Source organism: Xyrauchen texanus, chromosome 5, assembly GCF_025860055.1.
Source record: "Xyrauchen texanus isolate HMW12.3.18 chromosome 5, RBS_HiC_50CHRs, whole genome shotgun sequence".
Classification (NCBI taxonomy): domain Eukaryota; kingdom Metazoa; phylum Chordata; class Actinopteri; order Cypriniformes; family Catostomidae; genus Xyrauchen; species Xyrauchen texanus.
Genome location: NC_068280.1, coordinates 1,243,026 through 1,359,316, shown reverse-complemented (window position 1 = coordinate 1,359,316; position 116,291 = coordinate 1,243,026). Strand labels below are relative to the sequence as shown.

General features: G+C 39.8%; 8 protein-coding genes and 1 pseudogene across 11 annotated transcripts; 5 read left to right on the top strand and 4 right to left on the bottom strand.

Moving 5' to 3' along the window:
* Positions 1–20,159: 20,159 nt before the first annotated feature.
* Positions 20,160–26,359, top strand: LOC127643476 (polymeric immunoglobulin receptor-like). 2 transcript variants are annotated; one of them, XM_052126266.1, is made up of 4 exons: positions 20,160–20,290; positions 22,360–22,677; positions 25,475–25,792; positions 26,106–26,359. In XM_052126266.1, the coding sequence occupies exons 1-4, from the start codon at positions 20,245–20,247 to the stop codon at positions 26,129–26,131; spliced, it is 708 nt and encodes a 235-aa protein (XP_051982226.1). In that variant the 5' UTR covers positions 20,160–20,244; the 3' UTR covers positions 26,132–26,359. The 2 variants fall into 2 exon arrangements, with proteins under 2 accessions (XP_051982226.1, XP_051982227.1); XM_052126267.1 differs by having other exon boundaries at positions 20,165–20,290; positions 22,592–22,677.
* Positions 26,360–27,480: 1,121 nt separating this feature from the next.
* Positions 27,481–31,850, top strand: LOC127644357 (polymeric immunoglobulin receptor-like). 2 transcript variants are annotated; one of them, XM_052127498.1, is made up of 6 exons: positions 27,481–27,755; positions 27,954–28,265; positions 29,331–29,471; positions 29,582–29,683; positions 31,088–31,134; positions 31,356–31,850. In XM_052127498.1, exons 1-6 carry the CDS (start codon positions 27,716–27,718, stop codon positions 31,536–31,538), a joined length of 825 nt encoding a protein of 274 aa, XP_051983458.1. In that variant the 5' UTR covers positions 27,481–27,715; the 3' UTR covers positions 31,539–31,850. The 2 variants fall into 2 exon arrangements, with proteins under 2 accessions (XP_051983458.1, XP_051983457.1); XM_052127497.1 differs by having other exon boundaries at positions 29,142–29,471.
* A 3,165-nt stretch (positions 31,851–35,015) lies between these two features.
* LOC127644355 (uncharacterized) lies at positions 35,016–38,552 on the top strand. Of its 2 annotated transcripts, XM_052127494.1 has the most exons (6): positions 35,016–35,136; positions 35,252–35,584; positions 36,528–36,692; positions 36,767–36,862; positions 36,943–36,995; positions 37,374–38,552. In XM_052127494.1, exons 1-6 carry the CDS (start codon positions 35,067–35,069, stop codon positions 38,115–38,117), a joined length of 1,461 nt encoding a protein of 486 aa, XP_051983454.1. In that variant the 5' UTR covers positions 35,016–35,066; the 3' UTR covers positions 38,118–38,552. The 2 variants fall into 2 exon arrangements, with proteins under 2 accessions (XP_051983454.1, XP_051983453.1); XM_052127493.1 differs by having other exon boundaries at positions 36,767–36,995.
* Positions 38,553–45,456: 6,904 nt separating this feature from the next.
* LOC127643880 (NACHT, LRR and PYD domains-containing protein 12-like) lies at positions 45,457–61,026 on the top strand. The gene is made up of 8 exons (XM_052126808.1): positions 45,457–45,714; positions 47,874–49,662; positions 51,608–51,781; positions 51,864–52,058; positions 54,896–55,066; positions 57,359–57,532; positions 59,064–59,110; positions 59,282–61,026. Exons 1-8 carry the CDS (start codon positions 45,459–45,461, stop codon positions 59,830–59,832), a joined length of 3,357 nt encoding a protein of 1,118 aa, XP_051982768.1. The 5' UTR covers positions 45,457–45,458; the 3' UTR covers positions 59,833–61,026.
* Positions 61,027–66,561: 5,535 nt separating this feature from the next.
* si:ch211-114l13.9 (uncharacterized protein LOC796649 homolog) lies at positions 66,562–86,631 on the bottom strand. Its single transcript, XM_052126834.1, has 3 exons — positions 86,538–86,631; positions 69,297–69,570; positions 66,562–69,136 (listed from the first exon to the last, which is right to left on the bottom strand). Exons 2-3 carry the CDS (start codon positions 69,559–69,561, stop codon positions 68,973–68,975), a joined length of 429 nt encoding a protein of 142 aa, XP_051982794.1. The 5' UTR covers positions 69,562–69,570; positions 86,538–86,631; the 3' UTR covers positions 66,562–68,972.
* Positions 71,951–78,048, bottom strand: LOC127643894 (uncharacterized). Its single transcript, XM_052126829.1, has 7 exons — positions 77,210–78,048; positions 75,907–76,010; positions 75,634–75,810; positions 74,997–75,123; positions 73,175–73,287; positions 72,802–73,000; positions 71,951–72,180 (listed from the first exon to the last, which is right to left on the bottom strand). Exons 1-7 carry the CDS (start codon positions 77,427–77,429, stop codon positions 72,035–72,037), a joined length of 1,086 nt encoding a protein of 361 aa, XP_051982789.1. The 5' UTR covers positions 77,430–78,048; the 3' UTR covers positions 71,951–72,034.
* Positions 86,632–86,959: 328 nt separating the features above from the next.
* LOC127643898 (nucleoredoxin-like protein 1) lies at positions 86,960–87,829 on the bottom strand (annotated as a pseudogene).
* Positions 87,830–89,863: 2,034 nt separating this feature from the next.
* On the bottom strand, positions 89,864–103,680 carry colgalt1b (collagen beta(1-O)galactosyltransferase 1b). Its single transcript, XM_052126816.1, has 12 exons — positions 103,235–103,680; positions 97,538–97,648; positions 97,271–97,388; positions 95,054–95,188; positions 94,757–94,961; positions 93,499–93,618; positions 93,328–93,404; positions 93,010–93,116; positions 92,744–92,876; positions 92,386–92,513; positions 92,045–92,251; positions 89,864–91,631 (listed from the first exon to the last, which is right to left on the bottom strand). The coding sequence occupies exons 1-12, from the start codon at positions 103,438–103,440 to the stop codon at positions 91,364–91,366; spliced, it is 1,815 nt and encodes a 604-aa protein (XP_051982776.1). The 5' UTR covers positions 103,441–103,680; the 3' UTR covers positions 89,864–91,363.
* Positions 103,681–107,772: 4,092 nt separating this feature from the next.
* On the top strand, positions 107,773–113,589 carry LOC127643890 (E3 ubiquitin-protein ligase TRIM35-like). The gene is made up of 6 exons (XM_052126825.1): positions 107,773–108,251; positions 108,808–108,903; positions 109,052–109,273; positions 109,376–109,398; positions 110,176–110,294; positions 110,812–113,589. The coding sequence occupies exons 1-6, from the start codon at positions 107,862–107,864 to the stop codon at positions 111,468–111,470; spliced, it is 1,509 nt and encodes a 502-aa protein (XP_051982785.1). The 5' UTR covers positions 107,773–107,861; the 3' UTR covers positions 111,471–113,589.
* The last annotated feature ends 2,702 nt before the right edge of the window (positions 113,590–116,291 follow it).

The following is a 116,291-nucleotide window of genomic DNA, read 5'->3' as shown; positions in this document are numbered from 1 at the left end:
AAAAATTTCGGGTTTTACTATCCTTATGGGGACATTTGGTCCCCACAAAGTGATAAATACACGCTCACACACACACACACACACACTCACTCAAACTCTCTCACACACTCTCACACACACACACACTCACACACACACACACACACACACACACACACACGCACACACACACACACACACACTCACACACTCACACATGTTGTGTTTCCATGTTTTATGGGGACTTTCCATAGACATAATGGTTTTTATACTGTACAAACTTTATATTCTATCCCCGAAACCTAACCCTACCCCTAAACCTAACCCTCACAGAAAATATTCTGCATTTTTAAATTTTCAAAAAACATAATTTAGTATGATTTATAAGCTGTTTTCCTCATGGGGACTGACAAAATGTCCCCACAGGGTCAAAAATTTCGGGTTTTACTATCCTTATGGGGACATTTGGTCCCCACAAAGTGATAAATACACGCTCACACTCTCTCACACACACACACACACACACACACACACACACACACATGTAGTGTTTCCATGTTTTATGGGGACTTTCCATAGACATAATGGTTTTTATACTGTACAAACTTTATATTCTATCCCCTAAACCTAACCCTACCCCTAAACCTAACCCTCACGGAAAACTTTCTGCATTTTTACATTTTCAAAAAACATAATGTAGTATGATTTATAAGCTGTTTTCCTCATGGGGACCGACAAAATGTCCCCACAAGGTCAAAAATTTCGGGTTTTACTATCCTTATGGGGACATTTGGTCCCCACAAAGTGATAAATACACGCTCACACACACACACACACACACACTCACACAAACACACACTCACACACACACACACACACACTCACACACACACACACGTCACTTTCCACTAAATTCTGTCATTGTGATCATTAATGAGTATTTTTCATTCTGATCTGCTTCATTAGTGCTGTTACAGTAAATTTTGTTGAATCAACCTGCTGCCCTACAAGATGCAACACTGTCTCATGTGTTTTTAGAGAGACATGATAATGTATTTGATGATGTTGTCTTGTGATATTAGGGGTGATCTCATCATCAGACAGGAGAGAGATGAGAGACAGTGAAGTGGTGAGTTTGTGTCTTCATACACTGAAGTTCTTGTGTGTTTAATCTGTGTGTTCATTCATTCTGCACATCATGTTTTTCACTTGTTCAATCTCAGACGCCACAGTCACACTTTGGGGCCAATCGACTTTACTCCTCTTCTCATCTTCTCTCAAACTTCTCTGACGGGCTCCTGTATGCTGCTGTCAATTTCCAGAAACATGAAGATTGTGTCACTGATGATACAGACACATGCAGTAAAGTCATTTACTCTGATTATGCATCTGTAAACCACCTCACAAGACTGAATTAAATCCCTTTACAGTCAAAAATATAAAACAGCTTCATAGTTAAAAAAGAAAAAAAAACGGACTGTGTTGTTGTTGGTTGGGTTTAATTGTATTAAGTCTTTGATTACAGTAACAATGTGTTATCTTTGAAAATTAGGCTAACTTAACATTTAACCCAGACTTTTGTGTGTGCTACATTGTTTTTTCCTGTGCAGTGTGCTGTTAAGAGTAACCAACATGACGTGGTTTTCTGTTCTTTTGACCATATTGACTGAACAAGACGTTTGTGCATTTTTGTAAAAAGGAAACAGGAAATTATTTCTTTGTAATGGACGCAGAAGTTTCCACTGCAAAAAGACAACAAAAAAATTAAATATACATTTTACTTAATGTCTGTTTTATTTAAGTCCTGAAAAATGATAAATGTCTTGTACAATTTTTTTTTAACTAGTTCCAATTTTTCAGGAGTATTTCATCTATTTTGCCGTATTTGCAGAAACAAACTCTCAACCCCATTAAGTATTCAGCATATATGTGATCGGTCAGTGGAGTTCTTTGGCGTTTCAGGTCATTGCACCAAGCTCATTAAGCATTAAACAAAACAATCCATTTGTTTGACAGCTGCTGTCCTGTCCAGTGAGCCTACTTGCACAGACTCTGTGCAAGGTCAGGGAAGATGGGGAGCGGGTTGTTCTCGTGGCTCTATATTGGCCCACAGAGACCTGGTTCTCAGACCTCATGCTCCTCGCGACAGCACCTCCCTGGTGACTTCCCCTGAAGCATGACCTTCTCTCTCAGGGACGGGGAACCCTCTGGCACCCATGCCCAGACCTCTGGAATCTCCTCGTCTGGTACCTGGACAGAATGCGGAAAACCTAAATGACCTTCCGCCCGCAGTGGTTAACACGATCACTCAGGCCTAGAGTTCGGTCCGGAAGGCTCTCACTTGATTCTGAGATCCCGACCGGGCTATGTGCCCAAGGTTCCTACGACCCCTTTTAGGGATCAGGTGTTGAGCCTGCAAGCACTCCACAAAGGAGGAGGCAGACACAGCCTTATTGTTGCTGTGTCTGGTGCGTGCTTTGCGCATTTATTTGGATTTGGCTTTAGACGCTCTGAGCAGCTCTGTGTCTGCTTCGATGGACAGCGGAAAGGGAATGCTGTCTCCAAACAGAGGCTTGCCCACTGGATCGTGGATGCCATTACTTTGGCCTTCCAGACTCAGTCCATGCCTGCCCCTTGCAGGTTCAAGCACACTCCACGAATATTGTGGTATCCTTGTGGGCACTGGCCAATGGTACCTCTTTAGTGACATCTGTAGAGCAGCAGGCTGGGCAACACCCAATACCTTTGCGAGATTTTACAATCTCCGGGTTGAGCCGGTCTCGTCCCGTGTTTTTTCATGTACGAACAGGTAAGTAAGTGTCAATACATGGGCAGCTGGCCAGGTGTACCGTTTGTGTATAGCGCCTTTCCCCTCCAAGATGGTGAAGCCGTGTGCTCTTCTCACCCATGCATGTTCCCGATCTGTGAACCCTGGATGTCCTTCCTCCTAGCCCTCTGGCTCACGAATTCAGCGTAGGAATTCGTACTCAAACCCAGTACATGTGCCAATGTGCCCTGTACTGGGGTAAGTGCTCCAAAGGTTTACGGTTTCCCAGATAACCTCCTGTGACATATCTTCCGTGGTACGGTCTCCCTCCTTTTTGGTAGATCCCCATCTTCCTTGGCAGAGCCCTCTCTGCCCCGGTCGTGGTGTTTTGTAGGAACTCCTCCCCTACGTAGGGCACGATCTACCTCCATGCCTCTTCCATGTGCAGCCAAAATATCCATATGACATATTGGCCACTTTTTACCCTCCCCCTCAGGGCCTCCACAGAGTCTTTCCCCCTGAAAGAATAGGAACGGAAAAGAAAGGTGCATTTTATGAGCATTCAGAGGCCCCAGCTGAATCTATTCTTCTGTTGAGAAAAAAACAAGAGACAAATGTGATGTCCTTGAATTAAATTAAAATAAATGTGAATCATAATATAAAATAAATATAAAGAATAAAGTTGTATTGTTTTTACTTTGTTTTGATTTGTTTATCATAAGTATCTAAATTCTGTGAGGTACTAAAAAAAATATGCAATTAAAGATTTATGTAAAGTTTTAGTAACCAGTAACCAGGAGAGACATTTGTGCACTATTGCTAGCAGGCAGACTTGATGGTGTGTTTAAAACAGGAAGTGGTTTCTTTAGTAGCAATGGACAAGCCCAGTGAAATTTGTATACTATATAAAAAATAAACTGATTGTGGTCTGATTTTGTTCTTTTTTTTTTTTTTTCACTTTTACTAAAGGTCAAGATGCTCCCATTGCATGTGGAATATATCCAATCTCTGCCATTTTTTATCTCAAAACAATCTAAAAATAGTGTATTAAAAAGTGTTTGCTGGAGTCCTGTCTGCTCATATGCTTATGTCCTTCTATCACTGCAGGAACAATTCACTGGCAATGCAACATGAAGTATTTTTGTATGAGATTCAAATAGGTTTTTGGCATGTGGGCAAAATAAATATGAAATGTTTCTTGCTTGCATAATACATATTTTATAATCATTCAAAGTACATCTTGTTGGATGTCTAAATGTGTAGTTGAATTCTCTGGCTCCACCTAGAGACAAATATGTCGTATTTTACTTTTGCTAATGTATACAGACCCTCAGGGCCCTACAAAGACTTCCTTAGAGAATTTTTTGATTTTCAGTTTAATCTAGTAGTTAGTGTGGATAGAGCTTTAATTTTTGGTGATTTCAACATTCACATATATAATGAAAATTACACATTGGGATTTATCAATATTCTCAACTCTATTGGGGTCAGAAAAATCTCATTGGATAATCATGCGCTGGATTAAATTATATTTGATGGTGTTGATGCTGATAATATAGCATTTCTGTCACAGAGTGATGCCATCTCAGATCATTACCTCATCTCTTGAATGTTACAATTAGATAACACAGATGTCACTCAATAAACAACACGTTATCGTTTGGGTAGAGCTATTCTTTCAACCACTGAAGATAGCTTCACTAGTGATCTTCCATATTTGTCCCAAATAATCAGTAAGCCAAATAGTTAAGAAAAACCTGATGTACTCACAGAAAATATAGACACAGTTTTATCTAGCACTGTAGACAGTGTTGCCCCCCTTCAATTAAAGAAGTTAAAGAGAAAAGCCCTGCACCATGGCACAATGATCACATTAATGTTCTCAAGAGAGCAGCTCGGAAAATGGAGAGCAAGTAGAAGAGTACAAAATTAGAGTTGTTTCATAGAGTATGGAAGGATAGTGTCTCTACGAACAGAACGGCTCTAAAAGCTGCCAGGTTTGCATATTTTAGCAAACTCATTGAAAATAAGCAAAACAATACTAGATGTTTAGAATCGACAAGGAACATAGCTTCGACTGAACCAGATATCACGCAAAGTAGTAATTACTTTATTTGCTGATAAAATTGAAACCGTGAAAAACATAATATGAATTATGCAAGCATCTGCCACAGCACAACAGAAGACAGTGTCTCACAGTATCTCCTATGAGAAACTTTAGTCTTTTGCTGTGATAGGTCAAGAAGAGCTAAAAAAAACTTGTTAAAGCGTGAAAACCAACAACATGAATGCTATATCCTAAACCAACTAAGCCACTAAAAGAGGTATATTTATAAAAGAGGATATAAATATACAGAACTGGATTGCTAATGACGTCATATCAGTGAAGCCACTGCGCCGCCATATTGCTATGCCTAAACATTCCAATGTCCCTATTGACTTAATAGAAAATCATTTCATTTCAGCGAGTAAACATTAGTCATTCAAACACCAAGTTTATATCTGAAGTCTACATGTACAGTACATCCCTATAATGCAGTCATCCTATTCATGTAAATATTTATTTATACAAAGTTTCTTGAAAGCACAAACGAGTTATGTGTATCTATATAAAAAAATATCCAACCCTAACAAACTTCATCAGCGGAAAGTAAAAGTGTTTACTGAAACTGAGCTAAGCTACAAACATTTTTAGACTTATTTATTGTGACCACCATAGTGTTTGTTCAGACTTGTTTTATGTTTTCAACAAAAAGTGAATTTATCTCGTGTTCACTTGAAAAAGAGTGCATACTCTCTCCCTGTATCACATGCACAGAGAGGGAGACATGCAATGTTGGTTAAAATTAAACTGATACTTTAGGTTTAAAAATAAACAAACACACGGCTACAGAGAGCACTTCAGTATGAAAACGAGCAAATCCCAGGCATTTATGGTGATTTAGAAATCCTGGTCTGACTTTTTTTTAAAGTCCGTTAAGGCAATAGTTTCAACCAAAACAAGCAGATATTGCAGCTTTTCATACTCACATTAAAACTTGTGGACAGGTTTGCTGCTTCCTTTGGTGAATGGCAAGTGAATGCTCTGACATTGCGATTCACGTATATCACCTCCCTCATAACGTCTCGGTTACTGTCATAACCTCTATTCCCTGGTGGAGGGAATTAGATGTTGTGTCGATTAAGTGACACTAGGGGTCGCTCTTGAGAGCTTCAGGCGAGAGGAGAGAGGAAACTGCTCTTTTTCTTGACAATTTGGGTGCCACGACTCAGACGAGGTGCGGCAAACAGAAAAAAGGGAACAAAAGATTTACCTCCCGGAAGAGTGGCGAATACGACACATGGGATGAATGTTTTAAGGCAGCATGTGGAAGAGGCGCGGAGGTAGATCCTGCCCATCGTGGGGGAGGAGTTGCTACAAAACACCATGACTGGGGGCAGAGGACTCTGCCAAGGGAGATGCATGTCTACCGAGAAAGAGGGAGATCGTAATGCGGAAGATACATCACAGGAGGTTATCTGGGAAACTGAAAACCTGTGGAGCACTTACCCCAGTATCGAGTATATTCGTACACATGCTGGGTCTGATCACGAATTCGTACGCTGAATTTGTGAATCAGAGGGCTAGGAGGAAGAACATCCAGGGTTCACAAGTCGGCAACACGCATTGGAGAGAAGAGCGCATGGCTTTACCTTCTTGGAGGGGAAAGACGCTATACACAGCACAGATACCCGGCCAGCTGTCCATGTAACAAAACATACATGTTCGTACATGAAAGAACAAGGGACGAAACCGGCTCAACCCGGAAATTATAGAATCTCACAAAGGTATTGTGTGTTTCCCAGCCCGGCTGCCCTACAGATGTCTGCTATAGAGGTGCCATTGGCCAGTGCCCATGAGGATAACACAGGAGTGTGCTCGAACCCGCAAGGGGGTGGACATGAACTGGATCTTATAAGCAAGAGAAATGGTGTCCACGATCCATTGGGCAAGCCTTGATTTGGAGACAGCATTTCCTTTCCACTGTCCACCGAAGCAGACAAAGAGCTGCTCAGAGCGTCTAAAGCTCTGCATGCAATCCAAATAGGTGTGCAAAGCACGCACCGGACACAGCAACGATAAGGCTGGGTCTGCCTCCTCCGGGGACAGCACTGCAGGCTCACCACCTGATCTCCCTCCAGGAAGGAAAGCACTGACCTGACTGCACATCACTGGGGGTTTACACCATGGGAAGAACACCACTCAGCGAAGACATGTTACTCCAGGGAGTAGACCTGCCTAGTAGAAGGAGCTCTGGCCTGAGCGATCGTGTTAACCACTGTGGGCGGAATGCCACCTAGGTCTTCCATTAGTGGAAGGCCGTCTAGGTTTTCTGCGTCCCATCAAGGGACCAGACATGGAGGTTACAGAGGTTCCAGAGGCCTGGGCGTGGGTGCCAGAGGGTGCCCCATCCCTGAGAGAGAAAATCCTCCCTCAGGGGAATTGGGAGCCCTTCTAGGTGTTTTTGCGGCCGGCCGAGAAGCGGGGGGCATCGCTCTGCTGCGGGAGGCTCTACACCGGGGTCAAGGACTGGGGTGGAGCCGGTTGAGTCTGAGTTGCCGCAAGAGGACACCCTCGGCGAACAGATGGGGTGCGCACTCTTGAGCCGTGCCAGGGCAGGATGTGCTGGATGGCCTCTGTCTGTTGTTTCACCGCCGAAAACTGCTGCCTCGACGTTGTCGTCGAAGAGGCTGACCTGGGAGATGGGTGCATTCAGGAACCGTGCCTTGTCCACTTCCCTCATCTCTACCGTGTTCAGCCACATTTGCTGCTCCTGGACCACAAGTGTGGACATCGTCTGCCCGAGTGCTAGCACGGAAGGCGAGGACGGTGACCGAGCGCAGCTCTTGTAGCATAACGGGATCAGAAATACCTTTGTGCAGCTCTTTCAGCGCTTTATAAACCTGGGGTATCGCGGCATACCCCTCAGCCACCCCACCATCCGGGCAGTAAAAAGTTCCCTCCACGACCGTGCAAGCTCGTCATGCACTTCCCGGGAAGAGTCGTCAGTCGTCAAGCCATGAGTGTTCGGGGGCGGGCGGAGGGTTCCACTCTAGTCCCACAACCCGAAGGCTGCAGCCTGGTCGAGTCCACGCCATCTGACATCACCAGAGCGCTCTCCGATGCATCGATCGACATCTCATCCATCTCATGAGTCCCGAGAGAGACGTTAGGCTGGCATTGAAGCGAGCCGTCGGTCTCATCCCAGAACTGGGCTGGAACAAATGAGCATACCAGGGAGTGGGCGGTCCGATTTACCTACCGGAACAGAACCTGCTGAAGCCCCCAAATTGATTTCAGCGTCATCCGGGGCGGCCTCATACCCGTAGGTAGGAGGACTGGTGCGGGGGGCAGCTGAGGTGGCTTTCTTCCGGAAGAAAGCCGTGACCGCAACGTTGACATGGTGATGTCCTCGCAGTGAGAAAACGAACCATCCACAAACGCTTTCTAAATGTGATCTGGGCCCAGACACGTGAGACAGCGATTGTGGCCATCGAGAGCGGAGAGGTAACGATCGCACCGTTCATCTTTAAAAAGGGGCGTCTTGAAAAAAACATTCATCGTCACCATATCTACTCTTTATACTAAAATATATATATATTCTTTTAGAGGGGAAATAGCTGTTAAATCGCTGTCTAAGCACCCAAGGGTGTAATCTGCAGCGATGTGCAGAGTGGAGAGGACCACTGGTAGTGTGCCCTATATCCAACAGTCAAGCTCGAAGAGCTTTCATTGAAGGTGAATGGAACGGCAGTGGTATTCAGCTGGCTCCAAAGAAAAAATCGGACTGAATCCGCTGTCCAGACCTCCCTTTATACCCGTATGTTGGGGGGAGTGGCATGCAAATTCAACTCACCAATTCGCCTACTTCTCATTGGCATTTTCTCAAAGATCTGAAGGTGTCTCGGGCTCTCAAGAGCGACCCCTAGCGTCACTTCATCATCACAACATCGAGTGAGTGACAGAAGGGGAACAAATAATATCAATAATGAACAAATTAAAAATTAAACATGATAGTCACTAGAGTGCGAAATGCAACTGTCATATCTGCAGGTCGAAGATGGTGAAACAGGGGAGTTTTCGCCTGCCAGTCATTGATGAACTATGAAAGTTGGGGCATACAAAGATGGCCGCTGAAACACTTTCACCTCCTGCAGTTTACCATTGCATCTGCGATCCAGTTCTATATATAAATCAGTGGGTGTTACCTGTAATCTCAGAACCTCTTTCAACTTTATTAACTCCTCGCTATCTTTAGAGCATGTCCAAGAAACTAAGCAGGTAGTTATCAAACCGCTTGATCAAGAAACAACAGCTTGATCCTGGAGAGTTAGATAATTATAGACCGATCTCAAATCTTCCATTTATGTCAAACATACTAGAAAAGGTAGTGTCATGACAACATTTTTTTGTTTTGTTTTGTATTTTTTTGTTTGTTTTTTTTACAGAGAAATGGTATATATGAAGAATTTATGGATTTGGGCACCCTTCATAGTACAGAGACTGCACTTATCAGAGTTACAAATGCTCTTATTATCTGATCGCGGCTGGATTTCTCTTCTAGAGCTTTTAGATCTTAGTGCAGCCTTCGACATCATAGATCACGACATTGTTTTGGATATGTTTAAGAATTATATTGGCATTTGTGGACTGGAATTAGCATGGTTTAGGTCATATTTATCCGACCACTACAACAAGGAGTTTTCAGATCAAGTAGAAGTATAAAGTGCCACAGAGATCAGTATTAGGTCCTCTACTTTTCTGCTTATTTATGCTTCCCCCTGGGAGACGGAACCATGGAATTAGTTTTCACATAAATGAACGACAACTAAAGCTTTCCTCAGCAAAATAACCAAAGACAATCCATCTATGTGCACGTCTGCAGTCAATTCCTGATGAATTTCATTAATCTTACAGTTCACAACAAATCCTTAGATCCTTGGATTGCCTACCAACATCTTCTCAGTTTGCTTACATTAAAAAAAAGACTTGTATTACACATTGATCACTAATACTGGCATTATAGTCATGCTATATAGCCAGAAGAGAACTGGTTCCCCCAGGTGAGCCTGGTTTTTACTAATGTCATTTGTCTTGTTCCAACTTATGGAGTTTTGTGTTCCTTGCCACTGTTACCTTTATCTTGCACAATAGGGGCTATAGACAATCATTTTTGAAGGCATGATTTTCAATTTCTTTATTCATTTAAACTGCACATTGCGGACTGTGGACAGACAACAAAGCATCATTTTCTTAAAAGCTGCTGTAATACTATGTGTATTGTGAAAAGTGTTATAATGTACAAATAAAAATGACTTGACTTGACAAACATCAGTCAACGTCTCCTAATTGGCTTGCTGAAATTAGATTTGTATAGTTGTATGGTATAAAAGTAGTTAGTTTAGAAAAGTGTTTTTAATGTTTTTATTATTTATAAATTAAATAGATTTGTATGCCTTGTGTAAATATAGAATTAAGACGTGAATCAGGAGGAATGGGTGCTTTAGCTTAATGTTTTATAATACATATATCCAGCGCTCATGAAGATCTTCTTAAAACCACATTTTAGAATGACAGAAAGAGCAGATACATCATTTTCAACTTCTCACTCTTTGTTCAGTTTGTGCTGTTAAACTTTCCTCAACAGTGGTGCTGAAGTGTGATTGTCAGAATCTACAGCTGTCTATAATTAAAAGCGCCCTCTAGTGGAACATTTATATAATGTCACTCAAAGACTTCGTGTCATTATTCCTTGTACAGATGTGCATATGCATGATAAACTTAATTTATTTCTGTCAGAAAACACTCAACTAAATTTCATTTCATAATAACACCCTTGTTTGTCTGTTTATATACAGAATATCTGGAGGTGATAAATTATGATGCATAAATTGAAATCTGTAATTCAGCAATAAACTACAGTAACCTGCATCCTGATCAAGGGTCTCTTGACTGACACTTACTCTAAGAACGTAAGAGGAACTTATTTAAATTTAAAATATTATGTGAGAATACTCTATTTGTATGAAAACATGACAACATAACAGACTGTTGCAGACACTGTAACATCCGCTAGAGGGCGCTGTTTCTCTGTGATGAATATTAAGTGAATGGTGATGGTGGGAGGGGCCAGTAAAGATGATCATTACTGATAAAGAGCTGAATAAAGAGGAAGTAACTAAAGCAGACAGATGTAGAGACAGTGAGATACACACAGAGAACATTGAACATAAAGAAGACAAACATCAGAGCTGCTGTGAAGCTGAACTCAACTCACAATGAAGATCCTCCTCATCTTCACATTCTACCTCATCTCAGGTCAATACACTTCTCTGTCACTAATGCACAAATCATGATGTATTTGTCTCAGAATATAGTGATTGATGAATCATGTTTCTGATACCAGTATGAATCTGATTGACAGGTTCAGTGAGATGTTTTGATGTAACTGGATATTCTGGAGGAAGTGTTATCGTTGATTCTGGGAAGATTTGGTGTGATGAGTGTAATAAATTCATGACTAAACGTGACCCATGGACAAAAATAATATATTCTAAGAAACATGATCAATTGATTACTGAAGGAAGATTCACTCTGTATCGCAACAATGATGGAAACCTCATGATCTTCATCAGAGAACTGAACACACGTGATGCTGGAAGATACTGGATTTGGGTTTATGAGCAGTGGTATATTGAAATGAATCTTATTGTGAAAAAAGGTAAGACATTTTGTAAAGTCTTTGTGTACTGAAGCTAATATTCATTATTTACTAGTGCAAGTCAGTCACACCTATTTTAATTGCGTTGCACTGGCTTCTGGTTTATTATAGAATTGATTATAAAATGTTATTATATGTTTATAAAGAACTTAATAAGCCCCCAAATATCTGATTGATGCGCCCCATCCATATACTCCATCGAGAATCTGAGACCTTGTGATCTTGGCCTACATCTAGACTTAAAGAAGTGATCGTGCATTTAGGGTTGCCGGTATAGGCTAGCCCCTTCAATCTCAGCATTCAGATCTGGCCTAAAGTCTTGCCTGTTTTCTCTGGATTTAATATCACAGAATCATTGGGAATTGTCCATTTTAGTATTTATGTGTTTTTACCTTGTTTCCAGTTATATCTGCTATAGCAATTAATTTTCTTTTACACTGTACAGCACTTTGGTCAACTTTGGATGTTTATAAATGTGCTTTATAAATAAGTATTGATTGATTGATTGATTGATTGACTGATTATTTCAAAGTTTTAACTATGACAAATATTTATCTTTATTTGTGAATGACAGATTCAAGTTGTAATGTGTCGAAGAATGTGATGGTTAATATTGGAGAAATTTCCATCTTCAGTTGTGAGTTTTCACACAATCAAATGAATGATGTCAAGTTTATATGCAAACAAGGAAAAGACTCCGTTCATGAGGTGATACACAGCACTGACACATGGAATAAAGGAGGATTCAATATCTCTGATGACAGAAATAAAAAACTCTTCAGTGTGAGAATGACTTCTGTGGCAGTAGATGATGGAGGAGTTTATATATGTGGATTACGAGTCTATAGATGGTCGTCCAGTGGCTCCATTATTACTGATGTTCATCTACACATTATGAGTGAGTGAAACAAACTCTCATGACAATAAAAGTGAAGTCACACAATCAGCTTTGGTGATATACTATAATGTGATGTTTGTGATTGACAGATAATGTGGGGTCATATAGAGTGACCGGTTACTCAGGAGGTCAGATCATCATCAAGTGTGAACACACTCAGTACAAAACCAACACCAAATATATCTGTAGAGAATCAGATGGATGTTCTGAGAGGAAGTATCCAGGAGTTCAGGATAAATGGGTGGAAAGTGGAGATGTTTCTTTATATGATGACACCAGACGAGGAGTCTTGATGGTGTTCTTTAGAGATCTGAATGCTGGAGATGCTGGAACATACAGATGTGGAGTGAGTGTATCTCAATATACTGAGAGAGTTATTCAAGTCACGCTGGACATTAAAAATGGTGAGGAAATGATACACTTATCATGTATGAAGATACTTTTGAATCTAACATGAGTACAAACATCTGTTTATATTTGTATGTAATGTATCTTGGTTTATAGATGCGTCATTAGTACAGAGAGTGAATAAATCTCTTTATGTTGGTGAGGAAGTGAACATCACCTGTCAGATCTCAGAGGAACATGAAGTCAGTTCAACACACTTTTGTAAAGAGGATGATTATCACATCTGTCAATCTGAAGTGACACAAATGAATTCTTTATCTGAGAGAAATGCATCAAGAGTTTTTACTGTGAGCATCAGTAATCTGACAGTGAGAGATGCTGGAGTTTACTGGTGTGGATCAGAAACCAGTGAAGAACATCTGACCTTCATCTCTCTGACCACTAAAGTTCAACTCAACATCATCAGTGAGTCAATCAGATCATATCATCTCCATATTTCTCCCAGTATAAGCATCATGATATGTGTTTAATGTGTCTGTTTTTAGTGCCTCCAGTATTTGGTCATGAAGGAGAATCTGTCGAGATCATCTGTCCTTATGATCCGATCTATAAATCAAAGTCAAAGTATCTCTGTAAGGGGACGTGCTCCACTAGAGATCCTCTCATTGAGATGGTGAGAGACCAGAATGAGACCAAGACTGACAGACTGTCTCTGAATGATGACATCACAGCAGGTGTCTTTACTGTGACCATCACTGGACTGACAGCAGAGGATGCTGGGAAATACTGCTGTGCAATGACAATAGAAAGAGACGTGAATTATCTTTACACTCATCTGATTATCATCAGGAAACAAGGTGAGGGACATGAACATCTCAATATGAATATTACATGAGCCTGAACTGTGTGGAGTGACACTGATGTTCTTTTCAGAGCTGATCTTGAATCAGTCTGAAGGAGACGACATCTCAATCGAGTGCAAACATCACGATGAACATCAGAAGTTCTTCTGTAAAGGACATCAAGCCTCAATGTGTGGAAAGGATGGAGTTTCACTGGAGACAATCAGAGATGATGGATTGTCTTTAAGTGATGAAGCATCTACTGGAGTCTTTACTGTAAACATCACTGATCTGAGACAAGAGGATTCTGGGATATATTGGTGTGGATCTGATGTCATCACTAAAGTCATTCTAGAAGTGAAAGTCAGTAAGTACTGTTTTCTCAAAGCAGACAGTTCTGTTGATTTAATGTCATCACACTGTGGGGTTAGAGCTTACACGATTCGAAGCAATGTCCTGTTTCAGTAAATAGTATAACAATAAATCTATCAATAGTTACTGAGTGCTGAAAAGTATTGCAGGAAATGGGACTCCAGCCTTAAATTGTTTTGAGTTTATCAGTATTTCTCTTGACCTCACAGAAAGAAGAAGACTTGGTGTGTAAAAACGGTTGAGTAGGGAGTTTAAGGGTCTTTTGTAGTTATGAAAGCAGAAGTGAAGATCCACAAATAGATTTGAGGAAATTCACAGATGCGAATGATACTGTTCTTGAACCTTTGCGTTTCAGATGTTATAAGCTAAAAAACACTGATTGGGCTCTAATGCTTGTACAGTATAACATAGAAAACAGTTTCTGGGCAACATGGCTACAAAACATTTTCTCGATTCTTTTCAGCCTTTTGACGATATTCAATATTTATATATATATATATATATATCTTGATAATTATCTATTTGCTATGACATTGTTTAAAAAGTGATTAATCAGAGGAACCGTAATGTCATGCAAACAGCCTTTGCAACCGAGAGATTCAAAATGTCAAATGAAGAAAATATATAGTAAATAAACACATGGAAAAATTGTATTTCATAATTTTACACCATGATACATCAGTTAGTAGCCTCGTAAAATGGTCTGCACTTACATAGCGCCTTTTTAACCTTAATGGTATTGAAAGCGCTTTATACTGTGACACATTCCCCCATTCACTCACCAATGATGGCTGACATACAAGGTGCTAGTCTGTCATTGGGGGCAACTTGGGGTTCAGTGTCTTGCCCAAGGACACTTCAGCATGTTGGCCAGGATTCGAACCACCAATCCTGTGATTAGTGGTCGACCCGCTCAACCAACTGTGCCACAGCCGCGCCAAAAGCATTAAAAGCATTATCTATGTACATATATTTGAACTAAAACATGTTTGTGTGTAAAAAAGTTAAAATAGTGAATTATTAATGAAGGACCCAGTCAAGTTTATTTTCATCACTGTTAATCTCATCAATCTCTTCAATGGTGCAACAAATGAGACGAAAAACATTTATCATGGCAATAAACAATTTTATTAAAGCATACTATTCTCGAAAATATGATGGAAGGATCTTTTTTGCATGATCGTGAAATTAATTTCTTGAACTGCTCTTTAGGAAACAGAGTGGCACTATGAAGATAATTGTGCTATTTAGGAAATTGTGCTATTTATAAATCATTCCCGTAATAGCGTGAATTTTCATAAAATCGTCCAGCCAGTCATTGTTCGAACGGTTTGGGTAATGAATTGTTCTGCGTGGAGATGTTTAAGATCTGTGCTTTGGAGAATGTTTTTATTTGAACTTGATAGATTGTTTCTCATAAACTCACAAGTGTTCGTTCTCCAGGTCTTTCTGATGCAATTGTTGCTGGCGTTTGTGTGGCTCTGCTGCTGATGGGTGGATTAGTTCTCTTATTATTCAAATTAAGACACATCAAGACACCAGGTGATTTTCTTCAGCAAACACACACATACACACTCTTTAATGCTCTTCTGACCTCATGTGACCTGGTGCATTTTAGCTTCAGAGATTTAAAATTAGACTTAATGTAGACTATCACTTTATCACTTGACCACTTCATAAATATAAAACACTGCAAGCGACCAGCAGTAATTTGATGGCTTGAAATACCTTGATCTTCTGAACCTGATCCTTCAGGACCTTTACAAAAACAAGTGAATTGCTTTTAACTTCTAAATCTGAGGCCATGGTTCTCAGCAGGAAACCGATGGAGTGTGTACTCCGAGTAGGGATGGAGGTATTTCCCCAAGTGAAGGAGTTCAAGTACCTCGGGGTCTTGTTCACGAGTGAGGGGACAATGGAGCGGGAGGTTGGCCAGAGAATCGGGGCAGCGGGGGCGGTATTGCACTCGCTCTATCGCACCGTTGTCACGAAAAGAGAGTTGAGCCGGAAGGCAAAGCTCTCGATCTACCGGTCAATTTTTGTTCCTACCCTCACCTATGGTCATGAAGGCTGGGTCATGACCGAAAGAACTAGGTCACGAGTACAAGCGGCCGAAATGGGCTTCCTCAGAAGGGTGGCGGGCTTCTCCCTTAGAGATAGGGTGAGGAGCTCAGTCATCCGTGAGGAGCTCGGAGTAGAGCCGCTGCTCCTTTGCGTCGAAAGGAGCCAGTTGAGGTGGTTTGGGCATCTGGTAAGGATGCCCCCTGGCCGCCTCCCTAGGGAGGTGTTTCAGGCACGTCCAGCTGGGAGGAGGCGTCGGGGAAGACCCAGGATTAGGTGGAGAGATTACATCTCCACACTGGCCTGGGAACGCCTCGGGGTCCCCCAGTCAGAGCTGGTTAACGTGGCTCGGGATAGGGAAGTTTGGGGCCCCCTGCTGGAGCCGCTGCCCCCGTGACCCGACTTCGGATAAGCGGTTGAAGATGGATGGATGGATAAAGTCATCACAGTTATATTATGATTTTTCTTATGTGCACGTTGACTCTTGTTGTATTGCAGACCACAGCAGCTCCAGAGACAGGACAGCGATGAGGAATGCACAGGTGAGCGTGTGATAGTTTTGATGTTTATTGAACAACAGTTTTATATAGGAAGCAGAAAAAGACTGTCATGATTTGGGCTAATGGATACAGAACGGATGTATGTCCTTCAGAGAGTGAACAAAATCACTGGTAAAGGTCTGATTATTTAAACGACAACAAAAACTAAACAATTTAATACTTTTAGCAAATTAAAAAAAATTTATGTCTCTCTCTCTCTCCCTCCCTCTCTCTCTCTCCCTCCCTCTCTCTCTCCCTCCCTCTCTCTCTCTCTCTCTCTCTCTCTCTCTCTCCCTCTCTCTCTCTCTCTCTCCCTCTCTCTCTCTCTCTCCCTCCCTCTCTCTCTCCCTCCCTCTCTCTCTAAGAATCTGTTTTTGCTTGTATTTAATCTGTGATTTTGGTTTACATTTGCCGTCTATTCTCAGGTCCCTCATGTTCCCTGTGACTATGAGAACATTAAAGACATCAGACAGCATTTAGTCTCACATTCTGAGGAAACTGTACAATATTCCAACATGATGCTACACACAAAACCTTCTGATCCACACAACATGATATATTCTACAGTACAGTCACCATCAAACTCCTCTGACGGGCTCCTGTATGCTGCTGTCCGTTTCCAGAAACATGAAGATTGTGTCACTGATGATACAATCACATTCAGTAACGAGATTTACTCTGATTATGCTTCTGTATATCACCTCACAAGACTGGACTAACTCAAAAAGACAGACTATTGTATTGTTCTATACATTTTGCATTGATTCAATGGATCATCTTAAAGATAAAGCATGTGCAGTCATGCATGTTCATGGAAGACGAGGTACAGTGTGTGACGGAGGTATTTATTCATGTGTTGTTGTCATTCACTTTGGCCTTGATCACCTGTCTGTCTCTCTGCTGAGAAAGCTCAAAGCATTTATGACAGAGGTTATTGTCTGATCTCAAACTAATTCGCGGATTTAAAAAATTATATGTGTAAAACAAAATGCCATTTTAGGACCGAAGTTCAGCTAAATATTGAATCGCTCCAGAATATATTTAGGGACAGTTCAAGTGTATTGTTCAAGTATATGCATACATCAATAAGGATTATTTTGGTGTCAACATCATAACATTTGGCCTGAATAAGGTTGAAGACTTCTGATTTCTCGTTTCATTTAGATGATCTCTTTGAGGAAGTCTCCCTCTGCTGTTTAAAATGAAAAATGCAGTTAAAACATCTCCAGTGAGAGACTGCAGAGTATACAATGGCATTGCACCACCCCAAACACCCTAACAACTCCATAGCAACATATAAACAAGCACTCAGGACACCTTAGCAACACCCTGGCAACATGACAACTCCTCAATTTTGTGTTGGCAATACCTCACTTTGTCAAGGACTTTGCCCTACTGAAAGAAAATATAAAAATCAGTTCACCTGAATGTGGTTTGATCAACAAATGACTTTGTCTCTTTTAAAACTTTTTCTGTTCTTTAAAACCGTGGGAAGGGGGGTGCTGAGGGTGCTGAAGCACCCCCTAGTGAGCAAAACTGGAAAACAGTATCAACTAAATTGCATATATTTCATTGTATTTATTCAGTATTTATAAAGCAATTTTTGCTTTCAGTATATTATTTATGATAATAAAAATGGTGTCCTGCTTCAGAGAGATTTGTTGTGTTTGTGGGTAGCGCTCTGCCGAACTGAAGAGAGCCCTTGTGATGGCCACTAGTGAACATTTTATTTTACCTTTTTTTCACAAAAATCAAAAGCAAAAAATCTCAATATCAAGTGTTTTCCTCCAGTAGAATATTGTGCTTCACTCATGTGTCACACACACAAAAGCAGTACAGGTTAAATTTGGGTGTTTTCATGATTCGGCACCCTGCGGAAAGTGTTAAAACCTCAGTTGAGCAAAAACTTCAACTTGAACTGTTTGTTTGTGCTTCACATGAATCATTTGTTATTTGAAAATCTCATTAAGACATTTATTAGCAACACCCCTGAGCAAGGGCACATTTGGGCCTATTTCTTATGTAATAGCTTAATATTTGAGCATACGGGTTCATTTTAATAGCTGTTTGTCTGAACAGTTATATTGTATTTTATGGTTATTTCTCATTCACTGACATGGCAACAGTTTTTAACATGGTAAAATGTAACAAATGCATTGGCTGGCTTATTGAATAACTGAATTACTGCTGACAACGTTCCAGTGTGTGTGTGTGTGTGTGTGTGTGTGTGTGTGTGTGTGTGTGTGTGTGTGTGTGTGTGTGTGTGTGTGTGTGTGTGTGTGTGTGTGTGTATGATGGTCAAACTCACAGGCCCCATATAGTTAATATTAGGATGGGCCCTATCTGAGGGTTGTCCCCCCCTAAAATATCATTAAAATATGTGTATTGTAAATAATATAATGATATATTCTTAAAATAATTGTTTAAGAAATAAAATAATACAAATGCAAACGGGGCAACAACAAAAAACCCTTGGTGTCCCCTTCAAAAATTGCTCTTGAGAATTGTTATGTTTATTGCCCCCCCCAACATTTTGATGAAATTTTCGCCCCTGGATGGGGTCAGGGCATCTGCTGCCTCACAGGAACAAACTGAGGCCCCTTTTTACAATCTACATACAGTGATAGGGAGACACATAGTTCTCAGATGCTCTCGTTGTGCATGCATGATGTGTAAATCGTCCACCAAAACTGCAGAACCCCTTGCCAAAAATGTATTCCCGTGCACATGAAAAGAGACATTATTCAGTGGCAAAAGGGTTACTTGGAGAGATCGTTTTGGACACACACTACACGGAACTTTTGCTCTCAACATGCTGTGAAAGGACCTCGCTGCTGAATAGTCCACCACTATACAGTATGTACTCTAAACATTTACCAGCCAGTTGCCACATTTTTGGTCATATAGCGTGAAATTTGGATGCAAATGCGAGAGATATCCTCATTGTTGTGGGCTGTTGCTTATAGTGTAAAAGATCGATCCATGGCTTTTGAGAATGATATTGAATAAACCAAAGTAAAAAATCAATTAGAAAAAAAAAAAAAAAGTTTGCCCTGTCCTGCTAACAAGTGTGTTTAAAATAGCCAACATAATATTTATAATATTTATTTATGATTTTAATGTTATTATCATTTGAATCTGAGGTGTCCTCTCTGAATCCCACATCACGCACCACATGAACATCCAGCACTTCAAAGTTTTCAAAGCGCAGGCAGGGGCGGGCCTACCCCCCCGATCACGGGCCTCTTAATCACTGATCACTCAACCGTTCTGTTTCACGTATGCATTTGCAAAAATCAAGAGCACTACACTTTTACTGGTTGCTGAAAGCATCATGAAATTAGCAAACATGTTTAATAAATGCAATAGATGTTTGTATAAATATGCAGAACTTTTATAAATGACAGATGTAGCAGTTCTGCTGAAAGATTCTGTCTTGGTCAACTTATTTGTAAGTCACATTGAGTAAAAATCTGCTGAATGATTAAATGTGATTTTCCAACTTCTTGTGTAGCTGAAGGTTTCAAGTGTGTCAACACATGTGGTCAAATACAGACTCCTCTTTGGTTTACCGTCAGTCTGTAGACTTCTATAAAAGAGAAAAGGAAACTCTTTCAGATACAACAGAAAAACTCACTCTTAAAATACAAGCAGACTCGCAGGAGATTAATGATCAATGATGAAGATCCTTCTCTGCTTCACTACTTTCCTCCTGATCATGGGTGAGACACTTATCATTAACTTTCCATTTTTACTCATTTAATTGTTTACTTATCTATAATATGCTTTGTTTTATACAATGTACTTAATTGTTAGTCATAGTAGATCTTTTGTATGCTAATTTACAGGGCTGCCATGAATCAATTTCTGAATCAGAATTGTGGATTTCTTGATTTAATTCGTTTTAAAATTAGATTTAGATTTCAAAAGTGCTCGATTACAAATCAAAAGTAATGTGCAAGTGATGCAGTCCATGGATGAAGGTCCGATCACATAATGAGAAGTGTCAGATATGTGAAATCACTTCACTTTAGATTTAAAAGATAATACTGTTGTCTGTCGACCTGACATAACATAACACCATTTCTGCAATGCAACAGCACTTCAAAAAATGACATCCAGTTTTCTCAGACCCACCAGACACACAAGAAGTTCGCTAGCTAAGACATGCAATTTCATTGACAAGTGGGACATGCTGAACTGCAAAAACAGAGCGTCAATGGGCATGGCCATGAAGTGTTGGTATTTTCATGTAAGCATGTGCAAAGTCTAGGCGCAAGTGGGTTTGGTGAAATCGCGAGTGCAAGGTGCTAATCAGGTCAATTGAGGTTCTTCTCTGACACCATCTCCATCCTATACAGTCCATTCACTGTCAAGCAAAAGCGATATAAACATAGACAGTACATTCATAAGCAGTTCTTTTTGTAAATTGACTGTATGCAACTAATTGGAAGAATTAAAATATGCAAGTACCTTATTTTGTGCGTGCTTGTTAATGGGACATGTTCCTTTTTTACACATGGAGATTGTGGTTCAGGATATGGATGTAGGCTCCGTTAAATTACAGAGGACGGACGGACGGACGGACGGACAGATAGATAGGACAGACAGACAGACAGACAGATAGATATGACGGACGGACGGACGAGACGGACGGACAGATAGATAGGACAGACAGACAGACAGATAGATATGACGGACGGACGGACGGACGGACGGACGAACAGATAGATAGATAGATAGATATGACGGACGGACGGACGGACGGACGGACAGATAGATAGATAGATATGACGGACGGACGGACGGACGGACGGACGGACGGACGGACGGATGGCCTGACAGATAGATAGAGACAGACACAAATTGTAATTTCTTTAAATAATTATGAAAATGTAACCATAATACATTATTTATTATATACAGAGGCAATGAAACAATACTCACTTTGCTACAGAGATAAATGTATTTCCAATAACTGCCAAATACAGGGAAACAATAAACATGTAAACAAACTGTGTTTAATCACATGAGAGGCAGCGTGAACATGTCACCTCAAGGACGCGCATCGGAGAGCACCCGAAAGTAAACAGTTATAGTCAAAAAGACTTAAATATTCACCTGTTTCTCACCCAAACTGATTGAAATGCTTTAGAAGACATTCATTGAAACCCTGGAGTTATGTGGATTACTTTTACAACGACTGTCTGTAGGTTTTGGAGCTATAAAGTGGTGATCACCATTCACTTGCACTGAATGAATTTACAGAGCTGAGATATTTGTCTAAAAATCTTAATTTGTGTTCTGCAGAAGAAAGAAAGTCACACACATCTGGGATAGCAATCAAAAATCAAAAACCAAATAAAAAGGCTTTTTCCCCCTCCATATAATAGGAAATAACTCATGCTCAATAAATGTGATTGGAGCACAGTCATTGTTTCCGAAAGGATACAAAAAAATATATATATATGGCCTGTTTTCCCATATTAGAGTTCTAAACTGAAATGGTAGATTGCATTGAAAAAAAATGTGATCTTGCTTTTAAAAAAGTTAGACACACCTGAACTAGCCACGTCAGCCAAAGGTGACTTCTTTTCAATAACGTTATGCAATTAAGTTATGAAATGTTTTTCCTGATTACTCGATCAATCGTCAGACAAATCACTAGATTACTCGATTAGAAAAGTAATCGACAATGGCAGCCCTACTATTGTATCTTGTTTAGACATTTATTGTCTGTCAGTCTCAGATCACAAGTTATCTCATACAGGAATTTAATTTTGATTGACAGGTCACATGGTAGGTGCTACTGTTAATGTGTTTGGCATCACAGGAGGAGGTCTCTATGCTCAGCTCTTTTATGAAGGAACGTTTCTCAAAAGCACAATAAGCTTTTGCAAAGTGTCAGGTTTTGAGTGTGAAACCTTGACAACTGTACAGGATCATTTATTGATTCCTGGGAGGAGATTCTCTATGATTGATATTAAATCTAAAAATCAAGGCATGCTTTATGTCCTCATTAGAAACCTGACAATAAATGACGCAGGACTGTACAGATGTAAAGCCGGCAGTGAATGGTCTCGGGATGTGCGATTACATGTGGCAAATGGTAAGAATTCATATTCATTCATATGTTGCACATTCACTTATGGTATATACTTTTAAACTTTTTAACATGTTAAAGTTAAGCCTAAGACATCACTAATGTGTTCTGTGATCATTATTATGAACACTGAATTTAATCATGAATGATGTTTGTCTGGATCCCGACACTCTAGTTTTTGTTGTGATCCTGCCACCTGTTTCTGTGTTTGTACCCGTCTTGTGTATCTAGTGTCAAGATCCTGCCACTTGGCTTTGTGATTTTTCATTGCCATGAGCACTCGTGTTTGTGCTGTCTTCATTGTTACAGCACCTCTTTGTTTTCCACTTTCACTCTCCCTGGTTGAGTCCTTGTTGTGTTAATTAATCTCACCTGTTTCTCCATGTATATACTGGTTTTCCTTAGCCTGAATATTCCCCGTCTTGTTGTACATTTTTCCACATCGTGAGTTTCTGTTCCATTTTTGTTAATACAGTTTTTATTGATCTCTTTGGAACTATTATCGCATGTGGTAAAACCTCATTCATGATTACTACCTGATTCATGACCTTCTACCTGTACCCATACTCAGCCAAATGTTCCCAAGACATTTCATGAGAAACGTCCTGGTTACTTTTGTAACCTGGTTACTCTGTTCCCTGATGGAGGGAATGAGACGTTGTGTCGATGTTGTGGCACTAGGGGTCACTCTTGGGAGCCCCAAACACATCTGATCTTTGAGAAAAGGCTAATGGGGATTGACGAGTGGAATTTGCATGCCACTCCCCGGATATACGGGTATAAAAGGAGCTGGCTCGCATCCACTCATTCAGGTTTTGTGCTGAGGAGCCGTGACAGGGTCCCGGCCTTTTCAGCGGGTAGTTCAGTGTTGTGGCAGGAGGGACACAATGTCTTGTTCCCTCCATCAGGGAACAGAGGTTTCGAAAGCAACCAGGACATTCCCTGTCTGTCACTCTCTCGATGCTGTGTAAATTCAGTGACACTAGGGGTCCCTATACAAAACACCACAACTAGCTGAACTATGCTACGAGGACTGGCGTTGCGAGAAATGCAAGCCTTGTAGCCAGCATGCCTGGCCATCACTTCACCTCCCCCAATGCTCCTATGAGCGTTGTACAGTCCCCCACAATTCGGGGACAAGTTGACTGGCAAAAATTGGGACACCTCCGCATCACCGTGCCTGCCGTAAAACTGCGGTGTCCGGCCGTGAACACTGGGTGTGTGAGCCAGGGAATGTGGAAACTCTTCTTGAAAATGTGGGTACAGCAACCCCTTGTGCAAGCAGATAAATCAAAAGAAAAGGCAAAAAAAGATGCTACTCCTGGCCCTTCATTGGGGGATAGAGTGGTCTGCTTACCACCTTCAATGCAGAAGATCTCCACATCCCTGGGTCGCCCATCTCAGGGGTGCTTTGATGCAGTGAGATAGGAGGCATCTGCTTCCTGCGTGCGGCTCCGCGCCGTCATTGTTGTCACAGGGGGACGCCTTGGCGACAGGCAGACTGGGTGCTGGACCTTGATCTGCACCAGGGCAGGATATGCTGAGTAACCTCCGTCTGCTTCTTAACCGCAAGAACTGCTGAGCAAAGTCCTCGACGGCATAGCCGAATAGGCCAACCTGGGAGATGGGGGTGTCAAGGAATTGTACCTTGTCAGCCTCCTTCATCTCGAACAGGTTGAGCCAAAGGTGGCACTCCTGGACCACCAAGGTGGACATCGCCTGTCCAAGAGTCCGCGCCATGACCTTCGTCATCCGGACGGTGAGATCGGTCACCGAGCACAGCCCCTGCATCAATCCTGGGTCAGAACTACCCTTGTGCAGTTCTCTCAGCACTTTGGTTCGGTGAACTTGCAGGAAAGCATAGCATGCAGGGCAGAGGTGGCCTGTCGAGTGGCACCGTAGGCCTTAGTCGTCAGTGACGACGTGAGCCTACAGGCCCTGGATAGGCGTCTTGGACAGTTCCCCCAGGATGTGGCGCTTTGCGGGCACAGGTGCACCGCAACCGCCTTGTCCATCTGGGGAATCGCCAAGTACCCCCTAGTAGCCCCACCATCGAAGGTATGCACCCAAGCACGTGAGACAGCAATCTTGGCTGTCAGAAGGGAAGAGATAACGACCACAACCAGGAATTAAACACAGACGGAAAGGCATCTTTAAAAAGATGCTCCATCAGTGCCACTCTTTTATTTGGAAGAATATATTATTTTAGGCTGCTGAAATGCCCAGGGGCGTTCTCTGCACTCCACCGGTGCACAAGGGGGAGAAATCGCTGTTATGCGCCATAAATCCAACAGCTTTTTTGAGAGGTGAATGGACCGCAGAGAAATTCAGCTCACTGAACACAACCACTCAGATTCGAAGAAAACATTTTAATGAGTGGTTGTGAGCCAGCTTCTTTAATACCCGTACGTCCGGGGGAGTGGTATGCAAATTCCACTCGCCAATTCCCATTAGCCTTTTCTCAAAGATCAAAGGTGTTTGGGGCCCCCAAAACCCCTAGTGTCACTACATCGACACAAAGTTGAGTGAGTGACTGATAGGGAATTTATATTTTTAATTAATGGTTGTGTGGTGAGATATGTTTACAATCCAAATAAATGCACAATGGCAATTTTTGAATGAAAGACTGGCTGTGTTACAAGAATGAGTTTGGAGTTTTGTACTAAGAGTTGTGAGCTTTTACCACATACTTACAATATAAGTTACATATTGTAACTTAATCATTTACGTTTTCTTTCCTGCATTTGGGTCCTCATTCCTTCAAAATCTCTGACAGATGTTTCTGGGTTTCTTTGGTTTACAGACTCCTGTTGTGGGGGATCAGTTGAACAGACTGCTTATTTAGGAGGAACGGTTACTCTCAAACGCAAATGTCCAGCAATACATAGAATAGACCCAAAGTGGTGGATGAAAGTTCCTAATGGATACTCACAGTCTGTTATGTCCCCCATTGGAGATGCAAACAATGTAGGAAGATTTTCTTTGAATGGAAACTCACAGGAATGTATCTTTACTCAGACACATATTCATGTGAGTCAACAAGATGAAGGGGTCTATTTATGTGGAGTACGCAACTCAAATTTCTATGTGTTTTTCATGGAAGTTCATCTTCATGTTAAAGGTAGAGTAAAATACATCTTCTATAACAAATGACACAGTAGAAATTATGTGTTTTTTAGTGTGTGTGTGTGTGTGTGTGTGTGTGTGTGTGTGTGTGTGTGTGTGTGTGTGTGTGTGTGTGTGTGTGTGTGTGTGTGTGTGTGTGTGTGTGTGTGTTTTGGGGGGTGTATACCTCACATGGTGATATAATCAATGAAATTTCAGCAAAATACATCATTGTCAAAACATTGTAGAATGATATTTGGTGTTAAATAAAGAAATGAAGGAATGAAAATATAATAAAATATGAATAAAATGATAAATCTGTCTTTCAGGTGTTTACTGGAATGCCACTGTATGAACATTCAATAGTAAACTTTACATCTCAACATCTGCTGCTGTAAAAGAGATTTCTACCACCTGAACAACCAAAAACATTAATTTGGGAAAATTAAACAACTTTAACATCCATTTTATTTGTATTATTAAATATAAGTTTATCTTTGTTAAGTTATTTGTAGCACTTACCTTCAAACTCAAGTTTATATGAAAATTATTATTTTTTAAAATGACTCGTTACACTTGCTGCTAGCTGAACACCAAATTATGCATGTAACAGAAATGTAAACTTAAAGAGAACTTGAAGATTATAATTTTGTTTGTAAGTAACCATTATTATTATTATTTTTAAGAAAGCCGGTTAAAGCCCCATTCAGACCGCCAGTGACATTGTGTCTCGGTGTCACTAGACTGCAATCTGTGTCGCTAGTGTGTGTTCCTACTGCAAAAAATGATTTAAACAAGACTTAAAATCTTATGCCACTTTGCTCATCAAGTAAATAAATCACGTTTTAAGAATATTTTATTTGATTCATTTTTACTGTAAAACAAGACAAAAATATTTGTCTTGAAAATCAGTTTGTTGCTGTACTGTAACGTTATTGCCTTTGAAAATATGATCACGGACAAGAACTAATAATGGTTAAATTAAGATATGATTACAATATTGATAAGGAATCAGTTCTCTTGTCTCTACAAATGTACATTCTGCGGTGTAGAGTGTTTTATAAAATGCGCAGCAGTGTTTAGTGCATTAAATCATTAACAAGATGATCAATCAATCAAACTCACTTGGAATGCAGACCGTTTCTGACATGCTTTTCCATACATCATTGTTTTATTATATCAGTGCAAGTGGTTATCACTCATAATGCTAAAACTTCTCAGTCTTGCCTGCTTGAAGTGCTCTCGGGAGCTCTGTTTGAGCCCTTGGCAACAGTTACTGATAGAGGATTGGTGATTTGTATGTTCTGTCGATTAATCCCTTATGTATGGATTTTGTGCCGGTGTATTCAAGGGTGATGTTAAGACCTCGCTTGCACTATTTTCACAAAGTCGTGTCTACATCCTATCGCTCGCAGACTATCAATTGTCAGTCTTTCTATCCTCCCCCATTTGAGTCAGAGGAGCATGAAAGATTAAATGTGATTTGCCCAATTAGGGCACCCACGATGGGTAAGAGACCATATGAAAAGTCATCTCATTGTGCTAAAACATGCTAAAACTGTGGATTGTGTGGAAAGGGTCACAGTGGGAAACAGTGTAGGGGTGTAGGGGTGTAACCCTGGTGTCCAAGTCAAATTTGCCCATTGGCCTCTTTCAATAATGGCCTTCTAATCAACCTCATGCATTGGCTACATGACTTCCTGAAGCCAAAAGACACAGAATGTGACTGTGAGTCAATGACAGCGTGATAGTATTTCATCACAACAGCAGTAGGTCATTGAGAAAGAAAAGGAAAAGGAAGAGGTGGGACAGTTAGTTTCAGAAATACTCTTTCAGAGTGCGAAAAAGAGACAACACTCGTGCCTTTAACTGCTGGTGAATATTGTCAAAAGCTCTTCAAATTACAGGCAGATCCACAGGAGCAGGAGTTCAATCACCCATGATGAAGATCCTCCTGTTCTTTACCATCTTGATCATGGGTCAGACACTTATCTTTAATTCAATACTGTATGTTTTCTCTTATAAAGATATAGTCTACTTGTCTCTACTAAAATTTGTTTCATGCGATATACTTAAATTTAAATCATCTTATAGATCTTATAAGTGTTGTTTTATCTTGTTTACTTTCTGTCCGTATCACAAGGCGTCTAAAACAAGAACTGGTTTTTGATTGACAGGTCATGTAGGTGGTGCTACTGACACTGGGATTGGCATCACAGGAGGAGGTGTCATTATTTTATTTAAATACCCAGAAAACACTAAAGAAAGTGTAAAACGCTTTTGCAAAGTGTCAGATGACGAGTGTACAACCCTGGCAACTCCACAGGATCATTTATGGATTCCAGAGGAGAGATTCTCGATGACGGATAACATGACCTTGAAATTCATCAATGTGCTCATTAGAAACCTGACAATAAACGATACAGGACAGTACAAATGTAAAGTAGGCAATACATGGTCTGAGGATGTGACATTAAATGTGCAACAAGGTAAGAAATATACATTTTTTAGAATTATATTATACATAATTCTATAATTATATTATAGAATTATACATCTAGACCAGAAACTGTGCCTCTGAGTCTGCTGGTGCATTAAATTGATCCAAACATTGTGATGCGTAGATACATTTTGATCTATACATCTGAAACACATCTGATGGTGAACAGCAATGTGGCTGAATTGGTTGATTTCAGGGAACATGAACTTACCCAAGCAACATGTCAATATCATGTGTGATCATGTTGGCCGAATGGAGCATTTGTCCAGATGAAAACACTGTAATAATATATCGTTTTGACTAAGTCATTTATAAGGTGAAGAGTCAAGGCATATGCTGGAATCTTGTAACTCGATATGAAACTACACGCATCACTTTTGATTTAATAATGTATTTTTAAGTAGGCTCAGCGAGTACTGACGCTGACTATCACCCCTGGAGTCGTGAGTTTGAATCCAGGGTGTGCTGAGTGACTCCAATCAGGTCTCCTAAGCAACCAAATTGGCCCGGTTGCTAGGGAGTTTAGAGTCACATGGGGTAACCTCCTCGTGGTGGTAATTAGTGGTTCTCGCCCTCAATGGGGCATGTGGAAAGGGTCACAGTGGGAAACAGTGTAGGGGTGTAACCCTGGTGTCCAAGTCAAATTTGCCCATTGGCCTCTTTCAATAAAGGCCGTAGGCAATACATGGTCTGACGATGTGACATTAAATGTGCAACAAGGTAAGAAATATACATTTTCTCTATCAAGACTTTAATGTGCTTAATGACTTTAAGACATTGTTTTACACCATTGTGAGTTGTGCCAAATAAATGAGCAATGAATTGCATCAAGAATGATATTGCTTGTGTTTTCTCTGGTTTACAGAACCCTATAGTGGGACATCAAAGGGACCGAGTTCTTATTTAAGAGGAACTGTTAAAATCAGATGCAAATATCCAGAGAAATATAAAGATTTTTTAAAGAATTTGTACAAAGTCCATAATAGATCCCTCCATTCTGTTATTGCTGCCTTTGGAGTTTCACACACACAAGGGAGATATTCTCTGATTGTAGATTCGCAGGAAAATGTCTTCACTGTGACTATAATTAATGTGAATAGAGGCGATGAGGGGATTTATTTCTGTGGAATATGCAACTCATCTGGCACAGTTTGCACCAGCTCCCTCTTAACAGAAGTTCATCTTCATGTTACAGGTGAGAAACAGTTAAACATAACAAATTACACATAAAAAGTACATATTTAACTGTGTCCCTTTCTAGCCTCCTAGTGTTCCTTATTTGTCTGTGTGTGTGATGTTTTTCAGATTTCAGCGTGATCATTACTGTTTGTGTATGTTTGACACTACTGTTGGCTGGAGTACTGAGCTTGTTGTTGCTCTTCAAGCGGAGATGTAATAAGAATGAAGGTATAAACACACACACATGGATTATGAACATTAATGTACATCCAAAGGAGTAATGTGGTCATGGAGAGGTGATATTGGCAACTCTAATGCGGTATGGAATTACTTCATAGTTGTATAATTGTATAGATACTACTCATGTATAGCACAGCACTTTTGTGCTTTCCAAAATTAGAACCACTGCCCCCAGTGGCCAAAGCTGGGAGTGTTGTTGAATATTTGTCCACAGGGTGGCGTCAAAAGCAGGTTGTATTTTTAGTTGTAAATGATCTAATACAGTCAACATGAATGCATATTTTATTAACCATACGCCCAATCCTCAAACCTAAACAGTGGATTAAAATGTAAGCTTAGCGAGGGAATGCAACCAAAGTTTAAGTGAACGCATTTACTTCCTGGTTTTCTCTAGACCAGAAACTGTGCCTCTGAGGCTGCTGGTGCATTAAATTGATCCAAACATTGTGATGCATAGATACATTTTGATCTATACATCTGAAACACATCTGATGGTGGACAGCAAAGTGGCTGAATTGGTTGATTTCAGGGTACATGAACTTACCCAAGCAACATGTCAATATCATGTGTGATCATGTTGGCCGAATGGAGCATTTGTCCAGATGAAAACACTGCAATAATATATCGTTTTGACTATGTCATTTATAAGGTGAAGAGTCAAGGCATATGCTGGAAACTTGTAACTTGATATGAAACTACACGCATCACTTTTGATTTAATAATGTATTTTTAAGTAGGCTCAGCGAGTATTGACGCTGACTATCACACCTGGAGTCGTGAGTTTGAATCCAGGGCGTGCTGAGTGACTCCAGTCAGGTCTCCTTAGCAACCAAATTGGCCCGGTTGCTAGGGAGGGTAGAGTCACATGGGGTAACCTCCTCGTGGTGGTGATTAGTGGTTCTCTCAATGGGGCGTGTGGTGAGTTGTGTGTGGATCGTGGAGAGTATCATGAGTCTCCACATGCTGTGAGTCTCCACGGTGTCATGCACAACGAGTCACGTGATCAGATGCGCGGATTGTCGGTCTCAGAAGCGGTGGCAACTGAGACTTGTCCTCCACCACCCGGATTGAGACAAGTAACCGCACCACCACGAGGACCTACTAAGTAGTGCGAATTGGGCATTCCAAATTGGGAGAAAGGGATTTTTTTTTAATTATGCTGTTTTCAAGCACTAGCCTTAAGCAGTTCTAGACACAAAAAGTGTTTTATAAATAAGTAAATAATGTTTTCAAAATCACACGTACATTTACATGGAAAAATGTAAACACTAAATCTACACTAAATGTGTAGCAGATGCTCCATTCTGCATTTTCACCTCAGCTGTGAGTTTATTGTCAATAATTCATTAAGAATTTTCTACTGTCTATCTTCTATTTTCTTGTAATCCACAGGATCAATACCATCATCACACCAGACAAGCACGAGAGAATCTGATGAGGTAATGTTTGATGGGCAGGTGTGGGTGTTTCTGCTAACCAAAGTGGTTTCATTAATGAGTTTTCTCTCTTGGCATTACTTGAAGAATATTCAAAAAACATTATAAAGCAATATTTGTCTTCAGATACAAATTTAAGAGTAAAATATTAGTGTAGATTAATAAAAACTGTAGCAGATAGACATTTTATTCAAATCACTCATGAGTCTCTCTCTTCCTTTCAGGCAGCCGCTTCTGTCTATTATGAAACGATTAAAGACTCTGATGTCAAATCCAGAACATTAAACTCCAGCGCTCAGAGCCCCGCCAGTTTAAACATGGTTTATTCCACAGCAGATTTACCCAAAAGACCCTCTGACAGAGATTTCTACACACTGGCTGAACTGCCGAAAACCTCAAAACCCTGAAGAGACACCGCAGCACAGACAAACCACCTTTATTTACTCTTCATTTGCTTCACTCTTTTGTTTTTGTATTCATTGTGCATCTTTGTAAATATAGGTTTTGAAAGCTATTTTTATGTTTTATGTTTAGCTTGTTTGCAGCCAATAGGCTGCTACTGTCATATAAACTATTTAGGCATTATTGTTTATATTCCTAGAAAATAATAACAATGTTATAAGAACATGAAGTGAGTAATGTAAGCCGTTAGAAAAGTGTACAGATGATAGTCCTTGTTGGGAGGCAGTTGTACCATTTGTGAGCCTATGCATTTTGAATGTAACAATGTATAAAAACATGCATTTTGCTGCTATGTTATCATGGTAACATTCTGATTCAGCAATAAAGTTTTTGTTATCATTGCTCGGCTGACGCATATAGCAAACCCTACAAATGCACAACTTTAAATGAGCCCTATGCTCATGGGCACTGAGTTCAGCATTCAGGTATTTGAAGCCAAACATGTGAGCTGTAAATGCCATGTGACTAATTAATCTGAGATCACAGAAAATGACATCCTGTCAAGGCTGATTGGCTGTTGGCCCTTGATATGGAAATTTGTATTCCTGGCCCAAGAAGAAGCTTCTTTCCTAAGCTAGATAGTTTAACTAACCTGCCGGATTCCTGGTTTCTAGCTGCTTTTACCTCATTATTCAGCATATTATAACTCAGAGTCCACTGAGAGTTTGGCAGTGTCCTGCCCACAGATGATAATCACTCAACACAAAGATCTTGTATTCCAAACTAACTATTTTACCATAATACTCACTGTCATATAGTCAATAATGTCAATAATACATTGTTGCTGTTTTGTTCGACTGTACCAACAAATGCTTGCTCTGGATCAGTGGCAATAGCCTCCGCAAGGCGAGTAGTAGAGCCAGCAACTTGAGGCAGTTGACGTGCCAACACATCTTTGGTCCTGTCCAGGAGCCAACGGCTGTGTGCCCATTGCACATGGTGCCCCAGCCCAACTTGGAGGCGCCTGTGGTGACCACGACTTATCTGGACACTTGCTGTCGGTGGACACCTGCATGCACTTACCTTGCTCAGTGTATCCAGCATAGGACGGGTCAGCGACTGAGGAGAAGGGCCTTTTGGCTATAACAACCGGCTGGCCGGGGATGTAGGTGTGGTGCGGCCGGGCATGCGAAGGCGGGGGACTGTGTTTGCAGTGCCCTAGCAACAAGTGTTCGGTGTCTTGTCACCATGATAACGGAGGTCGTAAACACCGATTGTGTGTACCTCCCGGCCCTCAAGCAGGGGACGGAGTGGTCTAGTTACCAGCTCTACGGTAGTAACGGACATCTCCCACCCTCGGTCATCCTTCTCGGGGGTGCTTAGGAGCCTTCCTGCATCCTTGTACCAGATCGCGAGGCGGGTGTGCGTTAACTGTTTTTTCACCATGTTTCCCAGCCCTAGTTTTACAAATGTATGCATACAAGTTCCTTACATACAGTATGATTTTTTTTAGCTGATGCAGGTTCATTAAAGAATATGACGACAACAAAACCCCTAACAAAATGTATCTATGCAAAACAAACAGCATCTGCACATTTTATCATCACCACTCTGACTTCATCTGAGTCACCAAAACTGAAATCAGGTAAAACTCAGAAACCTCTAAACAAATTTGTGAAATTGGACTTGAGTTTGACAGAAATCTCTTGTGTTTGCAGATATATTCTGTCGGTTACAGTGACTCTACTTGTGTTCGGTTTTTCACTCTTTGTGTATTTTCAACAGTCGAGATAAAAAAGGTAAAGATGTACAATATGTCTATCACTCTATTGATTCATACTCCAAACACAAAGGAAATGTTAATGTGAGGTCATGTAATCTACAGTGATACATTTTTTTTCACAGATCCAGATTCCTCTCTTACAGGCCATGGCCAATGCACAGGAAATAATGATAAAGTGAGTCACGTTTTTTTTACGTGTTTATGGATTGATCATTTCTGCAGACACACCAAGTAATATGTCTTCATTTCAGTTATTTCTGTTCTCTTTCCCTAGAATGTTCTTGTCATTTCTGGCCACGAGGGACTTTGTGCCACCAAAAATGATCCAGAGTTCTGTACTTATTCATCCTGTGTTAACACCGGTGCTTTATTCACTCTACAGCTCTGCGAACCTGTTCCTTTCGCTGGTCCAAAATGTTAACTTCCTCACAAGTGTGAAGATATGAGGCTAAACCAGGCAAACGTACAATTACAGTAGCCTGCAAGACCATAAAGACTTTATTGTTGTTCATGTGCCATATCCATCCACAGTAATATTCAAACCCACCATCAGGAGTTCAATTTAGAGTTAGACAAATAGTGGATTTTTTGATACCAGCAACTAATGTGGTGGAAAAGGCAGATATCTGCTTAATCGGCCAATAGTTATATATATATATATATATATATTATCTTGCGTCAATTTAGAATGCTTGATTATCTGATCAAAATAGCCAAATATGCATTGAGTGAGGATAAAAAATATGGATGAATATTGTCAATGATTAGATATTTTGATACAGCAAAACCTCCCCCGAGGTATCTGTAATTATTTGTATTTCCCCTCTAGGGGCCACTGTTATACTGCAGAACTAATCCGTTCTAACTGAAGGCTCCTCTGTCGATGGCCACAGTGGAACATGGAACAAGTCATTTAAAATAATGGCAGCAATCGGCATACATTTTTACCAATAAGCCAATAGTTCCAAAAAGCAACAATCGGCACCATTTTATTGGGAAAACCAGTATTTCGGTTTACCTCTAGTTTCATCTCTGTAGAAGAGGTCTGCACAGACATTACGTTGAAGCCCAAAACGGCCTGAATCCGAAACTGTGTGACTGAGCGGTACAAAAACATTTTAAGGCTGACTCGAAATGATTATATAATTCCACCACTTGTGAACAAGACCAGAGATACTAAAACTCCTTTACTTAGGGAAATTGCTCCCTCCTACCTGCAGAGGACAATCCACACTGTATCTGTCTGACCCTCACCCCAACCACTTCTCAAACTACCCTAGTGAGTCCATTCTCAGGTTCTATTGAATTAATGAAACACTCTTAAAATGCCTACAAGTCCTTGTATGTATATTACATATGACTAGTCTTCTTCCTCCTTCTGTTTCTTCATTCTTCACTATATTTCTGTTACTGTTTCCTATATTGTGCATAGATGCTTCATTACAGGTCCTTATCTCAATTATAAACCTTGATGCAGAATTCTGCATAGCTGCAGCTTCCATATTTCACTGCAAAGGACTATAAATGTCACGATACAATGAAGAAAGATGCTAGTTGCCCACATAGTGGTTTAGTTACAACATCTACCAGCAGGGGCAAACTGACCTTAATTATAAGCAAAACCCTGAAAGATTTTGTGCATATCATAGAGAGGAGGGAGCGAGAGATACTGAAAAAGAAAGACAGAGAGAGAGAGACACTCAAAGTGAAGAGAGTTGATGACCGTCAAGATCCACACAGATGCAGCAGAATGATCCAGATCTGTTGTGATAAACTTCTGAAATTTCACCTACTGCTCACCTCCCTCCACCTCATGTCTGGTAAGAGTTTATCACACTTTTGTAGTTAGCTCATTAAAACAACAACTGCTCTAAACTGTGTCAAGTCAATGTTTTCAATAAGGTTTCTTTTTCTCTGTGTCCTTTATGCATAAAGGGGTGAAATGTGGGACAAATGAGATCTTGACTTACACAGCAAATGCAAAAGGAAATGTGGAAATACAGTGTCCATATGAGTCTAAATATGAAAAATATGAGAAGTATCTCTGCAGAGGGAAATGCCAAACACTAAATAAAGACAAACCTGTTAGATCTGGATCGAGACCAAATGAGAAAAGATTCTCTATGATTGATAACTCAACTACCCACATCTTCACTGTCACCATCACTGATCTTGTACCTGAGGATGAAGGCACATACTGGTGCGGGGTAAAGACCGGCTTCGGACGCAGTGATGATTATACCAAGATTCTACTGAATATTAAACGTGGTGAGTTAAAGCATGTTTGTAATTGAAGGACTTATATCACCATATCACTAACAAACCTACAGTATCTCACTATTATACTAAAAATGAAATGGAAACAGAGGGCTGTTGTTGTGGTGGTCTTCTGTATCATTAGTTGTGAAGACCCGATGTGAGGCATGAGAGAACAAACCACAATATCCTCTGTAGATAAAGAAGAGCTAAAGGTCTCACCACATGCTAGAGGCACTAACAAAAACTGCTGATTCACATCACTTCCTTTCCAAGAATCATAAAGGTTAATATACGAAAAAGTGTTCGAAAAGGATTAGATGTTTCTTGTTAACTTTTTATAGAAATCTATTTAGAGAATTAAATAAAGGCTTGCAAGAAAATAAAGAGGAAGTTCAAAGAGTTTTTGAAGTTGGCACTAGGCACCTGGAGTCATTTGTATGGCATCACAAAATCAATATTGTACCAGGACATTTAGTCAGACAGTTGAAACCGTTTTCAAACACCTCAAAAGCTGAAAGAGCACAGTCAAAGGCGGCTGTGGCTCAGGTGGTAGAGCGTGGTCTGCCACTAATCGCAGGATTGGTGGTTCGATACCTGGCAAAAACGACTCCACATGCCGAAATGTCCTTGGGCAAGACACCGAACCCCAAGTTGCTCCCAATGACAGGCGAGCACCTTATATAGCAGCTCTGTCACCATTGGTGTATAAGTGTGTGTATGAATGGGTGAATGAGACACAGTGTAAAGCACTTTGAACACCGTTAAGGCTTAAAAAGGTGCTATATAAGTGCAGACAATTTACCAGTCAAATTGAAGGACAGGCTTAGATTGCCAAGCAATGAAAATAAACACTAAATCTGAGTTTTGCAACATCTAAAAACAGTCTTTGGTTCTATGTATTTGCAAATGTATCCATGCATATGTGTGTTCATTATGAATGATGGTGTTTAAGATACAGGTTCATCAACCACTATGACGGCAACATCGACAATATCTCAAACGATATACATCTCCTCAAACCAGCCTGGATCTACCCATTACACCGTCAACCCAATGATTATATCTTCATCATCAACAACATCACATTCAAATTCAGTGTCAAGAAAACTGACATCAGGTACAATTCAGAAGCTTCTACACAAATAACGGTGAAGCTGAAATAAACTTGACAGAAATCTCTCGTGTTTGCAGATTTGATTGTGATCATCACACTGTCAGTTACAGTGATTCTGCTTGTGTTCGGATTTACACTTTTCCTGTGCTTTCGACAGAGACAAAAGAATAAAGGTGACGCTCTCTCTATCTCATTAACATGCAGTATCTGTATATTCATATCTTCAATGCATAAAAATCTGCATATTTTGCAGATAGAAATTCATCACTTATTGATAATGACAAACTGCAAGAAAATGCTGAAAATGTAAGTCTATATGTATATTTGGGGAATGTGTTTGTGCATCATTTGACTTGGCGAATGTGCGTTTGCTGTTTAATGAACTAGAAAATGCAAAATGCAGTAACTACATCTTTTCTCTGGTTTTTCTTTTGTGAATTGTTTGTTGCTTCCATTTCACAAACATTCTTCTGTGACTATAAGTAAACCCATCTGTAAACAGACAGATCGTAATCAAAGAGATTGAATTCAGACATGATTCATTTTTGACAAAAAATTTTGTTACTGTATTTTGCATTATGGCTGTATCTTTTGTGCAGAAAATTATTCACATAAACATTATTCTCAGTTCAGTTCTTTCTCTTCTTTTTCCTCTTGAATGTTTATATTATTTCTGGCTATGAGGGACATCCTGGCTCACTACCCACCAACCCTTCTGGGACTGAGAGATCTGTTTATGCCACACAGCAATTACCCACAAATCCTTCTGGGACTGAGAGATCTGTTTATGCCACACAGCAATTACCCACAAATCCTTCTGGGACCGAGAGATCTGTTTATGCCACACAGCAATTACCCACAAATCCTTCTGGGACCGAGAGATCTGTTTATGCCACACCGCAATTACCCACAAATCCTTCTGGGACTGAGAGATCTGTTTATGCCACACAGCAATTACCCACAAATCCTTCTGGGACTGAGAGATCTGTTTATGCCACACCGCAATTACCCACAAATCCTTCTGGGACCGAGAGATCTGTTTATGCCACACAGCAATTACCCACAAATCCTTCTGGGACCGAGAGATCTGTTTATGCCACACCGCAATTACCCACAAATCCTTCTGGGACCGAGAGATCTGTTTATGCCACACAGCAATTACCCACAAATCCTTCTGGGACTGAGAGATCTGTTTATGCCACACAGCAATTACCCACAAATCCTTCTGGGACTGAGAGATCTGTTTATGCCACACAGCAATTACCCACAAATCCTTCTGGGACTGAGAGATCTGTTTACGCCACACCGCAATTACCTAAAATCACCTCTGCAGCGGAGTGTTCAGTTTACGCAATGGTCCAAAAACCCAAAGTTCACAAGACAAATTTAGGTCATGACGTTAAAGCAGACCTTTCCAGTAAGACCTAACCATAAATCAAGTCTTAAACCTTTTCTGACATATATGTATTTGCACACAGAGGGCTGAATGGCATGACCACGACTAGAGTTGAGACTCATTATAAAGAATGCAGATTTTATACACAGAAAACGCAGTTCTACTTCTTCAGAATTGCCACTTCTAATGCATTACTGACAACTGTGTTAAAGTTTCCAGTTACTATATGCATACATTTTTATAGTTATTGTATCTCATCATAGCTCTTGACGATGCTGATGCAGAAATGTGGAGTAGTTCCAGCACTGCAGAGGAATGGTCCAATAAGGGCGATGAAGACTTGCAGACATTAAAATGTACTGAGTTGTGTAAATTTGATGTTGTGGTATATGTCATCTCTGTCATGAATGCTATTTTGCTCAGAACTGCAACCACTCTTGCACTTGTGTATATGGTTGAGTGACAATAAAGGGATTTGATGTGATTTGATTTGATTGATTAAATAAAATTTATTGAAAGAGTATAGAAACTGAACAAGATCATCTGCAATTAAGATATGTTTATTAGAAATGTAAGATATTTGAAATAATTAAACCATCCAATGGTAAATAGAGGTTGTATGAAACATGCTATTAGTCACACACACACACACACACACACACACACACACATACACATTGGAAATGTAATTAAAACCTAATAAAAAATATATCAGTGTTTAGAACAGGGCTATTGTCACAGAAACAATTGTCATGGGCCAATCAAGGTCTAATTATCATGTTGTAAAGGGATCAATGGAAAGAAGGAGGTGAGCTTGTACCCCGTCTGCTGGCAGGTCATCCCCATCTACCTGGATCAGGGGAGGGGACAAGGGGAGGGAAACAAAAAAATGTGGCACCTAGACTACTTTCTCTGGACTACTTTTGGCCACTAGAGGCCCTTGCATCACTCTCGAATCCTGACACCTACATGCTTTAATGGCGATCGTGCTAAATTTTTTTCCTGGTTAAATAAAGGATAAATAAAAAATAAACTGTTTAGTATTTCTATCATCACTGGAAACCACGACTGACTGGGTGATTTCGGAGCAATTAACAGAACTGTTTCCATGTCCACTGGACTTTGCAGATGACAGAATGGTGGAAGCACAACAAGGGAAATGCTTATTTGTGTTTCACCGGCCATTTGTGAGCCAGCATGTTCATGAAAATATGGAATGGGCCGAGCCCACCGTCTTTCTTCGGAATGTTTGAATATAACTGTGAATATAGCGGTAAACCCTGCTGTGTGTGACACAGGCTGGGAAAGTTTCTAATATGTTGTTAATATCTGCGTTCATCACTGGGTAGCCCTGATCCCGACGTGCTGCAGGAACTGCGCTCAACGACTGACCTCGCCCTCAGAGCCACGAAGGTCACAGCGCATTCACTCGGGCAGGCGATGGCCATGCTCGTGGTCCAGGAACGTCATCTATGTCTGAACTTGGTCGAGATGCATGAAACCGACAAAGCTTGTTTCCTCAACGTCCCTGTCTCCCAGTTCGGCCGTTTCGGCGACACCGTCGAGGACTTCGCCCAGCAGTTCTCCGCAGTGAAGCAGATGGAGGCCATCTCTCACATCATGCCCCGTCTGCTCGCCGAGGGTGTCCTGCTGCGGCTAAGAAACACCCTGCTCTGCCTCAGCCCTGGCCCAGCTCTCAGCCCACGTGGCCGGCCGGCCGGTTCTGATGAGTCTAGAGGACGCCTACACCGGACCTCCTGCTCAGTCAGTAACCCGCTCCCTGCCGGGTGCGTGGAGCAAGTTAAGTGCTTTTGAGTCTTTTCTCAGCACTAGAGCCTCGGGACGCACCCTTGCCTCCCGACGCTGTACTACCTGCTCCGCCCCGCTGCAAAGCCCCGCTTTGCAGCGGGGCTTTGCAAAGTGGGGAGCTTGGATGGCCTAGCACGGAGCTTGAATGCGTGGCTTTCACTTCCCAACCTGTCACGCTGGCTTGCCCGGACCATTCGACTCGGTTATGCAATTCAATTTGCCAGGCCCCCGCCCCCCTTCGCTGGCGTCCACTTCACCGCAGTACACGGCGAACATGCCAAATCCCTGCGCGTGGAAATCGCTACTCTTTTACTCAAAGACGCGATAGATCCTGTCCCTCCAACCAAAATGAAGAAGGGTTTCTACAGCCCTTACTTCATTGTACCCAAGAAAGGCGGCAGCTTATGACCGATCATGGACTTGCAAGTTTTCAACCGGGCTCTGCTCAAACTCCCGTTCCAAATGCTCACGCAAAAACACATCTTGCGTCCGGCATCTAGATTGGTTCGCAGCGGTAGACCTGATGGATGCGTACTTCCACGTCTCAATTCTGCCTCGACACCGACCCTTTCTACTGTTCGCGTTCGACGGCCAGGCTTTCAGTACAAAGTCCTCCCCTTCGGCATGTCTCTGTCCCCTGCCACGGACCATTTCCGGCTCCTCAGAAAAATCCTGAATGAACTCGGCGTATTTGCCCGCTCATATACCCGTATGTCCGGGGGCGGGGTATGCAAATACTGTCTGCCAACTTCTCATTGGCCTTTTTTCATAGTTCAGAGGCATATATGGCGCTCGAGAGAGACCCCTAGTGTCGCTTCTCCGACACAACGTCTCGTTCCTTCATCAGGGAACGGAGGTTACATACGTAACCTAGATGTTAAATTTCAGATTGTCATTAGCTGTATTTATTTCATGTGTCCTTTGGGATTACAGAATAAAAAAACAAACTAATTTATTCTATCAGTGTATATAATATGAACAAGGGACATTCACGATAGTGGACAAATTAAATGTTTTGCTAAAAGATAATGTTGTAATTCACATTAATATGACTGTTATGTGTTTTAGTGTTCATGCAGGTCTTAATAATTAGAGGAAGCAGGAAGTATCCATTCATTTGAGGGAAAAATAAGGAGAAAAATCATGAATATTGAAGGCAATTATTATTATGTAATTCCCATATGTGTGACTGTACGGTGTCCAGAAGGTTGGTAGGAAGTTGATATGTTCTGCTGTATATGTTGAATGATACTTTGCCCCATTAGATGAACACGATTCTTCAAGAGTTTATTTTGTCTGTCAGAGAGGCAGATGGAAAGAGGTGATAACACCTTGCTGCTGTTTTGAAAGTGAAAGTAACTCGTATCTGAGAGCATGTGTCATGTCGCTTAGTTTGATATTCACGAATATATTTCATATTTACTTTCAACACTTAAAGTAAAAGGCGCCTGTTTCCGTGTTTCAACATTGGTTTTATCCCGGTGAGTATCTTTTAAGAATTAAAAAAAGAGCGGTTTCTTAAATTACAATTAATATTGCACTCCTTGCATCATCCATAATTTTTACAATTGTTAAATGACAGAAACTTGATAAATAGTGATAATATAATATTTGTTTGTTGTTCAAGACCTTATGTTTGGTCTTCTATCGTCCACATTTCTGTTAATTGTACATGAGACTTTGGTCTCGTCTGCGCTGTGTTCAGTCTTTAAGCTACATCAGTCAGTGTGTTACAGTTCATGTGATAAGTGGATGGCGGAAATAAGAGTAACATAAGAACAACTTAATGGAATATTCTGGGTTGCAGGGCGTGTACAGACATCTGAGGAGCAGTGGTTCAAACTGAGGAAAACTATTCTAATATTAATTTTAGTTTAACTTAAAACATGCTTTACTTGCAAACCGAGAGTTATACATTACCTCCACCCATGGCAAATGATTTTGAGGAAAACTACTTTCCTGTAGACCGTGTGAAAGATCTTTTATTTCATCTTGATTCAACCTGCTTGATTTGAATCCAGCTTTTGCTCTTCCTGTTTTGTGAACGCATGATACTATGAACAGAGTGCAAGGGGCTTTGAGATATGAGTCGAAGGTGTTACATCATTGCTCATTGAACTTCTCTCGTCCAATCAGATTCGAGGACCGGAACTAACTGTTGTATATATACAGTACTGTGCAAAAGTTTAGGCACTTGTGACAAATGTTGCATAGTGAGGATTTGCTTAAAATAATACCATGAAAAGTTTCATTTATCAGTTAACATCATATAAAGTCCAGTAAAAATAAAAAAGCTAAATTAATATTGGGTGTGACCACCTTTGCTTTTAAAACAGCCCCAATTCTCCGAGATACACCAGGACACAGTTTCTCTTGGTTGTTGGCAGATCGGATGTTCAAACTTCTTGGAGAATTCACCACAGTTCTTCTCTCTGTTTCGACTGTCTCAACTGCGTCTGTCTCTTCATGTAATCTCAGACTGACTCGATGTTCATTGGGGGCTCTGTGGGGGACATGACATCTGTTGCAGGGATCCCTGTTCCTCTATTCTAGTTTATATTTGCAACAGTAATGTTTGGGAATCTAACATTTATAGTTCCTATTAACACACTAAAGCTGAAGATATAAATAACCATCTTAAAACAAATGCTTGTGTGAAACATCTTATGTGCCTAAGGCTTTTGCACACAACTGTATATGTATATATATATATTAGGGCTGCAACTAACGATTATTAGAATCACTTTTCGGCGATTATTGCAACAATTAATCATTAGAGAAGATCATCGGGGTCTCTCTTCTCTCCATCAAAGACATTTACAAAAAACACTGTATCCACAAAGTAACCAGCATTGTGGACGACCCCACACACCCCTCACACAAACTCTTTACCCTCCTGCCGTCTGGCAAGAGGTACTGAAGCATTCATCTTTTTGCACTACTGTGTCTCTCACTGTCTCTCACTGTGCCTATTGTTAATTTTTAGTAATTTATTGTCCTGTCCTGTACTTTTTGCACATGTTTGCACGTGCGCATTACATAGGTATTATATAGGTATGTTATTTAGTCTGTGGAGTCTCATGTGGTTCTGTGTTTGTCTTATGTTGTTTTATGTAGCACATGGTCCGTGAGGAGCGTTGTCTCGTTTCACTGTGTACTGTACTAACTGTATATGGTTGAACGACAATAAAAACCACTTGACTTGATAAGCTCTTAACTGATTATTCAGCGTGTGCCCCAACATAAAAGACGTATTAAACATGCTTACTAACAATAAAGAGGACAAAATCATCTTTTAAAAATACCTCTAAATGACATTTACGGAATTAAAGGGGAAAAAAATACTTTTTATTACGTTTAATTCAGTTAAGAAATTCACTACAAAAAAAAATCCTCTTGTTATCAAGTGTTTTTGTCTTGTTTTCCGTTTAAAATTATCTAAAAAAAAAAAATCCTTGAAACATTGACATGAGAAGCAACAAATAAGATATTTAGACTTGCTTTCAGGGAATGGATCTTGAATATGCATAAATAAATAAAAATAAATTGATCAATTGTCACAGATTATACATACATTTCTGCATATACATGGTGAAATTATTTATTATTCACATATCCCAGTTAAGCTGGGGTCAGAGTGCAGGTCAGCCATGATACAGCGCCCCTGGAGCAGATAGGTCCAAGGGCTCAACAGTGGTGTTGGGACTTGAACCCCCAACCTTCTGGTCAGTAACCCTGAGCCTTAACCGCTGAGCCACTACTGCCCTAGCATATAAGTGTATTGTCTAAGTTTATACTTCTGCAAGTGCATACTTATATTCAAGATCTATTCTCTAAAATCAAGTCTAAATATCTTATATTCTGCTTCTCAGGTGAATGCATACTCATTTAAAGAATTATTAGATATTTAAAAATATTTAAAAATTAATATTCCAATAAACATTTTATCATTTTTCATGATAAAATACACACCGTGACACATATATTATGATCCACTACATCACGATCCATCACGTTATAATCTAGCTGCAGGAAGCGCACATGAGGGATGAGCGTCTCCGTGTGGGACTATGGGGAGAAAAATGTAATCGCTCTCACGCCGTTTGTCACGCGACTCATATAAACGGCTCTAATTGAATAGAGAAATGTCAGTTTTGAAGATTGTGAAAACGAATTCCTTATTATTTGAACTTGAATAAAGGATGCATTAAAGATATAATGCCAGGCTGTTTCATTTTTAGACGCTCTGAACGGCAAGTTTTGCTTCATCAGAACCCCATGTATGGCTCCGCTTTATTTCACATCAGGACGAAACTGCTTCTGTATTTAATTATTTAGTATTTTTGTATTATAATTCCCTCCTACTCTGCAATCTACATCACCTGAAGCTGTTTGGAAAGTTTTGAGTTTGTCTGGACTGTAAGATGTATTTTCTTCCTCTCCTCGATCAAGTGCGAGCTGAAGTGCTGCTCTCCCATATCATCATTAGCGTTTCAAATGATCTCATGATGCATTAAATGAGATCAAACAACTATTCGAATATGAACATTTCTGTAAACAAATGTTTTTATTGGATTTGTATTGTAATGGACAACGTGCACACTTCCGACTTCTCGCGTGAACGTGCCATTGTGCTTACATCACTGATGCATCTACTGCTGGCAGGAAGCGATTTTTTTTTAATTTTTTTTAAGTTTTAATTGTCAATTTATTTTTTACACAAATCTATCGATTTGATTTGAGTCGTGTGCATTACTATTATGATGCCTAAATATGACTTTTGGACCATCAGCCAGCAGTCTAATAGCACCTATTTACTTGTTAGTTAATTAGGAGAGGATTTTCATTTTTGGGTGAACTAACTCTTTAACTTCAATAACAAAACATTTAAGAAAATAATACATGTTTAGAGACTTACATTAGCTCTGCCATCTGATCGTTCACCTTATAAACAAATTAAAGTTTTTTATGCATTCAAGCCCGCTCAAGTGTCAAGCACCCCTCCCCCTGTAGCGCCTGATCCGCTGCCCGGCAAAAGAAGGGACGAGACGCAACAGTGGTGTAGCACGTTTACATAGTAAAAATCTCTCCGCATATATTTTGCTTATTCATCATGTATTAATTGCTTTGACATTGTGGATAGAAAGCATCTGCAAAATGTATATTTGTAAATATAATTTCTTTGTCCTGAGGTTTGGGACACTTATTCACTTACTCTCTATTCACTTACTAGTCTCACTAGTGTAACCTTGAGTTTTGCATCTTCTTTTTTAAGACAAGGAGGGAGAGACGAGTCGAAACAAAATTCTGTGGTCATCAACATCAAGCCACAAATACTGTCAGTTGAACTTAACTTGTAGTGAACCCTAAATATTCCTTTAAATAATTGGTATTTAATGGATTTTTTTTTTATTATTTTTTTTTTTACTTGAATGATGACAGAACTATAATGTTCTTTTCTTTTCTTTTCTTTTCCTTTTTTTTGCCTAAGTTACATGGGAATTCCAAGTCTGATCAAACAACTTCTCTAAGGTGTTCTTATACTAAAGACCTAGGTAGACAAGATGGCATCAGTTCCAGAGCAGCTTCTGGAAACACTGGATGAGCTGGACGAAAAAAAACTGAAGAGGTTTAAATTTTATCTAAAACAAGAAGAGTCCATTTCAGCTGATGACTTGGAAAATGCAGATGCCATTGATACAGTGGAACAGATGGTCAAGTGTTTTAAACCAGAAGAAGCTGTGAAGATCACATTGAACATCTTGAAGAAGATGAAACACAACCAGCTGTCTGAACAGTTAGAGAACAAGTACAAGGAAGGTAAGAAAAGAAAGAATATCACTCATGTTAAAGCTGTAATGTAAAACGTCTCGGGTTACGCAGTGTAACCCTTGTTCCCTGAAAAAAGCGGAACGAGATGCTGCGCTGAGAAAAGCGCTTTGGGAACAAGTCTTAGTTGTGACCAGCTGTGAATATGTGTGCAACATGTCAATGAACACTGAACGGAATTTATAGCCTCTGCCGGTGTAATCATTGGACACACCTGGCGCAGGGCTATAAATAGATGCGTCACATCGTCAGGTATTTTGTCTGAAGAGCAGTCCTGTGGCATCCCAGTGCGGCAGAAAAGTGCAGCATCTCGTTCCGACCTTGCTCAGGGTGTTCTGAATGGAAATGATTCGTGCGGGAGACAATTGTGCCTGCATCATGATCGAATTCCATATAACCCCTAGATAAGTGATTCCCCGGGTGGGAGAGAGAACGCTCTTTTGACATTCTTTTGAGTCTCAGACCCGGACAATATCCCTGTGCTGAGTCGTCAAGGTGCCAGTGCTGCATCCATGCATTTCATGAATGTGCCTGTTAATAGGGCTAGGCCGAATGGAAGAACCCGATAATGGAAGGATTCGCCCCCAAAAGCGAACCTCAGGAACTTCCTGTGCTGTGGCGGAATTCTGTATGAAGATATGAGTCCATGAGATCGATGGTGACCAGCCAAACATGATGTTGGGCTTGTGACACAATCGTCTTGATAGTTAGCATCTTGGAGTTGAACACCCTGACTGGGCAGTTCAAGCCTTGAAGAACTAAGGTCGGACAAAACCCTCCACCCTTCTTGGGAACCAGGAAGTATTCGCTGTAATAACCTGACTCTTTCTCTGGAAGGGGAACATGTGTTATGGCCCCTTAGACCGAGAACTTTTGCAGTTCTAGCTGTAGTCTGGCCACAGCCCTCTTTATTATTGTGTGTGGAATGTACAGAGATTCAGCGTCCCCCTCCTGAACCGAAGCGGCGCAGAGGCACGCTTCAGGCTTACGAGAAGGATCAGCTGGATCTGGGGAGAGAGCGAGGGAAAGGGACGAACCCATCTCTCACTCCTCAGCCAGATCCATGAGAGAGCCCCACGAATGAAGCGTGGGCGCTGACTCCCGGAAGTAAGCGAGGCGAGCGCGAAGCATTTTGCCCGAAAGCAGACCCCTCCAATGCGAGAGCAGCACGCTCTTCCCCCAAACAAACAAAGCAAAACTGATGCGTGTCCCTCTCAGCGATAGAGCATAAACAAGGGAACACGCATCGTTTGCTCTGACTTTCAGTCATTCTCTCTTCTTTTTTTTTAAAAAAGAAATGAAAGGAGAAAAGGCACTGCGCACTGCCTAACCAATTCTAACTCCTAACAGAGGAAAAAGTTTGACAGGCTCGTATAAACACATACACAGAGTGATCTCTGAAGACAAAGAATCTGATGATGCTCCGGTGACGCATCTATTTATAGCCCTGCGCCAGGTGCATCCAATGATTACACTGGCAGAGGCTATAAATTCCGGTCAATGTTCATTGACGTGTTGCACACATTCACAGCTGGTCACAACTAAGACTTGTTCCCAAAGCGCTTTTCTCTGCGCAGCATCATAGTGAATCTTTTTGTAAAGGGAACAAGGTATGCATCTCTCTGTCTCTATTTCAGTGCACAATGTTCCAGTTCAGATCAGCTGTCCACCTCAGACTGGAGTCAGTTTTGATCTAAATGCTCAAACAGGTGCAAATGTAAATGCTCCTATACTCACTGGAAACGTTATCTCAGGCCCAGTTACCTTCAACGTCACCTCAACCACTGGTGCTATTGGTATGATCACAACACTATAACACTCTTAACATAATGCCAACACTATGAACCAGAACATTAAGTTTTAATAAATAAGAGTCATTACTGCTTTGTTGCATTAGTTATCATATGTCTGTATGCTTTTTTGATAACTGCTGCTCTTCTCATAGAGCTGCAAACACCCTCAGAGGGACAGATATCTGGAAAGCATGCAGGAAAACAAGGTAGAAACAACTTTATACTGTCTATAAATATATTTGCTGCCTAGTCTCATAGAATCACTTTACTCAAAAAAAAATATCACTGTACTTATGGTGAAATTTTTTTGATGTACAACATGAATTGAAGTCCTTGTGTTCTTGTTTTGTATCACAGAGGATGATGTCTTGCTAAAAATCGTGACAAAACACAAAGACTTCATGAAGGATAAAACCGGACGTGTTTTTGAGGGCAAAAAAGAAAATAAAACGCATCTCAAGAAAGTTTACACAGAACTCTTTATCACCGAAGGTGATTTTACGGATGTCAATCATGAACACGAGATTCTGAAGATCGACAGAGCTTTCAAAACCCCAAAATCAGAGGACATACCAATCAACTGCAATGACATATTTAGCTTATTAAGACAAAAGGCAGAGGGTAACATTGTTCTGACCAAGGGAATTGCTGGCATTGGAAAAACCTTCTCTGTGCAAAAGTTCATTCTGGACTGGGCTGAAGGAAACGCCAATCAGGATGTAGACTGCATGTTCCTGCTTCCTTTCCGAGAGATTAACTTGATTAAAGATAAGGAGTTCAGTCTACATGAGTTTCTACAGGAATTTTATCCTCCACTGCAAGAACTGAAGGATACAAAGTTGTATGAAAGTTTTACGATTGCTTTTATTTTTGACGGACTCGATGAGAGTCGTCTTCCGTTGAATTTCAATAGCAGTTCACTGCACTCTGTAAATAACCGGTCATCTGTTGATGCTTTGTTTACAAGTTTAGTCAAAGGGAAACTTCTTCCATCAGCTCTCATCTGGGTGACCTCACGACCCACAGCAGCTAATCAAATCCCTCCTGAGTATGTGGGTTTATTCACAGAGGTGCGAGGATTTACTGACAAACAGAAGGAGGAATATTTCAGAAAGAGAATCACAGATGAAACTCAGGCCTTTCAAATAATTTCACACATTAAGACATCTCGCAGTCTCTACATCATGTGTCACATTCCTGTGTTCTGTTGGATCGCAGCTACTGTTCTGCATGAAATTCTCATCAAGAACAATGGGGAAGACATTCCTTCAACACTTACTGAAATGTATGTTCACTTCTTACTAATACAGATGAACCTGAAGAACCAAAAGTATGATGAAAATACCCAAAGAGATCGCACAAAGCTCTTGGGTTCAAACAAAGAAATGATCTCAAAGTTGGCTAAACTGGCATTTGAACAGCTGAAGAAGGAAAATATCATGTTCTACGAGGATGATTTGAAAGCTTGCGGCATTGACGTAAGTGATGAGTCAGAGTCAACGGGATTGTGCACTGAGATCTTTAAGAAAGACTCTGTGCTTCATGAGATGAAGGTTTATTACTTCATACATCTGAGTATCCAAGAGTTCCTCGCTGCTCTGCACATGTTCCTCTGCTACCTGAACAAAAATATGGAGGAGCTTGATTTTTTACTGGAGAATTCATATCCCAAGAAAGACCTGCTGTACTTCTTGCTGATGAAAGCAATTGACAAAGCCAAGGCAAGCGAGACGGGGCATTTTGATCTCTTCCTTCGGTTCTTGCTGGGCATTTCTCTTGAGTCTAATCAAAAACTCCTCACTGGCTTGTTGACCCAAACCGAGGAGAGTAAGAGAAGCATCAATAAAACAATCCAGTACATCAAGCAAATGCAAAACAATGATACTTGCCCTGAAAAATCCATCAACCACTTTTTCTGCATCCTCGAGCTGCAGGATAGGTCCCTGTACCAGCAAATCAAGAAATATCTGAATTCAGATGTCATTGACAAAAGTAGAGAGATCTCCACCTCAAACTGCTCAGCGCTGGTCTATGTGCTTCTGATGTCAGAAGAGGTGCTGGATGAGTTCAACCCAAAGAAGTTCAACCCATCGTATGCTGGATGTAGGAGACTGGTCCCAGTAATGAGATCCTGCAAAAGAGCCCTGTGAGTAAATTCTTACCCTTCTTCCTCTTTTTATTTGTTTGAGATAGCAAAGTTATTGTTAGTATAATTTATTAAGTGCATGATTTCTTGAAATATTTTCTTCTTTTAAAAAGAATATGTGGGCTTTATTGTGAGGGTATTATATGAAATAAATGGCTTATTGAAATATAAAACAATTTAGCATCATTGTGCAGCTTTAGGGGGAGGCTATATACCGGTTAAATCGAAATACTAGCTACAACTGCATATGTTTTTTTGAGGTTGTCCAACAAAAGCCTGGTTTGTGGATATAAAAATGAAACCTAAAAATAACCATTAATTTTTCACGCAAAAACCTCCATGCAGTGTTCTGGGAACTATAGTGCATGGTAGATATAGAACTTAAAAAGAACGTTCCTAGATTATTAGGGGTATGTTCCAAAACCTAGTGAGCTTCCTCCAGAGGCAGCATTTTAAGACATCATTGGCACACTCCTGACGTGAAGGTTGTTCCAAAAGGTAGGTATTTTAAATAATGCATATCTCAATTTGGACAAATTGTAATGGATCATCACATGCATTTTCCCCATGTAGGCCGTCCCAGAATGCACCGTGTTCAAGCCAATTAAAGATTAAAAAGTATTTACAATCCATTCAATATTGAAAAGTAAATAATTGTTCGTTATAATAAAAAAAAGACTATTTTACCCCAAATTTGTGTGTGCAATGCATATTTATGCTCAGAGTATTGTTTTGTTCCTTCCACTTTGCCTGTAGGAACTCCATTTTGAGTCAAGTCTCCCGTGTGCTGTGCATGAGGAGCACTAATTGAATGACAGCGGAGTTGTCGACTACATAGAATGCTCCAAACTGGTCTCTTATGATGCTCCATTTCATTTAGGCAGGAGATAGTAAATTTTATACTAAACCCTAGAAATTGGTCCCCCAAAACATAATTAAAGGGGGAACCATATGCTAACATTAGGGGAACGTTCTGTGTTTGCGGGGGTACTGGTCGAAATGTCAACTGGTAGGAATTTTCGAGTATTGTTTCCATGACGGTTATGCAAAATGCTGCTGCATGGTACAGAATGCAGGTTCCAAAAATATTATTTGTTAAAATGATGGACAGCGCTTTGGAATATTAAAAATTCTGTAAATAACGAAAAATTCCCAGTTAACGTAACATCTGCTTCCATTCACTTTATATTCCGAGGGAAAATAAGGGAAATCTTGTTAATAAAAGGCTGTGTGGGTCTCTGCAAAGCGCTGCTCAGCTTAGTTACTGTTGCTAATACTGTCAATCTTTACTATCGGCATATGATCTGCTGCAAACATAGAGAGAGAAGCAATCACACTTAGTAAATTAACGGAGGAATTATTAAATTACACCTCTGTCAACAGTGCATTTATATGTTGTATATAGACACTAAGGATGTGCCACGGTGGTAGAATAATCGACTAATCATCCAACAACTGCTAAAAAACATCCAGTGAAGAGGTAGTTCTGTAGACAGAAACGCCTTGTTGATCATAGAGGTTGTAACGGTGGCGGTCCCTGTTTGTGTGCCACTCTATAACGGTGGCGGTCCCTGTTTGGGTGCCACTCTGTCAAGTAGTGGGGTCGATTACTAACGTTAATATTTTTAGTGGTGGTGGTTATAATGGGAGATGCAATTCTCATATTAATTGAGAGACACAACTTCTTGTAGAGTGTTTTTTCATGATTATAGCTTGCTGTGCTTAAAGGTGAATAATAATAGTCAGCACAGTAAAAGCCTCTGCAAGAAGCTTAGCTCATATTTAATGTATTATTTGTAATGCATGGTTTCTTGAGAATTTTTGTCTCAGTTTTTGCTTTATTGTAATAACTCATTTAGTTAAACTTATTGAGTAATGAGTCCAGGCTAATGACTCTAAATGACTGCTAATAAAACATTTTGGCTGAAATTTGCAATCTTGACAGGTTTTCAGACTGTGGACTGACAGAAACATGCTGTGAAACTGTCGCTTCAGCTCTTCAGTTAGAGGACTGCCCCATGAGCGAGCTGGACCTGAGTGACAATTACAGTATTGAAGCAGGAGTGAAGCTGCTCTGTTCTGGACTGAAGAGTCCTCACTGTAAACTAGAGACACTGAGGTTGTCACTGTTTATATTTCTCTGAAAAAATTTTTAAGGTGTAACTATTCTATAATGTAATGCTAAAATTAAACTATTCCAGGTTTGCCCGATGTCATTTTGGCCAGGATAGCTGCATGGAGCTGGTGTCTGCTCTCAAGATGATTATATGTCATCTGAGTGAGCTTGACCTCAGTAACAACGATCTGCACGACTCTGGACTTCAACAACTCTTACATGGAATGGACAACACAGAGTGTAAACTTAGAATTCTGAGGAAAGTATTAACAATATTTGGGTGATTTTCAAGATATTGTCCTGGTCCTATTTTCTCCTAAATCAAAAGAAACATAACTAATTCTGTATTGCATATAGAAAATGAAGCTCAATTAAGATTTTTTTACATTGTTTTGTTTTTGCATAAGTTATACACATTTTGGTCAATATGATACTCTCATTATCACAAGTTAAAAAATTATATATATATTATTTAAAATTGTAAAGTGTTTATACGCCATAGTAGAGATCCCTTAGTACTGCCTTTCATTTTCACTGATTTGACTTTTTTATTTAATTTTGTTGTACAACTTCTATATGACAAAAAATAAAAAAATGGCTGTTGCAGTAATGAGAATCTTCACCTAAAACAATGGGATTAGCAGAAGTAAATGAACATATATAGTAAACACTCAACAACCACTTTATTAGAAACACCTATTCGTGTGATTATCTAATCAGCCAATCATGTGGCAGCAATGCATAACATTAATCAGATATGGGTCAGGAACTTCAGTTAATGTTCACATCAACCATCAGAATGGGGGAAAATGTGATCCAAGTGATTTCAACTGTGGCATGATATTTGGTGCCAGATGAGTTGGTTTGAGTATTTCTGTAAGAGCTGATCTCCCGGGATTTTCACACAAAACTGTCTCTGTAGAGTTTACAAAAAACATCCAGTGAGTGGCAGTTCTGCGGACGGAAATGCCTTGTTGATGAGAGATGTCAACGGAGAATGGCCAGACTGGTTCGAGCAGACAGAAAGGCTACAGTAAGTGCCTTGTAGTGAGCAGAATAGCATCTCAGAATGCACAATTTGTCAAGCCTTGAGGCGAATGTGCCACAACAGCAAAAGACCATGTCGGGTTCCTCTTCTGTCAGCCAAGAACAGAAAGCTGAGGCTGCACTGGGCCTACCATTTGTGTACCTCAGCATAAAAAGAGATTCATCAGACCAGGCTATGTTTTTCCAGTCTTTAACTGTCCAGTTGTGTGAGCATGTACCCACTGCAGTCTCCGCTTTCTGTTATTGGCTGACAGAAGCAGAGACATGGGGCCTAGGTAGCTCAGCAAACAAAGACGCTTACTACTACCCCTGGAATCACGAGTTTGAATCCAGGGTGTGCTGAGTGACCCCAGCCAGGCTTCCAAAGCAACCAATTGGCCCAGTTGCTAGGGTGGGTAGACTCATGTTGGTTACCTTACTCATGGTTCCTATATGGTTTTTCTCACTCTCGGTGGGGTTCGTGGTGAGTTGTGTGTGTATGACGCAGTGAATAGTGTGAGCCTTCTCATGCGCTAGGTCTGCATAAGATGCATGGGCTGACTGTCTCAGAAGTGGAGGCAACTGAGATTCATCCTCCGCCATCCAGATCAAGATGAGTCACTGTGCCAACATGAGGAGTTAGAGCATATTGGGAACTGGGCATGCCAAATTGGGGAGAAAAGGGGATAAAAATCCACACAAAAAAAGAAGGGGAACCCAACGTGGTCTTCTGCTGTTGTAACCCATTCGCCTCCATGTTAATTGCTTTTGGTGTTCTGAAATGCTATTCAGCTCACTACAATTGAACAGAGGGACAATCTGAGTTACCGCAGACTTTCTCTCAGCTTGAACCAGTCTGGCCGTTCTCTGTTGACCTTATGGCAGAGCAGAATTGCGCACTGCCCCTTTAAGGATCCACCACCACACACTAAAATGGCTGCTCGTCAGATTACCAGGTGTCAACAATAAAAGCAACTATAAGGTAACCAGGAAGATGGTTATTCACGAGGAGAAAAAGAAGAGAGATTTGAGACTGGTTAGAGGTGAAGTTGAGGTGTGCCAAGCCGATGTAAGGAGAAAAAAAGTTTGTTTTTGTGTACTGGGATATGGATTAGGAACGCGATCGGAGAAGAGAGGAAACCACAAAGGGCCTAATTTGACAAGTGCTCATCACCAGAGAGTGAGGCTTGGATTTTTCACTGTTGATTGCACTTCTTGAGTGAAAGTGGAGTGGCATGAGTTAATTTGATCTTCAAGCACCAAAGAGCCCCATTGTCAAGGTGTGACGGTAAAAATTTAAGGTCTAAAGTGGAAGCGCCATGTGATTCCTTGATTCTTCGGACCTACCTTTTATTCCCGTTTGTTGGACTCTCACCCTGCGTCCTACAGTATTGCCCACAGTCGTCGTTCAGGTACATTGCAAACTCTCCGTGAACCAGCATGCACCATCCACAAACTTTCCTGCCTTAACTCTCTCTCATACACACACACACACACACACACACACTTGAATAATTATTGTTGGATGTTTTGTTCTGTTGGGATTTATGTATTTGATTATTGCTGGTATTTTGTTTGTGAGTCCTTAACTCCTTGCCTTTGTTTACTGTTTTCTATATGATATTTGAATAATACACTTCTGCTTTGAAATTTGATACACTCTTATTTTGTTATTGTTTTATTGCATGTAATTGGTGACTTTTAGGGCTATCTGGGACATGGTATTCATTTTGACAATGATCTACGATCAACAAGGCGTTTCCGTCTACAGAACTACCTCTTAACTGGATGTTTTTTGCTTTTGGTTCCATTCTGAGTAAACTGTAGAGACTATTGTGCATGAAAATCCCTGGAGTTTAGCATTTAAACAAATACTCAAACCAGCCGATCTGTCACCAAAAATCATGCCACAGTCGAAATCACTGAGATCACATATTTGCCATTCTAATGGTTGATGTGAACATTAACTGAAGTTCATGATGATTGACTGATCAGATAATTGCCTGAATAAGTAGATGTACAGGTGTTTCTAATAAAGTGATCAATGAATATATGATTTATTAAAGAATATATTGTAATGTTCTAATGCAGATTGAGCTGGTGTAACCTGACTGAGAAGAGCTGTGAGATTCTTGCCTTGATTCTTTGCTCAAACTCCCTCCTGAGTGAGCTGGACCTGAGTAATAATGACCTGCAAGACTCAGGAGTGAGGCTTATTGCTGATGCACTGAAGAGTTCAAACTGTACACTGGAGGTACTTGGGTAAGATTTTAAGAGATCATTTAGTGAGTCTGTTTTGCTTTGTTTTGTCTTATGTTTCCTCTCTTTTTTGTAGTAATGTAATTTCTAGTGCCCAACCGATATAAGCCTTTCACCGATATATCGGTAGCGGCGTATATGTTTACTGATATGCGCAGATATTAAAACTTTTTTCAGAACATATAATGCAGAAAACAATGCTTTAGAATTGGTGTCATAACGTAGCTTGTCCAGCAGAGCGCGATCTGACCACATTGTTTACAGTGTGAGTTAAGCGGTGCTGAGTTAAGCGGTGCTGAGTTAAGCGGTGCTGAGTTAAGCGGTGCTGAGTTAAGCGGTGCTGAGTTAAGCGGTGCTGAGTTAAGCGGTGTCTTCTAGGTAAACTGCTTACTAGTTTGTGAAATACATACTGGAAAGTTCATCAAAAATGACCCATCATTTTCCCTTTTCAATATAACTAATACAATGTTAACCCTGTCCCTGACAACCATGTCACTCATGTTTATCACATCTGTTTGCTGTTAGCCAGCTATAGATTTTCAGTGCAGTAAGTAATGTAACAGATTGAAAGGTAAATATTAGAGCATCTTTTGCAGCTCAGCATACAACTGTGCGGTGGTGGAGTGTTGATTTCACACTGTTTACCTAGTTGGTGAGATGCAATACTGGAAAGTTAATAAACAACGTCTATCTTTTACCCTCTGTGACAACGAGCTTATAGGTAACTAGCTAACCACGTAGCTACTTTCATTGCTTGTCAGGTGAGTGGAAGCTAATGCGTAAACATGTATTCACCAAATTGTTTTGTTTAGCATTCACAGTTTGGTACCCCCACGAACCGAACTGTTCCTGTCATTGCATTTATAAAATGTAATATGTAAAAGTCTGGTTTTCCACCATTGAACGTTTCCACTGAACTTAGAGTTATAGTTTAACACACTCAGAATATAGTTTAACACAGTTTAACAGAGCGCCACTCACAGCCGCACCCCACCCCGGTTCCTATCTTCCAGGAGGTGCATGATGAGCTCACGAGATTGTGGCGTGCACCTTTTACTGCCCGGACACGATTTGTGCTCTCACTACCCTCGCGGGGCGGGGCTGCGAGGGGGTACTCAGTGATTCCCCAGATCATAGATACGATCACTGAAGCCAGGGCTCCCTCTATGAGGCACCAGTGTGCCTTGAAGTGGCGTCTGTTTGCTAAGTGGTGTTCTTCGTGATGCGAAAACCCCCAGAGATGCACAGTCAGATCTGTGCTTTCCTTCCTGCAGGAGAGGCTGGAGGGGTGGCTGTCCCCCTTCACCCTGAAGGTGTATGTGGCCACTATAACGGCTCACCACGATGCAGTAGATTGTAAGTATTTAGGTAAGCACGACTTGATCATCAGGTTCCTGAGAGGCGCGAGGAGGTTGAATCCTCCCAGGTCGAATCTCATCCCCTTGTGGGACCTCTCCGTGGTCCTTCGGGGCATATGGGGAGCTCCATTTGAGTCCCTGGAGTCAGCTGAGCTAAAAGCACTCTCTTTGAAGACTGCCTTCCTGACTGTGCTCACTTCCCTCAAGAGGGTAGCGGACCTGCAGGCGTTCTCTGTCAGCGAAACATGCCTGGAGTTCAGTCCGGGTTACTCTCACATTAGTGCTCCACATGCACTAGTTGCCTGTAGGTAATCCATTGGTAAACACGCGTCTTCCTTGGGCAGAGGCACCTCTGCCCCTGGTCACCATGTTTGTAGAACTCCACACCCCACACCTCAGGGTATGACCTACCACGGGACTTCTCCACATGAGACACTGCCGACAAGATTCAGTAAGACCATGTGATGTATTTCCACACTATTCCCCCCCTGCGGGTGGGTGTGGGCTCTGCAGTGTCCTCCCCTTGGGTGACACCCCCCACAGCGGACCCTATATTGCCCCCACCTGAACGATTTTGTTCCTTTTGGGGAGGATAAAGGAGAAGCGGCTGCTCCAACCGGTCCCTATTTTATGGCAGTCATCTTGTCCCCGAGGAGTGGGGGACTGTATGACACCTGTTAGAGTGTTGGGAGAGGTTACGTGATGGCCAGGTGTGCTGGCTACGAGGCACACAAGGGTCTGCCATCTCACACTGCCAGTCAACATAACACAGTTCAGCTAGTGTTGGCATTTTGTATAGGGACAGATAGGGAATGTCCCGGTTACTTTCATAACCTCCATTCCCAGAGATTAGAGGTGTTTCAGGCTCCCAAGGGGAACACCTAGTGTCACTACATTGGCACAATGTCTTGTAACCAGGTCATTTATTTCTCTATAGATTATCTGGTTGTATGGTGACAGAGGTCGGCTGTTGTTATGTGGCTTCAGTTATGAGTTCAAACCCTTCACACCTGAATGAGCTGGATCTGAGCTACAATCATCCAGGAGAATCAGGAGTCAAACTTCTCTCTGAGAGACTAAATGATCCGAACTGCACACTGGACAAACTCAAGTTAGTAGTGTGTCAATAGCTGGGTTTCCCTCCACATGTTTATTTATTTATTTATTTTAATATGGGAATATTGCAGATGGAAAGATGCTATTAAAATCTCCAAAATGTACATACAAAACTAATACTGTATGTTTGCTGAAAGTGGATAAATGGTTTTTATTCAAAACTAGGGCTGTCAATTTAACGCGTTAAAAATATTAACGCACTTTAATCGCATTGCTTAACTGAGAAATTCAAGCTTGTAGTACCACCTGTTTACTCCAGAGGGCAGTAATTGAAATTTCAGCTGTGTGAGCAACACACAGTTTATATAGTGAAGAAAACAATTTATTGCGTTCAAAATACTTGGAGCGCAAATGCGATCTTTAAGGGATCTTAAGATGTGTTTAAAGTGAGTATTAAACTATATTTAACTCGACACAGTGACCTAAACATTTGATTTTTATGATGCAACACACCCGAGACGCGACACAAGCATGTCTGACGCAGGTCGTACGGTCTTTACTCATACATATTTAATTACCAACGAGGTTAAGGATGTGTCCTTTAAACTGTTACACTGTTTTTACCCAGTCAATCTTTATTTAAGAAACATGCTCCCTGAAATAGATCCACGTTGCTCCTTCTGTAATGCTGTGATGAAAAGTTTGTTTGTTTGTACTTACCTCTATTTTAACTAGTTTTTCTTTGTTTTAAAGACGTTTTATTTGGTTTTCACAGATTTGATAACTTAAGTTAATATTTTCTGATTAATCTGTTTATTTTTCTTGCCAAGTTTTTAATAATAAGTGTAAATTTATGTCTATAAAGCCCCTATTTGCACTTTTTTTTTAAGTTCTATTATTTAAATACTCTTTGTACCTCCAACAACTCCAAAGCATTGAAAAGCATTGCAATATGTAATGAATATAATGTCTTGGCATTATTGTAAAATATATCTGTAGTATTGTGTACTATGTAAACCCCTGGCTTGTTTCTAAAAAAAAAAAAAAAAGTCTAACGCAGGTGTAAATTGACGGGTCCCTAAACAAACCCTCACAATAAATCTCAAACTGATTGACATAACTATATATGTGTGTGTGTGTGTGTGTGTGTGTGTGTGTGTGTGTTATCTTTAAATATGAAAAAATTATATGTATAATTATTTAATCATTATATATTGAATTATTGGAATATGAGGGGCTTTCTCAGCAAATATTTGTATATGCGATTAATCATGATTAATTAATCGGACACCATGTAATTGATCCGATTAAAAAAATGTAATCGATTGACAGCCCTATTCAAAACACATTCCCATAAACTTGGATGAAAACCCATTCATTAAAATAGGAATACAAATGTAATGTGAATGCCTCAACAAGCCATAAATAAAAAAAATTTGAAAATGCATGAGACATCCTTATTTGTCATTGACCCTAGTACATGTCTAAAAGAAGCATGCAAATAATTTTCTGTTATTTGCTTCTTATGACCATTTTGACTTTTTTCTTCATTGTAAATATTTTATTTACTTGTTTAATTTCTGTAGAACTGATCCTAATGGTCAACACTTCATCAAGTCAGGGATAAGAAAGTGTAAGTCTGCGTCTACCAATCTTTCTCAAAATGTTTTGTATGGGCTTTGTAAAAGGAAGTACAAATTTACACACATAATAAAAACAATATGTGTAGAAATAAATAAAATAATAAAAGTAGAAGTAAAACAATGGTTTGTTTCTCTAATGTAAATTATATTCTGTCTCACAGATGCTTGTGATCTCACACTGGATCTAAACACAGCACACCTTGAGCTCTGTCTCTCCGATGAAAACAGACGGGTGACACGAGTAACAGAGAAACAGCCATATCCTGATCATCCAGAGAGATTTGAGGACAGTGAGCAGGTTCTGTGTAGAGAGAGTCTGACTGGACGCTGTTACTGGGAGGCTGAATGGAGCGGGACAGAGGGGGTGGTGGGGGTGACATACAATAATATAAATAGAAAGAATGATGATGACTTCGATTTTATAGAGTCCCCCTGTAATCTTGGAAACAATGCTGTTTCATGGAAACTTACCTGTGGATCAATTATATACGTTTCTCACGATCAAGTAGATATTAATGTAAAGACTCCAATCACTCGTTCATGCAGAGCAGGAGTGTACGTGGACTCAATGGCTGGCACTTTGTCCTTCTACAGTGTTTCTGACATGCACATACTCACACATTTACACACATTCCTCACTTCCTTTAACGAACCTCTTTATGCTGGATTTAAGGTGGAAATGGGAACTTTGTCCTTATGTCAGATGGAGTAACCTGAAGCCCTTTTCAAAATAACATTATTTAACTCAAGATAATCATTTTCTTAATCAGTTTTTTTGTCTTAAAACTAGAAACATTTCCTTGAGAACCAAACTTGCCTATTTAGAAATCAAAACTTGTTTCCAGAAAATGTATTTTTAAATTTATCTTTCTTTCTCTATTGGTAAATTGCTTTTTTTCTCATTTTAAGCATACATCTAACAATATATGGTGAGGTTTATATTTAAAACAAGGGGAAATAATCTTGTTAATGTGCTATATATTAAAAGGATTTAAGTATTTTATCTTTAGATTGTATAAGGTCGGAAGGATGCTACTATTTTGACCCAATAATCAGGGGGGAAAACACTTGATGGAAGACATGTAGGTTTAATTTATCCATTTATTGGACTATAATAAAGTTGATACTTTATGATATTGTATTTTAAGGAAAAAGTATTATATAGAAACTGATACAACATAGGATTTAACAACATTTTGAATGCAAACTATAAAATTGTGATTACTGGAAATCTATTGGTCAAAATGATTGGGAAAACATGTAATATTGATACAGTGATTAATGAGTTAACAGAAGTTATAATCAAATAAGGAATAAAGAGATTTTTGAGGCCATTTAAAAAAAGCAGTTATTTGAGTCACATAATTAAATGTTCAAAAAATAGCATTGAAAATTTACCATAAAGAAAAATGGATTAGTTGACAATTAGCATGAAACTATTCTACAAGAGACGTCACACAAGACTGTTTCCTCAATCAGCTGTTGAGTTTCCTTCTTCTAGAGGATTGTTACAACATAAAAGACAGGATGTGAAATGGAGATACCAAGACAATTGACAGAAAACAATTGGTGGAAGAGGTAGATTAGCACATCTCTTTGCACTTCTTCCACTATAAAGATATTTACAGCATTTACATTTTAATGTATTCATTTAGCAGCCACTTCATGTCTGAAGCATTACTGACAACTGTGTCCAATTTTTTTAGTTCCTACATACATATTTGTCTGTAGCAGTTTCTGTTTATTGTACCTCATTATTGCTTCTGATGATGCTGATGCAGAATTGTGGAGTAGTTACAAAACTGCAGAGGAATGAAGACCATGAAGATTTGCTGCTCTTCCCTAAATTCTTCCAGTGTTGACCAATAACTTCAATGCAATGTAGGGAATTAAAAATCAGCAATGTATTAAGGCTAGACATTAAAATGTATTGTGAATAAAAAAATTTAAAAGAGTATGCATCTTCTGAATTTTTTTTTTTTACTTACACTCCTGTGTGAGCCTTTCTCCGCCTGAGCGCTGGAAGGTTTGGCTGGTTAGCATAGCCCTGCAGGTGGATTCTGTAGCAACATCATCATGGGTTTGTTAAAATTAAGGTTTAATAAAGCAATACTAAGTTATTAATCCTATAATACAGACATGGCTTGATTTTAAGAGGTCTATGGTTTGTCTGATGTGGATGGTTTGTCTTAGGAGTGGTGGTGGCGTAGTGGCTAAAGCACAGGGCTGTTAATCAGAAGGTAACAGGTTCTAACCCCATGGCCACCACCATTGTGTCCTTGAGCAAGACACTTAACTCCAGGTTGCTCCGGGGGGATTGTCCCTGTAATAAGTGCACTGTAAGTTGCTTTGGATAAAAGCGTCTGCCAAATGCATAAATGTAATGTAATGATGTCTGTTGCTGCACCAGTAAAGGGAGCACATTTTGTTACACTCATCACACAAGAAGTAAAACAAGTGTGAGAGGAAAGAAGGGTATATATTTATATCTGTCAGTCAAAAAGAGTGCGTGAAAGAAAGAGAAATACAACAGGATTGCAAACAAAAATTTCAAACACAGGCAAATGTGTGGAAATCATCAGTTTTTTCATTTTCTCCACCTACATCACAAGTATCTAGAGTATCTTTAATCAGCTTTGTTTGACAGATTGTGTGCATGATATCTGAAGAGAAAAACTACCAAATTTCTGAATTTTCCTACATACAGTTTAATTATTTATTTTATAATTAGTTGGCATTCAATGTTTGCACTGTTTCTGTCCAGATGTGATCTGTGCAGTTGCAGGGGTGATGACATACACTTCATATGATAAGTGTTCACACCGGATGCCCATATAAGCCAGAATATGAAAGTAACATAAAGTACCTCTGCAAAGTTCCATAGTGCCATTTTCTTCAGAAAATGATATACACCCATGAAGTCTGGAATGCCACCTGGAGATCAGAGATACTTTCTGATTGTCATCACAAGAGGAATCTTCACTGTCACTATAACAGATATGAAACCAGAGGATGGAGGACAAAACTGGTGCGCTATAGATAAACTCATATGTGATGACTACAGGAAGTTTCAGTTAAATATCAGAAATGGAATGTTATTAACATGCATTGTCTTAATTTCCTTTAATATTTTGTGTTGCTTTATTACCTAAATATTTTATGTAAGATCTGATTTGTATTTATTTTCCTAAAATAGAGAACCTCTCATTTGCAGTTAGACTTGAGACCTATTATCACAATAAAAAGGCTACAAGCATGAAAAGTGTGAATATACTGAATGCTCAACACATACAGTATAGGAATTGTTTGTAACTTAACCTTATATTATACACATCAGATAAACTCAGCATCTGAAAAACATCCATCAACTACAGATTATGCACTACTTTCAAAAAGCAATTTCATGGTCAAACTGGATTGCAGCTGCATATTCTATCAGGTCTCACACTTAATGATAAATGTTGTTGTCATCTGGTGTCACAAAACAGAACAGCAGTTCAGAGGAGCTGTTCATTGCTCCACCGTAAACCTGCCCTATGGAGACATTGGAAAAACGAAAGAAGCGAGTGGAAAAAAGGAGGTCTAATATAATCCAAACAACACATACTGTATGTGTTTCTTTTTTCACTTTATCTTTTTTTTCTTCTCTCACTTCAGGCCAATCATACCATTGTGGCAAAGCGAGCGGATCAAGGGAGTAAAGAAAAATAAGAAACCCCGAGAGAGTTGTCAGATGATACACCTCTCAGGAGGTTTACCTCTACAGCAAATAGCGACTACTCCACCCTGGTCTAATTACCCATGGAAATACCCAATAAGGGCACACAGGTTCGGTTTCTCTCACATTGACAATGAGACGTGGATATGTTTATACGAAAAATATATTTATTCAATCACAATAAAATAATTAAAAACACAGAAGAAAAGGGCATTCAATACGATGGAACAAAAATAAAGTGCCAATGTAAAAAGGTAAACAGCACAAAGCTGCTGTAATAGTATGGAGGACAAAACATGCAAAAAATAATAAATAAATAAATGTAATAATAAGAAAATAAATAAAGGAATAAATGTCTTGATAAAATAAATATAATGAGTTTTTAATGAAAGTTATTACTGAATTTATTTTTGTATGACTTTATTTCCTTTACTTATTATTTTCTCTTTTTATTTATTATTTTCTATTTTTATTTTTAATTCTTTAAAACATTTTTTTATTCTTTCGTTTGTTTGTTTGTTTTTTTTATTTTTTTTTTATTATTATTTATTCATGCATTCATTTATTTTTGTATTTATTCTTACATTTCTGTCTCTTGTATGATAATGATGTGGGCGGGGCCTTTTTACCATTGGTTTATCGCAGACTGAAGCGTGTGCTCGATTACTCTTGACGTGTTTTGATGTGACGTCAGGTCATATATCATGTAAACTATAAACATAAGAGCTTCAGTCAATCCCAGATTTATTGGTTATACTACAATCATAAAATAAATGTGGAGCTGCTCAACAAAACCACAAAATGAGCAAGTTTCATAAATTATATGATTTAACCTTATTCTTTTCTTTTTTTTCTGTGTATATAACTTCATATTTTGAGGTCCGCAAATCCATAATATTGTTTTCTGTTGTTATGATTGTTCATTATAAAAGATACAACCATGCTTCATTTCCCTGATCGTTTATGTATGTATATATATAAGTTCTGACTGCAAATGACTGTTAGAGGTGCTGATTGATGTTTTAGGAGAGCTGTATGCTGGTATGAATATCGAAGCACATCCTGGATTGTTAAACTCTCTGCAAAACGTTTCCTGCATATTCTAAATCTGTACTAGTCAGGGGGTGCTGAGGTGGGACGTCCATCTGCTTCCGAAAGTACTACTGAGCTCTCGACCAATGATGCACTGGAGCTCCGCAAGGACCGCCTCCCTCATTTCCATGTTGCACACAGAAAAGTACAAATAAATACATGTATAAATAAATAAATAGATATGGAAATAAATAAGGCTATATGTGGGAATAAATAAATGTAAAAAATAAATTAACACATAAATAAAAAAAATATGCAAAATAAATGAATAAATAATGAAAAGCTAAAAATAAAAAAATTAAAGTTAAAAATAAATATAGAAAATAATAAAGGAATAAAGACATACAATAATAAATTCAGGAATAAATTTAATTAAAAACGAATTATATTTGTTTTATCAAGACATTTATTCCTTTATTTATTTTTTTATTATTACATTTATTCATTTATTATTTATGCAGGTTTGGGCCTCCATAATGTCCGTCATGTGTGTGTTTGTGTTCTCTCTCTCCCCCTCTGGGTACTCTGCGTTCCTTTTATGTCTCTCCCCGCATCACTATAACAAGACACAGGTGTTATTGTTGATTATAAACCAGGTGACAAGCGACCACGACCCGCCACATGTGACACACGACCATGCCCCGCCACATATATTATTTATATTGTCATATATATAATAATATATATTATTTCTCCTTCCCGTTTATATCTCTTTACAACTGAGAAAACCAAAACTAAACTTAAAATGACAAACTAAATACAAAATAGAAATAGAAAATCAAAAGCTATAATAACCCTGGTATGCACTTCCTGAAGCAGGTTTTACCAATATTTAATTCACAAGTTTTTAAATGTAATTAAAAGCACATTTTTGTAATTACAACACAACAATAATGACTAAGCAGAACATGTCATGTGTTAAGAAGAGTTGTTGTCAGATTTGGCTGAGGGTTTTTCCAAGACAAGCAACCAATCCTGTCCAAGCATCCTGATGACTTCATTAACATTTGAGAATCATGTCCTGCCCACTGTGAATAAGTGATTTGTATCAATGGGCCTTTACATTATATTAATGCTGCAAGTGACAGAAAGCAGAAACTACTAAAAAAAAAGTGCACAATATAAATAATTAGACGTACTAGCATTCTGTCATTTCTGTGTACTGTTTTTCAGCACAGTGACCAAGTCCAAATGTGGTAGTCATTGCCCATCAAACCAACCAAATCTGATAAAACTACATTTAGTAAAACTGCAATTACATTTAATAATCATGCAGATCATGTATATCCATGTAAACAAATTACTTTTAGTAGCAAAGTGAGCCATATTGTCAATATTTAGCCTAAAATAAATGTGTATGTTTTTAATTTTCATATGTGTGATTAAAGTGTATATAGCTTTATTTCCTTTATAACGTATATTTTATCTTATTATTTACCATATTTATTATGTTGGTTTGTAAAGTTTTGCAAATTTCTGGGCTCACAAACCACACCGTTCAGTTGCCTATGTGGGGCGAACTATAATTGCTCCTCAACATAGTTGAATTAATGCCCATAAATTGCTCATTTTAACTATATTGAATTCATTTTTCTCTTGTAGATTTTACTTTAAATACACTTTTTGGACTATTGAGAAATTATTATTATTTAGTTGCTTAGTTCAGACATGAATTAGTTCCGACAGATTACATCAGACCAATGAATCATGGCCTTTGGTGATTTCAGTTATTGCCAATTTAACCTCAGCCACCATGTCTGCACATGCATATGATTATAAGGTGCAAACACGGTCATTCTCAGTCTGCAGATTGGTGGTAGGCTAATAGTGATTTTTTACTAAACCAGTTTTCTATTGAACGCCCCAATGTTGTGAGGGGGCTGCGTAAACTGTTGCTATGCTTTCATAACAGTCATGAGTCTCATGAATAATTAATTAGACTTCTGAAAGATACTTTTGTGTTCTTTTGAAGTTTGAAGAGGTGTCACCATAAACTGCCATTGTATGACATCACTGAGCACAACATTTATTCACATTTCTCCCTTTGTGTTACCCAAAACGCCGCCACACAAATGATTAAAAAGTGGCGGGGGCATCTTCTATCCTAATTTACCTTCAAATTCAAATATCAAATATAATATATATATTCAAAAATATTGCGAGATCTCGTCACACCCCTACATTTAAGTAAAAAAACACATTAAAAAATACATGATAAAGTGAATTTATTAAAACAAAATGAAATACATCATTTGAAAAAGTGCTTAATTTATAGCATTGTTACGTCCCAGGGCATAATTATTTATGTGACACATGGGCAGTGATAATTGTATTACTTCCTGTGTAGGTGTTGTCTGTATTGTGGTAGTGTTTTGTGGTGTTTTGCTCTCTCTTTCTCTTTCCTTTGTAGCGAATCAGCTCTATATTCTTCCACCATTAGGTAGCGAATCAGCTCTATGAAATATTAATAATCAATCATAACTTGTTATAATCAATTATGAATATTTGGATCAGTTAATCGGGTTAACTTGATGTAGCTACATTAACATTACAACCAAATACTCGGTTCATCCCGTGAACACTCAATTTTGGTTATTAATTAATTAATTAATAGAAATGTACATTTCGGGGCATGGGAAATGTCTTTCTTACTAAGTATTAAGAGCAAGTAGTCAAAATCTATGATTAGTGACTTTAGATATGAGCTTGAGACACAGACAACTTTACATGTGACATGAACAAGACTTTATTAACTAGACTAAACATTTAAACTACTCTAACATACATATACATACATTCATACAGTTTACCAAGGGAAAGAGGGCTGAAGCAGAATACAGGAAGGCAAGAAGTTATAGCATTGTTTGAAGTTCAGCAGATCAACAGCCTGAGCAAACCATCATATTAGTTCTGACACGCCCTTTTTAGAAAGGGGTAAGGATACTTAATGTATCAAATAATGAGACTAAGTTTGATACTTGCATGTCCCATTTGAATTAAACTGTCCTGATGCAATTTGTTGAGGCTCCAGTTGATCTTTGATGTTGTCTTGATGAGAGAGAGAACCAGTGAGAATCAGAGACAAGGCCGTACGTAGCCTGGCACACGCTTGGGAGTCCTTGGGGCCTTCTAGTTTGGCATCATTCAGCGAGAGAGTGAGAGAGCACAAGGCTCAGAGGGCAAGAGAGGCAGGAAGCAAGAGAGGCTAAGAGTGAGCGAGGAAGAGAGAGGGCTAAAAGAGAGAGAGAGCTAAAAGAGAGGATGAGAGGAAGTGGGCGCAGCAATTTTATACCCTCGGGAAACAGGTCCCACCTCTCATTGGCTCGACCAATAAGAAGGGTTTGAGTTCTAGGCGGGAATTTGGTTTATTGCTCTTTGTTGTAAAATTGCCCATTGCATGTGCAAGAAAGAAAATAGGAAATATACTTTTAATACTAATATGTTGTTGTTATCGACATATCATGTACACAGTCATTTCAATCTTCAAAATACCAAGTTATAGAGACCAAATATGCCACACATATGATTTTGGTTAACCATAGTATGCAAAGTCTGAAACATTAACCCATTAGTTTGCAAGAAAACATAGATCAAGCACATTTAAGGGAAAATGTGAGATGGCACATTAGATACATGTCAATATTTATCACATGGATATATAGAATATATATATAGGATTAACAGGGTTCATTTCTCTTTCTCAGTAAGAGAATGAAGTGAGGGTCAGCACTTCTCTGAACATTCCTTTGGAGGTCGTAAAGGCCTCCATTACTCTGGGCATGAGAGAGTTCCTTTGTCAAAGCTCATTTGCATGTTTATGACAGTAAGAGATTTTGGGCTGAATGACTCAAAAGATAGTAAAACATCGCGTAATATCATTCTACAGAGATCTTATATTCGAATTCAGCTCGGACAAATCGTAAGGTTTAATTTGATACCAAGAAAGGTATATTTAGTACACTTAATAAGGGAATATACACTGAGGCTATTAAATATGAGGCCTCAGAGTTTAAAACACACAACGAAACAGTTCTAACGAGTTTGATATACCTCAGAAATACACAACATACAGGGATTACACGTATTTCATTAGCAATATGCAGTTCTGTGTTTAACTGAAAAAACACACACACACACACACACATTTTTACGTTCAAAGTTTCCCCCTTCCTGTCCACACGATAAGCACGTGGTGAGCATGCGGATGTCACATGCGGTTCTCTGTCAATAGTTCATTGTCTCTTTGTCAATACATTTATTGTGCTTGTGGAGGCTGGTTGGCGCTATTTCAGTAATTAGGGGGGTTTTTAACAGTAAGTTCTTGTTTGTTCGGGAATCTGTTAAGGCACTGATCCTCCGCCATACCTTACACCTTCTCACTCTCTCTCCTCATTGCAAAGGTTAATGGACACCAGCCAACAATGTTACCTTTTGATTGCTGCCTTGTTCTGATTGGTTGCTGGATGGAGAGCTTGAAGATAAAGCTGGAGAGTGAACTCACTTGATGGAGGCTTTATTAGTGTCCAGGCTGCTGAGACCGCAATTCTGCTGCTGCTGCTGCTGCTGCTGTTGTTGTTGTTGTTGTTGTTGTTGTTGTTGTTGTTGTTGTTGTTGTTGTTGTTGTTGTTGTTGTTGTTGCTGCTGCTGCTGCTGCATCATGCTAAGTGTTTCCTCAACTTGTTGTAGTTGTAACCATTTGTTATTGTACAACCTGTTGCTTATTGAAGTAACGGCGGTAAGTGTTAAATCTTTGTTATTTGTTATATATTGATACTCCTCGGGAATCCTAAGTTCATTGTTTATTTTTTGGTTCTTTTTGGAAGCCGTAGGGAGGAGGACGCCATTTTTGTTATTGATCAAGTTTTTTATTTTTTATTAATTTCTCCATTCTCATTATTACCTTGTCACCCCCTCCCAACCCAAGACGGGGCGGGACATAATAGTATTACAAATCTGACATTTGATTTTAGATAGATAGATAGATAGATAGATAGATAGATAGATAGATAGATAGATAGATAGATAGAATTTGTCCCCGAGTATCATTTGAATGTTAGTGGGCCGTTATAAACACCACCATGTAGAACAGGGGCTTTAACGTTTCCTCCTCCAGTAGCTGTTATATTCATTGAAACTGCTGGAGTCTGAGCAGACTGAGTTGCTGCACTGGATGACACTGCACTCTCAACAGGAACTGCTTCTGACACTGTGATAAAGAGGCATAGAGGAGAAGAGAGAGAGAGAGAGAGAGTGAGAGAGAGAGCTGTTAAACAAGAGATAAAATGAAATCCAAACCCAGAACATATCAAGAAACGTCAAAATCATTCTCCACAGACATGAAACCAGTATCTATTGTTTTTCTGTACCTTCCTGAAGTTTCTTCTTTAGTTGGTCAGCTAGCTCATTTTGTTTCATTTTGCGCAGTGTTCGGACTGCAACCTTCCCAGCATCTGAAGCACAATAATGCTGCACCAAGTAATCCACAACAACATGCGGAACAGCATTTTCAAGTTTTCCTCGAGGGAGAGACTCTTGTTCCCCACTGTTTATCAACCACCATTTGAATTCTTTAAACTCAACTTCCAGAAGATCCTCAAGAGCTTTTAGAATCACTTCTTTGATGGCGGCCATCTAGTGTCACTGTGGGGAAAAGAACAGTACAATCTGAGACCTTTCGTGCAATTATCATGCTCCAAAAGCAATATATGAATATAATATTATATATATCCAAAAAAACGGAATATCTTTTGTTCAGGGCCAGGCAGACTATTTTTGAATCGGGGGATAAAGCAGGGAGAGTTTTGGCTGGGTACATTAAACAAAAAGAGTCCAAATCCTCGGTAGCAGCAGTGACGACTGGGGATGGAATTTATTTAATCATCTAATCTGTCAAGTTTTTCTGCTTTCTGCCATCACTTACTGCACATGCGCTGGAATTTTTGTAAACAAGAGGATTGGTCTATAGACCTTATTCTCAGTAGCACCATGTTTAATTTGTAATGGGATGGAAATGAAGCTGTGAGGGATAGACCTACCATCTCTTCAATGGCATGTGTAACGGTGGTCAGCTGGTAGATAGCTGTGCAATGTGTATAAACTCAAGAGGTGCACTAGCGACTGACGCTAGGGAGTGTAGCTTTTAGCCTCCTTGTTAGTGCACCTGCCTCCCATGCAGGAGACCCCAGTTTGAGAACCATACGGAGGGTAGAGCATCACAACGGTGCTGTGAGGTTTAGGTGGGTGAGTGTAATGGTAGCCAGCTGATTGATAGCTGTGCAATGTGTATAACCCTCACTGTCCTGACCTCAAGAGGTGCACTAGTGACTGACGCTAGGGCCTTTAGCCTCCTTGTTAGCGCACACATGCATTGGGTAAATCTGTAATGACGCTGTTGTGAATACGTTTTAGCATATGCTGAATAACATAAGTATATTTTGTCTTGGCAGATACTTTAAGCAAACACTTTAACAGGTAGTTAAAGGGCAAATAATTAAAAAATTACGTTTCTATCATCACTCATAACCCTAAGGTCTGAATGAGTTTTTCTCGTCCGTAGAACAAAAAAGATGTTAAGCGCAACGATTAATCTCAGTCACCATTCACTGCATCTGTTTTTCATTCAATGAAACTCCCTAATATCTGCTTTTGATATCCAGTGAAATAAGAAAGTCAAACAGGTAAGCGATGACCATTTTCATTTGTGTGAAATATATACCATTAAATGTTGAACAAAACAGCGCAAGCGCATAAACACAAGTGAATTTCAACAGTGTGAGCACCATGACACAGCTCGCACGTAAAATGTAAACCTGCAGAACTTGCAAATCACAAACTCGAGCACAACAAATATGATTGTGCACACAAATTAACAAGTCCTACACACGCGCGAGTTATTTTCTGCACACGCGCGCGCAGATCTGCACACACACGCAAGTTCTTTTCTGCACACAAGTCGGTTTTGACACTCAGGGGCGGGGCCCAATCCTTTCTGTTAACAAATGCTATTGGCTGCTGACCAAATCCTGTATTGATTGGCTGCATCTCTTCGAATCTCTCGTGATTGGCTGTTGTTGGACGAGAACAGACAGAAAGTAGGAATGACGTTGCAGACAGTAAAGAGGTTATGGTTTCTTTCTAAATTCCTCCTTAATTTCTTGTAGCTGTAAGATGTTTTGTGCATACACACATACACACACACACACACACATATATATATATATATATAAGAGGCAAGATGACACTAGCTGCGTTTCAATAAAACAAGAGCGCGTCCATCTGAAGTGTGATAAGAGACATGAAAGAAGGGCCGGATGGGCGGTCATTACAAAGCCTTGCTACTGACGACGATCATTATCGGCCATATAATGTTGCAACTGACAAATCAGAATCAAACATTTCAGAGAGACATTCCTGTAATAATATTATATTTGATGTACACTTGATTTTCTAACCTGCCCAGGTGAAAAATAAATATATTTAAATTGTACTTATTTTGATATATTTAATGTATTTTAAGTGTATGTATTAAGTATGTATTTAATATGTTATTTTGAAACAACTTCAAGTATATTAAGTGTACTTTATTAGGTATTTAAGTTCAATTTTAATGTATTAGTAATATATTTTATTATACTTAATTGTGTTAAAATGGAACAATTTTAAGTACATTTAGTGTAATATAATAGTATTTCTTTAAAATTTACTTTTAATACACTTTAAATTCACTTTATAAATACATCAGAAGTATATTTTTAGCTTCACATTAATGTGTTTCAAATATATTTTAAATATAATTTCAGCTTATTAATAATATATTAGTAGGACACTATAAGACCCACTATTAACATATTAAAAATATATTTTTCCAAAACCATTTATTATGAAAAAAGTATTTTTTAATGTATTAAAAAATACAGTTAAAAATTTTAATTCAATAAAACACAGTAAAAAATATTTCTATAAAACACACAAACAACTCTTTGAAAGATAAACTTTAATGCACTACATCAGTACAGCACCATATGAAAACTAAACAAAATACATTAACATAAAATGCATTGATTTGCAGAGATATTAAACAGAAAAAATAAATAAATAAACTAACTTAAGTCAAAGTGAAATACAATAGCTGTAAAAAAAAAATTAAAAAAAAAAAACTGGTCTTGGAGTTTGCCTCATTGTTACATTTTCTTCTAATGAGTGCTCGCACCTCAGACACTGTCGTGGTCGGAAACTGTTTGATCACAGTATCTATGAAAAGGGAAAAAGAAAAATTTACTTTTGTTAAAAGTCACTGTTCCCTTTTAGAAGGGAACTTAAACTGTGTATCACTGTGCAATATAGTTGCATTATATATATAGTTGCACTGTGTATTATAATTCTAAGTTGTACTAATATAGTCATAGACTTTTGCCAAATTTGATTGCCTATATGTTGTATTAGAAGGTGAAAAGACCGTTTACTTAAAATTATTAAAAATACATTAAAATTATATTTGTATTGTACTAAAAACAAACTTAAGTATAATTTTAATACATTTTAATAGTCTTTTTCACCTTTCACCATATTTATGCATGTAATGTGTAGATCATATATTTTATCAGTAGACATTCAATAACATTTTTGTTAATGTAATTCAAAAAAGGAGTTAATAATATATCTACAGCAAAAATTAAGACTTGCTGGACAACAGTGAAGTATACATGTTAAGTCACTGTATGTCACTGTAAAAATAGGCAATTTAACTGATAAACTGAAAATGTATACCCATTGAACAAGTTTAATAACTATAATGTATAAATGCTAATATTTATTTTTGTCAGCCCCCTTTAACTTTGAGAGCAAAAAGTGATGATGTACAGAAACACATACCTATGAGGGCTTGCACCTTGAGAGGGTCCAACTGGTCTTTTGATTGAATCCCGGATTTACCAGTAAGCGTACATCTGGATAAAGTTTCTCTTCCAAAAAGTAAAGTGGCCAAATCTTGAGTAAAAAGAGAAGCTCGTGATTTGTTCAGCCTGTCATAGACTCTTTTGGGGACTTTTACATCAGAACCACCAAGGGAAATCTGGGAAGAATAAAAAACCAAGCATTTGTATAAACTTGTTAATTTATAATTCAAATAAAAAGCTGCCACTTTGTTACTTAATTCAGAACACTTACTGAAGTGTTAATGCGCAAAAAGACAGATATAATTATAATTACAAATAGGATTTTTCTTTATCATAAAGACTTTTCTAACCATTTCTGAGGTTTCTGAAAGACACAGCTCAGATGAACTTGGGCTTGAGCTGCATGAGCCTCGTTTCATGGACTCTAGGACCTCTTTGAGAGATGCTACTATCCCTGGAAGCTCTACAAGAAAAATTGAGTTGCATGTTATACAAAGTTAGGGAAGAAAAAACACTAGTTTGTGTTCTTCATATATACATGGACTCTTGTTTAAATGCTGAAATATATTTAGTAATGAACCATTACTGTAACTTCCATGCTATTATTACAGTAATTATTCATTATTAATTAAGACAGACAATTCTATGAATGTTACAAGTTGGTGACAGCTGATAACGACTTGATTAAATGTAAAAAAGCTGAATACAACACATACAACCATATAAATCAGTCCCTCCATAAAAACACAATTATGTGATTGCATAATTCAATGCATAATCAGGCAAAGTACGCATATTTACGCGGGGGATGCATTTTTTCAAATACAGCACACTTAGCCGAATAAATTCCAGATTTACACACACAAAATATGCGGTGCTTTCATAATTCCCACATTTTCGTTGCAAAAAGTCACATATATCTTAGCAGAAAGTTTAAAAATGTTGAGTTTACTTCACAAAAGAGCAGCCATTCCTCGTTGCCATGGGAACCATTACTGAGTGATGTAATTATGCAACGTGAACATCTGGAAAAGCTGCAAACCCAGCAATGAAGCTATGATGAAGCCAGTTTTGACTCAATGTTTTGTAAGTTTGAGCCATATGTTTATTAAGGTCTGAAATAAAACATGTAATATACTTGCTTATCATAGGAATTAATAAGAAATAACTCTTTACATTTAAGGTTGTATCAGTGATTTCAGGCCCAAAAATAAATGATCACATTTATCTAATCTTTCCTAATGATCCGCTAGCTGCCCTCCCCATAAGCAGGCTGTCAAAAAAACGCCTCTCTGTAGGCAGACTAGGCTCTGAGATCTGCACACAAAAACAAATGGGTACAACCACCACTCAAAACCAAAATAAACAGTGTCCAACCAATCACCGACAGGCGCGGGCTTTGCGCTCGTGCACTTCTGGACGCGAAGTCAGAGCAAAGCCCGCCCCTGTCTTTTTCCATCCTTTTCTATCTGTTAATACAGAGTCATCGTGATGACTTTTCCTCTCCATGCTGGCTGATACCCTATCAAAAGACTGCAACATAAATAGACTTTAAGAGTTAGTTTACCCAAAAATGAAACTTCTGTCAATAATTACTCACACTCATGTCGTTTCAACATTGTTCACTTTCTGATCCATATAAAGTAACTTTATTACCACTTTCAAAGACCAGAAATGTAGTAAAGACATTGCTAAAATAGTCCATGTGACTACAGTGGTTCAACCTGACTTATGGGTTTGAACCGACATGAGGTTGTGTAATTAATGACAGATTCTTAAATGTTGCGTGAATTAACCCTTTAACTGGTCAAACAAAGACACCTGAGGCCTCATATTACACCAAAAAATTACACCATCACAAGTAAAATTTTCCAATGACTTCCTCATTGTAAGCATTGGCAAGTGTCTAGTCTATAAAACATATAAACCTTTTTTATTTTATTTTTACATAGTCAACAAAAATTGCATTTGCAATTGTATTTGACTCCATAGAGTCACAATAGACAAATTAATTTTAAATGTAATTATGTTTAATTGATCATCTTCTAACGTTGTGTCCAATGCAACAAATATAAAAATGAACAATAAAAAGTATATTATAAATGATTAAGTCAGTATTTGTAAAAATAAATTAAAGGTTTAATATTTACATTTCAATTGCTAGCAATTTACCTTTCAAAGCTTTGACAACATCATCATCAAGCTCAACATGAGTGTTCTGGGGCGATGTACTCTGCAAAAGACTGTTGTCAAAATCCTTACTTATATCTCCTTGTTCGTTGTCACTCTCCAGTGCAGCCTGTATTTGTTACATTGGACACAAGGTTAGAAGAGGCTCAATTAAACATTAAATTTAATTAAACATAATTACAATTCTAATTAATGTGTCTATTGTGATTGTATGGAAGTCAAATACAAATCTACATTTGAATTATTCAACTTTGTTGAACAAATTTAGTAAAACGAGAAGAAACACCAAAGAGAAAATATCAGGGCTGACTAGCATATACTCCCTGCAGTTCCCATAAAATAAGACACTATACTAAAAATGTTTTTACATCTAAAACATCTGTTTCCAGTCTTAATAACAGAAAACTCTGAAATCTGACATTTATAATAGTAGGAGATTCCTAAAGCAGCAAAATGTTCTAAGACAAAGTGGTGGATAATTTTGCTTAGGTCACAAAGATGGAGGAATCCAAAGTTTACTTGACATTTAGAGACACAATTTTATACTTTATTTGTAAATAGATGAAAGGGTAAAAAATTATTTGAGATTATTTTTAATTAAAAATTAAACATTGCTTACTCTCTTCCTTGATTGTCTAGGTATGTTTTCAAACATGTCAATTTCAGTGTTATCTGAGTCATCTGACATTGGAGTGGAGGTTACAGGAGCTGCTTTTTTTTTCCTCAACTCCAGAAGGTCTCTTTTCAGCTGGTCTCCCATTGCAACAGCAGCTGCACTTTGAGATGTACTTGCACTCTAAAAACAACACATTCAAATTAACATAAAAAGGCAGTCAGGCTGAATCACTACTGTTAAAAACAATAATCCTGAAAGGTTAAGATAATGAACAACCTTTACGACCTCGGATGTTTTTTTCCCTTGAAGAATGTTGGTCTTCCAGATGTCTTCACCTCTCTTAAAAGCATCTCTCTTTACAATTAAGTCCTTGTAAACATCTGTAATTACAAAATATATGTAATTACATAATATGATAACAATACAACATCAGAATGGGCAGAACCAATAAACACACCAAGAAAGTGATAGCCAATGTGTAGTAATTCCTCATTGTCATCATTTATTCACCCTCAGGCCATTTAAAATCTTCTTACTTTGTATGAACACATGTATTTTGAATTTTTTCTTTTTTTTACCAAACATTGAAATTAAAATGTTTCAATTTGTTAGGGTGTAAACTACACTTTTTAAAAACACAACCCTAGGTTGCGGGTCAGCTTATGAGGATACTGTTGTATGTTTTGTTCATAATGTGTTTTTTCTACTTTGGAAATATAATATAATACACTATTTTATCTTCTATTTTATTTTAGGATATATCTTCACTTGACAATACTCAGAATAGATCCACATTTTACAGATAAAACTGAGGAAAATACCCCTTTTACAATTTCTAATAGAAATATCTGCTAAATGCATAATAGTAAAATGTAAATAATATTTCTGTTATTGAATGTAATGTTATCTAAAATACAGGCCTCAACAAAGAGGCTAAACTACTACTTACTCGACGTCATCTACCGACGGTTTTATTAAAAGAAAAATCTTTGCAATATGCACATTTCTTGGATAGGCTATATATTAAATATAAAAACTCTCATTTCATTATTTAATGCCGTTTTAATGCAGTGCAAGTTATTTAATTGGTTTTGTAAAAGCTTATAGTTGGTGATTACAACTTGATTTATTTATCAAATATAAGACAATGACATGAAAACTGACAGACTAATATTAATGAATTAGCCTAACATTTTATGGATTTAAATATCCTACGTTAACATTTTCGGCCGACATTGTGCTCAACGAAAAGTTGCTTGTCCAAGGGACAATCAATCCTGTCGTGTAATCACCATTAATAACCGTTTTTCTCTGCAAACACAGTGTGCAATGTGTTTATAATTGTTTTATTTCACTGTCTAGAATAGATTACGTATTCATCGTGATTTTCCACGACAACTGAGACGTATGTTTATGGATAGACGTTAGCTCGCGTCAGTGTCAAGTCAACGGTTAACATCAGTAATCCACATAAATTATCTAATGTAAAAGAGCATCGTCATCAACTTCTGAAAATATTTTCTAAACCCAAAGTTAGAATAAATCCACTTATACTAATCACTTAAACTAATAAACTTACCACCAAGAAGTAAGATCTTTGCTGGCAGTATCTTGCTCTTTCCATGTCGGCTGCGACTTGGCAGGCGCACCTCTACATAGCCCTCTTCACTGCTAATTTGTTCGCGGGAGCTGACCTGGTAATCTGCTCGTCTGTGTTCTCTTAATATTATATCTGTGCTGTCCACCTTCACTAGGTCAGAGTCAGGGAAATAGTACAAAGCGAAATTTGGAAAAGACATGATTTCTGTTGAAAATATCCGTAGGCTATAGTTGGAATACCACAGTATCCGTTTCCCGCTCAAATTGCATATTCAAATTGCAGTGTGTGATTGGAGACTTACCTGCAAGCTTGTTTTGAAAAACTTGGCTCTGATTGGCCTAAATGAATGCAACTGGAAAGATATATGATATTTGATGTCAGGGTACAGCAATGCTTGTATTATGATCGTTTTCTTATCGACGGTGTACTTTATCACACAGAAACTAACAAACGGCTACAAAAAAGAAACAACTCTGTTGTCGAGTTAGCTGATGGCACATTATGCAAGATTCTGAGCATTGTGGCATTTTACTCTGAAGGTTGTAATGCACAAATGAGTTGTGTTTTGGTTAAGGAGCTTTGCAGGACTGCAAAACACCTTTGTAGGGATTCTGACCTTAAAATTTCTTCCAAGTTTATTCATGAGGTAAAAGAGTCAAATTCTATTTATGCAGTGCATATACTGCAGTAGTAACTAAGGTTATAAATAAGTTATGTGTAACAAACAAAAATATTAATCGTTTTACTGTACACACAAAGTACATAAAAAACATAAAAAAATACTTTAATTTAGTAACACAAGTATGTTTTCTGTAAATACACTAAAACTTCACTAAACTATGTTCGTTTTTAGCATATTTCCTCAAATTTCAATTAAGTAGGCCTATATATTTATTACCATTGCATTTCTTGTAAACTATTTTGAAATATAATTTAAATATGTTTGTATTTAGCATATTTTTAAAAAAATTGTAATTGAACATATTTATTACCAATGTAGTTCTAGTACACTTTTTAAAAACATATTTAAAGTATGATTGTCATTAGCATATTTATTAAAAATGTGATAAAGCATACATTTATTACCAATGTACTACTAATATATTTTTTAGAAATACAACAAAAGTATGCTTTTCTATAGCATATTTCTTAAAAGTGTAATTAAACATATATTTATTACCAATGTACTTCTAGTATACTTTTTAGAAATATATTAAAATGCAATTAAATATATTTTTAGTACACTTTAAATAAGCATGTTGGAAATACAAATGTATTAAAAACATACTATTTGTATTTCAAATATATTTTTAGCATATTAAACACAACGTCTTTTTCACCTGGGTGGCCATATTCTGCTGCACCTGCTGTGCTTTCCCAGCCCCAAGGGTCCAGGGCCTGACTGGCTTCCTCTCTGAGACTGCATTTCATCTACATAATGAATTCATGTAGAGGCTGATGAGTAGTCAATGGCCCTTGCAGTACCACACTAACAAGCTGGGAACTATCTGGCATCTAGCTATCTACACTTACCATTTTGTGAAACACTAATGTTCCCTTCAACATTAACGTTAGATGGATAGATATGGATAGATGGGGTACCTCTAAACAGGTTCACTAAACGCCTTGCTGCGTTCTACATTTCCACCTATTTTCAGTTATTATCAAAGACAGAAAACAAACACACACACACACACACACACACACACACACACACACACATATATATATACATCTTACAGCTAAAAGAAATTAAGGAGGAATTTAGAAAGAAACAATAACCTCTTTACTTAGTCATACATTTTTGGGGCATTTACGTGTAAATGGTTGAAATCATACTTACTATGTGATAGATAAATTGTTTCGATAAATATCCACTTGTATGCTACATCTAAAGGATGCTTTTATTAAAAAAAATTATTTAATATTTAAATTTTTTCTCAAGCCTTTTGATCTCGAGACTTTTTTTTTTAACTACCTCTTGTTGTTTGCTTTTTGTTGTTCAGTATTGTGTAGGGGACGCTTTTCTTTCATTTACACTGACAATAATTGTATTGTTCCTATTGATGTATATTTCTTATTTCTCCCCTAAGAGAGTTCCCTATCGAGAGGTCTCACCTATTGCGTAAGTAGCTTACGCTATGGGAAAACTCCGTTTCTCGAGAAATATTGAAGTCTTTATGTAAAACCAATGAGCGACCAATGAGCGCGCACTTCGCGCCCGCGCGCTCAGAGCCAGCCAAGATTAGCATGGCTAAGGCTATATATTAGGCGCCCCGTCATGAGAGTTCTTTAGATTTAATCTCCTTCAGCAAAGACCTTCTCTTCGCTGGATCCTCCGGATTGTTGGAGTCTTTCGCCCGCCGTCGAAAAGCCTACAGCTGGACCACTAAGAGGAGGCCCGCGCCTTCAGCCGCCTTCGAAGCCTTCTGCTTCGCCATCAGGCGCGCATCGCCATATCCTTTTACTGCAAGCGCTCGCCTCTGCGACGCATTTTGATTGACTAAAAGAGTAATTTTTCAAGGCGTTGTTGCAAATGCCTTCAGCCTGCGCCTCGTGCAGAGGCCCTCTTCCGGACGGGGATCGTCACAGCATTTGCACTCGCTGCCTGGGACCTGACCACGCAGAAGCTGCTCTCACTCGAGGCGGATGCCCCGAATGTGATTCCCTGTGCCTCACCGAGCTGCGCGCTCCCTTTTTCCGCCTTCGCCGCGAACGAGCCTGCTACCACCGTGCTGCCGTCCCCTCTGTTCGAGCCGCGCAAGAAAAAGCGCCGCTCACGGAAGCGCCGCTTCACCACTACCCGAGAACTCCCCGCCGCCAGTCCATTTCAACGCTGGCGGACCAGCACCCCTCCAACAGAGTGGTGGGTCTCGTCTCGTTCGGCGCGTCAGGGAACGACGGTGAAAAGGATGACAGCCTTTCCATTGACGCTGCATCCGACGACTGGCTGGGTTCGGCCTTCGCCAGAGCACGCGGACTTCAGTGACGTCACGCCGGGCCAGTCCCCACGTGCTTCACCACTACCCGAGAACTCCCCGCCGCCAGTCCATTTCAACGCAGGTGGACCAGCACCCCTCCTACCGAGCGGTGGGTCTCGTCTCGTTCGGCGCGTCAGGGGACGACGGTGAAAAAGATGACAGTCTTTCCATTGACGCTGCATCCGACGACTGGCCGGGCTCGGCCTTCGACCCCGCGCCGTCGACATTAGCGGACACGAGCAGGGGCACCAGCATGGACTCAGAGATCGTCCGCATCCTGTCTAAAACGGTAAGAGAGTTCACTGAACGCTTAACTGAAGCTCGGAAGGATTCGCAGGCTATGCGTCACTTCCTGCCTAAGCACTCCAGCTCGTCACAGAGCCGCCAGAGACCGCCTCAGCAGCAGCAGCAAGTCAGGGCGGCGCCTCCCGTCTCCAAAACATGTAAAACATTACCCAGTCCCCTTACAGGCGGCTGGAAATACCTGTACAGCAGTCAATGGGCCAGTCACAGAACTCGCTCACCTGCAATCAAACGCCGTTTTAACGGCAACACACAGAAATCACATTTTCTGCCTGTGTCACTAAGGGGTCACGTGTCCACACTAAAGTGCGCATTCCCACATATCAATACTGTCCAAACAGTGCCAAATACTTCCCCAGCTCGAGCTGGATGCCCCATGAATGTAGATCGTGTGCCTATTGTCATGTATGCACCACTACACACAAGCACTGTTCCCACAGTTATACACACTTCCCCAGTAAAAGCGGGAAATACTATAAAGGTTTGAGCGTGCCTGCTGTGATGCATGCACCCCTACACACAAACACTGTATGCATAGCCAAAAAAAAAAAAAAAAAACCCCACCGCGAGCAGAAGACTTTATGAAAAAAAAAGGAAGACTTTACGCCTGCCTATTACGATGTATGCACCCCCACCCGAAAACTCTGTCCATACAGTTTCAAGCATTTCTCCGACTCATGCTGCAAGCATTTCGGAGATAGCGCGCGTGCCTGTACTCTCACACGCATCCCTGCACTCGGCACTCAACACGGCTGCTCAGCACGCACCTGCGCCTCTGAGAGCTGTAAACTCAGTGTTAGCACAAGGCAATTTGCCGGTGGGGCCCATACGTCACTGCGACACACCCCCAGCCAGCATTCAGCCCATATCTGTGCGAGCAAAAGCCTGGGAAAAAAATCCCTGACATGCCGAAATGGGTTTTGAACATAATAAAACACGGTTACTCACTTCAATTCGCTCGCAGACCACCCTGCTTTTCAGCGGTGGTCGAGACGAAAGTGAGGAAAGATGTGTCACTTGTTCTACGCACCGAGGTGCTCAAACTGATAGAGAAGGGCGCTATAGAAACTGTTCCTCCCTCTATGAGCGAGGCGGGTTTTTACAGCCGCTATTTTCTCGTCCCGAAAAAGGACGGTGGCCTCCGCCCCATCCTAGATCTCAGACATCTGAACAAAGCTTTAATGATTCGCTCTTTCAGAATGTTAACAACCAAACATATCCTCGCGCAAGTTCGCCCCGGGGATTGGTTTCTATCAGTGGATTTGAAAGACGCTTACTTTCACATTCCGATAGCGCCTCATCACAGGCCTTTTCTGAGATTCGCTTTCGAGGGACAGTCATACCAGTACACAGTACTACCATTCGGCCTATCATTGGCCCCCCGTACATTCGCGAAATGTATGGACGCGGCACTTTCCCCCCGAGACGCTGGCTCAAGAGCCGTGTCCCCACTCACGCGTGGTGCTCGGGCCACTTTTTGATCAGAGCGAATCACGGCTGTATAAAAGCCCCGACGCCCTGGAAAGCCGTCAACTGGTATCAAACCGGCGTGAGTCTGGGCGTAAATACGCGGAGAAAAATGATCACGACAGATGCCTCCAAAATAGGATGGGGGGCCCTTTACGAGGGCAGGCCTGTCTCCGGCTTTTGGTCAAACCCGGAAAAGCGCCTACATATAAACTGTTTGGAAATGAAAGCGGTCGCCTTGGCTCTCAGAGCCCTGCTTCCGTACCTGAAAAACGAACACGTCCTGGTCCGAACGGACAACATGACGGTAGTTTCGTATAGAAATCGCCAGGGTGGACTCAGGTCGAGCTCCCTGCACTCTATGGCCAGGGAGCTCATCTTATGGTCACAACACCACCTGCGCTCGCTGAGAGCAGCGCATGTGCCAGGCGCCCTGAACCAGGGAGCGGACATGCTGTCCAGAGACAAGGTTCTCCCAGGAGAATGGTCTCTCCACCCCCTGACGGTTCAGTTGTTATGGCAAACCTTTGGCGAGGCAGAGGTCGACCTCTTTGCCTCCAGAGAAAACGCGCACTGCCCCCTTTTCTTCTTAAAGAGAACGGACGCGCTTGCCCAAGTCTGGCCGAGCCGCCCCTTGTATGCTTTTCCCCCGATCGTGATGCTACCTCAGGTCATCAGTCGGATCAGGGAAGTGAAATGTGCAGTGCTCCTGGTAGCCCCACTCTGGAACAACCAGACGTGGTTTCCAGAACTGATGCAGATGATGCAATCTGCCCCATGGCCAATTCCGTTGAGGCTAGACCTCCTCAGGCAGGCCAACGGGATGATTCTTCATCCCCGCCCCGATCTGTGGGCCCTCCATGCATGGCCCCTCAACGGGTTCCCGAGAACCTCCCCAGTGGAGTTTTGAGAACCATCACTGAGGCACGAGCGCCTCTACGAGGCTTTATATGCCCAAAAGTGGAAAGTGTTCAGTGACTGGTGTGATACCAAGAGCTTGAACCCCAAATCGTGCGAGATACCAAGTGTACTCGCCTTTTTGCAAGAGCTGCTGGAGGCGGGCCGCACACCCTCCACACTCAAAGTCTATGTGGCTGCCATAGCGGCGTCACACAATCCTGATAAAGGACGTTCATTAGGGAAAAACGACCTAATCATTCGTTTCCTAAGAGGCGCTAGGAGGATGAACCCTCCTCGCCCCCTCTCGGTGCCGATCTGGGACCTGGCCACGGTCCTAGACGCACTCAAGAGTGCCCCATTCGAACCTCTCCGAACCGTGCTCCTTAAACAGCTCTCGCTCAAAACTGCGCTCTTGCTGGCGCTCGCCTCAGTCAAGAGAGTGGGCGACCTGCACGCGCTGTCATCAAGCTCTGCTTGCCTGGAATTTGGACCTAACGACTGCAGAGTTGTCCTTAGGCCAAAGCACGGGTATATTCATAAAGTGCTCTCCACACCCTTCAGAGTACAGGTGATATCTCTGGCAGCTCTATCGTCCCCAGCAGACTAAAGCTGACACTAATTTACTCTGCCCGGTCAGGGCGTCAGAGTATATTTGGAACGTTCTGCCCTGTTCAGACAGACGGAACAATTATTCGTATGCTTTGGCGGCCGCACTAAAGGTCTCGCAGTCTCAAAGCAAAGAATATCGCGCTGGATAGTGGATGCTATAGCGCTAGCTTATGAAGCCAAAGGCCTTCAATGCCCCTTAGGCGTAAGAGCTCACTCTACGAGGAGCATGGCCTCCTCGTGGGCATGGTCAAGTGGGATACCCATTGAAGATATTTGTGCGGCGGCGGGCTGGGCCTCGCCTTCGACATTTATCAGGTTTTATAACCTACAGGTCCCCTCATTGCATTCCAACATTCTATCAGCCTGACTGTAGAATGGACTGGAGAATGTATATGCTGAACATTATCTCCTCCCTTATAAGGTCCGTCTCTGACCGACTTAGAGGATTTTTTATGCTTATCAGTACTAGGGCTGGGGCGGTATGGATTTTTTCTAACCGCGGTTGAAAAGCAAGATATTACCGCGGTATAGCGGTAAACCGCATTAAATACATTACATTGGATCAGAGAAGATGTGCGTTACTATTTATTTATTTATTTTTATCCCTGTGCGCCAATCGGAAACGGATTTCACTGCTGATATTCTGGGGATACAACATAGCCAATAGGCTATAGCCTACTAGGGACTTTAGCCTTTAAAATATCTTTGCTGCATTGGATCAGTCTCCTTTCTAGAACAGCCAAGAGCTTTCTAGCCTCGCGGCAGCAGCCTTGCATCGCTCAGACCTTAAAACAGTCAGCGCCATGGATGCGGTTTTGAAAATTTATCAAGAAACGTTGGTGCGGACAGATGAGTTTTGTGATGCGATTGCGGATTAAATAATAATAGCCCATCCGCAAGCATCTCTAATACAAATGGAATGTTATTATGTGTCATGGAACATTGCGCTCCCCAACTCGCGAAAGGTCGGATTTGCTCCATATTTTGATAAGTTTTGTTTAGAAAACCTTGAATCCATGTAGGCTAATATCATTAGACATAATCCATATCATTAGAATCAATGAATCCATGTCATTAGACACAACGAATCCATGTCATTAGACACAACGTGCACACATGTGCAGGCCAATATTTTTTTTGTTTTTGTTTTTTTGCGGTGACGACGGTGACAAGCTCAGACCCGCGGTTGGAGTCACGTGACCGCGGTATTGCGGTAATGCGGTAACCGTCCCAGCCCTAATCAGTACATAGAAAAATGCATTCCAACATTCTATCAGCCTGACTGTAGAATGGACTGGAGTATGTATATGCTGAGCATTATCTCCTCCCTTACAAGGTCCGTCTCTGACTGACTTAGAGGATTTTTTATGCATATCAGTACATAGAAAACTCAGTACATAAGATATGTGCTTGTGTTTGTACTATGAGCTCCCACCATGGACCACCTTGGAAGGGCTCTATACTATCCCATTATGTAGCTCGCTGTTGGCCGGCTCGTGGAATAATCACTTTGCTTTAAGGCTCAGGCATCTGCCTCTGGCTTTATAGAGCGAAGTCAGCACGCACAGCGTTTTACATGGTGTTCCCATAGCGTAAGCTACTTACGCAATAGGAGAGACCTCTCAATAGGGAACGACTCGGTTACTACCTCGGTTCCCTGAGAGGAGGGAACGAGTATTGCGTAAGCTGCCGTGCTTGTGCTTGATCAGTTCGCTTCAGTCGATTGAACCTAAAGAACTCTCATGACGGGGCGCCTAATATATAGCCTTAGCCATGCTAATCTTGTCTGGCTCTGAGCGCGCGCTCATTGGTCGCGCGTTCAGAGTCGCCCCGTCATTGGTTCGAGCAAGTTGTCGCAGCACAGCCAATGACCGAAGCTACCTCGCTCATTGCTGTCTGCTGTGCAGCTGCAATGCGTTTTACATAAAGACTTCAATATTTCTCGAGAAACAGAGTTTTCCCATAGCGTAAGCTACTTACGCAATACTCGTTCCCTCCTCTCAGGGAACCGAGGTTGTTAGTAACCGAGTCGTTTTTCTTGTCAAAAATAAAAAGTTCCCGCTTTCTGTCTGTTCTCGTCCAACAACAGCCAATCACGAGAGATTCGAAGAGATGCAGCCAATCAATACAGGATTTGGTCAGCAGCCAATAGCATTTGTTAACAGAAAGGATTGGGCCCCGCCCCTGAGTGTCAAAACCGTGCAGAAAATAACTCGCGCGTGTGTGGGACTTGTTAATTTGTGTGCACAATCATATTTTTTGTGCTCGAATTTGTGATTTGCAAGTTCTGCAGGTTTAAATTTTACGTGCGAGCTGTGTCATGGCGCTCACACTGTTGAAATTCACTTGCGCACTGTGTTTTTGCGCTTGCGATGTTTTGTCCAATATTAAACGCCATACGCGAGTGTGTACAGATCTGTGCACGCGTGTGCAGAAAATAACTCGCGAGTGTGTTTTTGGTTCTCGAGTTTGGTATTTTTCAAGTTCTGCAGGTTTACATTTTACGTACGAACTGTGTCATGGTGCTCACACTGTTGTAATTCACTTGTGTTTATGCGCTTGCGCTGATTTGTCCAACATTTACCGCCATACCAAGTCTCGTAAAATATCCTTCATTTGTGAAAAAACTCATTCTGACTTAATCTAAAATTGTGACTGTGTTCTCAGCATCCTATAAATGAAAGATAAAGGCCAAATGAACGTTTTTTTGAACTTCTGAAGGTCTCCCTACATTACCCATATACGTCTACTGATGTGTGTGATCCGACACGTAATGCTAAAGAGCACAAACACATCTTCCGGATGCCAATAAGACGATCAACAGATGTCATTGAGACCTTTATGATTTATAATGTTTGCGAATCTGTTTAATATGTTTATATGTTAATTAAAATACGATGCATTCCAGATGAAACCCTCTTAAACAGGGAGATGTCCATCTGAGATGCCTCTGGGACGGTCTTTACATTGCCATGTCATCCTCTTCCCAAGATCTCCCTCTAAATAAGTTAAAAAGGACTTGTTTACAAGGTTGATTCTGTACTTACATTTCTGGTTGTTTATCGTTGAGAAGCACCCAGCACTTCCTTATCTTCTCGCTTTGTTCGGAGATATACTTGAAACAGTTTCACTTTATGTTTTTAATAACAAGACTTCCCACAGCTGTCTATATATGGTAAACAAGTTTCCGATCCATCGCGACTATAGCCTATATTTCATTTTCTCTTTGTTAAAATATAACATCTGACCTAATAACTACAAATCTCGTATTTAAAGGGATTGTTCACCCAAAAATGAAAATTCTCTCATTTACTCACTCATGTCATATGTGTACAGTATATAGTATTCATACTTTACTTTGTCTTTGTAATTACAATGACAGTAGCCTATTTGGGAAATTCTAGAAAACTTTTACATTCTGCATTAAAAACAGTCAAGATAAACTTTTATTAGTAATTTCAGAGTTTATTGGTATTTCAAATGTTGAAAATTGCATGTGAATTCCTGATGCATATTACCAGTCAGACCCAGCATATACAGTTTATGATCCTCATAGTAAATAATATAATCATAAATGTACACCTATAATGCCAGAAATATAAAAAGTAGTTTATAAAATTTTTTAAAAAAGCTATTCGAGAAGCATTAATTTATCCAATCATGAAACTGATAAAGAACGACATCCCTTTATTCTTTATCTTCTTGTCCTCCATCTTGTATTTGAGCCGTCAGATGGGGTCGGTCATCCTGCGCAGTTTGCTCTCTTCGAATTCCTCATTCATCATGAAGTTCCTATCGATGAGCTGCGCCCCTTCCTGCCAGTTGAGGCAGCAGTCCGTCCCGAGACTTCTGTTACAGCGTTCAGAGAGAGGACTGAGCAGTCTGGGCGCAACATCACCACGGTGGGCAAGTCCTGGACTTCAGAAATCACACCCAACTCCCTGTGAAAGAGACAATGCACACGATGCCACAAACGCATACTACAAAGCAGAATTAGTATGATTAGAATGGTAAGCTATTTCAGAGTGTTGTCTACGTACTTCCTGTTGGTGTCTTCGTAGGGCAGGAACAGGCAGCGTTTGGGCAGCTCTCTCAATAACTTCTACTGCTCCTCCTCTGATGAGTCCAGAGAGATGTATAACAGAACGAGCTGTGCCGAGCGCTCCACATAGAACTCATCCATTAGTTTCTTATAGAAGTCCACTTCTCACATTCAACAGAAACAAAGAACAGCATGAGAATCCGGTTCTGAAGACGCAGGATGATCTCGCACTCGGTGTCCAGCTCATCTTTGTCTTATTGTTCTTCACCAAACCATCCCCAAGAACAGGTCTACCATGACAGGATCTGATGAGAGAGATCATGAGTGGTCATGTTCTGAACCCTTGCCCAGATGTGTTATACAATGAGAGTAACTAAAGCTTTACAGAAATTAGCTGTTGACTTCATAACTTTCTATCAGGGTCAGCCAATACTATATAATGGAAGTGGTCACCTAGGGCACAATGGTCCATAATAAAGTAGCAGATCATTAGGTTCTGATGCAAGAACGTCTATCATTCAATCTACACAACCAGAAAGATAAACGTTCCCATATTAGTTAAAATGAATATTTATGGACATTAGTAATATTTTGATATATCATGTGGGTTTTAATGAGCTAGCTTGCCTAACATACCTCCCTGATAATAAAAAACGCTGACTATACACTAAACATACACTAATATTTATTAACTTTAGGTAAATTTGTATTTTAAAACTTAAGGTAGCAAGGTACCTAGAAACAGATGAGTTATCTTGGCTTTGGAGACCGTTCAGCCCGATGGTGGAAAAGCTCTTCTGCATTAATTTGATCAGTGTTACATTTAAAAGTGCTGTAAGCAATCTTAGCCATTCTAGAACTTCCGTGAAACATTGTTGTTTTAGACGCGCCCCACTTTCTAAACCCATGCGTGCGCGCGCACACACACACAAATATCCTTGGAGACTATTATAATCAGAGATAGAGTAGGATGGCGTCTCAGTTTCAGAGATTATAAATGAAATATAAAATTTGATGTCAGCCAACAGTTACACTGACTTTGAACAGGTGCTACGGCGCTAGTTGTCAAAAGCAGCAGTAGCAATTAGCGCTCACGTGACAGATGGACAGCTCTCAAACTGACGCTCTCAGCTTCCCTTTGCCCATATATGGGCTGAAGAAACGCTTCAAAGTCTTCTGATGGACCCTTTTCACACTTCCGCGTTCACAAAGAAGTTGTCATAGATGTCCAACGCAAACGGCCGCCGGGGTTTATGTGTTTTCACAGTCCTTTAAGGTTTTGCTGCATTTATGTTCGGAGATGTTGACCGCGTTGTCCATCAATGGTTAAATCTAAACTCATCAAAACGGTTACAAATGATTTTTTGAGGGTTATCTGCACAAATACGAAGTCGATATACATTATTACAAAGAGGTTAGCACGGACATATTTGAACGCACATTGCTGATTATTACCTTTTATTCAATTAAGTTATAATAATAATGACATTCTGTGAACCTGCATGTCAAATACGAGTGATATTGATTACATCTTGTGTACATTATCTACTCTTACACTCATTCATTTGTACCTTCTTTTCATTTTCTACATGTTTGGCAAATAAATGGATTCTTTGAGCTACAGTGTATGCAGCAGATCAGTTTTATCCACATTTTGTTCTGAATAAACTAGGGAGTATTTTTTCAGAAAACATTTTCCAATTTTTGACGCATCAGATCCAAACACCTCACCTCAAGTATCTTGTCCCTCAGACTAGAGTGTGTAGATCACAAGTGAACTGACCATGAGCTTCACTTTCTGGATCTCAATGGTGTTGTTGTCATCTTCACCGTTTCCCGCGTGTTTCTTACATGGTTAAATCCGAACACCAGAGAGCGTCGATCATTCTGTCGAAGTGTGAGACGGTTTATGTGCATTCTAGTCAGAGATAAGCTGTTTATCTGAGTGCATGTCACGAGCAGACCTCATAATCTTTATAGAGCCAAAGTCATAATCCTATTACATTTGGATGAGTGAAAAATGGAGAGTATAAGTTAAAGAGTCTTGGGGTGATTCATCGAACATGATACAAGCATCTGCCAAATCGTTTACTTACATTACATCGATATTTTCTTCTTGAAAATGAATCGTGATCTTCTCTGTGTAAGGATAATGAGTTTGTCACAAAGAAGCATTCTAATCGAGAGATAGTTGAACAGAGAGGGACTGAATGCAAGTTTTAAAGGAAGGCTCCCCAAAATGAAAACTCAGCCATCATTTATGATGATGTTCTTCTGTGGAACTCAAACCTCTCCAAGACACAAACAAATTGGAGTTCTCTCTTGTACGGTAAATCCAGTTTAATGGTATAAAAGGCACATTTTGGAGACATATTAGCCACAGGAAACATGTAATGAGTAAATATTGATCCATAAAAGCAACGTTTACTCATAACTAACCGTAAGTCACTTACATTTCTTGAGTTAGCACAACATGTGTAATGTAGACATTAGATTGCCTCACAAGCATTTCTTTGCTAGCGTTGAGAGAGAAAAAGGATTGCATTAAATAGCATTTCATTCTCCCAAATAAATCTCTTAAGGCAAAAAAGAAAGAAAAAGTAAAAGAAGCCAAATAAGGCAGACGTTCACATCATTACACAGAGTGACCCGTCAGTTCTGTATTTACACTGATGATGAGGATTAAAACTCTCAGCCGAACAAGCAATAAATTAGTCATCTGCAAGCAGGGTTATCTAACATACATCACATAAAACCTGACCTAATGCTGATACGAGAAAATCTCGATGATTTCTACCTTAATCTTGGCACAACTCTACTTTGATTCACATATAATAGAAACAGCTTTACACATTGAGTATATACTCACAATACTGATCACAAAAACACTTATTTTATGCTCTCAATGAGGCAATGAAGGAAAATAAAGTGTTAAAAGTACATGTATATTTCACCAGAGCATCATGCTAATCTATATCTACTTGACCATGAGATCAGTTTAAAATACAGCTAGCCTCACATTGACTGAACTGACCATTATTTCACCCATTTGACAATCAAGCATTTCAGCTAAATCAGTTCACAGTCTGTCTCAATAGGGGTATTATGGTAATATATCCCATCTAATGTATGGCTTTTTTTTTTTTTTTGGAGTGTTGAACAAATGGCAACCGATATGGAGTGATGTTTTCAGAAACAATCTCCATACGTTTTAAACTAATGGGCTCTCCAGGACCTGGGGTGTGCGACCTCCACCTTACCTGCTCAGTTCATTCTCTCTCTACTCTTAGTTGATTTGGTCTCTTCTATTTGCTAAAGCATCTGCACTTTCAGTTCTAAACCGAAAGTCCTGCTTCTTTTTGGTCTCAGATCTAGCATTTAAAACTGCAAATTATATGGTTACCAGTACAAACAGCTAAACATCAAATTCACCTGATAAGCAACAATGCTTAAGATATTGAGACTTGCTTTCAAAGAATCTATCTTGACTATAAAACCACCGATTTTTAGGCATAAACGAGTAAAAACAAGTGTTAAAAAAATCTTTCAGTCTACAAGATAAAAGACACTAATATTCAAAATACATTCAGTGAAATCAGGAAAGGTCTTCAATATCTTAACTAGAGTTGCTCGTCAAGTAAATGTACCTTGTTTAAAGGATATCTGGATTTTTTTTTTTTTTTTTACAGGTAAATTGGTAAAAAAACGAATAAAAAAATATGATTTTTGCAGGGTTCCGCTTCACAAATTCCTTTTCACCATTAAAAATATTTGTTGATGTCCTTGTAAAAGGTTTGCGTAGATGAATTACAGTGTGTTAGCCGACCGGTTCTAGAGTTCATCTCGGGCCGTGCTGTCAAGCGAAGACTGGAGTACGTCAGTGTTCTGCGCCTCAGAACTCAGTTCTTCCTGCTCGAGGCTCTTTCCCGAGCGTGCTCGATCCCAGTCTGTGCGCACGGTTTCATTATCCCAGACGGTGGAGGTTTCGGTGTCGCTGATGTAGCCCGGGTCACCTGTGTAATGTGTGGGGTACACAAGCAGAGGTTCGGCAGAGAACGCCCGCAGATCTCGCCGCTCAAAGTGAGACATGTACTCCTCACTGGAGAGGAAAGGCAATAAATTAATGACGATAGAACAATAGAATTATAGCATATTTGACAGATGGGCAGATACAATGGGTAAAAAGAAAGGTAGATTGATAGATAGAATTAAACATTATTGGAACAATAGATTGATAGATAGAACAATAGAAAACAGACATGCAAAATGGTAGTCAAATGTATTTCTAGATTACAATAGACAGAATGATAGACGATAGTGTGATAAATGGGTAGAATGACAGAATGAACAATAGGCTAAACGCACAAATGATAGAATGAACAAATGAATGATAAACAGAACGACAGAAACAAAAGAATGATAGAAAATTAGAAAGCTTTAACACCCAAACAAACAAATGATCGAACGAACGATAGACATATAGATCAAACGATAGGTAGATAGATCTCTCACATCGGGTGTTTGTTGTACATGACAGGCAGGAACTCGTCCACTGGCAGCATCCTCTTCAGAGGTTCAGCTCTCAGAAGCTTCTGTGCTCCTTGTAATGAGATCATGTATCCTAGTGTCCAGTAAGAGTAATCTGCTTCAACAAGGTTGTGAATTTTGGGTACAGACTTCTCAGGATGGTCCACCTGCATCCTCTTCCGTCCGATATAACTGAGCATATACGACAAAGACAACAGGGTTAGAATTGAACTTCATGTTGGCCATCAGAGATTGCGCTGCACCTCTCCAGCCAGTGTGCTATTGTGTGCGGTGTGTATGGGGATATTTCAGGAGTGTTTTCTTACATTAAATCCCAGTCCAACCCCTGCGTCTGGATCTCCTGCATTAGATTCTGCAGGCGTCGCTTGAAGAAAACCTCAAAGCGCAGATCATCTTCAATCAGCAGAGACATCTTCAGCCCACGTTCTACAATCTACAAATAATGCATTATAAACTATTTATTATACAAATGAAACATGATTAAAAGGATACATGATATCATTTTGAAAAATCACTGGACCATTGTATATACTCCTGCTGAAGTGATCATTCGATCAGCTCTGACTGATGAAATCAAGCTTTTTTCCGTACTTTTTTTCCCCGTCTGTGCGGGAACATCAGAAGTGTGCCGCTGAACATCTGCCAGTATCTTCACACACTCACCTCCGTCCAGATGTTGAAATGAGACAGGAAGCAGCCAAGCTCTCCTTTGGTGAGTGGCCTGCCATGATACGGATCGCTGTATCCAGGCATCATCTCGATACCCATCGCCTCAATCTGACTCGTATTCAACGCCCTGAGAGACACATCACGTGTTTTGTCAGCTGTGTATTAGGGTAACAAAGAGGTGAGAGAGGGGGATTGTGGGCAGGTCTGTTTGCTGATGTGCTGAGAGCGTGTTCACGTGTGTGTGCGAGTGTTTAACATACTTGCCATCCACAGCAGCAATGATCTTGCAAGTGATCTCTTGTTCATATAGAGTTCTCAACATGCGCTCTCTCCGGTCAGAACGTCTCAACAGATTAATCATAAACACCTGAACACAGATCGAACCCATTCAGAAATAATGACATGATATGTTATTTTATTAAGGCAACAGAAGCAAGTGCAAATACACTGCAAGCGAGCAATGTTACAAAACTAGAACTAAACTAAAAGAATAAACTTAATTGAACATGCGCTACATTCTCTGAAACAAGCAACAATATCTCATGCGATTTAACAGTAACCGTGGATGTGCTTCTCACCTCATCAAAACCCATTTTATCAGGCCGTTTAGGAGGCAGAGAAAGATACACAGAGGGTTCTGATGGATGACCACGTACTGCAGAGAAAACACATATGCAATAATCAACAACGAGCAACTGGAAGGGAACGTACAGGGCAAACAATCAGATCTGTTTGGTCATGTGACTCACCCATCACTTCAAGCTGCGAGTGCAGAAAACTGTCCGCCTCGTCCTGCAGGGTATTATGGGAGCGTAGGGGTACAGGAAAATACCCATAAGTCTCCATGTTGCAGATGTACATCTGGACATCTGAAGAAAGTTTAAATAAATAAACATTTAGCACATAAAAAGGTGCTTTTTTTGTTTTATTTATACTGTATCTGTTGTAACTGTCAATATCAAAATCGTGATTCTTTTGATAATCATTCCAACTATAGTGTTAGGGCAACAAAATAAACTGTACAGTTATATTCCTGACAATCAGAGCTTTTATTTGATACGTCACTTGCCTATTGAAGTCCAGTGTGAAAATACTCATGTTTATACATCGCCTCAAGGTGGCGCTCATTTGCAATGCTGTGGATTTCAGGCTTTATTTTTGTATGTTACATAACTTAAATGCATCTGATGGTATTCTTAAAAAGTTCAGATATCCACCAGCAGTCTGTAGAGTTGAAGAGGTAAGGAACTACAACATGAAGAACAATCTAAGGGGATTTTTTGCATTTTTGTGTCTGTCCACGGCGTTTTTCCAATTGTTTCCTATGTAAACATGCGGTTTGACTGTGGCAACACGTCTAGCTGTTTTTTCAGGTGTCTCGCCCCAGAGTGTGATATTGTTTAGATGATGCGTGAAGTAAAAAAAAACTGGGGACACCTGCGTTCTGCCCAATTCAATGCGTGATGTCTTGGTTTTTTAGCAGAATTCTGGGATCTCTACTGACATCTGTGGCTGAAACATAAGTTTTTCGCAGCGGAACATTATTTTTTTTTCTCCGTCATTTGTGCATTTTTGTGAATGAATGTGATGGTTCGAGGCATCCTCATGTTTGCCAGTGTTAATTCTATCAGAGCGGATCGGAGTAGCTACACCAAGAGTCAATAATAGTAAAAGGAATGTCCGACAAGTCGTATACCCGAAAAATACGTCATCTGAGCAAGCAAGTAGCATATCTGCCACCAGACCGTCTTTTTCTTTTTATGGACAAGGAGTAAACATGCTAGGACAACTGACATAAGCCTGAAATTTCCCTGCCAAATCAAAACCAAATCCCCGCAAAATTTCCCCACCAATTATTTTGTTAATTTCAAACGAGAAATTCTCTGTCGTACACTTTTAACATAATACCTAAAATAAATATTTACTTCAACATATACATATGAGGCATTTCACAGATATTAATAAATGATGACCAGGATCCAGCACAGATACTCAGTTGAGACACACCTGCCATCCGCGCAGAGAAGGCGAATATGATGATGTCATCGAAGGCCCAGCTGTAGTCGGGGTGAGGGGGGTGGAAGTTGAGCTCACGGGAGGCCTGCTTCCTCAGATCCACCAGGAAGGTGGAGTGAACCATTGGAACAGCAAAACAACCCTTCTTCTCCTGCCGCCTGATGGGCATGTACGCTGGAGTACGCTTGTAGTAACCCTTCAAACACAACAAACAAACATCATCTAAGATATAAGAGCTTTTGTGAGTATATATTCATCTTCAGTTCACTTTCTGTCTCTCGGACACACCTGTGATGTCATTCCACACCAGAAGTTGGAGTACGCTGCTCTGGACTCCAGCATCGGTGCAACGATCGTCTTGTTCTCATTCATTAACTTCCATAAAACGTCACGATTCGTCAGTAAATTATCACAGTCCACCAACTAGAAAGAAAGAGAGAAACTTTAAGGAATAGTTCAATAGTTGTTTTTTGCCTCGCCCTCATATTGTTCCAAAACCGTATGGTGTTCTTTTGTTTCTTTGGAACACAAATTAATTTTGACTAGGGGTGTCGATTTATCGCATTCATTCAGTGTGATTAATTTTATAAAACAAAGCGTAAAGGAGTAAAGACCTGAGCAACTTTAACAAGGACCAAATTGTTATGGCCAGACATCTGCGGCTGTTTGTGGGTTGTCCCTCCTAAGACCACTGTCGGTAGATACTCACCACTGCTGTCTGGGTGCCCAAGGCTCATCTATGCGCGATGGCAATGAAGACTATCCTGTCTGGCCCAAACCGAAAGGTGGTCTACTGAAGCACAAGTCACAGAACATTTTAATGAAGGTTATAGGAGGAATGTGTCACGACACATAGTGCATCTCATCCTGCTGCGTATAGGGGTGCATAGCTGCAGAACGGTCAGAGTGCCCATGATGTCCCGTCCACCGTCAAAAGCACCTACAATGACCATCGGAACTGGACCTTGGAGCAGTGGAAGAAGGTCATCTGATCTGAAGAGTCCTGCTTTCTTTTACATCACGTCGAAGACAACAAGTCGGTGGAGGGAGTGTGATACTTTCGAAAAAGTTCTGCTGGGAAACACTGGGTCCGGCCATTCATGTGGACTTCAATTTGACATGTGCCACCTACCTAAACATCATTGCAGACCAGATACACCCCTTCATGGCAATGGTATTCCCTGATGGCATTGGCCTCCTTGAGCAGGATAATGCCACACTGCACACATTGTCCAGGAATGGTTTGAGGAACATGATGAAGAGTTCAAGGTGTTGTCCTGGCCTCAAAATTCCTCAGATCTCAATCCAACTGAACATCTGTGGGATGTGCTCGACCAACAAGTCCGATCCATGGCGGCTCCACCTCACAACTTACAGGACTTGAAGGATCTGCTGCTGATGTCTTGGTGCCAGATACACACAGGACACCTTCAGGGGTCTTGTAGAGTCCATACATCCCCGGATCGGAGCTATTTTGGCAGCACGCAGAGCGTGTTTAGGCATAATGTTTTGGCTCATCAGTGTAAATTTGTCCTAAGAAAAGCTTTTATTACAAATCTATCTTGGACAGATTGATTAATTTAATTACAAAATGGATTGCTCTGAACTGCTGACTTATAGGTTTGTGTTCAATGATATGGAAATAAACAAAATATGGTCACTGAAAGGCACTTTTTGTGTTACCCAAGCAATGCTGTACAGTTACTAATGTAATGCACTGTATTTTAATTATCTGAATGATATAAATAAATACATAATAAAATAAATACAAGAAAGAGCTAATCAAAGAGCTCTAGAACCACTGCTAGACCAGAATATCAGAAATAAAGTCCTAAATATCCCCCTCCAGAACTAAACAGTATTTCTAACTTTAGATGAACTTCACACACATACAGTATATTTAATATCCATATGTGTGTGTGTGTGTGTGTGTGTATTTCAATGAGTCACCGCAGGACAGAGCGACTCTAAAAACGAAATCCTCTGATTGGCTTTAAAGTGAAATTCCTTTACTTTCCAGTTGACATTAATTCTTGATGTAGACCGATATATTGCTTTTACGATTAATCCATGCTGATAGTTGCTTTTTGGAACTATCAGTTATCAGCAAGAAGTCCCCAGTGTGTTTCGGGCTTGTTTATAGTTAAAAGTCCAGCGTTATGCACCAAAACGATTCATCGGTTATCGGCCTTTTCCGCCACCTTAGTTATAGGTATCCCCAACAGTTCACCTCTAATCAACTCCTCTTATGTTTGAACCACATGTCATATAGAGACACTTTATACCATCGAATCAGTTCCTCATGGATAAATGAAAGTCCCATTTAAAAATTTTCTGCTCACTGAAACTGATTTTCCTCAAAAAACTTCACATTAGGGAAGTAAATTTGATCGTAAACAGCATTTCAAAGCTAAAGATGAGGGTAGCTGGTTTAAGTTCAGGGAAATATGTTAAAACTATAGTCACAGAGTCAAACAGGACTAGCAGGATTTATATAAGACGTACCAGGAAGTAGTCGGCCCACATCTCACGTGCGGTTTCAAGAGCTGCCTGACGGAGTTTCATCACGTGCTCGTACCGAAGATTAGCCCAGTGCTTCGGTCCACTTTCATCTTTATAGACACTGATACACACACAGAAAGATGCACAGACAGAGTCAGAGATATAAGATACAGAAGAAGGAGATGCAAATGTAAAATGACCTACAAAAACAATAAGACCTTCAAAATCGTTTTATTTATGGGTGTAGATTGAGGTTTAGGCCAGACTCACCTGGGCTCTTCTTGCGGTCTCCACTCCACATAATGATAAAAGTTCTGGACGTTTATCAGCCATTCTCGGAGAATCGCAGTCGTGTTGTCAGAATTATGATCTGTTGCCACCCTGAAGAACAACAGATGTTGGTTAGCATGATAAAAGACACATTAGTTTAGGGTCTGGGTATCTCAGCGAGTATTGACGCTGACTATCACCCCTGGAATCCAGGGTGTGCTGAGTGACTCCAGCCAGGTCTCCTAAGCAACCAAATTGGCCCGGTTGCTAGGGAGGGTTGAGTCACATGGGGTAACCTCCTCGTGGTGGTGATTAGCGGTTCTCTCAATGGGCGTGTGGTGAGTTGTGTGTGGATCGTGGAGAGTAGCATGAGCCTCCACATGCTGTGAGTCTCCGCGGTGTCATGCACAACAAGTCACGTGATCAGATGCGCGGATTGACCGTCTCAGAAGCGGAGGCAACTGAGACTCGTCCTCCGCCACCCGGATAGAGGTGAGTAACCGCGCTACCACGAGGACCTACCAAGTAGTGGGAACTGGGCGTTCCAAATTGGGAGAAAAGGGGATACAATAAATAAATCTTAAATCAACACACAATGGACCATTTCCCCTTAAAATATCTTCAAGACTATTAAAGACTGACTGATCACATGACTGAAACACATGACAGAGCATGAATCAAAGGCAGAGTTTTTGATCTTCTAGTTTCTTTTTCCATGTTAAACACTGTAGAATTACCCCATATTTAACTTTCCCTAAATGGCCTTCAGATAAATGCAACTCATCTTCTCTGTGTGAGAGACAGACAGCGAGACAGACAGCTGGTAGACGTTAAGTCTTCTGTCACACACAGAGAATGTCGAGATTCATTCATTGTTTAGAAGGTTGCCGTTTTTATCCCTGTCGTGAGATCAGTCGTAAGGCAGCAAACACCAGATATCCTATTGAAAGTTCATGGTGCCACTCGTGTCAAGTAAACAAGTAACAAATACCATCTGCCCTGGTTGTGAAGCAATAGGTGTTTTTTTTATTCGGTACTCTAGATTGGACTATGGCTACATTTGGTAAACAAGTACTAAACTAGTATTGCATTTTAAATATAGTCTGGGATACTTTTTCTCTTTAGATCCAAGTGACACACATGACAGTACAAAGATTATTCCTCCATCACACTACTACAGTATGAAGGCAGAAGTGTTGCCGAACTAGAAAATGTGTCGATTTGGATCTGTGAATGCACTATAGTCAACCGTACTTTAGGCTTCATGTTCTGCTGGCTGACAGAAGTAAAGCCAATTTACCAAATTAAACCAAAACCACACAGGTCTTGTAAAATCAGTGCTGTGAGTGTGTGTTCAGGTGTGCACCTCCACAGCAGATCAGATGCAGGTGATTGTCCTGAGGCTGACATGATCAATCAAAACAAATTAAAAGCGATTATTGAGATCATACAACTACTGGAGAGTCCATCTGGGTTCTGCAGTTAATCAGTACATTTACTTGCCCAGTTATAGCTAATCAATCATCTGTCTGTCCAAGTATACATGACACAATGCATTATTGAATATTGCAAGAAAGACGTCAGCCGAGGACGTGTTAAATACAGGAGCTGTTCTAGGTCTGTTGGTCCAACTTAAAAAACATTACAATCGCCTTTACGTGACAGAAAGACGAATTATTGTGTTAGTCTGATGGAAATCAAACTAGTGCATGTAAACATACGGAGCGAGCGTAATACGGATTGATAAATTGCAAAAACTGTAAAAATAAAAAACAAAATAAAAAATTTGAATGCTTCAGATGTGCACAAAATTGTTTTTTTTAAGATTTACGCATTTCAATTTCCTAACAAAATTCCATCAAATTCAATTGAGAAATCTTTAATTAAATGAAATCCTAAATATTTCAAGTTATGTTAATTTAATTAAAAATGTCACCATTGAATTTGATGGAATTTTGTTATGAAACTGAAATAAAAATATTTTTGTTTACAAATAATTTGGGTATAACAAATTCTCAATCCTTAGTAATCCTTAATAAAATTAAATAGAAATTTGATTTATTTGTTTTATTAATTCAATTTTGATTAACATTACACAATTTAATTTGATGGAATTTTGTTATGAAATTGAAAATGCAAAAATATATAAAATAGGTTAAAAGTGCTGTTTGTTGATATCAGACACATTGCAATCAAATAAATATTTTAGCCCATTTTTAATATTTATCTCATAAAATTCTATCAAATTAAATTGTGTAATGTTAAACAAAATTCAATTAATAAAATATTAAAAAAATATTAAAGATTACTAAAACTCAATTTGATGGAACAACATTTCCACCTAACTGAATTGAGTAATCCTTAACAAAATTGCATTAATAAAACTTTTTAAAACTATAAAACATTTATGTTGATAGACACACTGTTGTCAAATACATATTTTAGCTTATTAAGATTTACACAGTTAAATTTCATTAAAAAAATTGAACTGTGTAGGCTTCGTTTTTTACCACCTCTGAATGTGGCTTTATTCACACAAGTTTAAACATGAAACACGATGTGGGAAAAACGATCAGGTTGAAGAACAAACACTTATCAGCCTTCATTCATCAGTTTTCTGTGCTCTCGCTTTATCTTACACAGGTTTATAAAAACAGTGTCATGTTGAATTTACATTCCTGCAGCACATTCCATTCACTCCTTTCATCCCCAAAGCTGTGGGTGATGTACAGCATATCTGTAATGAGTCTGACTGATGGAGAGTCCTCAGAGAAGATGCTCATTTGATAATTACAGTCATTAAGACACGCCGTCAAACCACAGCACAGATACACTCGCATTATGAGGTCACAACCTCGAGGTGGGAATCAATCACATGTCCACAAGCAAAGTGCATTTGATATTATGGCAAAATATGGAAGTTAAAGATTTTAGCGGATGTATGCAGGGAGTGGTGGTGGCGTAGTGGGCTAAAGCACATAACTGGTACTCAGAAGGTTGCTGGTTCGATCCCCACAGTCACCACCATTGTGTCCTTGAGCAAGGCACTTAACTCCAGGTTGATCCGGGGGATTGTCCCTGTAATAAGTGCTCTGTATAATACATTGGTACTCAGAAGGTTGCTGGTTTGATCCCCACAGTCACCACCATTGTGTCCTTGAGTAAGACACTTAACTCCAGGTTGCTCCGGGGGGATTGTCCCTGTAATAAGTGCACTGTAAGTCGCTTTGGATAAAAGCATCTGCCAAATGCAGAAATGTAAAAGTGTGAACACACTGTTCAAACTGCTCAGTGTGAGTTCTACTTGTTAGTGGTCAGCACCTCTCAGCTGATTTAATACACTTTCTATTTTATTTCTAAAAAGAGCCCTTAGATTATATAGAGTTTGATGTGAATGTGTGCGAACGCACAGAATTGCCAAGTTGTACTTCAGAAGTTGCTTTATGTAGCCTTGGATCAGTACTGAACACAATATTGAGGTCAGTATGTACAGCATCCACCCAAATGGCTTCTGGGATCTCGGACCACACGTGGTTTAGTTTTGGTCAGTTTGTGGCAGCAACACAAACCCTGGCGGTTCAGTTAACTACAAACTACAGAGATGGCAACGCTTCAGTTCTGGCTGTACTTCACAAACACCACTAAACACTTTTAAACAGCACTGGACACAGATGATACAATCTCCACGTGTTAAAACACAATTACACATGTATGAATTTAATTGCATTAAAGTCAAGCAAGCATTATCTGCAAACAAACAATGCTGGTGTGTTTTTCAGAATGAATGTCACTTTTAAGAACCACTTTAGCGATTACTTTTAATCAACTGGTGTGGTAGTGATATTTAGTGGATAAATGAAGTAGGTTCACATTGGTGTCCTTGGAGAGTAACTACAGGTGTTGTTCACTATAACATCATGTACTCATATTGTTCAAATCCCATATGACTCCCTATGTGGAACCCAAAATGTGAATTTCTGAATTTAATACAGTGCGATGAGACATCACATCACCTTTGATGGCAAACTCATTGTGCTATCTAACTTGAGAGCTACAGCAGATTCAAAGTGGACCCCGTATGTTCGATGGATGGATGGAATGGATGGAAGGATGGATGGATGGATGGATGCCTAAAGCCATGATATGGCTGGCCATGTGAGTGTTTGTTTACATTTTGAAAGTTGTCGTTTTAATTACAGGAATATTCTGGGTTCCATATAAATTAAGCTCAATCGACAGCATTTGTAGAATAAAGTTGATTACCATAAAAGTTAATTATGACTCGTCCCTCATTTTCCCAAAAACTAAAAAACTAAAATGTATGCTTAATGTCAGACTTGTAACTTGTATTGAACCCGGAATATTCCTTTAAGGGGCACATTCTGTTAGTGTAAATCTTTTAGTTTTTTTCTGATATTTGATCACCCACTGTGTGAAAACCATTATTCTGACAAGTTAGAAAAGATACAGAAACACACGTCAGAACAGTCTGAAGGTCTGTGCCAAATTTGGTTGATGTAGCTTAAAAGCTCTAGAAATTACAATTAATAATTCTGGTCTTGGTTTGGGGATTTCAGAAAAACTCTAAACACCATAATGACTAGTAACTGGCAGAAGAACGCTTTAAGTTTATTATGATTCATAAACGACTACAGAAAATGTGTGTCTTTAACCATTTTGCTATTGCCGCTGTTTTATAAAAGCAATACCAAGGAGCTTTTGAGGGATTTTATGTCGGCATGGCAATCCATGAGGAAAACTTGAACTTAATCGGAAATGTACCAAAATGAACATTAATGCAGTTAACAGTTAACTGTAAGAAATACATAATAAAAACTTCTGTGTATTATTTGAGTGTTTCTATTCTGATGTAGTCTATAATGTGCATATTTAATAAAGGCACAAAGTGAAGAAACACAGCGTCTCTCTGCGAGTGAATTTCACTAAATGAATTCCTCACTGACGCCTAAGGGAATGTTTTCATCACCCATGTTCACGGACTCTCATCCCAATCATACAACACTGTTCTCTTGGATTACATATCACAAATCCAGCTTCATGCACGCAGCAGGGTTCAAAGACACGTTGGCCGATCGGACTGACATGAGAGGGGGCAGAAAGAGCTGATTGAGGGGCATGAAGGGGTGTCTGTCTGCTCTAGTGGGCACGTCTGAACTCGCTCATTTACCCTCAATCCACACATGCACAATCTTTCATTCCGGAGCCCTGGCTTCAAAATGATATGTTTAATATTTTCCACCAGATGGCGCCATTTTTCTCATGTTTATCCTATGGAGCATACAAGCTTTTCCCCTATTCTCTGTTTACTGTACCTGCACATGATGCAGATACAATTTTGTGTGTGTGTGTGTGTGTGTGTGTGTGTGTGTGTGTGTGTGTGTGTAAAGCAACAGTAGCTTTATATAAACAAACTGGCATTTAAAGGGTTAAAATCTTGAAAATGAATGAACATTTGGTAGTTATGATCAGGACTGATGTTGGTTAAAAAAATTAACTCAGTGAAAGTGGAAAATCCGGGGACATTTTTGTCCTCCAAGAACCTGTTAGTAACTATTAAATTGACGCACAAGAGTTAATACGCAAAACATCTGTTCAAGCAATTGCGACTTTTGGATGCGTACTGCGAATTATATTAAATAAAGTACAACACAATTATGATGCCCAGGCAGAACTCACCACATGGCCATGCGGTCTTTGGGGTATTCGAGGCGGTCGATGGCACCGAGGACGTGCGGCAAAGAGTGCGCGGAGTTGCGGCACACCAGCGCGAGCAGCACCCGCGGCGCGAGCAGAGCGGACTCCGGGCTCCAGCGCTCCTCCGGGAAATAACCGCAAGCCGGACCGGTCCAGAGCAGCAGGAGAAAGAGAAACAACAGATGCATGACCGTAGAAAAAGAGACACTTTGCGGAAAGATGAAGATTAGGCAGATAAGCGAAGCAGCAGCGGCGACGCGTCCGTTCGAGGTTTATTGCCAACCGACATAAAGAGGAAGAGATTCTTGGTGGTCGAAGAATGAGGATTAAAGGGAAGGTTTTCTTCCTAAAAAGAGAAAGTCTTTATACAGTTCGTGGTACAGCTATAAATACCCTGCTCTCAAGCATTTAGTAAATGATAGAGAAAGTTTATAATATATGGTAATTAAATTGTACAGAGTCTGTAAGAATTATGAGTGAAAACCCCCAATCTAGTGCGTGCGCCTTTAATTTGGCGTCCGCCCCTTTAAGAGAGGCATCTGCGTCCGGTTAAAAAGTGCTAGAAAGTTCCGTGGGCGTAACTCACACACACACACACACACACACACTCACGCACGCACGCACGCACGCACGCATACATACACTCGCACATAAACAGACACACACACACTCACACACACATGGTTGTTTCATGTGTGTAAGGGCATTTCATAGATTTTCATATATCAGGTTAATTATAGGCTATTGTTTATCCCTTAAACCTCACAGAAACCTGTTTTCGCCCCACAAATAACATAAAGCCTGTACAATTGTAACAGTAGCCAGCTGGTATGTGCTGTGCAGTGTGTAAACCCCACTGGCCTCAAGAGGTGCACTCAGTGTTGCCAACTATTTTCAATGGAAAGTAGCTAAAGCCTGCTCGAAAAGTAGCTAAATGTCGCCAGATGACGTCATGCGTCATTAGCATATTAATGACGTCATCGCGTCGTATTTGCATTCTGCCTAATTTGTCGGTACTGTAGCCTACTTCAGTTTATAATAACGGTTATCTCCCCTAAACCGTGCTCATACTGTTTTTATATAAGTATATAGCCGAATGTCCAGTAAAACGGTTCTCAATTACATATTTTCTGTTAGACAACGGAACGGAACTTAGCTAACGTTACATGTTTATGAGTTTGAAGAAGGTTTATTGTTGTGTTTGGATAAGTAAAATGTATAGAGTCTGTAAATATACGATCTGAAGTCGGAGAGTTCAGAAACCGAACCGGAATGAACTAAAACTCTGATTAGTAGTGAATATAAGCGCATGCTAAGAAAAAATGGTCAAATTAAATGTTTTGAATTAAAACCATGGAGAAGGCAGCTGCTATGTGATCACTGATTGGTCCCTGCTAACACAGCCTGCACATGCGCTGCTCATTCATGTCTATGTCCGCTGGCGTGCAGTCAACGGAATGTGCTGCTCCTCTCAGCCGCTCACTGAACAGAGCAGACGCAGCGGGGAAGTAAGACCTCACGCTTGCAATACTGGCGATATTTGGAATTTGGAAAGTTGCTCAGGTTTGTCCAAAAAGTCGCTAGATTTGTCGCTAGTCACTTTTTTGAAAAAATGTTGCTAAAGGGGTCGGAAAAGTCGCTAAAAATAGTGACAAAGTCGCTAAGTTGGCAACAATGTGTAGCCTTTAGGCTGAAACATACTTCACGCAAGTACGCAGACGTGAGCGCTTGACCAACACGTGGTCCCGTTTTACATACATTACATGCGCTCTTGCGTTGCTCTGGCAGTTACAAACTCGGACCACAAGAGGGCAATATATATTTTAGGTGACCACGAAACTGGTGCTGCGTCTGAAACCAGGTAAATGCTGCTTTCTGAGGCCATACGGAGGCAGGATGAAAATAAGGTGCTATTCAAAGGGTTCGGAGACCCGTTTCCTTAAGAGCTGTCAGTTAAGCCATTAACCGATTAGGCAGTAAGTCAGCAGCCTACGTTTTCGGATGCAGCCCGGATGTCAATAGTTGAGGGGTGGGGAGAGACGTGGAGAAAAAACAAGTTTGTTTGAATGGACTGAGGACAAAAAGTCGTATATATTTTTATATATCGTATATATTTTATAGTCGTATATAAACTCAAATTGCAGCGCGATTCCGCCATGACAGTTGTTGATTGAAAAAGGAAAATCCGCTCTAGCACCCGTTGTGGCAATGCTGAGAATGCAGCGCATACTTGTGTTGGGTTGAGTTTAGTGCTAACACATTTCATAATGCAACAACGCGTGAAATCGAGCTTTTGTAGCAATTAAGGTGCGTCTGCGTTCACGTACTTGTATGCTAGCCTTGTTAGCACACCCTTGTCCCGTGGCGCAAGCAGGACCGGTTACACAAACACACTGCTTATTTACATGTATTAATTTCACTCGACAAAAACACATGTGACTGACCATCAATGAGCCAAAGATACACTGAATTTGAACAGTAGACCGAATGACTGGAACGCGGATTCGTGACACTTTGAATCATTGCTTTCGAAAAATGATTCACTGTTTCGATTCGAAGCACTCAAAACTCAAAAGTGTCGGCTCATTGAGGACGAGAACACATTGGTAGTTATTACTGATGTATATGTCTTTGTAAAATATGTAAACCTTCATGTATAGTCTACACTTCCATTTCAAATACCAGTCCGAATAGTGAGTTTTGGACCATATTAGGATTGTATTGGTCCATAATTGCATGCAGACATGTTAGCTTTAGAAGTAAACAAATTACCAATAGACCGCCCCTCCAGGATTTTTGCAAGTTTAACCGATCTCCGCATTATTTGTGACAGCATGCAATTTTTCATCATTTCCACAAATTTTCTGCAAAAAAAAAAAAATATGAGGGAATCTGTGATGTCCTTACATTAATACACCACTAGATGGCAATCAGTTCCAGGTGGTAGTGATGGAAAGAAAGGAGAAGAGAAGAGTGAGAATGTTGCACATCTACATGTTTTAGTTGTCCTGTTGATTCTGAGCATTTTGATTAAAGTTTCCTGAAGGAATATCTTTTTAGTCTTTCTTGTCTACATAAAGACACAACAGAATCCCATCCCATCGCTTTCCTTCATGTTTGACAGCGGCAAAATACATGTTTGAAAAGATCGAGGCAGACCCAACATATCCAAATGCACAACTGCTATTGTATCCATAGTAACAGTGTGCGTGTACGTTTCCTCTCCTTTATGTTGTGTGTTCACTATCAACATCCATGTCTAAACTTTCGCGGGACCGCAGACAGCACATGTACATCACAGCGAGCGTTTAATCGTCACCCTGTGTCCTGCGAATTAGCTAAATTGAGAAGTCGTACGAATCCGGACGATTTCGCTGTGAGAGTGTTGATTTTATACTGAAATAAAAAAGGTCAAATACATATATTTCTAAATTAACAAAGATTGCCATTTTCATAATGTTTCTCAAACATTTGAAGAATTCAAATTTGTTCATAAATGCTCAAATATATGAACTCTAATTGTATTAGTTTGTAGATGTCGGATTTCGATATTAGATGATGTAATAAAAGCAACAGGCCCAATAATTGAATCTTCATTCGTGTTTTTAGCTTACAGATTTTTTGCTCGTCTATTTTAAACTTAGAAATGTTTTCTTGCATTGTCTGAGACAGACAACCTTAATACACCCACAGGTTTCAACTAAATGAATGCTATTTTTGTGTGTAATTCTATTTTTGTATTTTATTTATTTGCTTGCTAACTGCATAGAAAGTTACAGTGCACTAAAATATTTACTTGGAATTACATTTACAATGCAATACAATCGCAGAATGATGATTTGTGAGTTTTCACGACAAAATCAACACAAATTCAGGACAAAGTGCCGCGAAATCATGCATGAGGGACTGGATGACCAACAGGAACCATTATAGTTTGTGTTAAAACCAATTCAATTCCCATTAGAATCATTAAAACCATTAGAATTTATGTGTGTTTCTGTTGTCTTGTTTTTCAGCAATGAAGTTGGACTTTATATTGACATTCATATTTAAATAAAGTTGTCATTCAGATACAAACATTTTAAAGGTTTTATATATTTTTTACCCTTTTGATCAATGCAATACACAACTCAATAATAACATATGTAAGATATAAACAAACACAGACATAAACAAACAGAATTTTATATATATAAATAAACATTTGTGTTGCTCATGTCGGCACCACCGTCAGTTATATCTTATTTAGTGCTAACTGGGACCTCTTTTGTCATTATAAAATGTTAATCTGAAAGCATTGTTATAAAAACAGTCTGCAAACCTTTCATGAACGCTTGAATATCTTTATATTTATTGTAATAGATTTAGAGCTGAAGCTTCCCATTTATTAATCATTTAGCGCCAGAACAAATGAATGAATGAATGAATGACAAACAAAACATTTGATTCATTCCATTCAGACTTCAACTTCCAATCACATTTTAACATGTCATTTCCTCATCAAACAGAAAGGCCGGACAGAAGTTTCTCGCGGTTCTCCTTTCGGTTTCTCTGCTCGGTTAAATCCCGTCTTCACTCTTTTTTGTGTTTTTCACTTCCTTTTGGTTAAATGGCACTTGAGAATGATCTGTCGTGTCCTGTGTGCACTGATGTCTTCACTGATCCTGTGTTATTGAGCTGCGGTCACAGTTTCTGTGGTCAGTGCATTGATAATCACTGGACCTCGAGCGGCTCCAGAAACTGTCCCGTCTGTCGACAGGTGTCACCTCAGAAACCGGTGTCCAATCTGGGCCTTCGGAACGCCTGTGAGACATTCCTGAAAGAGAAACGCACGGAGAGAAAGAGGGATGGAGATGGAGGACTGGAATGTCAGATACATGGAGAGAAACTTCAGTTGTTCTGTCAAACAGACGATCTGGTGATATGTTCAGAGTGTCAGAAACACGAGCACAGGGGACACAAAATACAGCCCCTACAAGACACTATACGCCAACGCAAGGTACCAGTATACCATTTATATATGTACATTTCATTTATTTATTAACATATAGCCTAGGCTACAGTATATATAGTTATTAAAGAAAAATGCCGCGCGCAAAAAAAAAATATATATATATATTTAGATTTACGCGTTTCAATTTCACAACAAAATTCCATAAATCCTAAATAGTTTTATCACTTTAACTTTTATTTCAAATGTATTTGTATATCATTTGTTATGAAATTGAAACGCGTAAATCTTTCTTTCTTTATTTCTTTCAGTCTTTCTTTCTTTTTAAAACTACATTTTTCTTTTGAGCGCTATGTGTTTTTGGTATACCGCGTTACAAAAGGACAAATTATGTCAGATAATGCTGCAAAAATTCAGATTTAGATTGAGCAAACATTAAGCAATGTTGTACTCATATTGCATAATATTTATAATAATTATTAAATGCATATCGTATATATAATTCGTCGAAATGTTTCATGTAGGCCTATTTTAATGCTCTTTATTACAGTACATGACATTAAAGTTTCAGTAGAAATGTTGATGGTTTGGATTCTTTTCAAAGGCGAAGCTAAAAGAAGCTCTTTGTCCAACTGAGAGGACCTTGTTGACGCTTCAGAATAATACAGCAGTGGATGCCCAAATCTCTAAATACATCCAGGTGACAAACTCTAGAGATATTCCATTATTCAGTAAAGACTAAAAATAACATTCTGAATACATGACAGCAAGGTCATCCATCTTTGAACTAATATTTGTTAGGTGTTGCATTTGAAAAACTGAACTCTTCTTTACTACCCAAATTCCAGAATCAAGCTCAGCAGACAGACAGAAGGATAAGGGAGGAATTTAAGAAACTCCATCAGTTCCTCAAAAAGGAGGAGGAGAGCAGGATAGCAGATCTGAATAAAGAAGAGAAAGAAAAGAAAGGACAGATGGAGAGAAGAATGAAAGTAAGAATACAGTCACTGTCGGGCGCAGTCAGAGAGGTGAAAAATGCCATGAAGGATGATGACATCACCTTCCTTCAGGTTGGAAGTGAAAAGAACTGTCCACATACTCATACATTCTGGCTACATATTGTTTTACAGTATTTTACAACTAATTTAGTGTCTTGATGTGCATTCTTGCAGAACTATTACAGCATTATGAAAAGGTATTCCTTTCATTTCCTAATAGGAAAAAATCATGAGCTTAATTACGCAACCTGGTCTCATAAAAAACACTTTACTATAACTATATTGTTGTAAAATCAGTTTTACGTGGCTCTTCTTATATAGCGTGGCAGTTTACTGGGGAAATGAACACTAGAGGGGCAACAACAAAAATGACTTGTATTCACTTTGACGTAAATAATTACGTAAGTAAGTAAAACGGCAGATTATCAGTTCACCCTGTCCCTTACACAACGCTATCTTATATAAACACTTCCCTATAGCGCATGGCTCATTTTAACGATATACCAAATGTATTTACAAGTTTGTTCGAGTGTGTTTAAATTGTGAACTCACAATTAGCTCAACTGATAGAGCGTTGCACTTGTGATGTAAAGGATATGAGTCCTGAAGCGCACGTGAGCCGAAAGTGTCATAAAAGCAGCTCAAAATGACGTGATTGTGTTTTTATCCCACAATTGCTTTTTCTGACACCATTGCTTAGATTTAGGTTTAAGGTTTAGGGTAGGGAGGTCCATTTGTTCATTTAAAACTCGATAAAGTGTTAACCTTTAAAACCAAATGTCATTTTTGGAGCTACACAGCAGATCTTTCACCTCAGAACTGCCACGATTCGTGTGAGGAACCACACAATATTAACTGTGCAAAAATGTCACCACAGTCACGTAAGTTTCATGAGATCAGGCTCTAATTAAGTATACAGTATTCATTAAGGACAGTCATTACTCTGAGGTGCATATGTATGTGTGTGTGTTTAGAATTGAGGACACACTCCCAGATCCAGAGCCAAGTTCAGAAGCTCTCATTGATGTTCCCAAACATCTGGGAAACTTGAAGTACAATGTGTGGGAGAAGATGAAAGGCATCTGTCGTTTCTGTAAGTATCAGACCTACTTTCTTTTCTGTAAGGGCTCTGAAGGAGTGCTTGACAGATGCCTAAGCTCCATTTTGAGAGTGTAGAAAGAGCTGTGGAGGTTTGAAATTGGGTTTTCCAAAGCACAACTGGACCCACCTCTCTGAGATTATCAGTGGTCAACGGATCCCTACGTCACAATGTGTTGCTGCAACATTTTGTATTTTTATTTTCTCCCCTTTATCTCCCCAATTTGGTACGCCCAATTCTCAAGTCCTCGTGGTGGCGTAGTTACTCGCCTCATTCTGGGTGGTGAAGACGTCAATCTGAGCATCTTATCACGTGGCTTGTTGAGTGCGTTACCGTGGAGACATAGCATGTGTGGAGGCTTCACGCCATCCACCGTGGCATCCACGCGCAACTCACCACATGCCCCACTGAGAGCGAGAAACTCTGCATTCTCTGATGGAGCAAAAACTCTAAGAACTGATTTTACCATGCACAAGTCAACTAGCATGAGTCTTTCTTCTAATGTCTCCAGACCCCGTGATCCTGAATCCAAACACAGCTCCACCAGACGTCCATATTTCAGATGACCTGTCCTCTGTGACCTTGTGCTCCTACCGGCAGGGCGACCTAAACCCTCTTCATCTGTACAAGAACCGTATGGTGTTAGGCAGTGTGGGTTATGGTGATGGCGTTCACACTTGGGAAATCAAGGTGGGAAAGAGTCAGCACTGGAGCCTTGGAGTGTGTCTTGGATTGGTGGAAAATATTATTATGGATCCCAAAATTGACTTTTGGGGTCTCAGACGTGACGACAACATATACAGTTTCCTGAACACTCCATTAAAGTTCACGATGATGACAAATCCTGAGGTAGTGCGCGTGAAGATCGAGGATGATTCTGACCTGAAGTGCAAATGCTTTAGGAAAGTGACATTTTTTGATGCTAGGACTAATACCCTTTTCGGAAGCATCTCACGAGTGCCCTCTGTATGGGAGCTCTTCCCATTTGTGATCCCAGGAGAGCGATCGTCCAATCTGTGTATACTCCCAGCAAACAATGATCCGACTGTTGAACTGGCTGGACAGAAGCTATCCTTCTTTGGGAGACACAATGTCTTGATTATCATCTATGTTTGTTTTGTTGTGGCTATATTAATGATTCTGTTGTGGATGATAGACATACTCGATTAATGAATATCTCGAGGAAAGGAAATAATTTGATGGGTTATTTCAGTATCGTAATGGTCTGTTATACCTGTATATCTGACTTCCTGTAGGAAACTGACTTCCTGCAATCACATTAGCAGAAGCAAGGTAAATGGGCTGTCTATAAACACTGTATCTATAGGGAAATGCTGCAATATTCATTTGTTTTATTTAATTTCAGTGTATACAAAGCCATTGTATAATCTTGTTGGATTGTTAGATAAACTTTTTCTGACCAAGACGGTTGAATGTATAGTGTCTTTGATCAACAGTATGTAGTTTTGGGGCACTATTATTTAAAAAGGTTTTTCACAATTAGTCCATTATAATCAATGAATTTTAGATTGGATGCAACATACTATAAACTATAAAGAAAATTACTTATAAGCTTTGAGATTAGGATTTACACTTATTGTCTCTCTCTTTACAATGGTCTGCAGCTGTTTTGTTGGTGCCACACACTCCATAGTGGTACATTAGAGGAGATATAACAGGGTAATAAATATACTGTAATATTAATGTTGAATGTTTGGTGCTGTGCATCTTGGGAATTGATCATTTGTGTATAATATCTTTTAGCAGTAATTTATCACAATATTTATTTTATGTATAATATGTTTTATTTTCATGACTTCTCTCTCAGTGGGTGTTTGTTTGAAAAGGTTTCAGTTTCATTTTGAACTCAAGTAATAATAAATATGAACCCTGAGCTGTAGTATTAAACATGAGGGTTTCAAACTTGGTTTCGAGCAATCTGTCCCTCCTTTCAAAATCTTTTGATCTGGTTTCTTGTATGATTATGGAAGTCAACACTAAACAATGGTTCTAGACATAGCAGAAATTGTGAAATGAAGTGATGTAGGTGGGCCAAAAACGTTTCTGGCATATTTTAGAGTACTAAGTTCAACCATTCAGAAAGTTTTAAACTCGTAATAGTACATCATTAGAAAACGGTGCTTAGTAGACATTTCAATTACCAAACTAAAGTGTGTTATAGCTATGTCCTGTAGACATAGATAAAGAAATAAAAAAGCAAGCTGATCAGCATCTGTAAACAAATGAAGGTGTTTCATCTCGTGCTAGACACAGAAAATTGTAAATTGACACACTTTATTTACATTTACATTTACATTTATTCAAAGAGGAAAACATAATTGAATCATCTTAAGGAGACAGTGGTATGAAAAGTGCCATACTACAAAGTTTCATTATCATCAGAATAGTATACAAAACAGATTTAAGTGCAACAAGAATTGTAAATATATATATATTTTATTTTTATTTATTTTTTTAGTGACCGGTTAAGTGCTATTGGAAAAGATGTGTTTTTAGCTGTTTTTTTTTAAGATAGAGAGTGAGTCTGCTTCCAGTATTGAGTTGGGAAGGTCATTCCACCACCGTGGTCTGATGAGACTGAGAGTCCGGGAAAGTGTTTTGGTGCCTCTTTGTTTTGGTCGACATTCCTTAGCCGACCGCAGGCTTCTGGTGGGAACGTAGCTCTGCATAAATGTTTTTAGGTATGCTGGAGCAGACCCAGTGACTGTTCTGTATGCAGCATCAGGGCCTTGAATTTAATACATGCATCAACCGGCAGCCAGTGGAGAGAGACAAAGAGTGGTGTAACGTGCTCTCTTAGGTTCATTAAAGACCAGACATGCTGCTGCATTCTGGATCATTTGGAGAGGTCTAATAGCACATGCAGGGAGTTCTGCAATGAGAGCGTTACAGTAGTCCAGTCTAGTTATGACAAGGGACTGAACGAGCAGTTGTGTGGCATGTACATGACTTTATAGACATTCTCTTACTTCTCCAATGCATTCTAGAAGGTAATCTCCCAGCAGCATAAGTCTTGTGTCGTCATATTTAATTGAGTTGCTATTTGTGTTTCTGAAGTTCTTTACAGGTGATTTCAAGCCAAATTGTTATATTACGAATGTGCAAACCATCTGCGGCCACCAAAATGGTGGAAAACGCACGATGATTAAAGTTGTTTAGAAATTTAGATCATTGTTATAGTGTATTAGATGAAAAAGGTTATGTAAAAAATATTACATTTTCTAATATTTGTAGTACTGTGAATTTAAACGATCAGAATAAATGTAACACAATGGAAGTTTCCTGTGTAGACAGCATCATTGATTATAATGGGGTAAAAGAAAGAGTGTTAATGAGTTTGTCAGCGTTACTGATAAATGCCTGACAGAATCCATGTAGGATCTTCAATATCTTAAGAGTGCAACAGAAACATCCGTTTTGACTTTATTAACTAGTTGTGCTAGAATAACTGTAAATATCAGATTCAGACTTGCAAAAACCATTCACGTATGGCAAACTAGAAATTTGTGTACTTAAAAAAAGCAAATACCTACTTGAGTTTTCAGGTGAAATGTCCAAAAAGTGGCGCCAAAAACAAGTTAACCCAAACCCTAAACCTACCTGTCAGTGGTGTAAAATGCAACCTCTGAATCACACTCACTATTGTTTATGTGAACGGGATTACTTCCTGGTTTGGATTCCATGAGAAGTGTACATGTAGCTGCAGGGATAGGTCCAAAAGGGCCATAAGCTCCAAATCACCATTAAAGATATAGGGAGGCCCTAACTTCACCATTTTGGAGGTTAAGACGATGGTGAGTATGAGTAATAGATGAGCATAAGAAATTGTGAGTCTACGAAGCATCCCCTTGTATCCTGTGATGAAGCTGTGACCTCTGACCCCAGGTCTCATTCTAGCCATTTGTGCATGCTGCAGATGATTTTATTCAATGTGACTTACAGTGCATTAAAGCTATACAGACACTAAGAGATTGAATAACAAACAGCAGACAGATATGAAACATTTATTTGTTTATCTTTTGTCACCTGGAGGAAGAGAAAAGAAGGAGCATCTCCAGAACCTAGCTGTGTGTCTCTGAGAGTGACCCCTCTATGATGCATCCCCTTGAATGAAGTGCTAAAGCAGTGACCCATGTGCCTGCATTAGTATAAACATGTAGTTGTTGATTTACTGTAGTGCATCTCAGATAAACCATGATTTATGTAATTCAATGGAAACACCCAAACTACTTGTTTTTCTCTCATCTAGCATTACTGCTATTGAAATGTCACATACATATCTGATGGTCTCCAAAGGTCATTGGACCTCCTCAACAAATAATTGTGTGTATTTTGTGTAGATTTACCCAAAATGTTTGCCTAAATTACAACATGTGTGTACACACATGAATTTGTTCTTGCCCTCATTCTAATGTTAATGAATATGGATTATTCTAAATGGAGTGTGTGCGTGAAGTTAGGAATTTGCATCAAACATGCCCAAACCATCTCCATATGGGGCTTTTAGCACTGCCGCACCTGTACAGTTTCTAACATGAAGAGAGAGATGCCACCAAAGCAAAAGCCCAAAAAATATTACACTATAAAACAGCACAGAACGGCATTATAATTTAGATTGATTTTATAATATGCACCACTTACTGTAGAGTTGGATGAACTGAATGCTTGGAGAGCTCCTTTTATCTGTGCCTCATCGGCATTTTACTACACTACACGATAATCAAACCCTCCAAACGCTTTGGGAACAATCCTACATGTGTGACCAGCTGAAATATGTGTGTAACACGTCAATGAACATTGACCGGAATTTATAGCCTCGGTTGGTGTAATCATTCGATGCACCTGTGGCCGATCTATAAATGGACGCGCCACCAGCGCGTCGTCAGATATTTTTTCTGAAGAGCAGTCCTGGGGCATCCCAGTGCGGCAAAGAAGCGCAGCATCTCGTTCCGCTTTTTTCAGGGAACAAGGATTACAATACGTAACCCGAGACGTTCCCTTTACAAAAGGTTTCCCTATGATGCTGCGCTGAGAAAAGCGCTTTGGGAACAAGAATACCCATGCCGTCGCACTGGGGCTGTCCGGACCACTTTACGGTTGTGTAATGTGCTCACAAGAACGCGAGAGGTCTCAGACATGAGCTTGAGATGTCAACTCAAGGGCATAAGAGCCCGGAGTGGCAAGAACATCCTAACTGTAAAAGTCTAATGAATGTGTGCGGAGAGGACCAACCTGCCGCATCACAAATTGCTGCAGAGGGACACCTCTAGCCCAAGGCCCTCTGGTAGAGTGAGCCCTGACACCTACTGGCGAAGCTTGACCGTGCGCCATGAAGGTCAGAGCAGTAGCATCCCTCACCCAAGGCGACATAGTCTGCTTGGGGGTGACCGCTCTTGCTGCTCCCATGGCAAGGAGTTGTTGCCCTGACTCACGCCACTGGCTAGTGCGGTGGACATAAGTCTTAAGGGCACAGACTGGGCACAGTCTGGGAAGCCTTTGCTGCTCCGGCGTTGCAAACAGCAGGAAGCAGAAGGCTTAGAGAGTGACCGGATGTAGGGTCGCGAAAGGCACCTTAGGTAGGTAGTCAGGATGAGGGTACAAAATTGCTTTGGTCATTCCTGGGGCAAACTCTAAACAGGCTGGCAAAACAGACAGAGCCTGTAGGTCCCCAAGAGCCTGTAGGTACCGCATCCAGGAACTACACAGTGGCGGAAAGGCATCTTTAAAAAGACGCGTTTTGAAATGGACGTTCAACGCCGCTGTGTATTGCTCTTTATATCACTCTTTTAATAACTCTTTTAGAGTTTTTTCTCTGCGCTGTCGAAGCGCCCAGGGGCAAACTGCACTGCGTGCAAGGAAGGAGAAAGCCGCTGTAATGCGCCATCGATCCAACAGCAGGCAGAGCGTCAGAGGAATAACAGGAACAGGTGTGACTCGTAGCAAACATCATGCACAACCATCGGCTCTGAA

Bases quoted from the DNA above. Each gene is read 5' to 3' on its own strand.
- LOC127643476 (XM_052126266.1), top strand. From the start codon at position 20,245: ATGATGAAGATCCTTCTCTGCTTCACTACTTTCCTCCTGATCATGG. The intron at 22,678-25,474 runs GTAAGAATTCAT...TTTGGTTTACAG, and splicing joins GCGATTACATGTGGCAAATG to ACTCCTGTTGTGGGGGATCA. The intron at 25,793-26,105 runs GTAGAGTAAAAT...TCTGTCTTTCAG, and splicing joins AGTTCATCTTCATGTTAAAG to GTGTTTACTGGAATGCCACT.
- LOC127644357 (XM_052127497.1), top strand. From the start codon at position 27,716: ATGATGAAGATCCTCCTGTTCTTTACCATCTTGATCATGG. The intron at 28,266-29,141 runs GTAAGAAATATA...TCTGGTTTACAG, and splicing joins GACATTAAATGTGCAACAAG to AACCCTATAGTGGGACATCA. The intron at 29,472-29,581 runs GTGAGAAACAGT...GATGTTTTTCAG, and splicing joins AGTTCATCTTCATGTTACAG to ATTTCAGCGTGATCATTACT.
- LOC127644355 (XM_052127493.1), top strand. From the start codon at position 35,067: ATGATCCAGATCTGTTGTGATAAACTTCTGAAATTTCACCTACTGCTC. The intron at 35,585-36,527 runs GTGAGTTAAAGC...ATGGTGTTTAAG, and splicing joins TCTACTGAATATTAAACGTG to ATACAGGTTCATCAACCACT. The intron at 36,693-36,766 runs GTACAATTCAGA...TCGTGTTTGCAG, and splicing joins GTCAAGAAAACTGACATCAG to ATTTGATTGTGATCATCACA.
- LOC127643880 (XM_052126808.1), top strand. From the start codon at position 45,459: ATGGCATCAGTTCCAGAGCAGCTTCTGGAAACACTGGATGAGCTGGAC. The intron at 52,059-54,895 runs GTGATTTTCAAG...GTTCTAATGCAG, and splicing joins AAAGTATTAACAATATTTGG to ATTGAGCTGGTGTAACCTGA. The intron at 55,067-57,358 runs GTAAGATTTTAA...ATTTCTCTATAG, and splicing joins TGTACACTGGAGGTACTTGG to ATTATCTGGTTGTATGGTGA.
- si:ch211-114l13.9 (XM_052126834.1), bottom strand. From the start codon at position 69,561: ATGGCCGCCATCAAAGAAGTGATTCTAAAAGCTCTTGAGGATCTTCTG. The intron at 69,137-69,296 runs GTACAGAAAAAC...TCTTTATCACAG, and splicing joins AAAGAAGAAACTTCAGGAAG to TGTCAGAAGCAGTTCCTGTT.
- LOC127643894 (XM_052126829.1), bottom strand. From the start codon at position 77,429: ATGTCTTTTCCAAATTTCGCTTTGTACTATTTCCCTGACTCTGACCTA. The intron at 75,124-75,633 runs GTAAGCAATGTT...TAACAAATACAG, and splicing joins CTAGACAATCAAGGAAGAGA to GCTGCACTGGAGAGTGACAA. The intron at 72,181-72,801 runs GTATGTGTTTCT...CCCTTTTCATAG, and splicing joins CAAGGTGCAAGCCCTCATAG to ATACTGTGATCAAACAGTTT.
- colgalt1b (XM_052126816.1), bottom strand. From the start codon at position 103,440: ATGCATCTGTTGTTTCTCTTTCTCCTGCTGCTCTGGACCGGTCCGGCT. The intron at 92,514-92,743 runs GTGAGTGTGTGA...CATTATTTGTAG, and splicing joins ATTTCAACATCTGGACGGAG to ATTGTAGAACGTGGGCTGAA. The intron at 91,632-92,044 runs GTGAGAGATCTA...TTTCCTCTCCAG, and splicing joins ATGTACAACAAACACCCGAT to TGAGGAGTACATGTCTCACT.
- LOC127643890 (XM_052126825.1), top strand. From the start codon at position 107,862: ATGGCACTTGAGAATGATCTGTCGTGTCCTGTGTGCACTGATGTCTTC. The intron at 108,252-108,807 runs GTACCAGTATAC...TTCTTTTCAAAG, and splicing joins ACACTATACGCCAACGCAAG to GCGAAGCTAAAAGAAGCTCT. The intron at 110,295-110,811 runs GTAAGTATCAGA...TAATGTCTCCAG, and splicing joins GAAAGGCATCTGTCGTTTCT to ACCCCGTGATCCTGAATCCA.